Below are 144179 nucleotides of genomic sequence, written 5' to 3'. Positions count from 1 at the left end.
TTGTAATGTACTTAAGTTTCTAAGTCATCTATAAAAGACGCTGTTTGTTGTATAATCCAAACAACATGCATCCTACACTGTGGTTTTAGCCAATCAAAAGATCACAAAATACGTAGATGGATTTTTAAATAGAAAATGGAAATGTAGAAAGACATGTACGGTATGGGAATTTTGCATCAAGTGTTTGGCTTTCTCTGTGTTTTCTGTAACCAAACCATCACGGCTCTTTTTGTGGACTAGTATAGTAACTTATACTTTTGTTACTCAGCCTGTAAGATTGTGGTAGTCCTCTATGAGACAAAATTTAACAGTATTGTGAAATGTCATGTGGTTGTCTGGAAATGAAAGTTTATATAGAGAACTGGGACCAAGCTTGTGGTGTGGCAAGAGCACAATAATCAGGGACGGGGTTTGTAGCTCCGGCCCCTTTTGTGGGGGAAAGAGTAACTGCCTTTCATACATTACTAAGGAGAGCTGGAGTAGTGCCCCTAAATAATGATCTCTTGCAACCTCAAGACTTGTTTTAGGGGCTTGTTTGGTTCATGTATGCCTTGTAGCTGAGATTCTTCCAGGGCAATTCCTATGGAAAATTACAGGGTTTTTTCTTTTTTTAAGGGGAGAGGACTGTAGTAGGACAGAGAGGAAATATTTATTCCTCATTCCTGATATTTGGAAGGTTATATTTCCATTCTGTATGGATGGAGCAACTCTTGCTGGAATATTCCTGGCCTCTCTTTGCATTTCATTCATTCTTTGCCTTGGGTGGGGAGGGAAGGAATGAGTTAGACTCCTGAGATTGGAAGGAGAAAATGAGTAGTGTATCTCAGCCTCCTCCTCCTCTTGCATTCTACTCTAAGGTGTAGATTGCCAGTAAAGTATGGTGTTTTCTGCTCCTTGATGCACAAATCTTGCCTGACCTGCACCAACCCTCCTTGCCCACAGGAGAGGCCTGCTCCAGACCAACCTTGCCTATAGCAGCAGGAGGATCTAATTCTATGATTCATTATTAGTAGGGACAGCCTCCCAAAGACAGAAATCACATTCCACAGCCAAACCTTTATTAGGAATACATGTGCTAGCACCTGTCAACAGCGAGGATGGACTTCTCACATTTATCATTTCCGAAACTGCAAAATGCCTTACAATCCATTGTTTTAGATTTTTGGAAATATAATATTTTGTTCTTTCATCTACCACTTCTTTGTCTTATTTCATAATTTTTTCAGATCCTGGATAGGAAAAAAGGCTGCTGTTTACTGGGGCCCTGAAGAGTCCAACATGTATGCTAATAAGGGAAGCCAAAGTGGATTAACCTGCAGGATATTTTTATTTCTACCCAGAGAACATCCCCAAATAGGAACTGCATTTCTGCCACCAAATAGCTAGAAAGCTTGAATGATTCTGAAACAGCAATGAAAAATACATTGGGAAACACTGGAAGAAATGTGGCACAATTAGAACTGAGAAAGAGTAGGTCAGATCTATGGGGTTTAAAAAGTATTGCTTCCAAATGAAACATATGAGCCTTGTTAAGAGTATACTAGACTTCAGAATAATTAATTGGGGAATTGATATTTTATGTCGTTTAATAAGAGGATTATAATAATAGAGTATGTTTTTTTCTATTAGGATTGAGCTAATATTACAAAATCATATTTCAAAAAAAGAAATGAAGCAAAGACATGCAGAGAAAAATCACAATATTCTCTTTTTTATGAAGAGATGATAAAGAATAAAAGGAAGCTTTCAGAGGTTGAGGCATGTTGACTTGGGAGTATTGATCAGAAATGAAATTCAGAAGAGGAATATATTTTGCAGGGAGAATCAAAGGCATGGAGATTAGCTAGTGGAAATAAAAAAGTTGAAGGATCAATAACAAATTCAGGGGAACTATATAGTTCAACCCCACCTTGAGGAAAAATAGAGAGGGGAGAAAAAGACCAAGTAACAACAAGAACCAAAAAACACAACATCAACAACGACAACAAAAAAACAAGGAGAGAAGCCAGGTAGCAAGGATAGACTATTTCCATTTTTTCAATCACAACATTTTATGAATCTAAAAACAGAAAGTTTAGTAAGATGAAGCTTTCAGTAGTGACTGCACTGGGCAGGACCCACAGGACTGTCATCGAGGCAACAGGAGTCTTCCTTGTGGTACCATTATAATGAGGAAAGCCATATGCAAACACTAATTAGAGGTGGAGCCCCAAATTGTTTCCTGAAACCCACCTGAGCCAAAATCCAAGTTGGTGTTTGGGAAGGATTTGTGCCACAGGCAAAGGGTGCTGTCGTGAAGGTAATCCAAGTGTGTAACTTGACTCTACATAAATACCTGTTGTCCCTCACAGACTAGGTCAAAATCCCCATGTACCTGTGAAGTCACATTGTTTCACCTCTTCTACTCACCAGCATCTATCCCTGGAAAGAAAGGTGCACTGAGAAAACAAGATATCTGCTCACTCACTTGATTCAGGACAGGAGGGATGATAGCAGCCTGCTTTTGTCCAGTAGCACTGAATCTTCCAGAGACTTTCGTGAGGAGAGGATACAGATTATGCAGAAACTATCTCCTCCTTAACTTCAAAGCTTCCAGAAAGAATATGCCGTGTATATGATAGGGAGTTAATGCATGTATCATGATTTGAATTAGCTGACAGCAATTAGGGCAGCATGCTGAAGGCGTTGGGAAGAGGGTTCATATACGTAATGGAAAATGAATGGAAGGAGGCTGGGAGCACAATTTGTGTGGTTGCAGACACAATGCCCCCATAACCTTGGAGGTAGGAAAAACATCACTGAGTGTGTATTTAGATCTGCCTACCTCACACTATAGTGAGAATCTGCTTACTCTGGTGGGTCAATTTACCTATGATTTTTAAAATATTCTTTCATTATTGTTAGAGAACCTACTGTTCTCATATACAATGAGCTGCATTTGTAAGCTAGATTGCAAGCTTTCTGGGTTGCACAAAATAGGCCATAGGGTAGTGAATGGAATTTGTAGTTACACCATTCTAGCATTAAAGCCATTTATAGTATTTCTTTGGAGCATAAATTTTGGAGCAAGAGGTCAAGTTCGTATCTGGTCAGAATGAGTCATTAGGAAAAGAAGCTAAGAAGAATGATGACTGTTATAGTTCCTGTCCTTCAGGAAATATAAATATAATTCTGTGGGGAAGATGCAGTTTTTTTAGATGTGTTTCTATTCTGTAGTGGTCTCTGCTTGATAGGTCTTACCAGTTCCTTTGCCCACGGCTTGATGCCTTTCTGGCCACCATGAAGGCTGATCAGAGGGATTTAGAAAATACAATCGTTGCTTGACCAGGGGTTAATGCTGCCACAAAGTGACATGTAAAGTTACCCAACTCTGAATTTGTTGGCATGCTGGAGAAACCAGAGTACTAATGATAGAAAGAGTGGCAAGGGGAGAGTCAAATCAGATGAAAGAATGGAGTGATGGAACTGGCACTTGCTGGCACCAGGAAAGGCGATGGCAAGGTGGCTATCAGCTGGTGGTGGCAGGGTAAAACCTGCACCTTAAGTAAGTTTATTGAAAATCAATGATGACTAAGCTTTGCTATATAGGTCTCATGTTGGCATCTGTGCCACTCAGAGTTTGTGTTCAAACAGACAAACAAAAATCAAAACAGATACATACTTTGGCTGGTATAAGCATGAGAAGAATTTATTAAAGAATATTAGGTTCATAAAATCTCCAGTAATGCCAGAGAAGCTGGCTTGGAGTCTATGCCAACAGGAACAGTGCCTGAAGCAGGTACCAGAATTGCTTCTGTGGCAACACCATTGTAACCACTACTTTTGTAAGATAACTGTTGAAGGCTTTTGCCTATTTTTCTATTGTATTCTCTTTATTTCTTTCAAAAATTTATTTGTACAAAACCTTCAATAATATGGATATTAATTCTCTATTGATTTCATGTGTAGCAAAAACTTCTCCCGTATTATAGTTCTAGCTCTTTTTTTCTACTTAATACTGTCTACTTAAGTACCAATTACATTGAATCAAATTCAGTGATTGTGCTTCTAAATCTTCTATATCCTTACTGACTTCTTTCCTCCTTATTTGACCAATTACTGAGAGAAATATGTTAAATTTTCTTATTAATTATGACTGTGGATTTTCCTCTTCTCCTTGGACTCTGTCAATTTTTTTCTCTGTATACTTTTAGGTAACATTATTGAGTGCATACACATTTATAATTGTTCTATCTTTCTGGTGAATTGAACATTTTATTATTTAGTGAATATCTTTACCTGTAGTAATGCTTACTGCTTTTCAAAAATTTTTTTTTTTCATCTGGTAAAAGTACCCAAATTGCTGCACTAATATTCTTTTGGTTAAAATTTGTCTGGTGTATATTTTTCTGGTCTTCTATTTTCAACTCTCTGTTTTCTTAAGTTTTAAAATTATCCCTCATAACAGCCTATAGTTGGATTTTTAAAATTTAGTCAGATAATCTTTGTCTTTTAATTGGAGCATTTAGTCTACTTATATTGATATAATTACTAATTTATTTAGAGTCCTATATAAGATCTTACTCTGTATTCCATCATATATACCTTTCTCTTTATTCAGATATATTATGGTTCTTTTTTTCTCCGTTCTTTCCCTTTCTGTGAATTGATTATTCTCTCCTCTATTAGTTTGGAGATTTTATGCACTTTCTCTCCTTTAAGTGGTTATCCAAAAATTACACACACAAACTGAACATTTCAGTCTAAACTTAATAATAAGAAAGACCTTATTACACAGTGAATCTATTTACCTCTTCCCATATTATATGTTATTGCCTTCATGTATTTTATATCTATCTTGTTGCTTTTAAACTCAAACTAGGTTATAATTTTTATGCCATGTTACTTTAGATTTTATTTGCTTCTTATTCATCTTTGTATCCGGTATGACTTGCCATCTGCTTGATTTACCTTTGATAATTTCCTTTAGTGAGAGTCTGCTGGTGGTAAATTATTTGTTTTTCTTTTATGGAAATTATATTTGTTTCATTCTTGAAATCAATATTTCTGGGTATAAAATTTTTGGTTGGCAGCTACTTCATTGTATATTGAAGATCAATACACTCTCTCTAATATATTGTATTACTATTGTAAAGACAGTTGTATATCTGCCAGATTTTTAAGGTAATCTGTCCACTTGGGAATTTTTCAGATTTTCTCATTATCTGTGGTGTTCTTCAGTTTCATGATAATAACTCTTGATGTGGATTTCTTTTTAAATATTCTGCTTGAGATCATTATTTTCTCTGAATCTATGGATTAACATCTTTCCCAGATTAGTACCCAATATCTCTTCAGATTTTGCCTATGCTGTACTTACTGTTCATTTCCACCTAGACTTCCATTAAATATATGCTACATCTTTGTCCTTCAATTTTTGTGTCTTAACTCCTATCCTCTTTTTCATTTTCTTTGTTCTTCTAATGTTGCTTATTGGATAGCTTTCTACTAAGCCCACCTCTCAATTAATTGATTCTCTCTTCAGCTGTATCTAATCTGTTTTAAATTTATCCACTTAACTTTAAATTATAGTTATACTTTTCCTTTCTAGAGGATCTATTTTGTTATGTTTTATGTATTTTTTATTCTCTAAACATTATTTTAAACTTGCCTTTTACTCTTTTAACGATTATCAAGTAAAATAATTTTGTATTTTATGTTTATTTCAATATTCAAAATCTTTCCAGGGAATTCTTTTGCCTATTGTTTTTGTTGGCTTTCAGTCAAGGTGACGTTTTCTTCTTTGCTTTCTGACTTTTAATTAAGAAGTACTCATTTTTCTTGGACAAATACTTTTGAGTCTTTTTGGGACCTAAGGTAAAGTATTTTCTGCAGATGCTACTGCATTTGTTTCTGCTTGGCACTTTGGGGCAGTGAAATTTGTAGGATATCTTTGACTTACTTAGTGACTTGAGATTATTTTGGATGATATAGGTAATATGGTTTGAAAGTGCAAATGTTTTTCAGGGTCAGCTTACAGTTACAACTTTTCAGGTTAAAACTTATCTCCCACACCCCACTCCATGTTCTACTGCCAAGGCAATTTTCTTTGTTGTTTACTGGAAATGGAATGGTACCTGGGTTTACTTCTGCCTCACATTTACATTGAAGGTACAGTCACTTGGTATCTCAGCTTTATACTGGTGGATGTCCTATTAGGACCACCACCAGGGGTGCACTAAGCTTTGTCTTCTGTCTCAAGTACTTGGAAAAAGTATGAAATATAAACTAAATTTATTTAGATTTGAAAAATCCTTTTAGAATATATTTGACTTCAGAAGTCTGTTTATTTCCCTAAATTTTCAGCTTTGCTTACATATTATACTAGTAATTCCTTATTTTTGGCAGCACTTTATGCTTTGAAAAGAAATCATATATATATTATTTAATCTGGGATTTTTATTGTCTTTAGCAGGAGAGTGTCTCTAACCATTCACATTGTAACAGACAAGGCTGAGAAAGAGAGGGGTAGAGGATAAAAAAGTGCCATTTCCTAAAATGAAAATCTGCATTTCACTGGGGATTTCAGTCAGGTCTTTTCTCTTCTTAATCTGCATTATTATACATAATTGATTATTGAAGCATTTTCATTAGCACAAAAGTGGCCCTAGGCAAAACATATCATTCATCAATATTGGCCAGCAATATTGAAGACTTTTCTTAAATTTCTTGTTCAAAACCTGTTTCTTTCTATTAAGTGTACATGTAGCCCAAGTTGACTTTTATTTTTCCTCATGTTTGCTTTTGAACCATCTGTCAAAATATTGCAAACCTTCTGGAAAAGGGCAACAGTTTCAGCCAATATAGTATAGTACTGCCAATAAAGATGAATTTATTGTCAGAATGTCTGTTGTTTCTATAATTCTTAATATTTTTGTGTGTGTGCTTTGTGTTTGGTGAGCACTTCAGTGAAAAAAGAGCTCTGCTATTTGTTTGTTTAATTTATTTTCACAGAGGATTTACCCAGAATCTATGAGAACTCAGATCGTTTTTCCTGGTCTTTAATGATTTTCTGCAAATCACTTATTTCAATTGTGATATATATTTTCTATAATATGCATTGACTCATTTATTTTCATGGTTTGGACGTTGTAGATACTTTCAAATAAAACCTAACTGCCAATATTTTTGTGGCGAGGATTATTGATTTTCTGTTGCTAATGTCTTTGCCCAAAGGAATCAACTGGAAGTGGATTTATTCACTTTAGTGTTATATTCAATATCACTCTACCATTGTTCAGAAAATGAATTTTAGCGTCTTTTATTCAGTCTGAAAACTCTTGGCCTTTTTCAATTGCCTTCTCCCTAGCCCAGTCATATTTTTTTTTTTTTTTTTTTTTTAAAGATTTTATTTTTTCCTTTTTCTCCCCAAAGCCCCCCGGTACATTGTTGTGTATTCTTCCTTGTGGGTTCTTCTAGTTGTGGCATGTGGGACGCTGCCTCAGCGTGGTCTGATGAGCAGTGCCATGTCCGCGCCCAGGATTCGAACTGACGAAACACTGGGCCGCCTGCAGCGGAGTGCGCGAACTTAACCACTCGGCCACGGGGCCAGCCCCTAGCCCAGTCATATTTTGAGCTTCTTTAATTACCTGTTCTGTATTAATTTCCTACCACTGCTGTTACAAATTGCTACCAACTTGGTTGTTTAAGACAACACACGTTTGTTGTCTTACAGCTGTAGAGGACAGAAATTTGAAATCACTTTCCCTGAGCTAAGAGTAAGGCACTCCCTTGGAAGTTCTAGAGGAGATTCTGTTATCTTGCTTTTTCCATCTTCTAGAGCTGCATTCCTTGTATTTCTTGCCCCTGACACATTTCTCCATCTTCCAAGCCACAAATGTCACATTGCCTTCCTCTGTGTCAAATCTCTCACTATCTCTTTCTTACAAATACATTTATTATTGCATTTAAGGCTCACCTGGATAAACCAGGATAATCTCCCCACCTCAAAATTCTTAACTTATTCACATCTGCAATGCCCCTTTTGCCATATAAGGTAACATTTACAGTTTCTAGGGCGTAGGACCTGGATATTACCAGGGGCCATCGTTCACTTACCATATCAATAGTTCCAGTTCTTCCTCCTGTTGCTACAATTGTTAGTAGTCCTTTCAGTTTGCTCTGCCCTAACCAGAAATGAAAACTACCATAATAAGACAAACTTGCGGTAGTACAAATTGACAATGATGTCTTCATTTCCCCTTTTCATTGTATGTACAGCCACCTATTTTGATCTGTTCTCAGATGTAATGTCTTATAGTTACAAAATGGACGAGAATAGGGTTCAAAAAGTTAAAGTAACGAATGCTACCTCTCCAATGTTTTTATGTCTCACTCCATTATTATCTAATACTGAAAATTAGGTCCAGCAAATTCAATTATTGTGCTGGTTTCCTTCTCAGTTGTAATTCTTGTTTTTTTGTGTATTTATGCCCAGCTAGGAGTGCACATGCTGGGTTGTGATGTGTGTATTTGGGGGGATGAGTAGGATGGGGCAGGGTATTGTTAAAGGCAGAAAGTTAGGCATTGAGCCTTGATCGAGCCACATGACAATAACACATACAGGATTGCATGCTGATATGCAAATTAACAATAGAATTTAAATGATCTGGTCCTTACTCCTCTGAGTTACATAGTAAAATACAAAAAACAACAGGTAGTCAAATTTCTGAAATATAAGTCTTTCAGTCTAAAAAGCAGGAAGGTCACTGCCAAACTGGGACAAATTGTTCTCCCTTCTCATAACCAACTCTTCCATAACTTCCCAATAAACTCCAGTTTCTAAAGTTCCCTGATTCTGTGAAAAACAAAGACCATTCAGTTATACACGTTGGGTTAAGAACATCAACTTGAGGGAAACACTCAGATCTGAAGTTTCCCTACAAGGCCTGTGTAAGTCTAGAATCTTGTGATTTGCCATCTGTGCTGAGAATTGTGCTAAGGATTTTTTAGGGTTGTCTTCCTTTACTGTGAGGGCCTTTGGTCTTCCAAAAAATTACGTAACTGAAGGAGTTATTCTTTAGAGCTTTTCTTTCTTATCTGGAAGAAATTATCCAGTTTGTCCTTTACTTTTTTCAAGCAATGACTATATTTTACCAACACAGCACGTTGAGTAAATTATAATTGTCCAGAAAAGAGGAGTCATGTGTTAATGTTATAAAGCCAGTCAACGCCAGAGTCAAGGGTAAAACTGAGTTTCTGGCTCTCTAAGCCAGTGTTCAATATGCTCCTTCTAACTTCTTAATATCAAATTATGAAGAAAATGGATACAATTCACTTCCTGCATTTGATATCCTGCAATGAATACAGTATGTTAACACATGTGAAAGGAAGACATCTAGCATAGGAAATAGCATATGGAACCCTTGAAAACATTATTTTGGGGTGGTTTATGAATTAACCTTGGGTTTTCCCTTTCCTTAATTTACATACTTTAAAGTTGCCAGCATTTCATTTATATCTGGAACATTTCATGTGATCTTGAAATATTGTTAGCATAATACATATCTGAGAAAAAGAAAGCATTTTTTAAAATATGTTCTATCTTTTTTTTTCCTCTGAGAAAGTCAGATTTGAGATGAGCCTCTTCTTGTAAAGCATGATGTGGTGTCTGATGTTTTCTGTGTTTATAACTCCACTTAATCTGCCAAACCTGTTTTAAAGGTATTAGAGGTCATTTTGAGTGAATGAAACATGTACAATGATTGAAAAAGGACAGTTATGTAGTTAAGGGTGGCATATTAGAAAAGCCATAGTCTTTAAGTATTTATGAGGACTCTCTGGTTATTGAACACATTTCAGTCCCTGCAAAAAGCTTCATAACGATACACAGTTTCCAATAAGAGAAAGTGTTCTATAGTCATGGATAGATAGACTTTGCTTCTCTAGCTAAGAAACCCTAGAAAGGGTCATAAGAGTCAGATTATCAGACGGATGGTCTGTTTAAAGGATTACAATGTATTGGCCTTGGTTTAAAGGGAAGAAAGGATGTGGGAACATTTAGCATTACACTGGTTCATAGTAGAGTCTTCGATTATAAGCAAATAAAAAATCTTCATTTTAAGATATAACAAATGGAAATGCTTCCTTTTCTGAGTAAGTTAGGGGAGCTGACGTAGAGAATTGAATAAATAAATGCATTTTTACTCTGATAAGCTTATTTCATTTTTCTCTGCATAATTACCAACAGCAATAACGAAGGAAAGTGACTAAAGGATCTATTGTCAAGTCAAACAGACATATATTGACAAGATTGGAAAGTAAATGTCTAAGTAAACTGTCTATACATGAATATACATATACATGCATATGGATAAACTGTCATGAATTTATCACTGCTATGAGCAACACATCAATTAATGCTAAAGTGGATTCATTTTACTATCATTTTTATGAAACATAATTATTTGTTTCCATAAGATAATGAAAAGTAGTCTTATAAATTAAGATTTAAATAATTGATTAAAATATTTAATTATTTAAGTATATAAAAATGTTTGGCAGTTTATTAGAAAATTATAAAAATAACATCTTAGCCTTATGTAGCTCTTTTTGTTTTAACTACAAGTATTTAGCCAGAGTGCTTTTTAATTTGCCCCTTAATCCAATGTTCCTTCCACTGGGCAATGTGTTTGAAAAAACAGATTTTGGGTGGGCCGAATGGAAGTTTAAATCTTCTCAAGGGACTTTTAAGAGTGATTTTTCTTCACTAAAAGATCAAATCCTATTAGCTCTGGAGACTTACATCCTTTTTCTACCCTAGTTTCAGCTATCCAGAGGCATGCTCAAGAGAGAAACATTAGTAGACATTTTTCTTGAGATGTACATTACATTTCTGTCTTCAAAATTTGATGCACTAAGAAAATTATATAGAGCATAGTGTCTATTCTGAATGTGTCTCTATTTAAAGATCAGAATAATTGCGTATTATAATTTAAAATGATCACACAAATCATTTAATTTTACTAAAGCCTATTAATATTAAATTACATGCCTAAGCATATAAGCTAGTTAGAGCTGGGAGTAAATGTCAAACTTTCTTTAATGCAGTGTTTTCTCCACTATGTATGACTTGTACCTAAATTGATATGTGTATTTATGTATTTAACATTTTGAGATGATTGAGATTACTTAATTGAAACTGATCCTCATCCATATAAAAGACGCAGAAGAAAGTGGAGTCTTGCAGAAGTAAGAATTGAGTAGATTAAAATACTTGGGCCATAGATTTGACTTGGAGTCTACTGGCAGCTAAAGCTGAAAGGGAAAGTACATTGGATTTCAGAGTGTGTTTTCTGACAACAGAGAACTTACATATTCATCTTCAGAAACAATTTATTTTCCTGAAAGTGAATTCTAAGTGAAAGTTATGAAAAACGTGGGAAGAAAATTAATATTTTCCGAGCACATACTATCTCTAAGGGATTGTATGAGCTACTCTACCATCTCATTTACCTTTCATAAACAAGGTAAGTATAATCACAGTTTAATAGATGAGGAAACTGAGCCTCAGAGAGGTTAAATTAATTGCCAGTTACTCCTCCTAAATGCCTACTAATCCCCATCACTAATAAGTGGCAAGGCCAAGATTTGGACTCCACTGGTCTCAGGTGAGTGATGGAAAGAAGGGGAGGTAGTTAGGAGCTGAGGAGTTTTTCAAGGAGTCCTCTATATAATCAATTTGCTAGAAAGAATTTTCTATTTAAGTACAAAATAAATTTTATGTCTTGCAAATGTCTGTGCTGTTTTTCATGCTGTTTGGATTAACAAAATGCATATTCTTTAGATGCATTATTGATTTCTAGTATATTTTTTATTGTTGTACATTTTTACAATCAAGGGTATTCAACATACACTTTCAGCTGTGTAGAGGGTCGTAAGACTTTATGATGCACCAAAGGAGTGCTCATAGACTATAAACTATTCACAAACATTAATTAAGTATTGATCATTTATCGGACACTTATTGAATGATGTGGGCAAAGTAGAATAAAGACTATAGAAGATATATTTCCTCAACAAGGGAAGTTTAACATCTAGTTGTTAATATACATAAACAATTTAGAGATCAATATCAGAAAACATACAATCAATATAAACTATGTGGTACTTATCAAAAGTTCAATAAAAATGTGAACAAGGAGGAGAACAGGACTTCTGCTTTCAGGTCTGGCATGTAAGGAGCTTAGAAGTGGCCACTTTGTCCTAACAACTAGTAAAAAGCTGAGCAGACTGAAAAATCAACAACTCTTCTCAGACCTGCCATAGAAATGAGATCACAGGGCAAACTGCTGCCCCCAAAATTGGAGAGAAAGAGGCAGTTATAGAGAATGACAATTTACCTGAGCAGACACCTCAGGGGGAACCAGTGCTGGGCTACAAGAATCTGAACTGTTATTGACAAGTTGCTAGAGGCTCAGTATAGATAAGTCTGAGAGTTAGAAATTTCAAAGGTTGTCAGTGATAGGTGGCCCCTACAGGCTTGTGAAGGTTTTCTTCCAGGAGCTCTAAACGATTCTTGGAGTGAATACCAGTGAAAAATACCCTTGTGCTTCTGGCAGGAGGAGGAAAAAATTAACCATTTTGAAATACTCTAGAGCTTTCTGTTGTTAACAAGACTTGCCCTGAGGAGAAACAATTTTACTACAGACCAAACTGCTGAGGTTTTTTCAGAACCTAACCAATCTGGGGGAAGAAAAATATTCAACCTCAGCCGGCTCTAGCCTTACACATGTGAGAAGGGAAACACCCAACTCTAGCTCTCTGTGGTTGCTGTTTCAGCTAAAGGGGGGGAAAACTGGGAAGTTCTGGGGAAGTTCTGATGAAGTTCATAGTCTAGGGGTGCAGATTCACCAAAAGACCAAGAGCTAATCATAGGAATACGGAATGCTTTCCTTACCCTAACATATTAGCACTACATTACTAAAGGTCCATTTCCCACAGTTTCTTTTACCCAGTACATCACGCGAACGTTTCAACAAAAATTCCAAGGCATACTAAAAAGAAAAAGCACAGTTCACAGAGGTTGAACCAGCCTCAGAGCCGGAGTCAGACAGGATAGGAATGTTGCAAATTATCAGACCAAGAATCTTAAAAGCTCTAACTAATATGCTAAAGGTTTTAGTGGGGACAGAAGACAACATGCAAGAACAGATGGATAATGTAAGAAGAGAGATGGAAACTCTAAGAAAGAATTGAAAATCAATGCTAGAGATCAAAAACACTGTAACAGAAGTGAAGAATGTCTTAGATGGTCTCAGTAGTAGACTTGACATGTCTGGAGAAGACTCTCTGAGCTTGAGAATATCTCAATAGAAACCTCCAAAACTAAAAAGCAGAGAGAAAAAAAGACTGAAAAAAATTAAACAGAATAACCAAGTCCTGTGAGATAGTTACACAAAGTATAACATACACATAATGAAAATATCAGAATAAGAAGAAAGACAGAAAGGAGCAGAAGGCATATTTGAAGCAATAATGAATGGGAATTTATGTAAATTAACTCAGACACCAAACCACAGATTCAGGAAGTTCAGAGAACATCAAGTCAGATAAATGCAAAAAAACTACACCTAAGCATATCATGTACAAACTTCAGAAAATCAAAGATTGAAAGAAAAGAAATTTGAAAGAAGCCAGAGGAATAAAATAACTTGCCAGTAGATGAAGAAAGATAATAATTATGCCTGGCATTTCCTCAGAAATCATACAAGCAAGAGGAAAGTGGAGAGAAATATTCACAGTGTTAAAGAAAAAAACCACCAATCCAGAATTCTGTACCCTGTGAAATTATGCTTCTGAAGTGAAGGAGAAAGAAAGACTTTGCCAAACAAATAAAAGTTGAAGGAATTTATTTCCAGTAGATCTACCTTCTAAAAGATGTTAAACAAATTTCTTCAGAGAGAGGAATATGATATAGGTCAGAAATTTGGATCTATATAAAGAAAGAAAGTGCACTGGAGAAAGAGTGAGTGAAGATAAAATAGAAACTTTTAATTTTCGTATTCTTAATCTAGCAGATAATTTCTTCAAAATAATAATAGTAACAAAATAAACATAATATTCTATTACGTATATATGTGTGTGTGTGTGTGTATATATATATATATATATATATATATATATATATATAGCTCATGTATAAGTGAAATGAATAACCACAATATAGGAGCAATGGAGGAGGGAGGAATTAGGACCATTTTCTTTGTATGAGGTGCTTGAACTATCCATGAAGTGGGATAGAGTTATTTGAAAGTGAACTTGGATTAGTTATAAATGTATATTGCAAATTCTAGAACAACCCCTAAAAAAATCTTCAAAAGAAGTATAACTCATGTGCTAAGAAAGAAAGAAAAATGAAATCATGTAAAATGCTCAATTAAGACCATAAAAGGCAGAAAAAATAGTGGAAGACAAAAATAGAAGCAAAGAACAAGGGCAGCAATTAGAAAACAGTAACAAATATGAGAGATATTAATCCAACTATATCAATTATTGCTTTGAACATCAATGGCCTAAGTGCACCTATCAAAAGACAGAGATGGTCAAAGAGGATCAAAAAACAAGACCTTATTATATATTGTCTACAAGAAACCCACTTTAAACGCAAAGATTAAAAATAAGTCAATAGAGAAAAATATAAAATACTAAATCAAGTTACAAGAAAGCAGGAGGAGCTATATTAATTTCAGACAGCAGATTACACAGCAAGGAAAGTTACCAGGGATACAAAGGGCCATTACATAATAATAAAGAGGCTAATTCTCCAAGAAGACACAACAATCCGTAGTGCATACCTACCTAAACCAGAGCGTCCAAAAGAAGGTGAGGCAAAAACTGACAGAATTACAAGGAGAAATAGATGAATATATTAGTATAATTGGAGACTCTTTATCACTCTTTATCACTTTATTAGTATAATTGGACACCCTTTATCAGAAAATAACAGATCCAGCAGCAATGAGTCATCTTGCAATATTTATGTATATTAAATCATGTTGTACACCTTAAACTTACAAAATATTATGTCAACTATCTCTCAATAAAGCTTGAAAAAAAAGAATTGAGAGTGATAAAATAATCCAAAAAAAAACAGACAATGGAATACCATTCCATAGTAAAAAGAAATAAGCTATTAATCTGTGAACCAACGCAGAGAAAACAAATGGGTGTTACTAAGTGAAAGAAGTCTATGTGCAGGCTACACTCTGTGTGATTCCAGCTATATGACATTCTGGAGAAAGCAATGCTATGGAAATGGTTAAAACATCAATGTTTGCTCCAGTTTAAGAGACAGGGAGGGATGGATAGGCAGAGCAAAGAAAATTTTGGGGACGCTGAAACTGTTCTCTGTAAGACTATAATGGTGGACACATGTCATTGCACATTTGTCAGAACCCATAGAATGTACAACACCAAGCGTGAACCCTAACGTAAACTATAGACGTTGGGTGACAATGATGTGTCAACGTAGGTTCACCAATTATTACAAATGTACCACCGCGGTGCAGGAGAGACCGTGCCTGTGCCAGGCAGAGGGTATGTGGGAACTCTGTACTTTCCACTCAGTTTTGCTATGAATCCAAAACTACTCTAAAAAATCAAGTGTGTTCTTTTTTTTTTTTAAGGAAATAGAACAATGCAGACCAGAATTTTGGGCAAAAGTGTTCATAGAGAACAGGGGCCAGAGTGAGAAAGAAGGGAAGATATTTTCAGTTTAGGCAGCTACCTGAGCAGAGGAATGCAGGTAAGGCTGGGTGTGAAATGAAAAGGAATATACAGGGGCTGGCCCAGTGGCCTAGTGGTTGAGTCTGGTGCACTCTGCTTTTGCTGCCCAGGTTTGTGGGTTCGGATTCAGGGTGCGGACCTAAACCACTCCTCAAGCCATGCTGTGGTGGTGACCCACATGTAAAGCGGAGGAAGATGGGCACGGATGTTAGTTCAGGGCTAATTTTCCTCAGACAAAAAAAGAAGAGGATTGGCAACAGATGTTAGCTCAGAGCGAATCTTCCTCACCAATTAAAAAAAAATAAAGGAATATACAGCAAAGGACAGATTCACCACGGAATACCTGCCATATGGAAATGGTAGAGATTGGAAAACTGAGGTATGAATCCTGTACCCCTCCCCCAGTCTTAGGGCAAGGACAAAGAAGGCCATGCCAGTGTGGCCAGGCACAGGGCTGGGCCATGTCATCAAAACTAGAGTTATTCCAAGTGCTGACTCTGAATAATTTGGGTGCCTGAAACTTATTCACCCGTGGGCATGGTTCAATTGTAGGTTGTCTAATTGCCAGCTGCTGAGTGGATATTTATAAAATGCAGTAATTACCTAAGGCAGATTTTTTTTTTTTTTTTTTTAGCAAAACTGCAGTTGTTACTAATTATGAATGACGCAGTTGGTATTTTATTGGGGCATCATCCACATGACAATAGTCACTACAGGTCAACAACATTCAGCTTGTGTTTCGTCTTTTGGGTTTGTCTTTTTGACAGCATCAGAATAGCACAAAGAAGGGAAACCTCATGAAGGTTTTCCCCAAAGAATTATGGTTTTGCAGTAGCACTGATTTATCATCCAAGAGACCAGTTCATAAAATAAAAATGTAATAAAACATAATGGGAGTGGGCTGTCCTCAGCCCTCCACATAGCTCTTATTAACATTAATGGGAATTGTACGTGAGTTCGGAAAGGGGGAGGATGCCTGGTATTTCCAAAGGCTTTATATTTAGACCGATTCAATGAGAGGGTCTCATGCGCTTTTCTCGAGCACAATATAGAATAAAGGGAGAGACACTGGGCCTCTCTTTGGAGAATACTATGCTTTTTGTTGGGGTAATTTGATTTATTTGACTGTTCAGAAGTGTGGAGACAGGGCCGGGGGAACCACGAGACTGAGAGAGAAGGGTGCTGTTTCCTCACGAAAGCCTAATGCACTGTGAATAAGTTCACTTATAATAACAATTTCAAAATGCGCCTTTGTAAAATGGATCTATTTCTTCTTGGTTTAGTATTCCATGCGGTATATTTTACTCTATATACCCCAACTCTGGCAACATGTAAAAAACATCGAGGGAGGAAAAGAAAAGGTAATGATTTTTTTCCCCTAGTTGGATCAACCTTTTCAGTCTCTCTGGAGTTGCAGCCACGGCCCCGAGCAACTGTGTGCCTCACTTGGTCAGTGTTGTCCAGGAGGTCGTGAGTGTTGCTAGCAGGAAACCCTAATAAGTTTACTTTTTCCAATTGAAAAAACATATAACACATTTTCATGGTGTAAAACTCGAAAAACTATAAGGTATAAAGAAAACAAAAATTGTCCATAATCTCATCATCCAGAAATACTGCTCTATATTGTAATACATGTACATTTATACATATATAAATGTTTATCTATATGAATGTTTAATGAAACTAACTATACTGTATATAGATTTTTATATTTTGCCCTATAAAATTATTTTATAATGACTATTTCCCCATGTCTTTATACAGTCCATGAAAACATGGTTTTAATGGCTAAATAATTGTCTGTCTGTTTAATTAATCATCTTCCTGTTGTGGGATATTTAGATTGCTTATAGCAAAAATCCTTTTGCTTGAATTTTTGTGCGTGGAATTGACACAGGGTATTATAAATTATAAATTTAATAATATTTGCTATTTTGGTAGGTAAATTTCTTATGTTGCTGTTTTAACTTTTGTTAGTTTGATTGATAGAGCAATGGAGAAGTTATTGAAGTATTTGTCTGGCCATCCAGTTATTTGGTGACTAGACGGCATGATATTTAATAATACCACATAAATCCTTACATCTGAAGCTGGAGTTCATTTTGAGTTGTGTTTAAATATTACCTGTGGGCAAATGCTTTAGGGCTGGAAGTTACAGATTTTATTATAGGACTCTTAGGAACAGCTTGTTTAAAAGAGAGCTGTAATTATTCATGGATTAAGAAAGAAATTACAGCGTCTATGTCCCAAAATGCCTGTAAAATCTGTAGGCTAGGGGCAAAACCCATGTTGTCTTAGCAATCCGAGAGTAAATTTAGTGTCTTGATAGATGGGGTGTGTTGATATCAGATATTGCTCTAGCAAAGTTCAACTGTGAAACCTACTATGCGCCCTCCTCGAGTGACAACTGTTCTGAGTTTCACAGAGCAAAACTCAAATGCTGAAAAAAATGTCTTTTGGCAAATTCAGTTGACAGTGATTATTACTGACACACAAAAATGGCAAGCAATAGGATGTTGGAGTATAGGAGGAAGCCATTTGGTGTAAACCTAATTCGGCCTGACTTTGTTTTTCCAAGAGGGCCTGACATGGCTGTCGAGCATGCGTTGTATATCCACTTTAAGCATTTCCTATGGCAAGAACAAATGGCCTTAAGATAAAAAGGTAGAACTTACTCCTCACATTGGCATTTCCTTAAGGATAAGCATCTCTCCCTAGGCTAGGAACTGATTACTGTGCTCCCCGGTGACCACCCAGCTCGAGGCAACAGACCTGTCGCCCTGCTGTGTCTACTGAGACAACAGACCTATTACCTGCTGTGTCCATCAATCTCTGTGGTGACAGAGCAGTCTCGTGACTATTGTAAAAGGAACATTTCAATTATGTGTGAAACATGCTATTTGAGAGTATATACCCGCTCTGTACACCCTACTTCTTTGGTGCCCTTCCATCCTTGGGGAGGGAAGGCCTGGGGCTATGTGGTCCTCACATATTGGCCCAGAATAAACTCACTCCAGTTTTCATTTATAGATTGGTTATGGATTATTTGTGTCGACATTACCTCTAGACAGATGGAATAGGATGGAAGTTTCTCTTTTAGGACCTCTACATTTTCTTCTTCATTCCATTTCCTATTCTTAATCTTCTTTAGTAGTGAATTCTAAACTTTCAGTAATTTCTATATTGGTAGCACTAGAATATTCTGATGAGCTTTACACAAATATGGATTCGGTGGTCATAACTTAGGACTACTGACTCGGAATATTTTGGAAGCAGGAGTGAAATTATTACAGAGTATTTTCATTATTTTCTTTTTATTTTGAGTTCCGACAAAATCAATGTATCACCTTGTCTAACATTCACACCTATGTGTAGATGACAGCTATTGGCTTACAAATCTTAATCCTTTCGGCATCCTTGGCATGTTGGCAAGAAATGAAGTCTAACACCATACTACCTGCTGTTTCTCAAAGTGTTTTGAGCAGGGCAATTATTGTTGTATAGGAGTATTCCACATATTGCAGAATGTGTAGAATAGTGACACCTTCAATAACAGGTACATTCCCAACATGACAACTCTGCAAAATGTATGCTCATATTTCTATAGCCTTTGTGGGTAGGCATGGAAGAAATATAAAAATAAAAGGCATAGCATTTCCCTTCAAGGAGCTTATGATCATTTAGTGAGACAAGTAGACAGTTATAATACAAAATGTAATATGATAAGGATGATACAGGCAGAGGTCTGGTAGGACCTAATAGGGTAGAAGGCAGTGATGAGTTGATTTTCTACCTGTCTTTTAAAATGAATTTGTGTTTTTAGATATTATTCTTTTAGATATTACAGGCAGATAGTCGAATACAATCTAATATGAAGACATACAACAAAAACAACAGCATCAATATTTGGCTCCCCAAAAGCAATCACTTTTAATTTTATTAGCTATTATTTTCTGGCACTTATTTCGTATCTTGAAAATATGTGTATACAGCTGTTTCTTGACTTACTTTTTAAATTTAAGCCAACTATTCTTGGGATTTATTATTCTTACATTCTCACATGCTACCACCACTTAACGTATTCTCTTGTTACATTTAATTTCTCTCTCTTTTTTTTTTCCTGTAGAGAACAACCCTCCCTTTTTTTAATGCCCTCCTTAGCACTGTTTCTTCTCCTAAACTCTGCCAGCACTGTCCCTTCTTTTTATGGAAGACAAAATTTCTCCATTGATGCTATCTTCTGTCCTGTTCTCTTTCTTCTTTTGGGTTTTGACTTTTTATTCCTTTCTTCTCATTTTAATATGCTTTGGGGATAGTGCTTGAAAGGTGAATATTTATACTCAGTCCTCCACATTTAGTGTTTTGATTGAACATTTTTAAAGCTGATTTTGACAGGAAGAGTTGGAGAAGCTTGCACAGAGTAGTGACTTAAGAGTGGGCCTTTGTAGATGATTTATATTTGTATAGAGAGGTGCGATGAGAAGGAAATCCTCTCTTTGAGACACAAAGGCAGGATGGAGGAAAGGGCCTAGCCTGTCCTTGTCCTTTGTAGGAGAAGGGGAGACTCCTGGAGATCAAGATGCCCTTGTGGGCAGGGTTTCACCAGGAAGGGCCTTTAATGACCTAGCAAAATGTGAGGAGCCAACGATGGCTTTTATCAAAAATTTAAAGCACTTATTATAAGAGTCACCAGATAGAGAAGTGGAACAGCTTATCTGAGGGTGGGAAATAAGGTTTCATAATGTCCCTAAATAGAGTCCCTTTTACTTTTGACTGAGGCATAGCAATTGCTTCATCAATGTTAGTTTGAATAATTATCATGATGATTTCATTAGCTTTCAAATTAGCACATCTGATTCTCAGAGGCATATTGTTATCTCAGAAAGAGCTTAATCCACACGGAGTTCTGTTTTCCTAGGAAAGTATTGTTCAGTGTATCTTGGCGGCAGAAAAGGCCTCTTTCTCCTCCCCTCGCTGAAGTGCTGCAGCCTCATTGCCCCTCTTTTCTCTGAGGAGGGCAGTAGAGGCCCACAAATCATGCTTCCTTCCAAGCTCTTTGTTTCCCTTTCATTATTCATGCTGGGTTTTCCTTCTTTCCCTAAATTCTCACTTTCGCATAATTCTATCTTCCATTCTCAGGGGAATTATGTTATCTATTGGGAAGTCCTCAATGTCTGTAACTTAGCACACTTATATTTAAAAATCTTAGAGTCACAAATCTAGAATGCAAGGGTTGAAAGCTACCTTACAGATCAGCGCATAACCCTTGCCTCTTGGATCTGAAAACCATAAAGTGGCTTGACTTGTTCAAGGTCTCAAGTTGGATAGTAACAGCATTGGGACTAGAATCCACGTCTCTGAACTCCGTAGCTTGTGCTGTATGATTTACAGTCTTTTTGGCAGCTGGCACCCACAGTGGGTTTACCAACAAAGAAAAACTTAGGGATTGGGCAATGAGGAACACAAAGAAAGTGCAATTTATTATTATGAAACGAAAATGTTTGCTCAAGTTTTTTTAATATTGCCATTTCTATCTCATTTTACTTATTTATTTATTTAAAGATTGGCACCTGAGCTAACATCTGTTGCCAATCTTTTTTTTTTTTTTTCCCCTTCTTCTTCTCCCTAAAGCCCCCTAGTACATAGTTGTGTATTCTAGTTGTAGGTCATACTGATTATGCTATGTGGGACGCCACCTCAGCATGGCCTGATGAGCAGTGCCATGCCTGCGCCCAGGATCCGAACTGGCGAAACCCTGGCCGCCAAAGGGGAGCACACGAACTTAACCAGTTGGCCATAGGGCCGGCCACTTTATTCTATTTTAATTTGCACTAAAACTAAAGTAGGATTCTTTTTCCTCTCCTTCTCAGAGGATTTATCTACTTTTCTTAATATGTGCCATGCATTATATACCATGTTAGGCTCTGTGAGGGATATAAAAAAGATAAAATATAATGTCTATTTGTAGAAAAAACATATAAACAAAAAATAGTCAAACAAGTTAAAATAATCTAAGATCATGAGGAAAGGGTAGTTATAACCAGTTACCAGGTCAGTTACAACTACTTGCCAAGTGAATGATCTACACTGTACGATCTCTGAGTTCTGAGGGAAAAAGCTTGCCGAGGGGAGAAGTGGAAATTTGACACAGGCCTTGAGGGATGGGTTGATATGGATGTTTGGAGCCAAGGTAGGGAATATTCCGGGTAGAGGAATAGTTCATTCATGGCGCTGCTGCTCTCCTGTGCCAGATACTGGCCTAGCACCAGGCTGGCAGATATGCTTTGAGGAGTTCAGAATCAAGAGTGTCAATAACACACCGCACCATGACAGAGACTTCAGGGGGCCTGGATAAAACACATTGGAAGCAAGACAGATAATAGTAACATCACGGCTAATCGATTATGTATTTAATATTTTCCAGGCATCTTACCCATGTTGTAGAATTAAAAATTCACAATAACCCTTAGAAGTAGGTCATTATTATCAATCATTTGCAGGCGAGCAAAATTGAGGTTTCAAACTATGGTCAGAACCTTCTCTAGGAAGAGAATCATGTGAAGCGCTTATTTAAAAGTATCTGCACCAGAAGCCACCCCTGCAGGTTCTGATTTCTGGAGTGTGTGGTAGGGTCTGAGTATTGAAGAGTGGATGTGGTTATGATTACGCTTGCTTAAACCTCCTGGGTGATATAAACGTGCAGCGAGGGCTGAGAATTCCTGGCTTAGAGGGACCAAGGAGCAGTTCCAGGTTCATACAACTAATAAGGGGCAGGGTCAGGGGATCTATTTGAACCTTTATCATTACATCAGGCTGGCCGTAGAAGGATGGAGTAGCTTAATGGCAGACAGCACTATTAACAAGGGATGTGTATGTGTGTGGAGGGACACACAGAAAAGGTGCGTTCAGAGGATACTGAGTACCACAGTTTGGCTAAGTGGAGAACTAATGGTGTCAGGTGGGAGACAAGGCTGGGAAAGATGCTTAGGTCTACACTCCAGACGCCATATGCTAGACACCACTATAGCACCTCAGAAAAGGAAGAAACACTGCCAGTCTTTGTTCAGGCCACTGGGAACGCCTGGACCACTGTTCTGAGAACACCGATTAAGTACTCCGTGAATTATTAGTCCAGCATCTAGATGGCTGATACTAAAAGGCTGAGCTCAGGGTTTTGCTGTCCATAAATCTGTTTGAAATGGAATAGAAGAGACATAAGTGAAGCCAAGGGAATAAGCCACATAAGCTTTCAAGTCCTATTCGAGACCTCCAACTGTGAGAATTAGAACAATCACATCAAGGCCGCTCAGCATATCACAGAATGGACTGTGTGTATTTATTGGATGACAGGGCTTAATTGTCACTATCACAAACTCCCTAACAATGCACGGATATGCCTGTCAGGGCCTCAGAACCCCCCTTTTTAAGACAGAGGATGGAGCTTCATTAATATGAGAGCTCGTCTAGCTTGTCTGCTCTAGTGTATCCACTGAAGGAGTGATGCGACACCGGCCGAGACCCTTCACTGCTGAGTGAAGGGAGAATTCATGAGGTTCTTCTGCAGCACCTTGGTTCACAGAGCCATAGGAGGAGGTAATTCTATTTTAATTGGGATGCTATCTCAGTGTCCTCCTGAGTTGAATATTCTCGGTTCCTTCAGACTCATATCTCCCTCCTTTGATAAATGTTCTTCTGACCTTTAGTTACGTAACACCTTCTCTCTCCGCCCCTGTTCGCTCGCCTTCCCTCGCTTATCCCCATCAGGAGCTCACAGAGAGGCATCTGGGGAGTGGCAGGCATGCTGTTCTTGCTCTTAGCTTCTGTGAAATGATGGTGGAGTGGGTGGTGCGCCTATAATAGGTCTTTAGAAAAGAACGCATTGATTTCTCTGTGGATTTTTTAAAGGCTTTGGGACACGACTGAGGGAATGGCTAATTACTATTTATGACTGTTTCATTCGGAGCTAATTGCCGGAGCTGCTGCAGACACTGGGGCCTTCACTGCTTCTCTGCACCAAATGTGCAAACAGTAGTAAAATGGTCGATGGGGGCCGATTCTTTGCACACCACTCCTGAAACAAAGTCCGTGTGCGTGTGTGTATTGGTGTGAATGCATGTGTATGCACACACAAACATATACACACCCACACAATTTCACAGATTTCAAGAAGAGTCCAGAGATAATTCTTGAAGTCCCTCTATTTCTAATGGGTCATAGATGTATATTAGGGGCAATTTGTCAAGGTGTAATTAACAATGCTGGAATACTGGACTCATTTGAGAAATGAAACAACGAAGAGATTGTTTTTGTTTTTTTTTTTTTCTCCTGGTTTGACCAAATGAGCAGGGACAGTGAGTGGTCTGCAAAAGTTAGCTAGATTCATCAAAGTTTGATTAAAGTGAAAGGAAAAGTGTAGAAATATTAAATGGAGACTGGAGGGTTTTCCCCAAGTTGTGCTTTCGCTTTCCTCTAATTTGTTTTCCTACTTAATGGGAATGCGAGGCAGCTGCGATTTATATGGGGCGTGTTCATGGATGTGGTGTCGGCAGAGCTGCACCCATTTGGTGAGCAGCTTTTGGTGTGGGCCGTGAAAGATGTTCCCAATGTGTGTCCCCAACCTCCACGCATCGACCTTCCTCCACAAGTGTGTGACAACAACAAAGAAATACAGGCATGGTTCAGGGAAACTGGAAACCAAGATAGCTGAGGAGGGTACTCTGACGGATTTACCTTGCATCCCAAGGTAAATCCATCTGACCAGCCAGTACAATAGTTCTGATGGTGTCATTTCTTTTGTGGCCACCACCGCATGCTCAGGAAAAGTTGACACTTTTTTTTTTGTTTTGGAGGCGAGGAGAATGCATTAAACAAGGATATTTATATGAGAGTCTCACCAACTGATAAGCACTTTAATGTCTGTGAAAATGTTGGTTTGTGTAGTGGTGAGAGCTGAATATATATATACAAAGTATGTCACTGGATGAATTCAGATGAGACTAATTGGTGAGACCCAGTCTTTCCTTCTGATTTCCCTCTGAGAGAAAGTGAGGCTGACCTTGGTTCAGCTTTTATGAGTCTGGGAGAGAGATTCTGTGGGATTGTCTATTTAGGGAAAAGATGGGAAAGTGCTTGGCGGTGGGAGTAGAGGCAGCTGCCCAGCCCTGGAGGAAGGGAGAGTGCTGAAGACTGAGGAGGGTTTTTCTGACAGGGACATATAAGGAAGCCTGGCACCCTGCTCCTGCTCAGGCCCCTCAGACAGGGGATGTTTGGGATACACTCCTGGAGATTGGATCCCAAGCCTCTGGACTCCCAGCCTGACAGTTTTCTGGTTTTCGACACTGACACCGATGCAGAGCTGCCCTCTTCTAAGAAAACCTTAGGGAGAGGCAATGAGGAGCACAAAGTCAACCATAACAGACAGATGCCAGGGGGTTCTTGCTCTATGTAGGGCAACACTCAGCCCCATCTTTGGTGATCCTAGGACAGTGGAAGCATTCTTCCAATCTGAATGTGATTGAATTTCTCTCCACCACTGAAACAAGGTCTTAGAGTCAAAAATAAGTTTACTTAGAAAATAATGTGATAATCTTTCTGCACCTGAGCATGGTAGAGTAAAATCCATACCCATCACACATGTTTAGAATTTAAATAAGAACAAGGAAATACATACACAGGCATGGTTTAGGGTCACAGAAGGACTGAAATAATCATTCCTTCGTGTTGGTCAGGTTCCTGATAATGATGATGCTCTTTAGTTCAATTCTCAAGGAACCATTTTGGGTGCTGTGCAAGGTACAAAGATTGTAAAGATAAATAAGGCAGAGTTCCTATTAAGGCACATTCAGACTAGTGGGGAAGACAGTTATGTGAGTAGAATGTTAAAATGTGATGTCATAAGCACAAAAGTAAAGACTTCAGAGCTGAACACTTATCCTTTTTATTTTAGTTTCTATTGACGTCTGGGTTTAAAGTACTCATATATGTTAAATATGTCTGCCTTTTTCCTATGGATTAGATTCTATTATCGTGTTATTGTAAGGTATTATTTTTATACCTTTAGAAAGTATATGTTGGAGTACTTTCATTATTTTTCGTGAACTCATTCTAAGAAAGGGTGTATTAGTTTGTCAGGGCTGCTGTAACAAAGTACCACACACTGGATAGCTTAAACAACAGAAATGCGTGGTGTCACCGTTCTGGGGGCAAGGAGTCTAAGACCAAGGCATCGGAAAGGCTGTGCTGCCTCTGAAGGCTCCAGGAAAAGATCTGCTGCAGGACTCTCTCCGAGCTTCTGGTAATTCTGCTTCTGGCAGCGTAACTCCAGTCTTCTCATGGCATTCTCCCCAACCATGTGTCTCTGTGTCGAGATTTCTCCTTTTAATGAGGATAGCAGTCATGTTGGATTAGGCATCCTACTCTAATATGACCTCATTTTAACTTAACTGATTGCATCTTCAATGACCCTATTTGCAAATAAGGTCATATTCTGAGGTACTGGGCATTAGGATTTCAACATACGGAATTTTTAGTGGGACACAATACAACCTCTAACAAGGATATCATTTCTTCTCTGATATACTGGCAATTCTGGAGAACTCTTCTTTGAATTGGTTCCCCATTGTCCTAAGTGGGTCCAACATTTACACCATCTTTCTGTATGAGATGCCTAACTAGCATTCCTTACAAAGACGCATTGTGATACTGATTCTAGAAAAGGTCTGTTGACAAAGAGAGGGTCTGTATTTTCCATTTTCCTGCTCTTACTTGTCTACCTTTCGTGCCTCTCAGGATGTCCATCTTCATTTCCTGGAACAGCTCTGGGAATTGCATGAGACAACTCCTGGGAAGCAGGGGTTTAGTTTCAGGATTGCATGTTAAGTGTGCCTGAAATAAAAGGGTCAAATAAAAAGTGGATATAATGCTGCCCCAGGATCCTTATTCTCTGATGTGAAGAGGATGGAAAAGTCAAATATGGGCCTTCCAGGGTACACCAAGTTCATTTCACTGATTGATTTTACAACAGATATACTGAACTCTATTATTTTGAGAAAACTAATAAGTCACTGTGCAATTGTTCACAACTTACAATATTGTTATATGTTTTAACAATGTAACTGCATTGTGAACCAATCCAAGGACAAAGGATTTGTCTTCTCCTTTCTTTTCTTGCTTCCTGACAATATTTAATAGAGTTCTTTATATAATACACGTGCTCAATGACTGCTTATTAATAGTTTTGAGCTTGAGAGGTTGATATTTGACCCAGACTAAGTTTCTTGGGGTTCACAGTTTATTAAAAAATACTATTAGTACTTGATGTACTGGAAGATAACATTATAACGAACACATTGAATACAGATACTTAGAAGTATAATTGATACAAATTTATTTTGTCTTCCTTGTCCCTTTAAAATTTATTCAAGGTGAGATGGGCAGAGAAGTGATTATCCACTGCCCCTGGTTGGAAACTTGGACAAAGCCTATGACTTGTCTACTTGCTGTTAGGTAGATAGATCGATACTCATGTTAGGTCACTAAATACAGCGTTGCTTCAGTAAGCGGAATGTGTCAAGGCCAAAATCTTAATAAATGCTTCAATCTTTATTTTTTAAAAAAATATTTCTCCCCTCTGTCAACTTTTGTTGGTGGCTGGCTGGCCTTGGAAAAGGCGCTGGGGTAGATTTCTGCTTTCTGCTCCCTCTCCCACTCCCCTTCTTCTGCTCTGGCCGGCAGAAGTTAGAGATCCCTCCAGTGTCAAATTTGGTAAGAGAATTGGGATGGGAGTAGGGCAATCTTACTTGGGTAGTGGGCTTTCTTTTCTCTGGGTCTCATAGATGGTTAAAACTGGCCCTTTCCCTCTTGGGGCACTTTCCTTGGTTGTTGGTGATGGTCATTGCTGGGAGCCTTGCAATTCAAGGAGAGCCTCGATTAGGAGAGTGCATCCCTATTCTGGTGGTTCCTTTGGTTCTTCCAGCAGCTCCTAGAAATTTAGCATATACCTTCAGTTATTTAGCATATCCTCCTGCATGCCATCCCTCTAAGTGGTCCTATTATATTGGAAGCAAGAGTAGCCCACCTTGTCTTTCTCCCTTTCACAGCCAACCTACATCTGTTCATTGCAAACACCTGGCCATCTTTTGCTAAATCCAATGCACTCATCTCTAGCCTCTTCCATAACCTGCTTTAGTTTTCCTAGGCTTAAGCCAGGCACCAGATTCTGTGATTCTCCCAAAAGTAATGGACACATTTAAGTTGTTCTGGGTTGTCTCCCGGATGTTCTTCTCACCTGCCCACTGCTGCTCCTTGGGATGGGAGGTGGACTCACAGCAAAGCAAATGTTGTCTCCTAACATAATTACCTTCAAAAATCCTTCTCCCTGACATCTTTTTACGACATGTGCACTTTTTTGTGTGTTAGCTAAACTTCAATAACAAAGTTGAAGGCCTTACATAATAACTACTACTGCTTATTCTTTATTTACAAAGTATCTTAAAATTTATTATCTTTGAACCTCAGTAATGCTTTTAGATAGGAAGGCAGGTTATAGTTTCCACAGTTGACAGATGAGGAAATTGGGGTCCAGAGAAATAAGTAACTTGCACAAATACACATGACACTGAAGTTAAAGCAGGGCTGGGGCCGGAAACCGGGTTTTCTGATTATGTGCAAACAGGGAACAGTGTTCAGCAGAGATCACACAGCCCTGGGTGGAGGTGGTGGATGTGAGGAAAACAATATAGGAATAGAGGAAGGGGAATATGAAGTTTGGGGGAAAAAAAGCACATTTTCCCAATGTTTTGATATGCTTTCCTTGCATTTATGGTATTTCAAATAAAGGAGTCTGTGAGATTTTATATTTTCCAAAGAGGGCACGGGCAACAAAAGACTAAGGAAAAATACACTCAAAATACTCTCCTTCACTAGTCCTGGTGTACTTACTCGGCTCATATAGTATGCCAGGGTTAAGACACATTGATTGTATATAATGCAGTTTACCCAGATGACATTTATACTGCGATAACAAGTAAATTTCTTATTTCAATTTAGTTTTTTTAATTATCAGCATAAAAAGCGCTTTAAAATTAGAGCTAGTGAAGCCTGCAAGACTTAAAATCCCCAGGAAGTTGCCTATTCAAAAAGCTAAAGAGCTAGCCAAACAAAAATAAACCATAAACATGAACTCTTCCTCCTCCTGCATCCCCCACCCTAAGCCCCTCTGATTTTTCTGGTTTATTTTAAGCCCATGCAGAACAAAACCCTTGCTGTTCCTTAACAAGTGAGAATGACTTGCCCAGACGCACAATAAAACATTTGTGACAAGCGAGCATGCAGGCTCTTAATCCAGATCTTGCTCAGCACAAGGTCCTCTCTGGCTGCCTGATTCAACAAAGGGCCTTCTGTCCTTGCTCCTTGCCAAGGCTGAAAGCCAATTGTCTTAAATCTGATTGCTCCTTGAACCCCCGTCCCCTCTTGGATGGATGAGAGTGCCACACAGAATACCAGTACGCATGAGGCTGAGCTAAGTGAGGATATTCTTTGAAATCAGGTTTCCTCTATCCTTCATTTTTTGTAAATTTCAGATGTATCCTTATTCTTGTTTTGCTTCTTTCCAAGCCCTCAAGTGGTTGCTTTCCATTTCACCCCACATCCCCAGCCCCCTTACCTAAACCAGCTGCTTTTTCCACCTAGTCAGGCCATGTTACTTTTGACCAAGATGTCACTAGTCTGAACCAGCCTAGATTCTGTTAGATATCCATCCCAGAGGCACATCATTATATGGGACAATAAGAAGCATATAATCACTATGAAACATGATACCAGAGCATGAAGAAATTGAAGAATGCTATGGAGAGGAGAAAGGGGAAAATAAATTGAGGAGGCATTACTGGGAGGCATTCTCTTAAAGAAAGGACACTGAGATGGCCTTTAGTAACCGTTGATATGAAATTCCTCCCAAATCTAAAATTCTGCATCTTTTATTCTTGTCATTGGAGTTTTGAAAACAACTAGAATAACATTTCTAATTATGAAAGCAATACATTTGTTATAATAAAATTTTTTAAAGACTACAGAGGAGAAAATGAAAAATCCCACAATTTGGGGGTGTATAACACAAGATTTCTCTCCCTCTATCTCTCACACATACTCATACACACACACAAAATAAAGTTTACTTGGTAAATGATTGTATTTTTCTATAATAATATATTTAGGAAATATTTTATTAGTAACAGATATTAATTTAATATCTGGCTGGAATTTTATACGGATATGCCATAATTTATTTAAACAATCCTCCATAGTTGATCTTTCTGTATGTCAAATTTTTTAGATAGTCTAAATAACGTTGTAGCAGAAATCTTTGTAACTACATCTCTAATTTTTATGGCAAATAACTAGAAGTGGAATTTTTAAGTAAAAAACAATGTACATTTCTAAATATTTTGATGTTTATTGTGATTCAAGAAAATGATTCCTCTTTCATATAAATCTCTTTTGTAAAGCACTCCATCCACATATTCTTCAAGGAGTCGACTTTGAAGGATCAGAGCTATTCCTGCATTCTATTAGTTCTAATGCAACTTCATCAACCTCTCCTTAATTTAAGCTATTATGCATAGAGAGCACAAATAAGAAAATGCTTTGATGTGCTTATGTTGGAATATATTCACATATTCAACATATATTTCTACCTCTCTTTCCTTTGTTTCATGATTAGTTCAATGTTATCCCCATAGTTGGGAGTCAAAACCTTATCTGTTGGGGATCCCATTCATTCGGGGGATAATGTATAGACTGCTGATGAAAAAAGTCTTGGGCACATCATTTAATATTGAAATTCCCTGTTTTCTGCTTGGAAATGTTTATCTTAAAAGAAGCTAGATGTTGTTATCTCCACAGCAGAGTTATTATTCTGCTGGGAATGAGTGAAATTGTCTGGTTATTTGTAAGAGAAGCCTTAAAATTATATTTTGTTAAGTTATTTAGCTTTAGGGGAGTTATGGCCATTCCTAAATTAAGTTTTTCTTTTCTCAGAGTTCTTTTTCTGCCAGAGACTGTGTTTTGTCACACAATAATCATCATTGATTTCTTAATTGTGTTCTTGATTTTCTTAGCAAAATAGGGCAGCAAATTTGATTGGAATCATTATAGCTAGGTTGTCTGTATGCTTATTGTCAATACAAGTTGTTTCTTCCTCTCCAATTTGCAAGCCAAGGACAAATAATTCAACATCCTGAGATTGTCAGCCACTGCCCCTCTCCTACACACACACACACACGCACACACACAGAAACAGACACACACAGATAAGATCAGAAGACCTTATCAGGAATGGTTAGCCAATCTTCTGTCTTTTCCTAGTTCAACTAGCTATTTATTTTCCAAGATATAAAAAAACAACTGTGGGTAAATACTTTTCTAGATTTGAAACAGATATCTTAAAGTAGTGTCTCATCTTTTACTCTTTGTCTAAATGCAGCATGTGTCACTTAATGAGGGGGACATGTTCTGAGAAATGTGTCATTAGGCAATTTCATTGCTGTGTGAACATCATAGAGTGTACTTACACAAACCTAGATGGCACAGCCTACTACACACCCAGGCTATATAGTAGTAACCTTACCGGACCACCATTGTTTTTGCGGGCTGTCGTTGACTGAAATGTCCTTACGCGGTGCATAACTGTAAACCAAAGAAATAGAAAGAAAGAGTTTGAAGTGAACTATTAGCTGAGTTTATGTACCAGAAAGGCAGATGTTTTGAGTCAATATCAAAGGTATCCAATCCTCAATACCTGACTGCTGTATTAGATAAACTCATTTATCAAATTTATTAAACTGTGTGCATAGCAGTTTGCTTGTTACACTTGGAATGATGCAACGAGTATGGCAGGATATTGTGGGACCTCACAGAAGATGGGATCAAGAGAAGAACCTTTAACAGCATCACTAATAGCATTATTTATTATTTTATACCTGCAAAGAGATATACCCATGAAAAGAGAATTAATTCAATATTAACCCCAGAATGAAGACAGGATTTCCAGCCTAAATCTATGTGAACAACTCTGAATACAAGCTGTTGCCCTTTGCTTTCTTTTCAAGGAGCAATGAGTTTTTTTGTGGCAATGTTCTCCTAGTTGTAGTCAAACACTTTACTTCTCTAACTAGAATGAGCTCTGATCTCTCTTCACTACTTCCCCTGCCTCCCACAGACTGGTAAATATATACCAAAAAAAAATCACTCTGATTTATGTGACTTATTCCTAAAAAAAGGGATTGTTCTGTACCTTATTTGTAAATCTTAAATAACAGAAAGTGCTGTGTATCACTTGTAGTTCAACCAGGGAGGGAAAATTGCTATGAGCAATGTGGTATAAAGGATTTATTTTAGATCTGACATAATGCTGGGAGCTGGTGAAGAAGTTGATAGAAAGCTGTTGCCTCTGCATGCAGTGGTGGGGCTTAAGTTGCTATAGGTCAATGGAGCCAGCAGTGGAAGAAAAGCTGGGGTAGATAAAGCTGGGATTCACAAAGAGAAACCGGAACTTGCATGTGTTTCTCACTGCATCCAGTTCCAACAACAAAGGTGGTCTCCAGAAAGAGGCTGATCCCCTTTGCACAAGGGCCTGCTTCAGGGCTTGAGGATAAAAGAGGAGATCTTGTGGGAACTGCAGACATGGATCCTGCCCCATGGCAGTTAGATGAGCAAACGAATCAGCAACTTTGCATTTGGGCTGCTGAAGCAGTTCTCACCCCAGCCCAACTTCAGAAAGTGATGTTCTCCTCCTCACTTTTGCATTTCAAATCTCATGCACATTTCCCTTGTGGTCCATCTTAACCCACAGCCATCAGAGAGGGGAATTCTAGCAAATGCTGTTCCAGTCTAGTTCAGTTAAAACAGTACAAAGCTAATACTGGCCGTAATGATGATGTTTTGGGACTCATTTTCCATGTTGCCTTAAACTTCATATCTGAGAAGCAACCACACTGCTTGTGGTTCACCCCAACTCATACTCTTTCGTATCCCCACTTCTTTTTGTTTTCCATTACTGCTAATTCAAATGTCCATGCTTTTCCACCTCGTAAATTTCCAATAATCCTATTAGAACAGCTCAAACGTCCCCAACTCTGGGAAGTTTGCTTCACTCCTGGAAGCAAGGCTATTATTGTTGTTTTTATTAAAATGCCAGACACTTTTGTATTGTGACTAATGTTTATAGGACTGTTTGTCCCAGAAGAAAAGAAGCTCTTTTATGGCAGGAACTGCGGCTTTCTCATCAGTATGTTCTCATGGTGCAGCATATGTACATACATAAAAACTAAATGTGTTTGGCATAAATTAAAAGCTAATCTGAGTTTATTATGTAGGGTGGGATGGACATGAATGCTCTATTGTTACCATAAGTTTGCCAAGAATTACTGCAAGATTGGACTTAGAGGAAGACAAGTCATTATCCTATCTTCATGAAATATCTCCTAAGACACCAAATAATCAGAATAAATTAATCAGAAACCTCAACTACAGAGATATTGTGAGATGTGGAAGAAAATGTAAATGAAACCAGCAATGTGGACCATGCTGGAAGAAGTTGCTGTAGGTTCACTTACCTTCTAGAAACTCCCCAAAGCCCTATAAACTCGCTATAAGCTGCACTGATACACATGTTGGAGACCCCAATAATAGTGTTTTAGTTTTGAGGGTTAAAATTAAAGTGCAATTTTCATGCAACATTTGTTTACAAGTAGTAATTATGCTTTTTAATAATAAAGATGAAATAGTGTTTTGACAGAAGTCTTTCCATAAACTCATTACTCTACAAAGAGAATTGGTGTTTATACGGGACCATCAGTAATTTGTCAAAGATTTAAATTTTTTGAAGTATTTAATTTTAGGTCAAGGAGGTAAAATGGTTTAGAAATATGTTCAAGAATAATAACTAACACTTTTTTATCGCTTCCACTCCTCTGTTAAAAAATAGAGTTAAACAAGATAGATCATCTTACTGAACATTCTGATTAATGAAAAATTTCTGTGCTGATGAGTGTAGCAAAGGGCGTCCGAAAATGTGTAGTTCAGAGTTCTCACAATGAGGGTTTTTTTGGGGGGGATGGTTAATCTTTTTTTTTTTTTCTGTTTGCTTTAGCTTCATGGAAGTTCAGAGGCAAACTGGGAACTCCATTTCAATAATTAACTTAGCTCTGGTTCCTGGAACAATTAACTCGCTTCTTTTCCAGATAACTTCATAGTTCCCTTTTATGTATTTTATAAACTCATCTATCTATCTATCTGTCTATCTATCTATCTGTCTATCTATCTATTTATATCTACCTATTTATCTATCTATATTAATCTGAACCCTATGAAATTTCCATGTTTTTAGGTAAAAAAATTGTCATAGTAAATTCACATGGTAAAGTATTGGCAATTTCATATGGTAACCATTGTAGGCCACCTTGAGGCCTCCTGTATACAGGTAGGTACAAATCACAAAATTATAAAATATGTAGTGACCTTATTGAGTTTACTTGTCATACACTAATGTGTGGTCCGTTGGAATAGAGAAGGACATGATGATTTTATAGAAACAAGTAAACAGCAACAAACTTTGTGTTTGTGGCGACAGTTAGGAAAAACCATGCAGCTGATGTACCCAATTCAAAGAGTTCTTTGGCATTATTTACTATAAAATGGAAAAGGGGAGATGAAAGCTGATTCATTCTTAGATTTTAATAAACTTAATAAAGGAAAATGTATTTCTCTTTTTAGTTTTGATTTCCTTTTGGATCTTGCCATTCTTGTTATAGAAATGCTTTTCTTGTCAAAGAGAAAATAACTGTCGTTTATATAAGGGCTGAGCTGCCAAGAAATAAGGAATGAGAGCTCACTGGTGCCAGACATGCATAAACAATATCAATACCTTGCCTCATTAATATTTTCAAAATATGGAAAGACTAACTTTATTTCTAGCAATAGAAATAAAATGCAAGCTTAGAAAAATGAAGATGGGTTTAACAAGGTTAAATTACCAAGTTTAGCAAGACATTGATTACTTCTTGGGGGCAAGTAACACCTAAAAATAAGAATTTAATTAAGGAAAAGTTTCCAATATATGATTAAAATAGAACATTATGGATGCCACATGACTCTTGCCTTGGGAATGACAATATAAATGTGAAATATAAGAGTAACAGAATATATACGACAGGAATATATGGAATATGGGAACATACAACATAATAGAGATGCCTGTTTATCTGTATAAATTAATGAATTAATTGAATGTAATGTCCATAAAAATGCCACTCTTATTTTCTGGAGATGGAAAAGTTAATTGTAAAATTTATTCAGAAAAGCAAACAAGCAAGACTATCTGGGGAAACCTTTAAAAAGAAGAGCTAATGATAGGGGCGCAGCTAGAACTAACAGAAACTAAAACACACAATAAAGCCTCTGTAATTAAACAGTTTGGTATTGGTGTAGGAACAGACAGAGAAACCATTGGATCAGAATAGACCATCTAGAAATAGCCCCATTTGCATACGAAACACAGTGTCTTGATTTCTAAGTTATATTCTACAATAAAAGAAATAAAAAGAACCAGGCTCCTTGCAGAAAAGGCTTATTTCCGGGCTGGGGCAGGAGTGGTACAATATGAGCATGGGATATTTAGTATGCCAGAAAGTTCTTTATACTATTCTATTTACTTTGGCATATGTTTGAAATTTTAAGTAATAAAACATTCTGCAAAAGTATGGTCTCAATTAAATGGTTAAACATCCAAATGGTTTACTTAGTTTAGCTCTAAAATTATGACCAATTAATATTATTTTTCAATATAGCTTTTCAAATTAAAGATTTCTCTTTTGCTGGGAAAATTTTTTAAGACAATGATAGAGAACAATAGACTAGCTGTACTCCAAGCATCAGATTCTTTTGATATCTTATATACAATAGCTGGTTAAGTCGCAGATTCTAAGGAATTTTCTTCAGATATGGAAGAATACATGTATCTATAAGAACTTATAGAACTTGATAATATACTTGATTTATTGTATACTTCTTATAACCTAATTTAAAAATATACTGTAAATCAAAATGGTTATGATTTTGGCATAGGACTACATTGATGGAACAGAACAAAATCTAGGAGCAGATTCAACTGTTTAGAAGAATCATACTGCTCCTTGAAGAATAAGGTGCCAATAACACAATATTAGGAGAACATGTATTGTGAGTTGATTTTTCAATATCGGGGATGAGGTTCATTGCAGCATCTCTATTTCTTAGCTGGGAAATAGTGGGGCATGCTAAGACTTCTGCCAGGGCTTTCAGTGGAGATCTATAAGTAATGAAAAGACATCCATTGATCTCAGAGAATCAAACCCAATTCAAATGCTCTGATGCTTCACAAAAACTTCTGGTTTTATTACCATAAGTGCGGGAAAAAATCTATATGTCAAGAAAAACAGAAGCTGATTTTGAATGTTACATTTATAGGTAATGACCTATCGTAGTCGCGAGTATCAGAGTGATTAGGCAAATGGAGTAGGTTATTGAATATTTGCCTATTCATAGAACACCTTAAACCATAATAGATAAAGCAAATTGACCAAAAAGTACAAAAAAAAGGCATCCACAAAGACTTGGGGAAAAACCTATAATATTCTTTACTTTAAAAGGGAATTTTACTAATTGGAGCTTGCTTGTGTCTGTGGTGATGACTTTAACTAAAAAGGCATCTTTCAGGGGCTGGCCCCGTGGCCGAGTGGTTGAGTTCGCGCGCTCCGCTGCAGGCGTCCCAGTGTTTCGTTGGTTCGAATCCTGGGCGCGGACATGGCACTGCTCGTCGGACCACGCTGGGGTGGCGAACCACATGCCACAACTAGAAGAACCCACAACGAGAAATATACAACTATGTACTGGGGGGCTTTGGGGAGAAAAAGGAAAAAATAAAATCTTTTAAAAAAAAAGGCATCTTTCAGACATTGATGATTACATATCATAGAGTTGTTAAAATATCCTGCAAGAAAAATTTTCAGTAATAGAGAAGATGGAATGATGCATTTTTTGAGGCTTTGCACGCTCATACATCTACATTTAGCTCTGCCACTGCCGCATCACTACTAGTTCTCAATTAGAAAATTAAGCGATCAGCCCAGGCTCAGTAGCAGAATGACAGCAGAATGTGATTGATATGCAGAGATTCCCTGAACTAAATTTTACATTTGCACATTCCCTTAAGTGACTGGTTGCCTCCCCATCATGGTAGGATTCTGCTATATTTTGTGCTCAAGTCTGGTCTGAATCTCCAGCGGTTGGTAATGAAACAACAGGCAATCTTGAAGCAAACAGTCCATGTTACAGAGCTCAGCAATTCCTCCAAAGATGATATAGCAGTTAAAAGCTGTTCTTTTAAATTGTGGTTCCTTTTTCAATGACTTTTCCAAGACAAGATCCCAGAAGCGGGTGAAATTTTTAAAAAGTAAGCTGTACGAGGTGATTTCTAAGACCATCTTAGCTCTAAAAGTATTTTTCCTTAAGAAACCCAGCTTGCTCAAGATGTCTGGTAGTTTTAATATTTCTTTTTTGTATAATTGGAGAACTTATTCTACTTCTTCGTAATCTTTTACTTGGGAAATAAAAGATCCTGAATTTATGTTTGCTTTTTAAGACGCAAATTTATACTTCAAATGATAAGAAGTTCTAGCCCAAGACTCTCAGTCCTAGCTCTAAAGAATACCAGGAGGGATGGAGGAGTAAATTGGGTTTGTGGAAGTAGAGGAGTGAGAGAAGCAAAATGAAACAATAGTGAATAAAGGAGAATTAATAAGAAGTAAATTAAGGGAGATACATATGAAAGCGATGGAGAAAAGTAAGGGGGAAAAGAAGTGTCATTTTCTGACACAATACAGGCAAGTATGTCTTCAGGGATGTGAGTAAGTGTGTGGATCCCATGGTTATTTCCTGCCTCTGAGCCCTCAGGGTTTATCCTGTAAATATAACCTGATGAGCTCTGAGAATGCTAGGTGATCACAGGTCACTGTTGCCCCATGATTGTATGTCCTGGTTATCTGGGCAGCCTGTGTTTATGTATGCTGTCCCAACATAATTATTAATAACATATCCTGTCACTCTTAAAAGTGTCTTGATAATAAATTATATTAGTCTGTACATGCTTCGTTACTTTTTACGTTGTTTAGTGTATCTGTACATGTGTGTGAGGAAACAAGTAGAAGATATGTTAATCTCTGAAAATATTGTTTTATCTTACTACTTGATCTCATTGTGTTTCTCACATCTTTGTCACTCCTATGTACCCTCAAGAAGGAAGGACCCAGATAGAAAAGGGGCTGGAGCCCATAAAGCTGATATAGCCTTGTCTTTCTTTGGCTTTTAACCATCGACCTTGTCTCTGGAGCTGACTCTGTCTAAGTGTGTTTTAGTAAGTGAGCAACCATCAGTGAGTTTTGATCTACTCTCTAAATTTTCCCCAATACAGACACACCTTATCCTTCCCTTCCACAAATGTCTATCTAATTTAATTTAACAAATATTTATTGAACGTCTATTATGTTGCAGGTGCCACAATGAGATTTAATACTGCAGAAGGAACATTTTTCTTTTAAGAGAAACTAACACAATCCAAACAAATTCAAGCAAGTTACATACATAGTAGATGGTGGTAGACCTGGAAGGTAATAATTTAGATCCTCTGCTCCCTGAGAAGAGTCACAGAAGACTGAGTACAAGAGGTATGCAGAAGGTCATGTTCAGGCAGCTGGGTCAGTGGTTAGAGAAATCAGGGGCATATTTGCAATGGATGAGCTGTGTTAGAATGAGTATACACAAGAGAGGTAGCAGTAGAGGGTGTGAAGGCAGATACAAAACTTGAGTTTACAAATCAGGACTTGGAGATGTTTTTCCCAAAGGTGCTATCTTCAAAGATAAAGAATGCAGACGTCGTGACTCCTACCATGTCCCCATTGGACCTTAGCTATTTGTCTTGAGCAAAACCCAGACAGATCTCAGAGACTTACAGTGGATTGTTTTAAATGTAACTAAGCTGTGACTCCAATTCCAGCTGTTGTTCCAGATGTGATTTCTTTACTGGAGCAAAGGAACATATCCTCTGATATCTGGCTGCTAATTACCGATTTGTTGGATTCTTTTTATATGTTAGTAAAAGACCACAAAAAGCATATTGCTTTTAGTTTACAAAGCCTGAAATATACTTTTACTGTTCAGTCTTAGGGCTATATCAACACTCCAGCCCTCTGTTATAATCTCATCCACAGGAGCATTGATCACCTCTCCGTTCAATAAGACTTCATATCAGACCCTCCATTGATATCAGGCTCATAGGAATCAGGAACAGGAAGCAGCAACTGTCTTGAATATTTTGGAAAGAAAGAAACATGTATGCCAGAAGCTGAGAAATAAATTTCACTAAAATTCAACGGCCTAGAAGCTTGGTGAAATATCTAGGGCACATTATAATATCCTTTGCAAGATGAAGGAAAAGTTACTATATCTGACCCTTCAAATTACGAGAAAGAAATGTAATGCCTGGTGAGCCTCTTTGGATTTTGAAAGCCACATATACCCATTTTTGGAAGAATATGAAAGAATGCCAGTTTTGAATGTGACTTAAAGCAAGAGAGGGCTTTGACACAGGTCCAACTTGCCATGCAAGCTGCTCTATCACTTGGCCTGTGTCGCCCAGCTGACTCAATGGTTCTTGAGTGTCCGTGGCTGACAGGTATGCTTATGGAGCTCTTGTTAAACCCTTTAGCTGAATCACTGTACAGACTTAAGATTTTAGGACAAAACCATGTCATCTTCAGAAATAACTACTGCCTTTTTGAGAAACAGCTTCTGGCTTATCACCACGATCTAGTAGAGAAGGAACATTTGTCCATGGGTCCTTAAGTTTCCCTGTAACCTAGACATCCATAATGAACTGGGTATTAGGTAACCCACCAAGTATAGAGTTGAGTGTGCCCAGCAGTGTTCTATCATCAAGTTGAAGTGGTATATGTGAAACGGGGCTTGAGCAGTCACTGACGGCACAAATATGTTACATGAGAAAGTGATTCAAATTCCCCTGGCTCCTATTCTTGCTTCATTCCTTTATGTCTTTCAACAATGACCAATGGCCTCATGGATATCTCCCAGGGATGAATTAACTGGAAGGAAGATATTGGGTCTTGATTTACAGATGATTCTTCATGATTTGCTGAAAATATCCAAAAGTAGGTGTCTGAAGCAATATGGACACATGAATGTTTCCAATTGGAATATTTTTAGCATTGAACATGGTTTCTCACTTTACTTGTAAGGGCAGATGTCCAGAAATGCAGATCTACATTAATTCATGGGCAGTAGTTAACAATTTGGCTGAATGGTAAACAAGATTAGGAAAGAATATGATTGGAAAATAGGTAACAAGGAGGTCTAGGGAAAAAGTATATGAATAGATCATATGGACACACAGTGTGAAGATATTTATGCCCATTGTAAATGCTCATAAATAGAAACACCAACAGAACATATATGGACATCTTGCACAAGATGACTCATTTTGTGAATGTCAGTCAGCCTCTTTCCCCCGTCACCTCTATTCTTGCACGCTAAGCTTGTGAAAAAAGTGGCCATGGAAGCAGGAATGGAGATTATGCATGAACTCAGCAACATAAACATTTATTCAACAATGCTGTTCTGGTTACAGGTATTGATGAGTTCCCAGCTGCCAACAGCGAAGATCAACCCCGAGCCCACAGTCTGGCACATGGAGTAAGAGCCAGCCATCTGTTTTCAGGTCGGTTATTTTGGATGATTTCCATCATGGAAGGGGCAGCATTCATTCTCGCTAGAATAGAACCTTACTCTGGGTATGGATTTGCCTTTCTTGTTCAAAATACTGATTCTAAAGCAACTATTTGTGGACTTCCAGAATACCTTATTCACAGTCATGATATTTCACATAGATTGACTCTGACCAGCCACAATACTAAAGAGCTGCAATGGGTTTATGTTGATGGAATGCATCGATTTTACCATGTCTTCCATCACCAGATCAGTTGAAAAGTTAAAATTATGAAACGACCTTTTAAAGACTCAGTTGCAGTGCCAGCTGTTCTGGGTAATGTCCTCAAGGCTGCAGTGGATGTTCTGAATCAGCAACCTATTTATGGTGCTGTTTCTACCATAGCCAGTAGGCATAAGTCTGGGAATCAAGAAATGGAATGTGAGTGATTCCTCTCACTGTTACCCTTAATTATTCACTAGCAAAATGTTTGCCTCCTGTTCCCACAATTTTGGGCTCTGCTGGTTTAGAGGTCTTAGTTTTCAAGGAAGAAATGCTTTCACCAGAGGGCATATACTGTTTCCATTAAACGAAGCTGAATCTGCCACCTGGATATTTTGGGCTCCTCATACCACTAAATCCTGAAGCATGAGGCAAGACAATCGATCCAGTTAAGGGGGAATTCCATTGCTATTACACAATAGACATAGGGAGGAGTATGTTTGCAACAGGAAAATATTTCTAGTATACCTCTTATTACTACCATGTTGTGTGATAAAACTTCATCATAAACTGCAACCCAATGCAGGCAGAGCTGCAAACGGCCAGATATTTCAACAATGAAGATTTAGACAATCTCACTCAGCAAAGAAAACTTGACTAGCTAAGTTACTTTCCGAAGGCAAAGAGAGTAAGGAATGAGGACTGGAAGAAGAATATCATCAATACCAAATATGACCACGTGGTCAATGGCAGCAGTGACGACTATTTAAGGTAGGTTAGCAATTAATATTGATCTCAATATTTAATTTACAAAATGTCAAATCTGTTGTGTGACTCAGCTAGAAGAGAAACGAGCATCACCCAAAGATGGGTAAATTGACTTTGTCTGTCCTCTTTTGGGTAGAAGGTAAATGTGTTTTGGTTATACTAGGATGACAACATGTTATATGGATTTTGTCAATTCTCTTTATTTGTAAGTAAAATATGAATAAAAGAGATGTGTGTGGGTGTCAGGCTGACAGGAGATGAACTCTGCCAGATTGTGGTATGTTGACGTGGTTTGCCTGTGAGCTACATTTTCCAGAATCCTTTTCCCTGCATGGTTCTAGGTTAGAAGTGAAAAGAGAATGCTACACAAGATTTGGAAGCAGCCATTACTCAACTGAGGTTATTTCATTGAGACACAGTGTTGAGCAGGTGGGAGGTAGACAGCAGACCCCAGCTTGTCTTCAGTGTTCTCTGTTTCATGTCTAGATCATCTTCCTATCTGTGAGTTTCACTGTGTAATGGCAGCCCTAGGCCCACCACTAGATACCTGGCTGCAGAAACATGCAGGTGGAGCTATTCAGTGACAAAAGCTTTGCATAGACCACTCCATTAATCCCCTTTCATGATCCCTTTTGGTGACCAGATATGCTTCACTCCTCTGCTGTCTCTGCAAGCTCCATCTTACTTCACAGATGCACACATTTATGACCAGATCCCTGAACTCTGAGGTACTTCAAATGAACAGACTTGTTCTAGGGTGTGCCTAGAGATAAGGCCCACAGCCTTGGCCCCTGGTAATTCTTCTCTACTTCTTGTCATTGCTCTGCCTTCCATACTTAGGCATGGTAACCACATAGCCAAGAAGCCTGAAATTGTTGCTGACTTCAAGGTTCTGATTTAGGTGGGTGAATTGAGGGTAGCTAAATACCTCTAAAAATCCTCCTCTCCTCTTGTTTCAAAGTCCATACTTCTCTTTGGCTACCTGCCAAAGCTGTTTCCAGCCTGAGACTCACTCCCAGATCCCAGATCACCTCCGTGATCAGGTTGAAATAATTTAACCAATGTCACCTCCTTCCCCAAGATGCTCTCTGAAGATTCCTCACTCTATTCTCTAGGTTGAGATAAATGCTTTACAGAGATTCTAAAGAAAATGATCGTAGTTCCTGATACTTAAACATTAAGCATCAAATCGTTTCTACTAGAATAAGACAGGGCTCATTCTGTCAAAGTTTTCCTTTTCTTTTTTGAAAGCATCAAAAATATTTCATACTTTATATAAGCATAAACAAGCCATGTATATTGCAATTATAGGTAACCAGAGTTTCTCAGATCCGACCAGGATGTAGGTACAATTGAGGTAAAATGAATAACAGAAATGATAAAAATTGCCCTGTCTTCAAGCCCCTCTAGATTAATTGCTGGAACCTTAAGCCTACGCTTCCTGAAAGAATCCCAAGGTGGCTAGTCCCCTTGTACCAGGTTTCTGATATTTTCTTCTATGTTGCTGCTTGAGTTTTTCATGGCGCTTCTCCAGGCATTTTGTTGATTGGCCTTTCACAATCATGGCTGCTCCTCCTGTCACACTGCCTTCTGATTTCACCCTTCTCTTCACTGCTGCTGTTAGCCTCATCACAGATGGCCTGGTCCAGCCTCCAGTGATGGCATCACTGAAATAGCAGAAGGGCCCTCTCTCCATCATTATCACAATGTTTTCTCAGGGCCTAAACAGAGATGCTTTTCACTCTATTTCTTATAGATCTGCAAGTTGTTGCTTAGCTCTATCAGTTGACTAATTTTAATTCTATTGCATAGAGTCTTTCTTAGAACCTTGTTCCAAAACCCCCAGAGGCTAATTTGGAAAACAATTTCCTTGGTGATAATCTCCTCTCTGTCCCCATTTCTTCCCCCTGATATCCAATTAGTATCTCTGAATAGAATCAGTTCACTCTAACAGTGTCCTCAGAGTGAATTTTTTCTCCATTCAGTTTGTTGTTTCAGAAGTGCAAAGATACCCTTAATTGACTCCATATTCCCTTTGGTCTACCTTTATTTGTTATCCTCAAAAAAAAATGCTCTTCAATTCTTCAAAGATTTATTCTCATTTTCCCTCGCATGCCTGACATATCTTGAAATACCAAAGTGCTAATAACCCATCCAGATTAAGATTCTCTTCTGGTGTCCTAAATATGTATGTTCATCAGACTATTAGTTCTAACTTTACCGACATATTACCATTGGCTGCTTGGAGCACCCAGGTACTGTGTTTCCAGTTACGTTACAATGTACTTGACGACACAGAGAGCGGAAAAGGCTGTACGAAATGTACATGGCTTCATGAAATGTATAATTAGACCATAAAGTCATTTTATAATTTTATATATTGACAATGTCAATCCTTTCATTTCATTTTTCCTAGTTAATGGGACAGAAGATATCAAAGCAGATATTTTACTTGTATATGTAAAATATTCCTATAATATAGTAATATACACCACTATAAAATAAGTGGTACCCTATGACATGTTGGAAAAATAACTTTTATTCCCTCTGCCTTATTCTGACAATTTGGAACACTGACATCCAAGTTTTCCTCCAAGGACTGAAAAAAAAACTTGGAACCCAGCTTTAAAAACAGGGCTTTCTTCTTTCTGAGGCCTACGAAAAACTGCCTTCTTTCAAGTCTCATCAAAATAATTTATCTGTTACTATTAAAATTCTTCTCCATTCGTTGCTTTTAGAAAGCACAGGGTCATAAGACCTAAAATGCCCCAGTTCTCCTCTCATTCTTTAAATGCTAGAGAACTGTGGGTATGGCTAGATAAAAAGTGGCATTATCTTAAAACTTTCAGTAAATAATGGATCTTAAATGAAGAGTCCAGACAGAGTCCCAGTGGCTTAGAAGAGCCGGCCTGCGATGGGAAGCTGCTTTGGCACAGTGGGTGGGTGAGAGCTTGAAGGTTTGTGTCTCCTTTGTATAGTCCAGGTGTTCTCTGAGTGGAAGAAGGACCTTTTTGTCCATATTTCTTTCAGTGCTTTCTTCCCCCCTCCAGTTGAACCATGGGTCTGACCCTCCAAATTGAGAAAGAAAACCGCTTTTCTATGGGATCATAGAATTTTCTGCACAATAGGAATACACTAGCTGAAGAGGTCAATCCAAAACCGAAAAACTAAATGAAGGGGCTCAGAAATATAAACTAGAAGTTGTGATGCCTTTGTCACCTGCTGCCGCTCTCCCATCTAATAATGGAGTAATTGCTAATTCATGACGATAAGCCAAAAGGAGGATGATTATGCATGTGGCTGTACAATGCTAAGAAGTGGCACTTTGTTCCTGTGCTGCCACCCAACAAAGGCAGCAGTGAGAAGCAGGGTCTGGTTTCCCTGGTAGCCGTGGTGCTGAAGCTGGCCACGCTGGCATCACTCCGACTGGGTTGTCTTTGTCCGCACAGACTGCCAGTGCCCTCCCCGTTGAAAGGATGAATATGTGGGCCTTTACACAACATCGTGGCTTAAATTAGTCGGATACATGGGGCCTCTTGCAGCACCTGCTCCTGTTCTCAAATTCCAGCTCTGTTGGGAATTATTATCTAGCTCCCTTCTTCTCTCCCCCTCTCCCTTTGTAATTATGTTTAATCCCGCAGCACCTGCTTTGGCTTTGGGGGACTACTGATAAAAAGAGATGAAAAGACCTTTTTTCCATTTGTATCCAAATCTACCAAATAAACACAACAGGCCCTGGCTAATTAAATATGTCTAAAGGGAAGGTGTGGGAAACCCCCATGAATAAGACTCTGAGTGCACGCGCTCCTCGAATTCTGCGGGGTCATCTTCACCTGGCTCCAAATTCAGAAAAATATCTAAATCATATTTAAAATTTTCCATCCCTGAAGCTTCTGATAGCAGTTGCACTTAGATCTCCTGTGATATTTGGATTTTCACTTTTATTAGGAAAACATTGAATTCCTCACTTTCTTGACTGGGGGATAAGACAAGTCACTGACAGACCAGATCATTTGTTATTGAAATATACTTGAAAGTTTCATATCTCAAAATAGGAGCGTTTTCCCTTTAACATGTTTCCCATGTCTCCTTATTTTAAACCTCTCAGATTTAAAGTTAATTTTATAAGAATTATTTAAAAATAAACTTTAAAGTATAAATTAATTTTACATTGAAGAAGTAGCATAAACTTTAGTCTATTATCCTCTGAAACATTCGTATTTGAAATGAAACATTTTAGGAAACTGAATAGTTTGTTCTGAATTTTCATCAGCGTGCTAAACCGAAGCAGATAATGTTTTCATTTAATTAAAGGATTGAAATGAAAGGATCGTGGGACATAGGTGCTTCGGTGAAATTTAACTCAAAGATTTCAGAGAAGAGAAGTTTTGAGACTGGTTGTAGAATGTGAAAGATTGTAAATAATTTAAAATAATATCTTAATATACAAAATACTTAGCAAACAATAGAAATTTCTTGTCCCTCTCTACCCTGAGGTTTAATTTATCAATATAACTCTGACAGAAATCTGAAGCAAGAAACATTAAGTTCCATGGGACATGGTTCTCACTAAACATTAAAATATGGTTTTAATATTAAATAATTTTGCATTAAAACTCTTCCTGGTCCCTGGCAGAAGCAAGCTTTCTCTAGTCTCCGTTTGCGGGTAGACAAGGGTAGAGTAGACCATCAGTTTGGATCGTCCTCTTGTGTGGATGAAAGGACATCTTTTTTCTTGTTTAGGATCAAAAGTAAAGGAAGAACAATCTAAACATATAAACAAATTTACAGCCAAAATACCAAATCATAGGGGCTTAAAAAAATCCTGCTTAAAAATCAAACAAACATGCTATTGAAGTCCCCTGGTATATAACCAATAATTGTCATGCAATTTTTCAAGTTGAAAAGCCATGCAAACATATGCATTTAGGCATTTGAGCTTTCTCTTTCATTATATTTGACTAAAATCTTAAAAGTCTACATAGAGCTACATAAATTACATCAATGACCAAACTCTATATAAATCTGCCATAATATTGCTCATGTTATCCGTGGATGCATGTGGTTTCTAATCTGTATCGAGTAGTTCAGAAATATGCAATTCAACATCACATGAAATTTTAGGTTATTCTGGGAGAGTAACTGGACCATTTTGACAAGAATATTTTATTGGAAGAGGCAGGGCATTAGTTTTGAGGCATTGTATTAAGGACTGTGGTTGTTTTGATATTAACTCTACCTTGAGATAATTTATGATTTGAGATTATAATCTCTAAAGTTGGGTATGAGAAAAAAATAGAACGTGTATGTATATTCATTTTTATCTAAAAATAAGAAAAGAAGAAGATGTAATGAGGGAAATGTACACAATATATGAAGTGATTTACTCTGGAACCCTCATTCCATCCATCTGCTGAGTACCTTGTGTACTGCAGAGTAGGTGAGGTATCAGGAGGAAACATCCACCCCATAGTGGGGCCGCCTGTGGTGTCTTCACACAGGTGTCGGCTTTCAAAATTGTGCAATATATTGCAATTTGCATGCCCCCAGTTAACTTGGATTTTAAATGACATTGTCTTCTTTTAACTGCATTAAATCCTTATGAAACGGGCAAGTGGTTTAAAAAGAGTGCTGAGGAATAAGTCTGGGTCAAAGATTATGCAAATCATGTCACTGTAGCAAACAATTAGAGATGGCAGAGCTGGCACTTATCTACTTCATGTGAGCTCTTCATCAACTGCTTCAGGAGGTGAAAAAATAATATAATCAGATCTGATGAGAAATTGGTGCCCTAGAATTAATATTAGAAAAAAGATTATTTGAAATATAGATTTGTGTGGGTTAATGATGAGCCTTGCTTTAACTATATATCCTGACTTGAGATTTCAATGAAGAATAGTGACACTATCACACTTAGCAATATACTTTAAAATATTATTCATTTCAACTGGACAGCCACATGCAAAAGAATGAAAGTAGACCATTATCTTACTCCATTCACAAAAATTAACTCAGAATGGATTAAATATTTGAAGGTAAGACTTGAAACCATAAAACTCCTAGAAGAAAATACAGGCAGTATACTCTTTGACATCAGTCTTAGAAGGATCTTCTAGAATACCGTGTCTACTTGGACAAAGGAAACAAAAGAAAAAATACCCAAATGGCACTACATCAGACTAAAGAGCTTCTGCAAGGCAAAGGAAACCAGGAAAAAAATGAAAAGACAACCCAGCAACTGGGAGAAAATATTTGCAAATCATATATATGACAAGGGATTAATCTCCAAAACATATAAATAACTCATACAATTCAACAACAACAAAACAAACGACCTCATCAAATAGTGGGCAGAGGATCTGAACAGACATTTTTCCAAAGAATAAATGAAAAGGTACATGAAAATGTGTTCAACATCACTAATCATCAGGGAAATACAAATCCAAACTACACTAAGATACCACCTGACCCCCGTTAGAATGGCTATAAATCAACAAGAAAAAAAATAACAAATGTTGGAGAGGATGTGGAGAAAAGGGAACCCTCATACACTGCTGGTAGGAACGCAAACTGCTGCAGCCTCTATGGAAAACAGTATGGAGATCTCTCAAAAAATTAAAAATAGAAATACCATAAAACCCAGCTATCCTACTACTGTGTATTTATCCAAAGAACTTAAAATCAACAACTCAAAGGGACTTATGTACCCTCGTGTTTATTGCAGCATTAGTCACAGTAGCCAAGAAGTGGAAGCAACGCAGGTGTCCATCGAGTGATGAATTGATAAAGAAGATGTGGTGTATATATATAATGGAATACTATTCAGCCATAAAAAAAGACAAAATTGTCCCATTCACAACAACATGGATGGACCTTGAGGGTATTATGTCAAGCGAAATAAGCCAGACAAAGACAAATAGCATATGATTTCACTCATAGGTGTAAGATACACAAACACCTGGACAAAGAGAACAGACTAGTGGTTACCAGAGGGAAAGGGATTTGGGGGTGGTCATAAAGGGGAAAGGGGCACATACATATGTTGACTACAAATAATAATGCACAAGTGAAATTTCACAATGTTATAAACTATTATGACCTCAATAAAAAAAAGTTCATTTAATTTTTATCTCACCTTTTAAATTTTTCTATTTTTGTGTGCATATAATAATGCATAGATACATTATTACACCCATATACTACATATGTACATTATTACGTTATCTGGTCTAAGAGACTTACATTTGATTGTTGGTTCTTTTCTATGCTGTACGTGTTGTTGGCTGAGTCATATAACCTCCCTGGACACCAGTTACCTCAACTAGAAAATGGTGCTCAGTTACCATGTCCAAGTTAATTGTTTGGGATGGTGAGGACTTAATGATGCTTAGCCTCAGGAATCTTCTGCCAGGGTTTTAATGAAAAGTGAAAAAAGTCCCATAGGCTCTTTCCTGGAATCCTTAACCAATAGCCTATCTGTTAGACTTTGCTTCACAAAATGAAATCCATTGGTGGAGATCTCATAACTTAAAGGGAGCGCAAAGTTATTTCCGGGCTCTGGCTGAAAAAAATTACACATATATGGTTTCCAAGATCATGTTGCTACCAAAAATGTATATATATTTAGGAAATCTGCCTGAACTTCGGGTGACCTGAAATCTACCAGCACACATTACAGGCTGGGACATCTGGTGGTCAATAAACTTACTTATTTATTTATTTATTTTACATGAAGCAGCTGTCCTTGAGCAGATGACCAGGGGCCATGCATTCAGAGTGTGAATAGCTGAATTAGTAAATCATATTAGGCTTCTTAGGCACTTGTTTAAGGGCTGCATGTGCCTTTTTAATTTTCCTTTATTAAGGTCGGTCCCAACCATAGCAGTGTTAGCAGTAGGGTTATTAGTGACTTATTTGCTTCATTAAAATTTATGGCACATTTTACATCCACCATCTGGGGCAATGTCTCCCCACCTCACTCTTAAAATGTAACTTAAAACCATGCCTGGCACTGATAAATCCTGAAAAAAATACTCTATAGATGGAATTCTTTTATTCTAATGCCAGCATTACCCTGCCAGGAACTCCATACACAAACACCATAACAGCAAAGGCAATATTTCCAGTCCAACCACACTCAATCACTGCTAGTACACGATGTCTTATGTTCAAGTGTTTTGCTGTAAGTTTCTTGTTTATAGGTAAAGAAAAAAAAAGGAGGGGCAGTTGCTATTTTGAAAGTTGTAAACTCTGTGGAAAAATGGAAAAAACTTAAAATGCTTTTGGCAGAATACTGCATATCTTGATCTCCTGTGGTTTAATTCAGGGATATTTTGGTTTAGGAGGTTGCAAATATATAAATAACAGGATGAATTTAAAATAAAACGCTGAAATTTTTAAGAGTTTGTAGACTTTCAAGGCCTGCCTGATCCATGAAAATTATCTGATTAAATTTCGAGTAAAATATTAGCAACGGTGGTGTCCAACTTCCAAGCTTAACGTCTAGTGTTTCATTCAAATGCCTGGGATGGAAATCTGTGAGGCTGGAATGGAAGACTCTTGAACATAGAATCTGAGATACATTTCACAGTAGAATCTATGAGATGGAAAGAGGGATATCTGGATAACATTCTGTAGATTCACATTTCTTAAGGTATAAATTCTGTCTAATAAGTGATATTTCTTTTGTTCAAAATACACACATACTCTACTAGATTTCTTCATCTAGGTAGCATTCTTGTTTCCAAAATTTAACATCAAACAGTAAAAGGACTACAGTAAAGAATTCAGTCAGGGTTGTAGTGTTCAAAGACAGCATATTCTGGTCCCATTTATGCCAATTACTGGTTGTGTAATCTCTGTGTTTATGTTTCCTTATCTGTGAAAGGGGAGAAGGAATATCTTCTAGACCTCTTGGACTGAGTTTGTAATAACCGAATCAGAACACGAATGTCAAAAATTTTGAAAACAGTTTACAGTGTTATTAAGAAGCAAGCTATGCATTATTAATGTTCTCCAGTAATAAAATAAAATGTTTGAATAGAAGAGAATTTTATAAGGTTAGAATCCACCCCTCCAGACAATACTATAAAAAACTGAAATGGATGAGACATTATCTTAGTATTAAAAACTTCAGAAATGGGATTCAAATGCTTCTTTGGGGATTCACTGCAAGGTTTAGTAGCCTTTGCTGCCAGATTTTTCTTACTTCTACCCTAAATTTCTGAGTTTTCATTAGCAGCCTATTTTATCTTTCCATAGAGTAGTTTCCTTCCTAGAAATGGGAAAAAAGGTGAATAAAGACTCTTCTGATCCGGAAATGATTTTTACTAAGTCTGGCCTCAGTATTTTCTTTTCCAAGTAAAATCATAAATTTAAAATTTACATTTTTTTCCAAAAGTCCTATTTTACATCCTAAGAATCTTCTTGATTCTTATGATTCCCCCACTCTACTTTATCCTCAGAAAAGAACTGAACCCAATACATAGCCAAATAAGTATTTGGTTAAAAAATCATCTGATTGGATCTAGAGCTCATTACTTCTATTAGTAAACTCAAAAATATAGTTGGGTTTATAATACATAACCAAACAAGAATGAGTCTTGATTTTAGACCAAATTTGTAAAAAGAAATGATGCTAATCTGGTTTAATCCCTTCTAAATACCAAAACCTTGACTATGGATTTCAGCTATAGGCTCAAAAGAACTTAGAAATTTATGAGGATAATAACAGGAGTTAAAAAATGATTGAGTGCATTCTCTGGTGATGAAAATTGTGTTCACCTTACTATTCACATTCAATTCAAATTTGTGTATCGCAATAAATCAAAAAATTCCACATGAAATTGCTCTGCCAGCCTTGATCCCAGTGTGAAAATAAATCTGTTATACTCCTAAAATGGACCTGTAGTGGGAGTGTTGTTTAAAGACAGTGAAATTTGAGGTTTATAGCCCATCCTTACTGATACAGATATGGATTAATTTTGATGCAAACAAAAAAATAAATAAGTTTAAATGTTATGTCAAAAATTTACACAGATTCCCATTTACACCAAGGGTATAGAAAGCCACAAGAGAGCATCACTTCTATCCTAATGATAAGAAAAATCTCTCTAATCTTAAGCATTCATATTTTTCAGTCCATCCATATGAGCTTAAATCACAAGGAAACCAGTAAACTAAATTCTCAAAGGTGATAAGACCCTTCAAGGAGAGATGGGTCACATGAATAATTTACCTTGGGCAAGCGTGGGAAGATGAGGCAGCTGCCATAAATGTGGACAAGGAAACTATGAATAAAATATTAACTAGTTATTAAAGACTGATAATGAGTTAAAATTTTAGTTTAAGATCTCCAGAAGTACCACTCAAAAGGGACATCTGTACTGGCTTCCCCTGGGTGCTCATATAAAAGATGATAAAGTCAAGAGACCTGAAAGAAACATCCTTTGTAGCACAAGTGTACAGGTCCTATACTAAAGGAGGGGAGGGACTACCTGGAGAAGCTTGTCTATTCTCCAAGCCTTACATGATTACAAGATGATGATCAGCTGCTGCTACCCATCCCTAGACTCTCCCTGGACATGAGAAAAATGCCATCTGCTGTTGGAGAAGGGAAAGATTGTCCTCTTACCTTCCCAGTCCTACCTCAATTTTAGGTATATATTCTGTCATTGAGAAAAATGTAGGATACCAACCTCCACAGTGCACTGATATGATGCAAAAACATCTGCTTCTATGAAAGGACAGGAAAACAGCTGGTACCCAGGATCCTGCACTGATACAAGGTGGAAAGCTTTTGTTGCTAGAAGAGAGGCAGGAAAATCACTCTCAATAAGATTCCCACCAATACAGGGCAGAGTTTGACTGACTTAGGATGGGAGTGGAGTGGCCACTTTCTAGATCCTGCATTTGAGCAGAAGGCAGAGGTTATTTGCCAGTAGAGAAGGAAAGAAATGCTGAGAAAGCTCCTCCTTTAATGCTCAGGTGCATATGGCATGCTGAAGACCAAAAGTAGAACAGAAGAATGGAAAAATACCCTACCCCTACCAGAAGCCCTGCACCAAGTAAAAGTAAACAGAAATATACCCCAAGGAAAGGGCAAGAGTGTGGAGAGAGACCTTGCTGAAATGTGGGGGTGGAGCAGGAATACAAAGAAAATTTTTTAGCACTTCAGGCCTCACAGTAAGCAAAAGTAGCAGTAGTCTACCTGGAGGAATTTGACATCTATAGTAGACTGAAAGGAACTAGAGCAACAATAAAACCAAACACAGTCCAACTACAGACTAGAATGATTGAACCCAGCACACCGATGGCTTGATGGAAGAGGCATATCCATTTCCAAGAATAAATACTACTTACCTCAGTCACTGCTACTGTTCTACACACCATATCTAGCTTCCAACAAGACCTTATGAAAAACTACAAACAAAAATAAAAGGCAAGAAAAAAAGAACTCATTGTCAAGAGGTGAAAGCCATCAACAGAAACAGATTTAGAAATGACCCAAGTTGTTGGAACAGAAATGTGAAACTAACTATAATTAATATGTTAAATGATATAGTAGAAAAGATAAACAGCATACACCAACAGATTGGGAATTTTGGCAGAGAGATTACAACTGTACAAAGGAATCAAATAGAAATGCTAGAAATGAAAAACATAATATCAGAGATGAATAATTTCATCAAATAACTTCCAAGTAGACTGGAGACGGTACAGTATAACAAATCTGTGAACTTGAAGATGGTTAAATAGAAATTATAACAACTGTAACACAAAGGAAAAGCGAATGGTAAAAAAAAAAAATAGAGCAGAGCTTTCAAGAGCTGTAGAATAGTGAACAAACTTACAGACTTGAAATTGAAGTTGCAAAAGGAAGAAGATGAAGAGAATTGGAAAGAAGAAAGCCCAAAGATAAAGAGAAAATCATGAAAGTGGCCAAAGAAAAAAGAGAGATTACATATACAATATAAAAGATAGGAATCATAGCAGTCTTCTTAAGCTGTAATACAATAGAACAATATAATAACATTACTAAAATAAAAAATCAACTTATAAACTATATCTGGAGAAAATACGTTTTATAATTTAGGACAAAATAATCTCTTTGGAAAACATAAGCTGAGAGGATTCATTACCGGCAGTCTTGATCTACAAAAAATGTTAAAGAAATTTGTTCAGTAGAAGGAAAATGATATCCAGATGAAAATTTCAGTGTACACAATAAACTGAAGTGCACTAGAAATAGTAAAACTGTGGGTAAATATAAATAAATTAGTTTTAATTTTTAATCTTTTTTTTAAAGATTTTTTATTTTTCCTTTTTTCTCCCCAAAGCCCCCCAGTACATAGTTGTATATTTCGTTGTGGGTCCTTCTAGTTGTGGCATGTGGGACGCTGCCTCAGCGCGGTTTGATGAGCAGTGCCATGTTCGCGCCCAGGATTCGAACCAACGAAACACTGGGCCGCCTGCAGCGGAGTGTGCGAACTTAACCACTCGGCCATGGGGCCAGCCCCTAATTTTTAATCTTTTTAAAAAGACAGTTAATAACCCAAGGTAAAATTAATAACAACGAAACTTTATAAGCTTTTAAAATATGTGACAACGATCTCACAAAGAATGGAAGTCAGTAATGGTCAGACATCATATGTGAAGTCAGACATCATATGTGAAATAACATAAAATAACATTACTTGAAATTAGTTTGTAAAAAATTAAAATGATACATTGTACATTTCTAGAGCAACTACTGAAGACAATGAAGCAAAAGGATAGAGTTTATAAACAAGTAGTAGAAAAAAATAGAATCATAAAAATACTCTATCCAAAAGAAGACATGAGAGAGGAAAACAAGGATAAGGAATAAGTGGGACAAATAGAAAACAGCATATGGTAGATTTAAACCAACTATATTTGCAATTACATTAAACATAAATGTCCTAAACAACAGAATTAATAGGCAGGAATAGATGAATAATAAAGATTGTACTCTATGTTACCTAGTGGGAACCCAGGTAAAATAAAAAGATGGAAATAAATAACAAATAAAATGAAAAAAGATATAACGTGTATTAGCTTCCCGTGACTGCTGTAACAAATTACCACAAACTTGGTGGCTTAAAAGAATAGAAATTTATGATCTCAAAGTTCTGGAGGCCAGAAGTCTTAAGTCAGTATCACTGAACCAGAATTAACGTCAGCATCAGTGCAGCCCTTCAAGAAGCTTGAGAGGAGAATCTGCTTCTTGCCTCTTTCAGCTTCTAGTGACTTCCAGCATTCATTGAAATTTGTGGCTGCATTACTCTAATCTCTGCCTCCAGGTCATAGTGCCTTCACCTTTTCTGTCTGTGTCAAATCTCCCTCTGTCTCTCTCCCTCATAAGGACAAATGTGATTGCATTTAGGACTCACTCAGATAATCCAGGATATCTCCTTTTCTCAAGATTCTTAACTTAATTCCATCTCTAAAATTTTTGCCATATAAAGTGACATGTGCTGGTTTCAGAAATTAGCTCATGATATCTGTGGAGGCTTAGCATAGGACACCATATAATTACTAATAAAAAAACTGAAGTAACTATATTAACATAAAAAAATTTGATATAATAAGAAAAAACACCCAGTTAATAAGGGACAGTACATATTGATAAAGACGTCAATATTGAGAAGTTATAATAATTCAAAGTGTGTATGCTTCTAACAAAAGTGCCTTAAAACAGAAAAAAATCTAACAGAAATGAAATAAGAAATAGAAAAATCCTCAAGTGTGGTTAGAGATTTCAACAAACATATCTCAGTAATTGGTGGAATAAGAAAACAAAACTCAGCAAGAATGTAAACTTCAAAAACACCATCAACAAAGTTGACCTTTCTAACATTTATAAAACACTATACCCAACAGTAGTGAAGACAAATTCATTTTAAATAAAATGGAGTATTTACAAAGTGGTATCATTTTGTGGAAAATAAAACAAAACTCAATAAATTGAAAACGATTGAAATCATACAAAACATGTTTTTTGAACTCAGAGAAATAAAACTGAAAAGCAAAACCATAAATATGCTAAAACAATCCATGGCTATACACTGACACAATCACACCACAAGGGAAAATAGAAAATGCTTTGAACCAAAAGAAAATTCAACATGTTCAAATTTGTGAAATATAACTAAAGCAGTGATTAGAGGGAAATTTATAGGATTAAGTGCTTGCATGAGAAAAGAAGAAAGATTTAAAAACAATTACTTAAGATAATACCTTTAGAAATTAACAAAGGAAGAACAATTAATCCAAAATAAGCAGAAGGAAGGCAATAACACAGGTAACAGCAAAAAAATCAATGAAATGGAATTCAGAAAAACAATAGAGAAAAATCAAAGCAAGCAAAGCTGGTTCCGTGAAAATATCAATACAATTGCAAACTTTATCCAGACTAATCAAGAAAAAACAAGGAGAAGACAAAACTGTCCAATATCAGGAAAAAAAGGAATAGTTACAGAAAATACAAACATTAACAGGATGATACTGGAGTATTATAAGCAATCTTTTGCTAATAAATTTCACAATTTAGATGAAAAGGACAAATTAATTGAAAGACACATACTAAAAATATTTACTAAGAAGAAATAGCCCAAATAGCTCTACATCAATTAACTAAACTGAATTTGTAATTTAAACTTTTTAAGAAAGAAAAGTTGAAACCTGTGTAATATTACTGTGGACTTCTATTGAATATTTAAGGAATAAATAATTACAGTTCCCCACAAATTTTTCCAGAATATAAAAGATAGTGGTAAACTTTCCAACTCATTTTATGAGGCTAGAATTACCCAGATAACAAAATAAGAAAAAAGACATTTACAAGAAAACTACAGACCAATATCCCACAAGTAGAAAGATTAAAAGTTTTCTAACAAAGAGTTATCAAATCATATATAAAAATGATAACCCTTTATGTCCAAATTGGATTTATCCCACAAGTGCAAAGTTAGTTCTACATGCGAAAATCAATCAATTTAATTCATTATATTCACAGACTAAAAAAGAAAAATTACTGTAGACACAGAAAAAATTTGACAAAATTCAACATACATTTGTGATTAAAAAAATAACTCTCAGCAGACAAGAAATAGAAGAGAACTTCCTTAATTTGAATAATTGCATCTATGATAATATAGAGCTAACATCATACTTAAAGGTGAAAGACAGAAGCTTTCACCTTAATATCAGGAGCAAAGTAAGGAAATATCACTCACCATTTGTATTCAACATTGTATTCGAGATCTTAGCTAGTTCTACAAAGCAAGAAAAAGAGATAAAAGGCACTCAGTTCGGAAAAGAGAAATAAAACATTTTGTTTGTGGAAATATTATTCTCTAATTAGAAAAATCCTAAAGAATCTACAAAAAATTTCCTTGAGGTAATATATGATTTCAGCAAGGTGACAGGATATCAGTTCAGAACACAAAAATAAATCATATTTCTAAATGCTAGTGATGTCCAATTGGAAATGCAAAACAAAATGAAAACGTTTAAATATATCAAAAACTTGAAGTATTTAAGACTAAATTTAACAAAATACACGGAAGACCTGTACACTGAAAACTACAAAATATTGTTGAGAGAAATTAAAGAAAATCTAAATAATTGGAGTTGTGTACTTTGTGTATTGAGAGTCTCAAAACTGTTATAATTTAATTTCTTCTTAATTTTCTCTGAAGATTCAAAGTGACCCCAATCAAAATCCAGGCAGATATTTTTCATAGAAATTGATAGTTTTACTTTCAAATTTATATGAAAATAAATGCAGCAGTTTGACCATGATGTGTCTGAGACTTTCTTGGTGTTAATTCTGTTTGGTGTTTGCTGAGTTTTTTGAATGTGTAATTTCATGTCTTTCATTGAATTTGGTAAATTTCCAACCATTATTTTTTCTAATACATTCTTTGCTCCACTATTTCTCTCCTCTCCTTCTGGCATTCCAGATACATATTTATTAGATCTTTTGAATCATACACGGGTCCCTGAGGTGCTGCTCATTTTGGGTCTTTCTTTTCCCTTTATGTTTTTCATTTCTAATGAACTACATTTAAATTCATGGTATCTTTCCTATGCTATCTCCATTCTGCTATTAATCACATCCAGTGAATTGTTTTATTTTAAGCATATTTCTCAGTTCTGTAATGTCCATCAGATTCCTTTTTATAATTTCTATTACTCTGCTGAGATTCTCTGTCAACTGAGCAGATTTTCTTTTATAGTTTTAGGCATATTAATAATAGCTGCTTATGTCCTAATTCCAACATCCATGAGTAGAGTTCTGCTCTACTCATTGTCTTTTCTGCATAGAATGACTTATGTTTTCCCATTTCTTCTTATGTTGAGTCATTTTGGATTGTATTCTGGACATTGTGAATGATATCTCATTGAAACTCTGGGCCGACAATGTTTCTCTGAAGAGTTCTGTATTTGTTTTTGTAGGCTGTTAACTTGACTTAACTCAAACTGAAAATTCTGTATTGTTTCCCTTGGAGTTCAGTCTTTTTAGTCTTGCCAGATTTGCCTGTGCTTTACACGATGCACATATTGAATCATACATGCATCATACAAATGTCAGCCAGAGACAGGGAGAGTGTATATATAGAACCTGAGGCTCCCCTTCTCTGACTCTTTCCTTTCTGGAATTTATGCCTTCACTTTCCAAGGGATGTGGTTGCCCCAAACTCTGCTCTGATTCACCAATTCAGCAATGTTGAGGTTTTTCTACTGGAATTTTAGCTGTCCTACATTGAATACGGAGGACTACATTCAGTATAAAAACTGTAAAATAGTAAACCCAGACAGCATCATTGCTATATTAATGTCTTAGTATTGCCATACAAATTACCTTGAACATAGCAGCTTAAAAAAGACACTTATTCTCTCACAGTTCTGGAGGCTAGAAGTCTGAAATCTAGGTGTCAGTAGGGCCTTGCTCTCTCCGAAGGTTCTAAGGGAGGATTCTTCCTTGCCTTTTCCTAGCTTCTGGTGGTTGCCAGCAATCTTTGATGTAGCAATCTTTGGCTTGTACACATCACTCCAAACTCTGCTTCCAACATCACATCATTCTCCTTGTGTGTCTTCTTGTCTAAATTACCCAATTCTTTCAAGGAAATCAGTCACTGCAGTATGACCTTATCTGAACTTGATTACATTTGCATAGACCCTATTTCCAAATAAGGTCACATTCACAGTTACTGTAGATTAGAACTTGCATATACCTTTTGGGGGGAAAAATTCTACGGACTACAAATCTCTTCTTCCAAATGTTCCTCCTCCACTCTTTGTCTCTTTTCATTCACTTTCTGGTACCTTCAAGTAGTTGATTTCTATTTTTTCCAGAATTTATAGTTGTTATCTCTAGCTGGGTTGCTTTTATAGGAACTATTGGGCTATACTTGAAGTAGAACTTCCCTCCCTCACAGCTGCGTCTTTTCCTTTCTTTCTTTCCTTTCTTCCTTTCTTTCTTTTTCTTTTTCTTTCTTTCTTTCTTTCTTTCTTTCTTTCTTTCTTTCTTTCTTTCTTTCTTTCTTTCTTTCTTTCTCTCTTTCTCTCTCTCTTTCTCTCTCTCTTTCTCTTTCTTTCTCTTTCTTTCTTTTTCTTTCTTTCTTTCTTTCTTTCTTTCTTTCTTTCTTTCTTTCTTTCTTTCTTTCTTTCTTTCTTTCTTTCCTTCCTTCCTTCCTTCCCTCCCTCCCTCCCTCCCTCCCTCCCTCCTTCCTTCTTTCTTTCTTTCTTTCCTTCTTTCCTTCCTTCTTTCTTTCTTTCCTTCCTTCCTTTCTTTCTTTCTGTCTCAGTTGCTCTGTGTGTGTTCCCTCTTTCACCTCTTTCACTACCACCAAATAAAAAATCCAATCTCTTGTAATTTTAGATAGAAAATTTGTCATTCCATTGGCTGTAAGCCCAGACAATTCTTAGCTGCTTATTATATACCTCCTAATAGATCACAAGTTTGTTCCATTCTTTAAGAAAAAATAAATTTAAAAATTAGACAAAAAAATGAAATGGAAAAGTGGGATGCTTTTCTGTTTACCTTATATTTTTTGTGGCATTTTTACCTCAAATTTTAAAAAAGATGATGGAATATAACTAAAAAATACACATATTTCTTAATGACTACATGCTACCCATCCCCCCCAAAAACCCCAAACTTTGAAAATTTTATGTTTGATTTGGAAGAGAGAAAGAAAACTAGGCAAAAACCTTCTCTGTCTATAAATGCTCATGATTTTCGTAGAATTCTCTGACTGTTTGAACCTCAATTTCTACATCTATATGAGGGTTATTGTGAGGATGAAATACATCATTTGAGTTATAATGTGTGGCACATCCAAGCAAAAATAGATCTTCTTCACCAGAATTTGGCCTTATGTTGTCAGTCATATTTTTTCCATGCCTTCTTTTCTGCTTAATACATTTTTGTGGGACTTAAAAAATTACAGCTTTATGTATACAACAAAATAACTAGTTGGGATAAACGGAATCTATACTACACAGAACTTGGACCATCCATGGGTTTTGATTTGGGTTTTTTCCCTGAAAGCTGCCTTCAGAATCACCCTGGGATCCATGAGCTACCCATAGTGAGCCAGTACCATATGTAAGATTCTAGGCAACTCTCTCCAAAAATGTGAGTTTTTTCTCTTTTCCTCTCAAAGACCTAGTATTATGTGCAGCTACCTTCTGTGTAAATTCTGCCTTAGTAGAAGTACAACAGATCTTTTGTTAATTTGAATATTCAAGATTTATAAGTATAAATCCATTCATTTTATTTTTAATCCCTAGGCACTCTACTTTGCTGTGCCTACAATGTGGATAATAGCATGTGCCTTATGCGTGCTTCTGAGAAATGCAAGGAAAGCTAAGCAGAAAATGTCAAGAAAGCTCTTCAAGATCCTTAGAGGGAAGAACATCATGTGACTACAATGTATTATTAGTATAAAAATAAAATCATTCCCAACCCCACAGCTCTTAAAGGGTCTTTACACATTGCTAGGGCATTTAAGAAATAAAATTATAGTCTCACTTAACCGGAAAGAATCTCAAGAAGCCCACTCCTTTCTTTGGGAGAGACCACCATTTTACCATCCTGTGTGACTTCCTAACCTATTTTTAAGACTTTTAAAAAGAAATATTCCAAAACTTCATTTGATGATTTGTCTCTATTGCTTAATATCTCTCACCCACATAGAAATACTCTTTTTATCTACTTTTTAGGAAATGTAATGGAATCTAATTGAAGGGAATATGGTTCAAGATACAGACTGGAATTTCTTAGCTAAGAATCACTGACCTCAACTATTTTCACACAGCTGAAGTAAGTATTAGATAAAGGGAGAAGGCAGAGATGGGATTTGACCCCGAAATCAGGCTAATGTCTTGATTATAAATCTTTTACTTAAAAGAATTTTCTGATAAAATTTTAAGAATCTGTTTGCTATATGAAGTCGTAAAAGATATCCATCTCCTCCCTTCTGTTTTCAAGTGCATCTACATTTATTACATGGATTTTAGATTATAAATCAGACTTTAAAAAGAAGTCATATGGGCTGGCCGCTTGGCCTAGTGGTTAAGTTTGGCACACTCTGCCTTTGTAGCCCAGGTTTGGTTCCCAGGCGTGGACCTACCCTACTCTTTGGTGGCCATGATGTGGCAGCGACCCAAATACAAAATAGAGGAAGATTGGCACAAATGTTAGCTCAGGGCAAATCTTCTTCAAGTAAAAAGAGGAAAATTGGCAACAGATGATAGCTTAGGGCAAATCTTCCTCAGCAAACAAAAAAATAAAAGTCATGATTGGACTTAAGCTATAAAATTAGCAGAAAAAAAATACTTAAGAGAACCTAAGAAAGCTGACATTTCCTCAATATTTTCTTATAGTCAGGATTATAGTATAATCAGAAATATTTATAAAAGTCTCACTAGGCCACTTTCTACTGTAGCTTGGGATGCAGAATAATATATACACCGACCAAATAGATTTATTTAGGGAAAGGACATGTTTACACCAAATTTAATTTACAGGTATAGATTATTTCAGGTGATATATATCTGAAAACCATATATGACTTGAATATTTTTTCATAAATTTTAAAGAAACTAGCGTTGTTCAGTAGTCATGGAACTCATTTGAACATTTCTGCAAAGTAGATAATGGCCTCTGTCCTATTATGACTCTTGATGTGTGCCTGCATTACGTATGACCTGTCACTTGGATCTGGTCTCCTTTCTACCACTTTCTATTTCTCTTTTCTTTGGTCAGTTTCATAATGCCTCTGAACTCCATTTGCCCTCGGACCTCTTCAGTTTGAGAAATCCACAATTTAAACAAGGGGAGATGTCAAGCAGACAGTTGCAAAGAGCTTCAAAGTTTATTAATTCAACAAAAATTATAGAAAGTCCTGTATCAATAACTTACACTTTGGGCTATCAGAATCTTGTTACAACAAATATCATTATCACTCATTTATATTCAAGCTTTAGTAATAGCTACTGCTTTGAGCACTTTGATATAAAAAACTATAATGATACAATATACCACAAAATTTGGAAGCTTCTTGGAGTTTATACTAACAAGATGTGACCTGAAATGGAACATTTGATTTCAACTCTTTACCTTCTGTACTTAGTTTAGATTATAAGGACATTTATTCAGAGGATCCAGACATTCATTTGATGATTTCCATGCATTTTGATCCTCCAGACAAAGTGCACATTGGAGAACAAAGAAATGAAATAATTAGAAGCAGCAGCTCAACAGAAATGCATGTGATTTCTTTCGATGACCTGGAGCTGAATTTTTGCCCAAAAGGACATCGCAATTAAAGTCAAGCTTTTTCCAGTAGCACCGATTTAAACAAACATGTGCTGGAACTTATTTTTAGACATAAAGGTACACAGCCAGAGTTTTTATTTAGGCTTGCTATTAAATAAACTTCCCTTAGGGGCTTGTAAAAGATGGTATTTGAATTATAAGTAGACATATCCTATTTTCCACATTCTGCAAGCCACTGAAGATTTCTCATTGCTTAGATTGTGGCAAGGGAACTGCTTCCTTTTTATTTCTGTTGAGCCCTGTTTCTATAGTAATTATGAGTTTGGGGGATCATTAAAAGTCTGATTTCTTTTTTTTAGTATCTAACACTGCTTTTGAAGCTTGGTGGCCGATCAACAACATGTTCTAAAAGGCTTTTGATGTATACATGGTTCATTAAGTAAAGGTCAAAATTGGACAATGTCCTGTTAATTTCCTTTTGCTGGGGAAATCAATATCTGCATCAACATTCATTAAATTTGACAGAAGCTAAGAAAGTTAGATGTGAAATGTAAATCAATACTTGTTCCTGATAGGATTAGCCTGCTGTTCAGAGAGTATAAAACATTAATTCTTTATACATATTGTTCAACCCAATACTCCATTCTGGCTTTAGGGAGGCTGCATTTTACCTTTTTGGTCTTCCTCTAATTTGGCTTTGGGTTTTTGTTGGCTTGAGCTCAATATTCTAACCCTGAAAAAATTTGACATCTTGTTAATATATATTCACTGTCATTTTTCCTTTTATATTATTGTTAGTAATTTGTTAAGACTAAACCATGCCCCATCATCATTACCCAAAAAATCTAGGCATTTTAAAGTTTCAGAATCTATTTTATTTTCATATGAAACTGGCAGATTAAAACGCTTCATTTTCTGCTCCCTTTGTACTTATCAACAGAGCTTTTGACATCCTATGAATCCCAAAGGAATAAGTTTTGAAAAACTTGATTTATTCACACAAAGATCTAGGAGTTTTTGGGTTTTCGTCATTATTGTTATCGCTGAGATTATAAACTCTATGCATTTCCATGAATCCAGTCTTATTTTAGTTGACAGTGATGTTCATAATTATAACTATGTGCTATTGCAAGATTCTGAGACATCCCTTAAAATAAAGAATATTAAATGATGTTTATTACAGTTGCTGTGTTCTGTGGATTTTGTTACATTTTAATTTTTTAATAAAAAATTTATATATGGCAGCCAGTGACCCCCTACTTTAGTGTTAGATAAAGATCTCTGGGTATGTCAAATTTGTTTGGAAATCCAAACAAGAAATTACCGTATTTTCCCTCCAAAGAAATTTGGGTTTGCCAAAATTCTCAGTGGAAAACAGATGCCATCCAGCACTGTACTGGGCTGGGTCCTTCATCTACTGGTTCTCTGGCCACTCAGGAATTTCTTTACAGTATCAGAACTGGGCCTGGTTTGCAATAGGACAAAATCCAAACCAGAGAGAACTGGCTGAGTGGGTTCATCAGGTTGAGGGAGATTATCTAGAAGGATTTAAGGAAAAATCAAGGGGAACACCCAGACATGGGAAATAGAGAGAGGAATGTTGACATTTTTCTTGTGGAAGTTAGAGCAATCATTTTGAAGAATAAATAGGTTTCCATTACATTCCTGCTTTAAAACATTCAATGACTCCCGAGTCAGTTAAAATAAAGTGTCTATTTCTTAACTTGGTATCTAGGTAATTTGATGCCGTGCCTCCTTCTCTACACTTATCTCCCATCACTTTATGCATCGTTTGCTATATATTTAGTCTTTCTGTCTCTGAAACATGCCAAGGGCCAGAGATTTTGCATTTGTTGATTCTCTTGTCTGAAACACTCTCCCCTTAGACCATTGTGTAGCTGACTCTCATCACTCAGGTCTTGGCTTAAATTTTACTTCCTCGTGGACATCTTTCCTCGTCATCACCCTAGAGAAAGTAATTCCCCCACCATGGATGTACCTTATGCTATTACTGCTATTTTCCTCATAGCACTTACCAACATCTGAAATGATTTATTTATCTTATTCTTATTTTCATGCCTTTTCACTAGATTATAAACTCCAAGTGTTAGGGATTTTGTAACTAAAACTGAGCCTGGCATAACAAGCATTTAAATACATCCTTCTTGATTAATAAATGAATTAATAGGAAAAAGTCAGAACCCCTGTCCAGTGGCGTTGTAGAAATGGGATGCTATGTGGGCTCATAAGGCAGAGATTCAGGCATAGGAGACTCAAATAGGGAGACAGTGACTGAACCTGGAGTAAAATTGAGTCCCACGTTTGTGTTGTAATTCCAGTTCTGTTAATAGGGTCCTGTCTACTTTCCTGTGGCAGACTTCTTGTCTTGGGAGGAGAATCTTTGGGGACCAGAGGCCATACTTGTTTACTAGTTCCAACTTCATGTGCCCAATTCTTTGTTCTCCTACAAGACTCACCTGATTCCATGCTCTATTGTGCTGCCCAGACACTGACAACTCACTCCCAGGCCCTCTGAGACCTCCTGGATACCATTCCATCTTCGAGGACTTCTGCCTACTGCTGGCTTCTAAGTGTTTATGAAGCTCCCCTAGCAAGATCTTCCTCCTTCTATGTACCGTCTATAGTTTTTCCCACAAGACGCCCCAGAAGATCTAGCTAGTTTTCGAGGTTACAGGTCAGTCTGGCGTTATCTACATGGTAATGGTACATGGCTTCCCAAATTCCCCCTGACAGGATTAGAATTGGCCTGAGAAGTCTATTTTTTGGAGCCTTGGCATCAGTGCCTCCACAAATTTCAATTTTTGAGATGAGAAACGAGTACTTATCAACAAGAATGCTTGGCATACTTGAAAAGTCAACAGATCTGTCACATTTAAATTGAAATTTCTGGAATGACCACAGTATAGAGCTTCCAAATATACCAAAATATCAGAAGCAAATCTGCTATAAAATTAAGAAGCTTAGGCTTTAGTGCCTACTCTTACATCAGACCCTTCCAAGACCTTAGATATTTAACATGGTCATATAGTCATAAAATTTGAAAAGTGAAATATTCCATTCTGAGTCCCCTTCCACTACATTTCCCCTCACGTTGGCTGGTGCTGAGGTGGCTGTGAGCATTTTGGAAGGATCTAGATAAGCAGTTAATTTAGGAATACATTTGTGGTGGATTTCTTGAGCTATATTTATGTGGTTTGCAATCACTTTCATGTACACTGAAGTTACTACTAGACATCCTGACACAGCCTCAGGTTTTCTTCCAAATGAGATATGCTCATTAGTTATTTAACACTAATACCAATAGCCTAAGGAAACAATGGTGATACCAATCTTGGCCTCGTTTTGGAAAGTTGACTGCTACTGAGGCATATGGTTGTGCAGGTGGCGTGATCCACATTGTAGTAGAATGATGATCTTCTATTTGACTGTCATTGTGTGTCTTTTTATCGGCTTTCCCTGGAAGTTCAGAAATAGAGGTGTGAAATACAGCGAATTTTAGTAAATTTTCTGTAAAAGTGAATTATTTTCCAAATACTACTGTCTAATGTGTGAACTAAGAAAGCATCAGGCACTTGTTTCTTAATGACTTTTGTAAAATCATATGTGTTTATTAGAGAAAACTATCTCCTTCAAAAATCAAATTTGAACTATGAAGTATAAGAGGACAAGCTTTTTTCTTTTTGCTTCGTCAGAATAGCACACCGGGCTGACTTGATTTGTAGTTTCATTATTGATGTTGGGCAAAAGAGATGACAAAGAAGTAAGTAATGGGCTGCTGGGTGTATCTTTGATTGGGGCTTGATTAGGATGGTGGGAGCACGGAGATTTTATAGCCTAATGATGCTTTGTTGCATCACGCTGGATAGTCAGCTCAGCTTTGAGTTGAACCATCTCTCCATCAGAAAGCTCGCCCTCACAGCTGGTACTAATCGGGGCTCTGCTGCCTGGGCTCAGCAGACGGGGTGAAGAGCAAGACTGAACTTTCACTGGAGCCGATTTGCCTCAAGCCAGAAGTACAGGCTGGTGTCCTGCTGCTGACCCACGCTATGCTGGCCCTTTGGCTAATGAGAGTATCTCTGTCTCCCGAGCTGTCAGGCTCACATCTTCGAAGATCATTATTTCATTAAAAACCTTCTACAGGAAAATATTGTGAGTTTTTCTTTCTACTGCACTGCCTGGTTTGAACGGCTTTAAGCCTTCAGCAAGATGCTGAAATTCTCAGCTCAATAAGAGAGAGGATCGCTTAGGACTAAGTATTTTACAAAATGAAAGTCTTTGTTCTTGATGCTAAGAAATCTTAGACTTCCAGTTGTGCAATGCTTCAGGAAATAAGATCTTATACTTTAAAGCAGTGTAATGGCCTTGCATCTTGGTGGAGAAGTTGGAGATAGTCAGGAGAAAAAAGAGAGAGAGAGAGATTGGTGGAAGGAAAGGAAATCCGTAAAAAGGAAAAGAGGCGAGAAGGCATGCAAGGATGAGGAGCATTGGGAGAAGGACACGGAGTTGACAAGGAATACCTAATGTTTTTATCGCTCAAGTGTAGACAAAGCTAAAGCGGAAAAATTATAACTTTTTTTGCCAACTCCAATACGTATTTAACAGAAACATTTATATCTGGGTGGTTGTTAGAAGATACATCTTTATAAACAAAATGAAAGACCATACTCTAAAATACTAAGGAACTCTTCAGATGAAATATAAACTGAATGAAGCATAGGTCTACCTTCCAAATCCATTATCATATGGCTTTTATTTCATTTCCAGTGGAAAAGTAAAGAATATTTTTTCCTGTTCTACCTCCTCACATGATCCTGTGGGATAAAAAAATTCTGAAGATTAATGAGTTCTTAATGACCTAGTTACCTCTTAATTATTGAGACAACATGTGTTAATAATCATCAGGCTCTCTGAATGAAAGTTTCAAACACGTGCCAAGCAAGTATGCATTGTATTCACCCTAGCAAATACGGTGCCGGCATTAAATAAATGGCGACAATAAAGTGGGGCACAACAACCCCATTGTGCTTATATCAGGGGCTTTAAGAAAAATTCCTTACTACCTTTGTGTGACATTTAGAACATCCAGGGCGAAAACTGTGGATGCTTCCCATAAGCTGTGTGATCGAGTGCTGTGCTCCACAGGACAAAGACGCACTTTTCAAATGGCAGCACTTTTAATCCCACACTGGTTGTTCGGTAACTAACGGTGACCCCTAGAAGGACTGTTTTTGACATTGCAAAAGACAGCATATACCTTTTTGTGTTTCCAACTTCTTATTCTTTGCTTTAGGGTATTTGAAATTGGATATGGGGGGAAATTGTGATGTTCTTTCCATTCTTGTAAAATGAATTCTTGGAAAGCTTGAGGGGCTCTGCTAGCAATTGTTAATGAAGCTTTATTAACTAACCTAGGACACTACCCTATGGAATAATAGCGTAGTAAAATAGATGTCCTCCCAGGGCTCACTTCTTTTATTAACAGTGCACAGGGAAGTGAGCAAGGCTCTGGGGAATGAACACGGCCAGGTGAATGAGGCATGCGGCTTTTCCTTCTAGATCAGCAATTCACCTCTGGCTCAAATCAGATATGTCCCCAATTGGACATAACAATTATTAAATCAATCCTCATAGATTGTTTTCTGCTGGAACTGGCAGCTTTTCTTTATAATCTAATTGGTTAACTTTAATTCTATATTTATAAACTCATAGACTTTTCCTTTTCAAAAGTGCAATTTTTATCTTTAGAAACTCAAAGCTTGAGAAAAAGGTACAAAGAAAGTATTATTGTGATATGTTTTACCAGTTTTTGTGGTTTTCAGTTTCAGATACAATTTTGTTTGTTTTCTGTCTTCGGAAATGTAATAAGCTCAGAGAAAGTCCAGGAAAAGAGAAATGAGTACTAAAAGGTGTTTGAGTACTAGGGCTGAGAAGACTAGATTGACACTGGAAGCAAATAAAGAACTGTAAACACACAAGGTAGACACAGCTGAGCGAAGAGGCACAGCCACGGAGGGGAGCCAACAGAATAGACAGACGCATATTCCCTCTCAATATTCTGAGACCTCGCATAAAAAATATTAGACTTGGCTGGAGGTTTTCAAGGTATAGAGAACCCCTTGCCCTCAAACCAGCTAAATTGAAAACTACGAAAATGGCAAACAGACAGCTACCATTCTGGTTGTGATGTTGGTTCCTCCCAGATTGAATTTTCTATGTCACTCCGTATGGCTGGTGTTGTTCTGTCTTGCCCTCTGCTGACTTCGGTCTTACCTGTAGCCATGGTCTGCTCTGATGAGGCAGAGAGAACCTATTAATTCACAATCGCTCACTGGGAAACAAACAGACCTCAGAGAAGTGTGCACTAATTTGCCGTCACTACCATCTAGCAAGAATTTGAACTGGTGACCAATTTGGAGGCAGGGATATTTCCACGTGTTTAAATATCATTTATCCTGAGAAGTGCACATTACTGAAAAGAACAGGAGACCCCATTGGGACTTAATTAGAAAAGGCTGAACTGGGAAGTGACAGTTGCCATGCTGTTTTGGAGCTGTGCTCCAGCCCTTGTTTCTCTCTCCTGTAGTAACACAATTAATATCATGTATCTAGTTTTAATAGAGGCAGTAACTCTAGTAAGACACATTATTGCTTCTTGGCCCAAAGAGAAATGTTCATATATTTCTCTCCTTGCTGTTATCTGTCAAGCCGACTGGCTTCGTCTGTACCCTGAGACATTACACATTCAGGAAAGCAGTTGTTTCCCCCATATGTCTTGGGGGAAAGCGATCATTTTTCAGAAAGGCATGAGGTGCATGGAACATTTTCGTACTTGCTTCCTTTCTACATATATCAGGTGGTAGCCATTATAACATTCCCAGTACATACCACTGACGGGAGAACTGGAACTTCTATTACCTACAGTTTGTATTTATTTCATTGGGAGACAGAGTTATAAAGCTGCTTCCTGACATACAGCAACAGCTGCTAAGCATCTGTCCACCGTCTTACAAAAGAATTCAATGGGAGCAAGAAAAAATTAGTTAAGGACCGCCACTTGGAAACTGAACAGTCGTCTTGAAAGTAAATTGATGACAAAATTCTCAGTATCTTATCTTTAATTTATTTACCAACCGTAGAGAATGATGATTATATTACTTTTATTTTTAACCAACCGTTTTTATCACGCTTTGTTTTCTCCAGGCTACTTCCACATCCATTGTTCGTGATTCCAGCTCAATATGCTGCTAATTTATGAAGCCCATTTGGACCACAGCAACCTCTGTGCTAGGTGGTAAAGAATTTCTTTTCTTCCCCCCTGTGTTAATTACAGACTACTTACAATATGAGTGTTTCCTACATCTTTTTTTTGTTATTAATAGACAATTTTTCAGAGCATTTTTAAGTTTATAGAAAAACTGGGCTGAAAGACTTCCAATATTCTCTTTCATTGCCACCCTCCGCACGGTTTTTCCTGTTATCAACATCTAATGCGGCACATCATTACAATTGATGAGCCAATACTGATACATTATTGTTAACTAATGTTCATAATTTACAAAAGGGTTGACTCAGTATTGTACAATCTGTAGGTTTTGAAAAATGTATAACAGCATACATCCACCATTATAGTACCCTACAGAATAATTTCACCACCCTAAAAATCCCTTACGCTTCGCCTATTCATTCCTCTCCCCCTTTCTGAGAATCCCTGGCAACCACTCATCTTTTTACTGTCTCCATAGTTTTGCCTTTTCCAGAATGTCACATAGTTGGAATCATAAAGTATGTAAGCTTTCCGGTTGGCTTTTTTCACTTAGCAATATCCATTTAAGTTTGCTCCATTTTTTTCTGTGGCTTGATAGTTATATGTTTTTATCACTGAATAACCTTTCATTTTATGGATGTGCCACAGTTCATCCATTCACTAATTGAAACCTTCCAAATTCTGGCAATTATGAGTAAAGCTGCTATAAACATTTGTGCGCAGGTTTTTGTGTGGACATTGTTTTTTTTTAAAGATTTTATTTTTCCTTTTTCTCCCCAAAGGCCCCTGGTACATAGTTGTATATTTTTAGTTGTGGGTCCTTCTAGTTGTGGCATGTGGGATGCTGCCTTAACATGGCTTGATGAGTGGTGCTATGTCCGTGCCCAGGATCTGAACTGGTGAAACCCTGGGCCGCAGAATCAGAGCGTGCGGACTTAACTGCTTGGCCACGGGGCCGGCCCTTGTGTGGACATAAGTTTTAAATTCATTTGATTAAATATCACATAGCATGATTGCTGGATTGTATGGTACACATATGTTCAATTCCACAAAAAAATGCCAACTGTTTTCCAAAGTGGCTGTAGCATTTTGCACTCCCAGCAGCAATGAATGGGGGTTCCTGTTGCCCCACATTATTGCCTACATTCGCTACTGTCAACGTTTTGGATTTTGGCCATTCTAATAGGTATGTAGTGATATCTCACTGGCATTTTAATTTGCAAAACCCTGATGACGTATGATGTTGAGCATCTTGTAATACACTTATTTCCATCTGTATGTCTTTTTTGGTGAGGTATCTGTTCAGGTCCTTTGCCCACTTTTTAACAGGGTTGTTTGTTTTCTTATTATTGAGTTTTAAGAGTTCTTTGTATATTATGGATACGTTCCTTTATCTGTAGCATATTTTGGAATATTTTTCTCCTAGTCTGTGGCTTGTCTTTTGATTCTTTTAATGATATTACTTTTTCATTTAATTTATACAATACTGCTTACTCTAAGGATATTGTGAACTTAAAGACTTGTATTTATAATGTTGATTTTAACCTTTAAGTTCTAAGGAAGCATGGGTTTTGAATTTCTATAGATAGCATGTATAAATAAACCAGGAGTTCTGGACTCCAACTGTGCAAAAACTAGCTGATTTAATAATATCAGGAAATTGCTTTAATTTCCTTAGAATTACATGGAGGAAGGATCCAGAGAAAATTTAGACATAAGACTAAGGACTACAGGAGATTACTTCAAGGTCCCTTTAAGGATCATTTTAACACTAAGGCTCAGTGATAATCAAGGATTTATTCATTTGTTCAATAAATCAATAAATACTATTAATCAATTATTTATTAGGTACCAGGAACTGCTTTAGGCACCGGGTGCTAGAGATACAGAATGAACAAGAGAGACATGGTATTTGCTCAAATGAGCCTTGCATTCTATTTCTAGAAGAAGAGTGCAGATGGGTAGGGGTGGAATAAACAACACAATTGATAATTTAGTCACAATTTTCCTAAGAGTCTAGAAGAAGTGCAGAATGCAATGAGATTACACAGTAAGTAGAATAACTTATGAGATGACCTTTGAAGGATAAACAAACAGCTTGGTGAAACAGGAGAAAATAGTCATTCTAAAAAATGGAACAGGGGCCGGCCCTGTGGCTGAGTGGTTAAGTTCACATGCTCCACTTCAGTGGCATGGGGTTTGCTGGTTAGGATTCTTGGTGCAGACCTAAGACTGATCACCAGGCCACGCTGTGGTGGCGTCCCACATGGAAGAACTAGAATGACTTGCAACCATGATGTACAACTATGTACTGGGGCTTTGGGGAGAAAAAGAAAAGAAAAAAGAGGAAGATTTGCAACTTGTTAGCTGAAGGCCAATCTTAAAAAATAACAGTAATAATAATAAAAAAAAAATAGGCCTGACCCAGTGGCATAGCGGTTAAGTTCACACGTTCCACTTCTCAGCGGCCCGGGTTTCACCGGTTCGGATCCTGGGTGCGGACATGGCACCACTTGGCAAAAGCCATGCTGTGGTAGGTGTCACATGTATAAAGTAGAGGAAGATGGGCATGGATGTTAGCTCAGGGCCAGTGCTCCTCAGCAAAAAGAGGAGGATTGGCAGTAGTTAGCTCAAATCTTCCTCAAAAAAAAATAATAATAAAATAAAAGATGGAACAGCATAGGTGAAGGCCCTGAGCAAGAAAAAACATGAACTTTTCTAGAAACAGAAGAAGGATGAGTACAGTGGAACACAAAGTAAAACAAAGGAAGAGACGCAAAAGGAGGCTGTTGAAGTTATTGAAAGGATTTGTGTGTGTGTGTGTGTGTGTATCTGTGTATGTAGAGTCAGTGGGCAGAATCAATGAAAATAACTCCTGTTTGAAGATCTGTCAGGGCACATTGTTGAGAACGGATTTGGGTTTGTTGGAACAATGTTGATGTGGGGTTAGTAGTCAGGAGGCAATTGCTCTAATCCAGCCAAGAAATGATGGTTGCTTGAAGTTGTATGTGGGTCTGGAGATTAAAGAGAAGATATTTTTGGGTTTAAAGAGGATGTAAATTGTTGATTAATCATATTTTCTTGGGCCTAGTTAAGGAGAAGAAGATATTGAGGATATTCCTAGCTGGCTGCGTCATACAACTTGGTGAATGGTCGTGTTATTCATTGAGCTAGGGAATCATGAAGGAAGAGGAAATCTGACAAAGAAGATGATGAAGTTTGAATATGTTAATGTTGAAGTACCTGTGAAAAAAAAAATTGGAGACATCAAGTAGACGACTGCATATATAGGTCAAGAGTTAAGAGGAAATTCTAAGATGGAGATATAAATATTGAGAGTCATTAGTTGTAAACATATAGCTAATATAGAAGATTAGATCACTATTCATAAAACATCCACTTCCTCCCCTCCACCGTGAAAGGAATTACTTCCTGGTTCCTAGTCTTAGGGCTTGCCATGTGACTTGCTTTGGCCAATGGCATGTTAGCATATGCAACATAGTCAGAGGCTTGAAATGAGCTTATGCAATTGGGCTTGTCTTATTGCACTACAGCCTTTCACCAATCTTGGTGAGCTGTTGCTCCAAGGAGTATGAAAGATGTCAGCAGACCTGGAGCCAACTTGCAACTTGAAGACAAATCAAGTCCAGTCCAGTCCAGACTAGCTGGAGTCTGAGTGACCTACAGATGCGCTGGCAAGGTGTATGCCACTGATATTTCATTGCTATGTTTTATGCAGCAATAGCTATCGAAGACTTAACAATGAGCTGACTTAAGGAGACAGGAAAAAAGGAAGATGGGAAGAGAGACTAGGGTCAAATCTTGAGGAATGACAACATTTAAAAGTTGAGTAGAGGGCCATCATGGTGGCATAGTGGTTAAGTTTGCACATTCTGTTTTAGTGGCCAGGAGTTCACAGGTTTGGATCTTGGGCATGGACCTAGCACCACTCATCAAGCCGTGCTGTGGCAGCATCCCACATACAAAGTAGAGGAAGATTGGCATGGATGTTAGCTCAGGGACCATCATCCTCAAGCAAAAAGAGGAAGACTGGCAACAGATGTTAGCTCAGGGCTAATCGTCTTCACACAAACAAAAAAAAGTTGTGTAGAGGATAAGTGGCCAAAGAAGAAAGAGAAAGATCAAGAGCTCTTAATGACAAGAAAATCAAAGAGGTAGGGATTAGTCAACAGGGAAAAAAATCTACTACAAGCTCAGAAAAGATAATTTAGCAACATAAAAATTATTGATGATCTCAGCAAGAGCCCTTTCAGCCGTGAGAGAGGAAACTATATGGGTGTAAGCTGGAGAGTCAGTGTAAGATGAAAATATAGAAACAGCTAGTGCAGAGCAAGTAACACATTCACTTGCTGATTGAAAGCTTCTAGTGGAGAGAGAAGAAAAACAAGAGCACAGGAAAGAAAAAGCATAATTACTAGTACCAAATTTCTGAGAATTTTGTAGGGGATGGGAAATGGACCACAGTCTGAAAGATTGGTTATTGGATGGAGAAACTCTCCGTTGTTATAACAGGTGGGAAAAAGGTTTAGAGACAAGAAGTGGAGAAAATTCCAGCCAGTAGCTTCATTTTTTTCCTGAAAAATTCTGTATAAGCTTCATGTCATTTTCTGAGAGTGAAGAAGGAAGTAGGAAATTCCGAGTTTTCATGCTTGGGAAGACAGTGGTCTCCCATTTTCCATTTGCAAGAGGGTTAACCTTGTTTGCAATGAATGAGCAAAACCCCTTTGTTCTTGAGGGTTTTCACTTAAAGTTTTGAACCTTTTTGTTTTTCTAATTGTTTGTGTGTTTTTAAAATCAATGATAAGCACACTTTTATGAGTGAAAATATCTGCACTAAATCTAAGTGGGAAACTTTTGTTTTTCTCTTCCCTTCTCTGTCTTCTGTTATCAGTTATTTTGCATTGCAAATAAGCACATACTCAACCTTGAGTTGAAAACTTGGCTCTTCTTCCCCTTTCATTATGGAGTACACATTCCAAATTTCAAAATTTAAACTCACAGAATAGACATATGAAGCTTACATAGATTTGCAAAGGAAGAGTAAAAGGTGATAGAAGAGGAAGACGGAAATTTCAGGATAATACTCTGCTTCTATGCAGCACTGAGTTTTACCCTTGAAACTCTTCCAGAATTTTCTTTTTCATGGGCTTTATGGCCAATTGCCTCCAGATAGGCACACTTCTTTCCACAAATATCCTTTTAAATTTGACACCCGGACCATATGTTATGCTGTTTCACTCTGATTTGCAGGCAGAACTCTCCCCAATCTACATTTAATTATGTGGAGCATTTGGCTTGCTAAAGGCTTACAACTCTACCAGAACCCCCTGGAATCCATTATGTCTCCCAGATCAGAGGAATCATGGATGTTAACTAGGACTGCAATATACTGGGTAGTTACTCATAGTATATAAAGGTTTGTTCATAACCATTGTTTGGAGGTGATTTATGCCATTCTGACTCTAATTATTATGGGAGAACTTTGCTGCAGAAGAAAATATACCCTGCTCTGGCAAGCTTGGCACTCTTTCCTTTGAAAAGATGAAGGTCAAGGCAGCTTTCCCTGCTTGATTGACTATAAGGGATCTCATATGGGATTGGAGTGTGAAAGTCCCTTTGGGCTACAGCTATCGGCCTGAGGCACAGTTAGCATAGGTTACCTGGTTTCCTTGCCGCAAAATGTAGCCTGTTGCTTGATGCCGTAGTAGACACTGCTGCTCTGCCAAGATTCACTCTTGAGGGAGGAGGCATTCATTTCCCTAGTGGCTGGAGAATGGTGCCTGCTGACAGTTCACAGCTGTCTCCTATCCCAGGAATTGTCCTCAGCCAAAAGAAGCATTCTTGCCTCATATTGCACCCTCACTCAAGAGGCAGGCAGCATTCAACAACTGGTCCATGTAGGACTGAAATTCTGGGCCCCCTTGCCTCCATTAGGAACATCTCCATAGGACCGTCTCAGCTTCAGAGCTTTCTGTGAGATCATCTGAGGCCTCTGTGGCAACTGCTTCTAAGTGCAACATCTCTTTCTGGGCAATCCTACTTCCCTCTTTCTGTTACGGGTGTTTCTGAGAGCACACCCCAATAAACCATCTGAATGTAAATCTCTATCTCAGTGTTTGTTTCTCAATTTAAGACACTTAGTGCCAGGAGCGGTCCGAGGAAACAGACTCTAAAAGTGATTGTGGAGCTGTATCATCGGCCAGGCTGCTGACAACAGGGACTCTATTAGTTCAGGTAAATAGAATATTAATAATTCCTGAAAAGTAGTGGTGTATTATAAAAACTTTGACCAATGCTGACTGGTGAACTGGGATGGGATACCAGTGGAAGGGATGTATAAGCATGTGAAATATCCCAGGTATTTGAGAGGTTCCAGGGAGGTAGGAATTATAAGAGATGATGGAACTGGTGGCTATCAATGCACTGAAGAAGCAAGGATGAGGGAGATTAATCAATTTAAGGCAAAGAGTGATAGCTAGAGGACCTCCTTGGCAGTATATAAAAAGGTTCTCATCTTCTACAGAAAGAGGCAGAAAAAACTGAAGATCAGGTCCAGGATGCAATTAGAAGAATGTGTCATAGAGAAAATTGTATTTTAAATCCCAAGAGGTCTGCTTTGCCAAGGTTAGGGCCCTGACTGGGAGGGAGCAGCAACCTGAGACTTGGGATGGGAACAGATGAGTGAATGCACTCAGACTCCTGAATCTTTAGATACTTCTGAATCCCCTGGGCCTGCAGAAGTGGCCCATTTCCTCTTGTTCAAGACTAGTGCCTCTCCCTTTTTGCTTGAAGACAATGAAAAGACTTCTGCCTTTCAAGACAAGGCGTGCCTCCGTCAGCATCTGCCCACACAGTTCCTCTTGGCCACCAGACAATTAACTAGGGCTAAGTCAAATGTTCCCTGACTGGGAAAATGCTGATCTGCTAAGTGGTCCATACTCAGAAGGAAGTGCAAAATGGAGCTGGCATATACCAGGGCAAGCCAGAAGGATGCATATAGGATTGTATTCTGAGGGTATTTGATCAAAGTGAGCACTTTCCCTAGAGACAGGGGTCCCAGGGGACAGTGCTAACATGCTGCTAGAATGGATTTTAGAAGATTTGAGAAAGGATGATTTAAGGAAGTAAAATAAAAGCTCCAGGACCTCTGTGGCAGAGAGTAGAAGAAGGGATCAAAAGGCACACAATAGTGGGTGTTCTAGAAAGTACGTAATATGTAAGACCAGAAAACCAGCAGTTCACTGTGTTCCATGGAAGAGCTATGTTCCAAAACCACAAAAAATGAGCTTCTGAGAGAAACGTCAGCATCATCGAGAAGCCCAGTGGTGGCTGTTCATGGGGCTGGTATAATAGGAGATGCTGTTAAAGAAGTGGGCTTCCTGATAGCAATGGTGGATGACGGAATCCTGAAATAAGAGGCCAGGTGGCAGTGCTTAACTATTATCAGTACGGTGGACACAATTACCATAAAAGGCAGTGAGGCTGGAGTGGCAGCCGTGGATAACTGACCTGCGGAAAGCTATAGAGAAGGTTAATAGAAAAAGCCTTTCTGAGGGCAAAATAGATGGTCAGCCAGCAGGAGTATTGCTCAGCATATACAATCCAGAAACTAAAGAAAGGATGATCAGGAGACTGAAGGCAACCATTCCAATCAAAAGTCAAGATCCCTTGCCTTCTATAACTTAGCCAATTTTTAAATCCAGAGCCCATCAACTGAAAGAGAGGCCAAATTCCCAGGAGGAGGGGCTCTGCAAAATCTCAGCTTATAAACACAGTACCAATTTCTCCAGAGCTTCCTTAAGTTACCTATGGCCATATACTCAAGTAACAATACACAGCAGAAAGGGAAATACCTCAGTATTTTGAGAAATGGTGAATTATGGGTCAAGGGGGAGGGCTAGGTAATAAGTGGAATCCTGGCTCATGTTCAGGTCACAGGAGTTCACTGGGTTCACAAATACACCCAGTGTTTATTTTCCCAGCACACAAATTTATAATAGGCATGTTTATAGTTGGAGTTGGCAGAACCATTGTGTTGAATTTTTGGTCTGTGGAGTAAAAGCTGCCAAAGTGGGAAAGACTAAGCTAAAGCTCTAACACTATTCCCCTTTGCCCACCCAAGTCAAGTTAATAAATATAAAGCCACATCATGTATCAGAAGAGATTATTGTCACACTTAGTGACCTGAAGGATTTGAAGACTGTTGCCTCTACCATATCCACCTTTAACTCACTGCTCTGGCCCTTAGAAAAGTCTGAAAGATCTTAGAAGATCACAGTGGACTAACACCACTCCAACAATTGGCCCATTTACAGCCAGCCGGATATAGTGTATTTATCAGGTTTATATCACACTTGTCACAACCAAGAGGGAAAGATAATGCTTGATAGGCCTCTTCAAGTTATAGAGGCAGCATATTTTACACTTGTGGGTACTTCCCCAACCAATTTACCAAGTGGCACAGAAGGTTCCCAAGTCGAGTGGAGCCTAGAGTAGGAAAGGGCTCTGCAGCAGGAGCAAGCTATGATATATACAGCTTACCAGGTGGGCAATAAGATCTAGAAAACCCTATGGCATTGGAGACATCGGTGCTGGGAGGAGAAAACACATCATGTTGAGTTTCCGGGAAGGTCATTTAGGAAAACTACAATATGGACATTTAGATCCACGAAATCGCAGGATTAGATGGAACCATCAGCAATCCATCTAATATGGAAGATATTATGATCTCCTAGCACAGATAGCTCTAATTCAAGTTTGGGCGTGAGCAGGCAAAGTGGGTACAAGTAAGCTGCACGAGCAGGTAACACATACTCCCATGCCATCCCCTAATATTGCAGGGGCACCTCTCCATCAGCTAGTACCTATGAGCCATATGCCGGGTCCCTCATAACCGGATGATGGAGGAGAAGGCGGCCAAGGTGTGTCACAAATGGATTTACTTGGTATATAGGTCCAAGCCAAAAATAGACAGCTTCTGTGCTAAAGCTCCACTCAGAGGTGTCCCAGAAAGACAGTGGTGAAGAGAAAAGCTTTGAACAGTTTATATAGTCCTCCACTTTTTGTAAAAAGAGAAGTAGTATGTATGAGGGAAGCACATACATGGATTCATAGGCAATGGTAAATAGTTTCATCAGTTGGTCAGAAGCTTCAAAAGCGAAAGACTAGGGATAAGAATGTCTGAGGAAGAGACATGTGCATGAATCTATGGAAGAGGGGCAGGATGTGTGAAAATCTTTGTATCGTATGATAACACCCAACAGAGCTCCTCCACTGTGAAAGAGGCACTATGCGAGCAAGTAGACAAAGTGACTCAGCCAATTGATATTAGCCAAGCTTTCTCACTGGCTACGCAAATGCTGGCGCATGAGTGCATGAACAGAGTACTTCGGGCAACAGAGATCAAGGCTGTGCCTGAGCCCAATAGCATGGATTGCCACTCATTAAGGCTGATCTAGTTAATCCTATTGCTGAATGTTCCATATTTCAGTAACTTTGAGTCCCTAATATGGCATCATCTGTTGAGGAGGCCAATCAGCCACTTGGTGGCAAGTTGATTACACTAGACCCTTTCCATCTTGGAAGGGGAAGTGTTTCATCTTGACTGAAATTGACATATATTCTAAATACACATTTTTATTTACTACTCATAGGGTCTCAGCAGTACTATTCGAGGCCTTTACCCAGTGTTTATTTCATTAATATGGGATACAACATAACATTAAACTGGACTAAGGAACCCACTTTACAGAAAAGGAAGTGGAGCAGTGGGCACATGATCATGGGGTCCGCTGGTTCTATCATATGCCACACTAATTAGAAGCCACTAGCTTGATAGGGTGAAGTAACAGCTATTTGGACATGAAGTTGAGATAAGATGATGCCCTAAGGAAATGGAGTGCCATCTGCACCCAGTATACAAACTAAATCAACAAGCATTATATGGTGCTGTGTCCCCAGTAAGTAGATTATATGGGTCTAGGACCCAAGACTTGGAAGTAGGAGTGGCTTTGCCTTTCATCAGTCTCACTGAGCCACTTAGGTGATTTGTGCTTCCCTTCCTTGCAGCTGTGCTCCACGGGAAAGGTCCTGATTCCCAGAGAGGGAACTTCTACCAGAAACTGCATCAACAGTTCCATTAAACTCTGAGTTAGGCTGCCTCCTGTCACTCAGGGCCCTTATGCTGAGAGGCCAGCAGGTGAGAGAATGAACTACTACCCTGGCAGGAGTACTTGACCCCAATCATCAGGAAGAGATAGGGCAGCTGCTACACGCTGAGGGGCAGGAAAGACTAAGTTTGGCATCACTGTAATCTATGGGAGCATCTCAGCATATCCCCCATGACCAGTTTTGAAAGTAAATGGATACTGCAGCAGCCACACTGAGAAGGACGTAGTGATGAAAGTCATAGACCTGCCAGGGATGACATTCTGGGTCACCCTACAAGGCAAACAATCTTAGACCAGCAGAGGAGGAGAACGTAGAACGGGCGATAGAGGAGGGGGATAATGCATGCTAACTATAGCTGTGTGCTCACTGTAGCAGCAGGTACTTTGTTTAATTCTACTAAACTCCCTCTCATAAGAATCTCCAGGAAAGGGGACTAATGTAAATCCGGGAGGAGTGATTTCAAGCGGCACTGAACTTATGCAAGCAAGTTGGTCCAAGAGGCACAGGGATGGACTAAGTGAGCATTGCTGTCTGCCAATGAATGCACAACTGAGGAACAATTCCTTAGCTGCTGGGAGTGTTGTCTTCAGACTGTTCACATTTGAGTCCCTCTCAGGAATTGCCTTAGGTCCAAAGAGAGCAGCCTTGTCCCTCCCAGGAATACTTTACATCCAATGACTGATCAATCAAAGTGTCGGAAGTCCCTACTCCCTCAATTCAGACCATCTTTAAAGGGCTATCCAGAGTTTAATGTTCCCTGTGGGATCAGACGAGGATTCTGATTCAACTGCATCATAGTTATCTTTTCCTTCTTCCTAATCCTTCTTTCCTCACTCCCTTATAGCTGTTATTCCTGACTGCATCCCCCAGTAAGCCTGTTATCCGATCCCCAAGTCTATTTCCTGAGGAAACCAACTACAAACAAATTCCAGTTCTTCATTAGTCACTGATAATTTATTTTCTCTGGTTGTCCTTTTTTTTTTTTTTTTTTTTTGAGGAAGATTAGCCCTGAGCTAACTACTGTCAATCCTCCTCGTTTTGCTGAGGAAGACTGGCCCTGAGTTAACATCCATGCCCATCTTCCCCTACCTTATATGTGGGACGCCTACCACAGCATGGCTTGCCCAGCGGTGCCATGTCCGCACTCAGGATCTGAACTGGTGAACCCCCGGCCGCCAGAGCAGAACATGTGCACTTTACCACTGCCCCATCGGGCAGGCCCTTCTGGTTGTCCCTTTTTATCTTGCAGTTTATACTGTGGTTTTCTTGCAACAATAGTCTATTCTAGATGGGTAAAGGCACAGTTGTTTTTTTTCAGCAAATAGTTTTAATATTAATTTCTATTGTTTTGAAATAGGGATTCCTAGACATAGTCCTCATTAGTTGGTTAAGTCATCCTGAAAATCTACACCTAAAATTTGGTACGATTGGTGGTAGGGGTGATATGGAAGGAGAGGAGTTGAGCAAAGTAGGAACTTAATCCTACTGGAGATGGAGACAAAAAATCAATAAAACCCCAACCGTAAATCTATGAAAAAAACCCTAATCTCTTTCTCAGCAATGTCCTTTTTTACCCAGTCTCACATTGCCAAAATGCTAGTAGAAATATTAAAATTCTTCTTGAGGTTGTTTACTACAGTGAAGAAAATACTGATTAGCTCACTGCTAATCAAGGGTGAGCTATAAAATTATATATTAATAAGGCACAAAATAAATACCGCTTCCCTTGTCATCAATTACCATTCGAGTTAATCTAATTCTGATTTTCATTTTCATACCTAAATAGCTTGCCTCAAAACTAACAAACCCTGAAAAGTTGCTAAATACACTAAGAGTGTATCTTTTCTACCTTACTTTGTCTTTCCTAGGGAGTTCAATATTCAGCATCTCTTTCTCCTCTTTTGATGACCAGAAAAGGAAAACCCCGGATAATCTGGAGGCAATGTCGTGCTTTTTCTCCCCCTTTCTTTGTTCTGTCAAGTGGTGGTCCCTCAGATGACCTCATTATCCTATCTCTATACTGCTATCTGAGGGCCTAAATTGCTACTTTTATGTAGTTCTTTGTGTTCAAACTCAGTTTTCTTTTCCATTTCTTATACCTCTCACTACTCTTCTTTCATTAAGAGCTAATTAATGTTCTTCCCATTATGAATGTGAGGGTTTTTTTTAAACATCTTACATCTATGTTAATTCTCTTCTTAAATAGGCTAAAGCTTTTTCTTCTTTAAACTTATATCTTTACTGTGTTTTTGTTCCATGGATTTCTAAAATGAGATTTTCAGATTTGTCCTTTCCAGTTGTAGTAGAAAACCTATGTGCGGAATGAAGTAATGACAGATGGGACAGGGCCAGGCTGCAGTAAATGTCTGTGATATGAAGAGCCTTTCAGTGAGTTGACCTTTGGCTCATGGGCATAAGGGCCACCTCTCCATTGTTCCATGTTTTAGTAATGGCAGCTTACTTTATTTATGAAGGCAGGCTGTTGGTTTGACGTAAATAGCTCCTGTTCTGTGCTCTATGTTGCCCTACTCATAAACTCAATAGTTAGAAATTCAGAGGAAAAAAATAGCACAGTGTCCCTGACCAGCTACAAGGAATATAATTTATTCTAACCAGAATTGACTTTATTTTGTATAATTCTTCCATTTCTCTGCCCCCATTATCCTTATTCTTTGGGGTGGTATTAATTAAGAGCCATTGATTTTCACTTAATGTCAATCCACTCATTATTTCAATTACCCTACAAATCCCACTCTTTCTTATTTAGCAATAGCATTCATTACAGATGCTACTTCTTTCTCTTACCAAATCTTTCTTCTTCTTTCAGAAGAGTCTGTCCTTGACCCACTAGCTTCCTTCCCTTTCTCCACATCTTTTAGTGGCCTCTTTTGGCTGAATGCTTTAGTGACAATGACTACATTGACAACTCTGAAACCTCTCTGTCCACCTTTAACCTCTGTCCCAATATATATCTTCTCTGTCAATCAGAGTTCCCCCATAGGCATTCAAATGCATAGTCAATCTATTTAAGAATGAAAGAATCTTTCATTTTGTCCCTCTTCCATCCCATCATTTAGAATCACCTTAGGCATCACTCTTCTAAAGCCTGAATATGCATTTTGATGCATGTCAAGATCAAGATGTATCTTTAAAGACAGACAGGGCCATGGTCAGAGGCCTTTCGCTGAGAGGCATTGCAGCTCACAGATGTCAAATTGTGGGAGAAAGGCTGGATACAGGACAAGGCCTGGGAAGTGACACAGGAATGAAGTTTTCTTGTGTCTGCAAGTCCAGAATCTCTATTTATCAGCTTACCCAGGAATGATTAAACTTTGGAGGACAAATTCAGGCCAAGCAAAATCACAAAAAAAACTGATTTGGAAACCAGAACGTGAGAGTTTCAAAACCAAAATGTGAGAGTATGCATTGAAAGAGGAGGACAGGTCTCAGAAGATGAGCCAAATCAGTCATTTCTTCTGGTCAAGAAGAAACTTACATGGATTCAATAGAAAACATTAGAGCTCTGAAGGTTGCTTGACTGAATGAGGACCAGAGAAGTATCACTTGGTGCCCGGTTCCCTCCAGGGAAGACTTCAGGCTCTGCCTAGTAAACTAGAGTCAAGTATGAACCTGGGCCTCAAGATCCAAGTTCCTTTCTTGTAATAAGTCAGTCATTTCTTCAGATGGTCATTTGTGTTGATATTTACTAATTTCAATTTCAGAGTAATATTTCCTTCACCTTGGTCCTTCCCCACAAAATGAAGGATAACACATTGTAGTCTCCCCACACTAATCATGGGAGTTTTCTTTCATTCTGGCGAAAAAGACCTTTTAGATGATCCATGTTTCACTGAGCTAGAGACTCATATCTCACAAGTACCGGCAACTAGTCATTAATCTCTCCTATCAAGAGCTCTTGAAATGAGATCCTTGATACTTAGGTTTTTGATGACTATGGGGACCAAGATCATTTTAGGTGTAACTGATACCATCCATGAGGATATAATCCTTTCAGAACAGCAGTCATAAGCAGAAAAGTAATATTAGCCCATATTAAACAGAGTTGAATCTAAAACTTAAAAAAAATTCGATCCGTTCCATATAAAGGAAAAGATTAATCTGGTTTAGTAAAACGCATAATTTAAAAGGAATACTAATCTTTTAATTATCACATTGTGTGTGCATCTTTGAGAATTAGTTTTTATTTATTTTCTTTAAACAGTGCACATACCTTAAGAGGCAGCATAGCATATGGTTAAGAATATGGTCTCTGCAGCCAGAATGTCTGTAACTTAATTTCCCTATGCCTCAGTTCCATCATCTGTAAAAATGGGGTTTATAATAGTATCTTCCTTATGGAGTCAGTGGAAGCTTAAATAATTTAATATATTCAGCACTAAAACAATGCCTGATACAGAGATAGAACTATCTGTTGGTTATTTTTTATAAAAATGGATGAACATAAACATTTATGTGCTTTTTAAAGAGTAGTTTTTTAGGAGGCGGCAGGCCTGGTTCTCTCCTTCCTCTATCTTTCCTCTTGTCCTCAAATCAATGCCACTGTCCTCAATTTCATTCATACCTCAGGAAACCGATGCTTCAGTGTTCATATCTAACGTGTTTATCTGTATTTTTCTCTGGACATATAATTCTATAAAGAACATGCATATGCATTTGGAATAGTTGGTAATTGTTTCATTTTACAGAAGTGATGTCATCACATGCAAGCTTTTCTACATCTTTCTTCTCTCATTCAGCAATCCCTTCATGTGCCCCAGGATACCATGAATTCATGGTTGTACCATGATGTGGGCATATGATCAGTTATGAAATCATTTGTCCTTTGATGGACATTTATTTCCAGTTTCTAAACCATTATAAATCAAGCTGCAATAAATACCCTTTTGTGTAAATATCTTATATATTGACACTTTTATTTCCATAGCAGAGATTCCCACATTGAAACCACCGGTTTGAGGGTATATGTATTTTAATTTTAATGGATGCTGTCAGATTGCTTTCCATTAGTGTAACACTACGCATTTTCCCCCATAATTCAAGAAAACCTTCCTTTCCTGACATCCCCAGTAGCAAGAGGTACTACTCTTCCTAATTGTTTCCAGTCTTATCCACAGAGAAGCGGCATTCAAAGAGGGTGAGAGGACTTCACAGAGTGAATCTGTCCATGTTGCACATAAGGAACAAAAATAGAAATGAAACAAGGAGAGGAAAATAAGCCAGAGACTAGCAGAAGTGCAATGAAATTGAGAATGAGGTGCTACTTTCCAGGAGCAGGCTGAAAAATAGAAACAAAATTCAAACAGAAATATGGCAGATTCACTTTAGTGTGTTCATTCCTTTAATTATTCATCTAGAGCTATCTATTTAACATCTACTAAAGCTCAGATATTAGTGATACAAAAGTTTACAACCATGAGTGAGATAGACAAGCTCCACGCACCCAAGAAACTTGCAGAGTGGTTGGAGATTCAAATGTGTACAGGCAGCCAAGGTCAAAGGGATCCAATCTGGGGAAATAGTTAGTGGACATGGACTCAGTGTAACAATCAGTTTCATGCTGTGTACAATTGTCAAATCCACTAAAATGAAAGAGCCGGAAGAGAAATAGAACCCAGTTTCACAGCAAACAGGGGCCAATAGGAACAAAGCAGGAAGAAGGGTCCAAGTGACTAGGATACAAGATAGGGCTTACTATTGGACATCGTGTTTATGGGATGGGGCAGAGAAAACACCGAGAACCCTAAAGATGTGAACTGGAGGAGTCAATTAGATGGGTCTTCACTACAGGGTTACTTAATTAGAAATGGGAAAATTGCTGCTTGTATGGTTTTGTTCAAGTACCTGATACTTGTTCTTTTGGGTATAACACAAACTAGAACTATTTCCAAATTCCAGGGAATTATGGGAAAAATAGTTTTGATATACTGATTAGCTGGATTCTACTACTTTCCCAGGAAAACAGTTAAATGGCCTGGAGATAATTGAATACTCATTTCGAAGAGATGGAGTGTGAGAAGGCTAATTCAATTATGGCAGTTCTACAGTGCAATGCCATGAGGCCAGAGGAGGATGTCATCGTAACTATTTTCAGGTGCTCATCAGAGATCCAGGAAATTATAGTGGGAAAAGCTTGTGGGTTTGGCAATTATACACAGTATGCAACTGCACAAGAATGGTGAGCTTGGAAAACAGTTTTATCAGAATCCTATGGGCAGAAGGCAGATTTTAGGGGGACTTAGGAGTAATTGATCTATAGGAAAGAGGAGACCAAAAATGTAGACTACACTGCTTCAAGTTCTTGTAGTTATAGGAAGAAAAGTGATAAAATAGCAGAAAGGAGAAATAATTTGAGGGAAAAGATATGTATTTTTCTTGAAAGAAAAGGAAAGCCTAAGCATATCAACAGATAGATAGAAAAGAGATAATGAATATTGACAAAGTTGAATATCAAAAGGAGATAGAGCAGATCTGAAGGAAGCTGACAGTAGAAAGTTTGGATCGTGGGCAAAGATAGAGGCTTAGTTGGAAAAGGCCAGAAGAGGACTTGGTGACTTCTGTTCCTAGAATTCTAGGTAAAGAGAATGTTTGAAAATATACATGCGTACACACGGAAATTCCAAAAGCAATATCGTTGAAAAAATTTGTTTTTGAAAAATAGTTTGCATGTATGTAGGAAATATCTAGAGGGATGCACACTAAAGTGTTAATAGTGGTTACATTTGCAGACTGTTTCATTCAGTAAATGTTTAATAGCTTCTCTTGTCAGGTGCTGTCTAGTCCAGAACTGGGAATATACTTGTAAACAAGTCCTGGCCTTTGTAGAATTCATATTCTAGGAAGGAGGCAAGTAACAAACAAGTATAAAATACAGTATCTGTAATGAGTGCTATTAGCAAAACAGTAAGCAAGGTAAGAGAATAGGGAGTGAAAGGGTTGCTATTTAGATAAGCAGGACTCTGAGCAGGAAATGCAGTGAGAGGAGAAGCAGATGTCTGCTGGAAGAACCTCCAGGCAAGGGGCTTGCAAGGGCAAAGACTGTGGGCCAGGAAAGGAGGGTGAGCTCAAGGAAATGCAAGGAGGTGAGCGGGCCTGGAGTAAGGTGAGAAAGGAGAGAGTGGGAAGGGGCTGTTTATATAAAAATTGGTTGGTAATAAGAAGAGCTTGAGAGTCCATTTCAAGGCAATGGGAGTGTTTTGAACTTGAAAGTGGCATGATCTGACTTAGATTTGAACAGGATCACTGGCTGCCATGTGAAGAATAGAAAGTCCAGGCGATGATAGGAGGTAGGAAGACAGGTAGGAAGCTGTGGCGGCAGTCATGGCAGAGACGGTGGTGCTAGTGATAGATGGGTTAAAATGAGATTGAATTCAGCATGACTAAGGTTTGCTGATTGGGGATTTGACTTTTCTGTATGGTTAGATTATTTCCTTTGCAATAGGAATGGATTATTTCCATAATGTAGGTCAAAAAACCTAAGCCATTGCATTGCTAAATACCAAGTTGACCAGCAAAGTCAGGTTAATAACATATTAAAATAACAGCCCCAACTACAACAGCAAAAACACGTAAGTCAAAACAGAATTCTAATAATGAAAGGATAGGCCTTTGCCTATACAGCTCTCTTCAGTGAGGTTAAAATTGAAAGTTAGGTCAATTCAAATTCTAGGACTGGGGAATGGGTCTCAGAGTACTAAGCTCTTTTCCCCCTAATTCTTTCAAAGTGTTACATTGAAATTACGGCTGAGTTTTCCAAAGAACCTGCAACAAGGCCCATGGATTCTTAATTAAATCAAGTGGTTAGCTATAAAGTTATCTTTATGCAAACAATTGTAGACTTTGTTTTTGTATGCAAATCATTTGGGTTGTTTTTGAACTTTGGAGTCATTAAAATCAACACCTGGATACATGCACCCCTGTGTTCATTGCAGCGTTGTTCACAATAGCCAAGACTTGGAGGCAACCTAGGTGCCAATAAGAGACAAATGGATAAAGAAGATGTGGTATATATACACAATGGACTACTACTCAGCCATAGGAAATGAGGAAATCTGGCCATTTTTGACAACACAGATGGACCTTGAGGCTATTACGCTAAGTGAAATAAGTCAGAGGGAGAAAGTCAAATACCATATGGTCTCACTCATAAGTAGAAGATAAAAACAACAACAAACAATCACGCAGAGACAGAGATTGGATTGGTGGTTACCAGAGGGGAAGGGGGGAGGGAGGAGGGCAAAGGGGTGATTAGGCTCATGTGTGTGGTGATGGATTGCAACTAGCCTTTGGGTGGTGAACATGATGTAATCTACACAGGAATCAAAATATAATGATGTACACTTGAAAAAAAATTCATTAATTAAAAAAAAATCAACATCTAGGTTGCCCTTGCTAGTGAGTTTTCTGGGGTCTAAGTATACATTCAGTTTTCCAAATATTTTGAGATCAAGGAGAGAAAAAGAATATTAAAAATATTAAATGTCTAATGTTATGACATTAATAAAAAACTAACATTAAAAAAAAAGGCTTATGCCATCAACAAAACAATTACAAAACTGTCTGCTGACCAGAAAAAAAAAAAAAAAAAGTAAAACTAGCTTACTTTTTTGTCCTGACTTAAACTTTCCATTTGAAGACTGCTAACGGGTTGATTTTCTCCCTGCTTGTGAGATGAGACGAGGGAGCGTTCTAGCCTTGACAGGCCAACTGCTGCTTAAATTACAGTGTGACCTTTGGCTTGCTGGTGGAACAACATTTCCCTGACATGGCTTTGTCAAACTGTCCTTTCCCTTTCTGCAAACCTCAAGATAGGACACAACGTGCCAGCAAACTCTTCCAAAAATCTTGCAGAGAAAAAGCTGGCAACTTTTCTAGTAATTTGTGGTTGTGAAAGATGAAGAGTAGACATTTCAAGGGAGGAAAGCGTCCTAGGGCATCATGTTGTGTAGATATTCACTTCTGAAATGGAAATCTCTTTCCTGAGGCGGGTGTGGATTTAGTTCAATGACTTGATCTCTGAAATTAGTAATTTAAAGTGGAATAATTTAGATGCCTTTCACAATTCTGTTTATAGATTGAAAAATGGGACTATCCCTATCAGCCATCCTGTCTGCAGAGATCCATGCTATTATTTTCTTCTTTGAATCTGCTCCCAAATAGGAATGCTAATCCTACAGCTAAGCCTTAAAGCTGACTTTCAAAATATGTCTTTCCCAGTGCCAGCCCACTTATTCCCCTAACTTGAAGAGAAAAATTTTATTTTTGTGGTTAGAGCTTCTTTTTGGGCTTTCCAATGCATTTCTTAGAGTCTGAACCCACATTTATTTTTAAACAGAAGGGACTAAGCCACCTTACATGTCCGAGACGGGCATGGCTAACACTCCACCCTCTTAAAACGAGGATATTTTAATTCTGGGTTTGTTTCTTTTTTGCCAATATCTTCCTTTCCTCTCCTTTCTTTCTTTTCCTAGACTCTGTCCTGACAATTAACATTTACTTAATGCTCTTATGAGACACATACTATGTCTTTATTTGCACTATCTCATTTAAACTATGCAATGACTTAAGGGCAACTGACAGAGGTATAATTTTCCTCAATTTATCTATGAAGAAACCGAAGAGAGAGCTGATGAGTTAGCAAAGCAGGAATTTAAACCCAACCTGTTCCTAATGTTGCTCTTTCATTACTTGACACAACCACTTAGACTCAGCAAATTTTTTTTCCAGAGTTAATTTTGTTAGGTTATTTTCAGAGGTATTCTCCCAATCTCTAGATGAGGTCTCTTCTTGTCACATATAAGATAAGTAGTTTGAGCAGTGACAATATCAGTATGTTCCTCTATTTGTTTCGTTTAACATATGAAACTTCTGTTGTGTCCTTTATGCCGCTGTACTTTAAAGCTAAACTTGAAATTGCAGTTAAATCTCTGACCGAATAAGCATCAAAAAATAATAATTCTGACTCTCCAAACCACCAAACCTCACCTCTAATCTTATTTCCCTTCCGTGTAAACTTTCTTACATTTGGTTTGAGAAAAGAAAAAATGAAGCAGTCTGGTAATGAGATCTATACAACAAAGTCGAATCTTTGACGTGGCACCTATTATAACAGTAGAGTCAGAAGTGCACATGCATACACAGGCACATATGCACACATGTACACACACATACACACGCACAGATGTGTGTCTTTTTCTTGTTATTTAATTTGAGAGACAGTGAAGAGCAAAGGCCGTGTTTAATGAGCTGCTGTGGATATTGTTCCAGTCTCCTTTACCAGGTGATCATTCTTAAGGAGAAGGGATGTGACAGCTTTGCATTCTGCATACCTCACTTGTGGGAAGGTGGCACACGCTCTGAAAGAAGAGTCCAAGAACATATTTTGGTTTTGTTTATTGTTATTCCAAGGGGGGATATACCTCATGCTTTTCTTGGTACATGTGTGGTACTTGAAATTATTGAGCATATGAATAAGTAAATAGACAATTTCAGGGACTGTTTAATTCATTTTAGTGGCTTTTTGTAGTGCAATCTGGAACTTTCAGTTAGCACACAGATGAATAATGGTTGAATTTTATTTAATTAATAAATTTGTTTATTTTGGTAAGGAAGATTGGCCCTGAGCTAACATCTGTTACTCATCTTCCTCTTTTTTTTCCTCCCCTAAAGCCTCAGCACATAGCTGCATATCCTAGTTGTAAGTCCTTCTAGTCTGTTTACACGGGATGCCCCCACAGCATGGCTTGATGGGCAGTGTGTAGGTCTGTGACTAGGATCCGACCCAGTGAACCCTGGGCCACCAAAGTGGAGTGCACGAACTTACCCACTACACCACTGGGCCAGCCCCTGAGTTTTATTTTTAATCAAAAAAGTACTCTGAATTATTCTATAAGCTCAGTATTTATATTCAGATAAACAAAAATGTCATCAGAGACACACAATAATAATGTGCACAATCTAAATATGAATTAACGAAGTATGTCAAGACTTTAGTTTCAGACAATTTGAAATATATGTCCCATATGACTGTGATATTTAGTAAACTTTAGTGTAATTCTAAATGACCCAATATGAAACTTCTTTCTGGACTATAGGTTAACAGAAATAATCACAAATGTTGGTCAGCTGTACATATGTAGCTTCTTATGCGATCAGAAAGTTTGCAGCCTCAATGATTTGGTTAAGCGATAGTTAACTCACATTTAAAATGATATGCTGCTCTACAACACTTAGTAAGAACAGACTCTCAACTTTATGGTGACCTGGTTTAACACGGCTTTCCCATTCTAGCTAGAGATATAAGAAATCTCTTTCTTTTCTGGTATAATACATTTGTTTCCTTTCGGACAAAACCATTACTCTATGAATTTCAAATCATATTAGTTCCTAGATTCAACTTTCCATATTTAGACTTCAATCTAATCTTCCAAGATTGTGGGAAGTCTGCCTATTCTCCTTTTCATTAGGTAAGAGGCATTATTTTTACATTTTGAATAAATGAATGTATATGTAAGCTGGTTTGGGGACTTTTCAAAGAAATCCTAATTTCACAAAGAAGATTTAATTTGGGCTGGCATTTGCCTGATGTTCTAGTCTATCAATCATACGCCATTAATGAAATGTTATTTTTTTTTTATTCAACATATATTACAGGGAATACTACTATGTTCCAGGATCTGTCCTAGATAACAGGAGAACAAAATGGGGACAACACATGGTGCCAGCCTTCCAGGAGCACATTATATAAATGGAAGGGAAACATGTAGGGTTCTGATTCCAGGTAAGATGGAATAAGCACCCCTTTTCCTATCTTATCCACTGTTTGCAACTAGAAGACATGGACTAAATGCATGGAACAGCTTTTTGAGGGCTGTGTAAAGTAAACAGCAGCAGGCAGATTGAGAAGAACACCAGAATTTGAAGGGCAACCAAATCGGTGGGTGTACCAATTTTTCTCCCTCTGGTGTCCCTGGCCTAAAGGTAAAGCGACTGGAAAGCTAGAAGTTAACACTGGTACAAACAGACAGAGCTCCAGGAGAAGCCCTCTTGCTGTGACTTAAGAAATGTGAGAGGAGATTTCTCTCACAAAGAGTGAAGAAATCCACTTCTTTATTTCTTTTCTCCGTTACCTGTGTCAGCAATGGCATTGATAGTTAGAGGAAACTCAAGAACCAAAACTCTGAGGAAGGAGAACCTTCCTCTTTGTTGGGTAGAGCTGTGGCTTTAAGAGGATGACCTGAGGTTGTCACTGGTTGCATTTGTTCCTCACTAGGCTCTCCATGCTAGAGATAAAAGGAGATATTACATAACAATTAAAGAGTCAATTCTCTAAGAAGAGGTAGCAATCCTACTTGTGTCTGCACCTAAGAAACCTTCCAAATGCCTGAGGCAAAAACCGACAAAACTGAAAACAGAAATAGACAAATCCACAATTACAGTTGCAGACTTCAACACTCCTTTCTCAATAATAGAACCAATAAACAGAAAATCAGCAAGAATACAGAACCGAACAATACCATCAACCTATTGGATCTAACTGACATTTATAGACACTACTCACAAATATCAGAATACACAGTTTTAAGTGCATGTGTGGAGCACACACCAACATAGACCCATCTCAGGTCACTAAATAACACTTAAGAAATGTAAAGGAAATTTAAATCATACCAACTATGTTCTAATGCTCTATCAGAATTAAACTAGAAAGCAGTAAGAAAAAAGTAACAGGGGAATCTGCAAACACATGAAAATTAAGTAATAAACTTCTGAATAATCCAAGGGTGAAAGAAGAAGTCTCAAGGGAAATTATAAAATATTGTAAACTGAATTAAAATGAAAATACTAAAATTTGTGGGATGCATCTAAAGCAGTGCTGAAAGGGAAATTTGGAACATTAAATGCTTATATCACAAACAAAGAGAGGTCTTAAATCAGCATGCTAAGTTTCTAATTTAAGAAAATAGAACCAGAAGAGCAAATTAAACACAGAAAGATGTTTCATAGATACAGACAAGCTGATTTTAAAATTTATAAGGAAAGGCAAACAATTTTGAAAAAGAGGAATATAGTTGGCGGAATTATACCACTGAATTTTAGCACTTACTACAAAGCTGTGACAGTCAAGACAGGGAGGTATTGCTGAAGGGATAGACACAGATTAATGGTACAGAATAGTCCAGAAATAAACCTGCACAAATATGGCTATTGATTTTTGACAAAAGTGCAAAAGAATTTCAATGAATAAAGCACAGTCATTTTAACAAATGATGTTTGAACAATTAGACATCTATATCCAAAAATTACCTTGACTTAACCTCATACTTTATTAAAAAAATTAAAATGACTCATATCTAAATGTAAAAGGTAATACTATAATGCTTCTAGATAAAAACATAAAAGAAAACCTTTGTGACCTGGGGTAAGGCACCAAAAGAATGATCCATAAAAAAACATGATAACTCAAACTTCATTAGAATTAAAATATTTCTTTTCTGAAAGATGCTCTTAAGAGAATAAAAAACGAGAAACTACAGATGGGAAGACAATATTTGCAAGCCACATTTCTGACAAAGGCCTAATATTCAGGATATATTAGTAACTTTCCATAGTTAAGAATAAGAAAACAAGCAATCCAATTTAAAAATGGGCAAAAGACTTGAAAAAACACTACATCAAAGAAAATATAACTGAGATACAAGCACATGAAAAGATTTTCAATATCATTAGCCATTAGAGAAATTTAAAATAAAATCATAATGAGATATTGCTACACATCTGTTAGAATGACCAAGTTAAAAAATAAGTACAGACAATATGAATTTCTATAGAGAATGCAGAACAACTGGAACTCTCCTACATTGTCTATGGGAATGCAAAACGGTACAGACACACTGGAAAATGGTTTGGCAGTTTCTTATAAACTTAAACATGACCCATCATGGATCTATGACCCATCAATCCCACTTCTGTGTATCTGCTTTAGAGAAATGAAACTTACGTTGACATAAAAACCTGTATACAGTATTTCTAGTAGTTCTACAACATAGTTGCCCCAAACTGGAAACATCCCAAATGTCCTTCAGGGGGTGAATGATAAATGGAGAAACAGACAGACAGAGAGTCAGAAAGAGACAGAACAGAGACGTAGAGACCCACGAAAGAAAGACAGAAATACAGAGAGTATTCCCTAATCCATCTGTTAACATCCTTGGGTCAGAAGTCGTACATAATTTTGACTCATTCACCATTGAAATGAATGACCCACTAGACCCTACATAAATATACAGGGGCTGCGAAATGTAGATGACCATGTGGATATTTCATAAGCACATCATGTGATGTCACCGTCAAGATGTTATTGAAATTATAGTCTTGAATGACGAATGTTCTCTCCATATATTCTATTTAGGACTGGAAAGTTAGATCTTTCCTCTCTGAAAATCTAAAGGCATAGTTCTTTCCCTCTTTTTAGAAATCTGAACTTATAATTTTACATATTTAATTTGTTTTTAATTTTGTTTTTAACTAACATACAGTAAAATTGACTTTTTTGCTTTGGAGTACAATTCTATGAATTTTAATACATGCAAAGGTTCATGAAGCTGTCAACAGAAACAGGATACAAACAATTCCATCAGCCCCTCAAATTGCCTTATGCCACCCCTTTATCATTAGCCTCTTCGCTGATTCCCAACTCCTGGTAACTACTGATCCATCTTCCATACCTATAGCGTGAGTTTCGGAGAATATCATATAAGTATGATCAAACAATATGTATGCTTTGAGACTGACTTCTTTCACTCAGCATAATGTCTTTGAGATTCATCCAAGTTATTGTGTAATTAATAGTTAGTTCCTTTGCTTTGCTGACCAATATTCCATTGTATGGAAGTGCTACAGTTGTAATTCTCAGGTTGAATTAATTTATATGTGTTTATCTGGAAACATGGATAAAAAGCAATGTAAAATAGACATGTGTGTAACAGCTTTAGCAGTCCTTAAGAATTTTTTAAGCACTGATTTCCTTACATTATGAACTGTGATAGACTCCCATTTTGACTTCAATATATATACAGACATAAGAGTGATTGAAATACTCTCTGCATGCTCACAAGCATATAAACCACACATACATAAAATGGCACGAAAGTAAGATGGGGCAACATGAAGGTTTATTCATTGAACATTCCCTATCATCTACCTCTGAGAGTCTGTAAATTTTTTGACTATATGAGTGAGAGGAGCCAGGGTCTAATTTTGCATCTGGTGCAAATTCTGTGTCTTTGAAAACAAAGAAATCTGGTTACAGCAGTGATTGTGCAGATGGGGGAGGGAGATCTGAGAGGCAGGACGACCAAGTATCCCACTTTGCCTGGGAGTGAAAGGGTTCTCAGGACTTGGGACTTTCAATGCTCGAACTAGGAAAATTCCGGAGAAACAAGGATAAGTCGATCACTCCATATTAGAATTATAGGAAGACATTCCGAATGGAGTGGGGCATGTATGGTTTTAAAAAGCTTATTCAGGAACATATTGTTTTCATTTATGAATCATAGAAAATTATGCTCCAAGAAGCTTTTTGAATAGAGGAAAACTGCAGAAGATCATAATAACAGCAAAGGTTTTTCCAGTGCAGACTATGGTTAGTTGTTGTTTTAAGCAGTTTATGTGTATAAACTCTTTTAATTTTTATACAGTCCCCTTCCAGTTTGCCAGACTTACTTTTTATATATTCCGATTAGGCCTGCTCTTGAAAAATCTGCACATGCAAAGTCACATAATCATGACTTAGACAATCTTGTGATATTGAAGATTATCACAAGGTTAAAAATTATGTGGATTAAAAATAATTGAAGAATAATTGAGAAATACTGAATCAAGCATTCACTAACGTTCTTTCTAGGTCAATGTTTCTAGGAATATTTTCAAAATTTCATGGACTTAAATTAGGTAATAATCTAAAAATACAGTAACTCTTCCTAAGAAGCATTGATTGAAATAAACTAAGTAAATAATATAGAGCATAAAAGTAAGTCAAAAACTATAAAATGTCAAACTCAAGCATGCCAACTTCTTGAAGAAATAGGAATGTACTTGATCACAGACCTCAAAAAACACTATTAGGTCTTTCTGGGGAAAGAAAAGCAAAATTAAGATAAATACATGTGCTCTTCATTAAATTAAAAATTTTCAAAAAATATAAAGTATGACATAAATTAATGAAACATTGGGTAATTTTGTTTCTATAAAATTTTGAATCTTCTCTTCAACTATGGGAAATATCTGAATTATATGTTTAACTGCAGACCAATCTTCTGAGGTTTCACTATTTTATTTTTGATTCCTCTCTTTCTTTTTTTTTTTTTTTTTAATGATTGGCACCTGAGCTAACAACTGTTGTAATCTTTTTTTTTTTTTTTTCCTGCTTTATCTCCCCAAATCCCCGCGGTACACAGTTGTATATCTTAGTTGCAGGTCCTTCTAGTTGTGGCACGTGGGATGCCATCTCAATGTGGCCTAATGAGTGGTGCCATGTCCGTGCACAGGATCTGAACTGGCAAAACCCTGGGCCACCACAGCGGAGCACGTGAACTTAACCACTAGGCCATGGGGCCGGCCTCCTCTCTTTCTATTTACATAAGATTCATCGTTAAGGAAATCAACCTATCAAAAGCCAGAAACTTGTAAACCTCAAGTAGGAGGAGTTGACATATATTGAGAGCCCTGTTTCATGGTTCAATAAAATAATATATAGGGGCCAGCCTGGTGGCTCAGCAATTAAGTGCTCATGTTCCACTTCAATGGCCCAGGATTAGCCAGTTGGGATCCTGGGTGCAGACATGGCACCACTGGGCAAGCCATGCTGTGGTAGGCATCCCACATATAAAGTAGAGGAAGATAGGCATGGCTGTTAGCTCAGGGCCAGTCTTCCTCAGCAAAAAGAGGAAGATTTGCAGTAGATGTTAGCTCAAGGCCAATCTTAATCTTCCTCAGACAAAAAAAAAAAAAAAAAGAGCACAGTTGAACACTCATTCAACAGTCATCTTTGATTTCCCTCTCTTTCTCACTCCACATCCAATTCATCAGCAAATTCCACCAGCTCTACCACCAAAGTGTGTCTATGTCATCATCATTATTACTCCTCTATACTTATCTGTATGTTTCCATTGTTACCTTCAAGATCCATTCTAAACATGTGTCTGTCACCAACTAACTGCCCTGAGTAACTCAAAAGAGTTTCTGGAAGCACCTACCTCTTTCTCAAAGTTGTTTTTCACTTATGTTAAGAGATGCAGTTAACAACTGCCCTGAACCGGTCCAAATCCCACCACAAGAGTGACATCTGTGCAGAGGGGATGAGAAGTGTCTTAAGAGTTACTTTTGGCTTATTTTAATGTTAAGATCTCCACCCAAGGAGGACCTTAAGCCTTATTAGCATAACATGTGATGTATGTGAACATATGTTTTCAAACTATGCCTCTGCAAGATTATGCCCACCTTTACATGTAATAATGAAACTTTCCCTTTGAATATTCATTTGCCTTCAAAATAAAAGGCAACTGATTTCCCTTGCTTGGGGAGTCACAGCTTTGGAAATGATTCCTCATGGTCTCCTTATTTGTTGCAAATGAAATTTACTTTGTGTGACAACTACTTCTGGTGAAGGCTTTGGTTTCAACTCACCAAGAAGTGAACCCAGTTTGGTTTGGTAACACATCCAGATTGATGCTGTTTCAATGGAAATAAGATTCTGTTACTGCTTTGCTTCAAACCTCCAGTGGCTTCTCATTGCCCTTGGAATAGCAGGCAAAGTCCTAACAATGATCTAATCTGTATCTCGCCCACTCCTTTTACCACCATGACCTCGTCTCCTATCTCTCTTTCTTGCTGCTCACTGCTTTCTTGGAAAATTACCTCACTCGTTGTTACTCAAAAATGCAAAATGCAATCCTCAACAAGCAGTCTCCATCAGGACTTCAGCTCTGGTTGTTCTCTGCCTGAGAAACTCTAACACGATGTTGGTCACCCCTCTGCTCCTTCAGATCATCGTTCCAATATTGATCAATTAGTTCAGCACTTCCTGACCACTTTATTTAAACTCCTGTCTCCATGTTGGACTCTCTTTCCCTCTTCCCTGCTTTATCTTCATGGCACATGCCAACATCTGACATCTGGTATAATTTATTTATGAATTTATTTATCATTTTCCCCATTGGAATAAAAGCTGCATGAGGGTTAGGAATTTTTATTGGTTTTACTCACAGCTATATCCCTACTGTCTAAAATTAGAACTTCCAAATAGTAGGTCCTCAAAAAATAAGTGTTGAATGAACTGCAGTTTTATTGAATATCAATTTTATCAATATTTCAGGAAGTAGGAATTCGAAAGTGAAGAAGACGGACAAAGAGTCTATTCTCACAGAATTTAAGAATTTGGATTCAGAAACTTAGGATTCAAATCCAGTCCCCATTACCTCCTACAAAAGCCTTAATAGGCCAAAAACCTCTCAGGTCCTCAACTTCCTCATTTGTAAAATGAGACTCCCAGTCATAGCTCCCTTACAGGTGGTTAGGAAGATTAAAGCAGATAATGAATGCCAAAGCAGTTAGTAAATGGTAAGGTGCTAATTAAATACTTCATTATATATTATACTATGGTTTTATATTCTCATTGGAGAGACAACAATGACTTTTTAAATTGAAGAGGCAGAAAAGGGGGGCAAAAGATGACATCAAAGTAGAAATAACAATTAAATCATATCACTAGGTGATGAGTAAGATAGATCTAAGCATGCAGAAACTAAAGTTTTTAAGTAAATAGGGTTATGGCCATTGTTAGAAGAGTCTATTCTCTTCTAGAATAGAATTTTCTTTAGAAGAGAATTTGGAAAAACAGATTATAATCAAGGAAAAGTGTTAAATATACAAGTTTGTGGGCACAAATTGTCTTTTTTCCAGAGCTCCCACGTACAGTTTTCAGGATGCTTACTGAACAAGAATGTCTGAACAAGTGTATGAGAAAGGGGTTAAAATCCAGCCTATGCTTTATGTGGAAGGCCATACAGGTTAGGATGGCATCTGCCTAGAGGAAGGGGTGCCTTTTCCAAATGAGCACAAAATGGGCTGTCTACACCACTGCACATTTAAGCCCCAGTAACCTCAGGTAAGGTCAGCCTATGGACATTTCCCCCTTGTATGAAAACCTACAGTTCTTAAGACCTTCACTGCTTATGAGACATTATCATATAATGCACTTTATTGTTAGTATTAATTTGTTGCTGCCATTATCTGTCAATAATATTTTTATTATGCAATAGACATTTATTGAGCATCTGCAACGTGTGGGCTGGGATACTAGACATTGATGTGTTTGTAACTTATCTCTCAAGAACCTAAAATAGATCTTAAGTGTGGGAGTAGTCAGAGTTTCTTAGATTTATTTATTTCTTAGATCTCTTATGCAATGCCCTGATTAGCTGTTGAGATTTTTTTTAAAGACATTTACTGATTGATGGATTGATTGATTGGGGTCAAAATAGTCTGAGGAAAGTCAAATGGCAATGATAGCAGATAGTGAAAAATAAGAATGTAAAATAATTACTAAAATTGGAAGTGTAAATATGGTTTATAGCAGGTGAAAAACTAAAGTCAAATCATGAAAGCTTAGGATGTGTTACTTCCACCTCCTCATCTGTTGATCATCGTATTTTTAGTTTTAGTATTTTTATCTTCTGACTTCTTCCGAGATGTTAACATTTAATTTTAAAATTAGCTTTGCATTATAAATATACTTAGAATGACTTTGACATATTATTGAACGTGACCTTATTTTTTGAATAAATGAATAGGAAAACGGGGCTATATAATCCTCAAGTTTAGTTAGTTTTTGAAGAAGATATTTACATTATATACAGAGATATTATGCCAGTTAAGACTCTTCAACAATATGAACATGGAGGACTAAATTCTCATATTTGTAGGTCAACTTTATTAAGACTTCTGCCTGGCAGCAGCAATTTTCAGATATCATACATTGTAAGGCAGATTCCGACTTTAGAGATTCTAAATAAGAAAATTGGGCATCTTAGGCTTGATGAAATATAACAGTAGATGAGGAGCAGGATAGACTGTGTGCTGGGAGTGGTGGATGGAAGGATGTACTCAGTTCTGCAGGCGTTGAGTTTAGGGTACCAGGGGAGACCAGAGCGTAAGACCTCACCCTGAACCTGAACTAGTCAAAGGACTGACTTACAGCTCAAAAGGGTACTTAGCTGATGAGAAGGAAGCCCAAGAGGCAAGCAAAGGGAAGTGAGGGGTGTACCCAAGATGTGGAAGGAGTGTAAGTGAGTTAGGTATAGTGAGATCCAGCATCACATGTGTGTGGATTTGTGAAGACCGGTAGGTTACCAAAATAAACTTTGATGTTCACAAAACCTCCACAGGAAGTTGACTATTTCTCCTTACAGGACAAAACAGAATTCAAGGTGACATTCAACATTCCCCATACCAGTATGTGTAAAGATAAAAACGGAAAATATATTATACTTTAATAAAGATAGTAAAGGAGAATAAGCCAGTCTAATACTTCAGCCCTCTTCTCTAAATAGATAAGTAAAAGTTTAAAACACAACAAAACAAAGACACCTTGATGGTTATACAGCTGAGTATTTATTTTAATCCCACTGCTTTTCACTTTGCTCTCTGGTTTTGTACAGCATAATTTGTTATCACTAACAAAAGCAGTGGTTGTATTGTTTGCCTATAGCCCTAGGGAAATGTATTAAAATGGGTTTTAGGAGAGTGCAGCTAGAAGCAAGGGTATTTACAAAGGATACTTATTGCTCAGATTATGAATATCAACTTTATATCAATGTAAAAAAGGAATACACTTTACTGAGATATTATGTAGTCATTATCATTCAAAGTGGAGCTCCAGCAGAACTGGATTTAATTGTAACTCCACTTGGAATCATATTATAGGAGCTCTCCTTCAACAGGGAGCTGTAAGGCTGTAAATATGCAGATTTCCTTTTACTTAGGCCCAATGAAAATAAGATGATTTACTTGCATGGAATGCTACCTGAGGCTAATGAGAGGTAGGAGACCTGAAGGATGATGCCATAGTCTGGAGGTAAAAGAAAGAAATTGTGTTCCCTTCTTGGATGGAGGCTGTCCGCCCTATAGTCCTCGGGTTTAAACCTGACTGCATGGTTATAAGGTTATAGGTACTATAAGGTCCCTTAAAATCTAGCTTCTCAATCTCATTTCATACCACGTCCCCCATGCTCTCTAAAATCTAGGAATTCATTCTTTAAATACAATTTTATGTATCAGTCATATGGTACTCTTTGTGGTTTTCCCATGGTTCCACATCCTGTTTTGTCTTCAGGCCTTTGTAAAAGCTGAGTTCTTTTCCTAAAGGCCTTGACTGCCCTCAGCTAAAATAACTACTACGTATCCTTTAGGACTCTTCTTATATATGCCTCCTCTTAGAAGCCTTCCAGACCCCTAAAGAACAGATTGGATTCACTACTTTGTTCTTAACAACTTGCTGTGTTTACAGCTGTCATAGCCTTTAACACACTATTATAATTACCTATTTCCTTGTGTTTCTCCAACTGTAAACTATAAACAGAAAGAAATATACTTTGGCAGAGGCTGATAATTGCCCACTAGAATCTAGAATCTATTCTGCTCTTGTTTCATAGTGATAGATTGCTAACTACCCCCAGAAATCCATTCTTCTCTTCTACCATAGTGATAGAATTCTAGCAGGAACATAGTTGCCCAGCCTAGGACACTCCTTGCAGCTCTAAGTCATCATATGACTAAGTTTTTGGTGATTGATTTGGATTGAATGTGTTATTTCATTTTATAGATCTGCTCTTTAATACTTTGTATGCCCTTTTCCCTCCCTATGAATTGGAATGTTGACATACCTGAGGCTCAGTTTTGTCAAACTGAGTTACACTTATAGTTTATACTTTCACATCCAGAGAAACAACATGGAAAGGACCTGGGTCCCTGACTGACAATGTGGAACAGACCTACTCTCCACCTAGAACTTTTTCCTTTGGCTATTGTGAGAGAAATAAACTTCTATCTTCTTTAGGCTATGGATTTAATTTGGAGTCTCTTTGTTAGAGTGGTTAATTCTTATCCTAACAAAGAAATGAATAGCTTGAATTGAATAATGCTACAAGACGCAAACACGTGTCCTTAGTTTAGTGGTCAGTCTGCAGCGGGCAGAGGCACATTGCAGCCTACAAAGGTGATCATCTTTCTGATGCTATGGCAAAATAGTCAGTAGAATTCTCTCCTGCAATAACCTGGAAGGTGAACAATATGCCTAAGCACCCATGACTCTAAAGGAAGCACTTTATGTCATATTGTAAGTGTGTGTTATCTATTCTTTGCCGATTATGTCAAGAATTATAAGAATGATGAACTCAGGCAATGACCAGCTGGTTTGCAAAAAGAGATCTAACAAAATAGAATGTAAAATCAGGGGTCCCACAAGGTTGGAAAAACGAATGATTTGTTTTACCAAACAATAGGACATAGCTATTGTTTTTCAGAATTTTCTCCAAGGCTAACTAATAGGCCAAGAGGAAAGTAAGTCATCACTTCCAGCCCAGAGATTCCTTGCAATTCCTGCTCCTCAGGATTAGAAATGTAGCGCTCGTCATCTACTTTGTTTGTTCCATAATTCAACTTTCTGAATGTTAGTTTTACTGAATTAACTTTTGTGTACTGGGAGCCTTGTTCAGACCTGAGAGGGGACAGAAAACCACCTAGAGAATATAGAATTTGAATAGGATAAAGTAAGTGAGTGGAATTTTTAGTTATTTCCCTCGAGTGGGATTGATGGTGTTTTATGTATGGGAAGAAGTTTGCGTACAAATTTGGTAACAAGATGGGCAACCTGTGGTGGAGAATGCTATCTTCTAGAAAAAAATATCTTTTCACCCCTTCTTACCTAGTGGTAGAACTAAACTACATATCCCAGCCCTCATTGTAGCTCTCTACGGTCCTGTGATTGAGCTCCCCAGTGGAACATGGTGGGCAGTGAAGGGTGCCCCTTCCAGGCTTCTAGTCCATGCACACCCTTCATCTGCCAATACAGATATCCACTGAGCCAATCATCGCTGTGTCTGGCCTTCTGTCAACTGTCTATGCAGTTGTGATTCTTGATGTCCCTTCTATGACATCCTTACACACATGAGGCACTGGAAATACCAACAAAGCTGTGTGAAGATTATTCCACACAGACAAAGAGGGGAGCACTTCTTGTCTCTGTGCTCTAACCACCTCTTAGGACTCTATCCAGAAAGCAAGACTTAGCTCTTTTCTTTTCTCATATCCCAAAACCTATCTGAGAATGTGTTGACTTCCCAGGGTTCAGACTAGGAAGCGGTAAAACACCAGTCCCCTTCCTTGGGTACCCACCAACCTCCTCACTCTCTTTACTTCCATTTTGAGTGTCTTACTCTTCTCAGCCTGAGCAATTCATTCTTAATCTTGGAAGGGTATAGTTGAAGAAAAAAAACCTGGCTCTTTTTGCCTCCCAAAACATATGTTTAGGCCATGAGACATTTTAATTACCCTATGGGCAGAAGCTTTTGAAATTCACCCAGGGAAAAATTTCCTTTTTTTTTTTCATTTTCCTCTGTTCCATCATCATGCACACCTTTCCTGACACAATAAGCACAGAAAAACCTTGCTATCAAAATAGAGGTAAAGGGAAAGAGAGGAAAGGAAATGCCAAGAAAAATATAATTTGTTAATTTTTCTTGTTTTAATAGAGAAAATTACATGGTGCCTACTTATTTGGGAATATAAAGTTGGTTCTAACCAAACCCATCATGATATAACTAGAAATGATCCCAATTTTAATTATACATCACTTAATTTCAAACAGAGCAAAACAGATCATGAAAATTTCATGGAGATCATAATTTTCTTATCAACTATAGCCTCTCTGGCATGCAGACCATCAGGAATCCTATTTGTTTTAAGGGTTGATTGATCTCCTATGAGAAGATGACTTCAGAAATAATTGTCAAAACCTAGGACCCAATAAGGTGACTGCTACTTAAAAATCAGGGAGAAAGGAGGAGAAAAGGGGAAGCTGGTAGGCAGAAGAGATTTCAAGATGCTCAAGCCAGGTCCTAGATGCTGTTTGTCACACTGAGATGTGTCCTCCAACCCAGTCTCAGGTCCTTAAGAAAACATATGAGATCACAGTTATTCTCCTTGGCAGGGGATGGAGGAGAAAACTCTCTTTGATATCATTGTAACCGATATTTTTAGTTGTCTTCTCACAAATTGATGAAACTGAGAGGAAATAGATTACAAGTTACCAACCACAAGCCTATGAAGAAATAAATAGGTAGATTGGTGCAATCTGTTTCCTTTTTGTACAAGATGAAGGGAATCTCAGGGAGGCCTTGTCAGGGAATTTGAGTGTCCCTCAGCATCTTATAACAAAAGAAAACAACTGATTCAAGAGATTAAAAAGAAAGATAGATATTGTTCCACCACCTAGAGCAAGCTGTCAAGACCCCATGACACAGATAGACAGACAGGATCAACTGGTGATGGGAAATTAAGCACTACAATTTTTGAAAATGTTTTGATGGCATAAATGTGGTCTCCTTGCCTGAGAGCTGCCCAGAATAGCCTTCACTGAAATAGCTGATCTGTGGAAGCTGCCCCCAGACATCACCAATGCCCAGCTGAATGCTAATCCCTAAGGCCTCTTCTATGACATCATTCTATTGGACTTTACTACACTATTTGAAATTGACCAACTTCCTGAAACTTTCTCCACCCCAATCACTGAGAGACTCTGTCTCCTGATTCTTCTTGTACCTCTCTGATTGCATTTTTGTTTTACTAAATCTCCTCTTCTACCAGCTCCTTACAACATAGGTTTTCCCAAACATTCTGGACTGTATTTTTTTTATCTTCCAATTCTGCACTGTTTCCCAGGGAAATGTCACCTAGCTGTCATGGATATATGGAGGATGCTCACCTAGATCTGTGAAGTCCTTTCAGGTTTCTCTAGGTAGCGTCCTTGCACCCTGGTTTGTGCTGTTGTTGAAATCTGCTCATAGTCCCCTGAAGCCAGGGGAAGCCTTCGTTCACTCACTCTTTGATAACTAGCTCCTAGCACAGAGCCTGGCATGTAATGGGTATTCCATGTATATGAATAAAGCATTCATGAATGAATGTTTATCTACACATATATATGTGTGTTATAAATTAGCTTTTAGTCCCGGCATTTTGGTGTTAATTCGAAACAATTCACAAGTTTCACAAGTGAATCCATGCAACTTTCTGAACCCTGTTGTTCGGTTCCCTTGTCCTCAGCATTTCTCCATCAAATAACTTTCTACTCAATTTGTTAAAAAAAAAAAAAAAGTTTAAAACCACGGTTAATACATCAAGTCCTAACACCAAACACCTGTTTTAGGACAATAAAGGAAATAACTAAATACAAAAGCAGTTTTCTAGAAAGAGTAATCAAGCTAAAAGCAATATCCTTTAACATACTAATTTTAAATGTCCATTGCATTTATGGAGTGGAGGAAAAGTCATCAGTCTAGAGTAATTTTTTGGTCCTGGTAATGACCACATTTTTTATCTTATACACTGACAAATCACAAAAAGGTTACGACTAAAACTGATCTCAAAATTGAAGAAGAATGATTGATTGAGACACAGGATATGAAATCTCAAAATGAAAGCTGCCCTTTCACTAAGTTACATTGCGGGGGTATGTAATTTATTTACTTTCAATGAATAGACCAATAGCCCATTTATGTTAATACTAACATTTCAAAATATCATAGGATTATTACCATGTCATTCGCAAGTGTCATTTGTTGACTTTTCTCAAAGAATCGTAGATATTTTCCTTCTAAGGGAAAATCAAGAGATCATCTTGTCCAGTTCTCTACTTTTAGACAGGTAAGGTATTAATATTCTCATCTTAGAAAGCTTTGCTGAAGCCCTGAGCAATGGATGACTTGACCAGTTAGTGGTAGAATTCTAGGTTTTACATCTTCCAAATGCAATGCACTTGTTAGTATTCTGTGCTGCTGATTTCTGTCTGCAGCATTTACTACACTAAATAAACCTCATAAAATGCTATTACGTTATGGTATATTCAGAGACCCATTGGGGAAAGACTTAAGAAGGGAGAGTACATGGTCACCCTAAAGGACCACAGGAAAGCAAAGGAGCAGTGATTTTTAGGCTCAACCTTTGCACTTTAAAGATTTTGTACACAAAACAAGCAAATGAACCTCTAATTTTAATGAAAATCATAACTATAATCTTAAACAGTCATATCTGAAGAGAAAAATAGGAATCAGAGGAATGTCAGTAAGTTGGAAGGAAGTCTAATTCTTTCTCTTTATCCTTTTTCCTACCCACAATGCTGTGAATAACCAGTAGAATCCCATTTTTACTCAAATTGAGGCATTCTCATATGGGAAGAAAGAAGTAAGGAGAAATGTGAATGTTTTGGTACTTGCCATTCACTACTGATATCTTTGAACAAGAGATTTGTAGAAAGCATCTGTAAATTATTGCATTTGTGCAATAAAAGACAATGTATGCCCTTGTCCACTCTCCTGAAACTCTCTCAGTTAAAAGCAGCCATTTACCCTTCTTCTGCCACTGAGAGCTATATTAATCTGGCACCACAGAACTCCCATCTTAGGATTCACTTCTATCCATCCTCTCCAGGCACTGTCTCATGTTCTGTACTTATTATCTTTTCTCCTATTCTCCCATAACCATGACAATTACTATTTCTGTACAACATCTAGTATAGTGCTCTCTGTGTTGTCCCAGCAACCATCTATCTCTGTCCCATGCAGTTACAACACCTCAATTCTAGATGTTGGCCACATTGGTCCTAATCAATCAAAACGGTCCATCTTCCTGGCCGCAGTGATTGGTTTAGGGAAAGGTATGTATTGGAATTTGGTCCAATAAGAGGGAATCTCATGCCTTTGTTCAGGATAGAACATGGGATAAGATGACATCTCTTACTATGATGTGATATTTAGATATGAGACCTGGAATGGCCGTGGCCGTTCTGTTGTGATAAGTAGGCCATCTTAAGGAAGCAGTAACATGGAGAACAGGGAGACGATGTGAGAATACATAGAAATAATGCAATGGGGGCTAGCGCTGTGGCTGAGTGGTTAAGTTCTCGCACTCGACTTCAGTGGCCCAGCGTTAGCTGTTTTGGATGCTGGGCACAGACCTATACACCACTCCTCAAGCTATTCTGTGGTGGCATCACACATAGAAGAGCTAGAAGGACCTACAACTAGAATATACAACTATGTATTGGGGCTTTGGGGAGGAAAAAAAAAAAAGAGCAAGATTGGCAACAGATGTTAGCTCGGGGCCAATCTCCACACAAATAACAAAGAAAGCAAGCAAGCAATGATCAACTCACTCTTGAAGCTTGCTTGCCCTCTTCACCTTTCAGTTAAAAAGGCCAAATTCTGAGATGGATACAGAGGCAAGAAGCCAGTTTGACTTAGATGTCCTTTTACTTACAACTGAAAGTATCTTAAGAGTTATCTGGGAACAGGAATGGTATGCTACAATGTATTATGCAATACGGAACGCGCTGAGCTGAGGATGTTGGACCCAGAGCAACAAGAAGTCCACGCCACCAATGAGAGAATTGGCAATTTTGTTTTGTGTGATCTCATGAAAGGTGTGTGCAGTAAGTTCTGAACTCCTGATGGTATAATTATGTGATTTTATGATGTAACTCTTCCAAATGATTTGCACTTTTAAGGCCAGCTTTTTAAGCCCAAGGGAGTGATTTTCTTATGCTGTAATTTGTATAAGTTAGTTTGGAGGCCAGCAAAGTTTTCTATTTGCCTCTCAAACCATACAAACTATTCCATCTGTGTGTGATACACACTGAGTGAACGAAAACCAATACAATCTTACCATTAATTTAGATAATAAAGGGAATACCATTCCTTTAACATATGCAATAATTCTTCTCAATGCTCTTCTGTACCATTACTCTTTTTTCCAAGTGCCCCACTATGTTAAAGCTTGTACTTAGTTTATAATTAAGGAGCATCTAACATGATTTCAGTAACATCTTTATGCTCTCAAACCTCCAGTTTTTGTCAGAGTTGTTATTTTTGTCTGTCTTTTTAAATTTTCTTTTGGTGGGAACTAAACACAATTGAATTGCTGCATAAAACATGGCCACACAGAATTTCAGTCTCAGCTGCATAACCAAGGCAGATGGAAAGATGCAGCATCTGTTACACATTTTGGGTAAACATTCTGTAGCCTCCTAAACAAATATAAATTCAAGGTGCCCTGTCCTTCTGCCCAGACCTTTGGCTGGCATCCAGGAGGCCTGGTGAACCATCTGTCCACTCATATTTATAGTGAATTGTCCAAGACTTCCATGATGTTGCCTCATTTTGTCTTGTTTACAAATGTGGTCCGTTTGTGCACTGGGAAGAGCCCTGGACTGGAAGAAAAGAATCCTGGGTTCTAGTTATTGTTTTTCGTCTAACCAGCAACGTGACCTCAGGTAGAACATTTCGCCTTTCATGGCTCCTTTTCTCATATGTAAATGATGGGACTGAACTGGGTCTTCTCTGAGATGCCTTCCCAGATTCTGTGAAGAGTTTCTCTTCTTGCCGAATATGATCTCCCTTCCCTGTGTACTCTGTTTTGACAGAATCTTTCAAAACCTGAAGAAACAAGTTTGGGCTTACGTGGAAGCCACATGGACTCAATAAGCCATGGTAGTGACTTCAATGAAGTACCAGTCTAACAGACATGCTCCTTGGGCACAGCTGGACATCCATCCATCTATTTGTCCAACACGTCTTGAGCTCTCATGGTGACAGGGACTACTGTATTTGCTGTGTGAGAGGGGAGAAATGTCAGGGATGGGTGGGAACTATGCACGAAAGGTCATTTTTCTGTGCTCGAGGACTGAGCCCACCATTCAGTGAGGGGATAGACATAAATAAGGAATTATTTTACTAACTTCCTTTGTGGGTTGGGGACCAAGGATCAGAAGCTGAAGGAGCGTAATGAGGACAAAGTAAAGAAGATTCAGAAGAAAAGTACATTCTGGATGTGCTAGGCAAAGATTCTTTTCAGTTGCTTTCTTTTCCCCATCACAGTTATCAGAAAACTACCCGGAACAAGTTCATCCCATATTTGCAAGGGCCTAATTAAGAAACGTAGATGATTAAATGTGTACTTTGTAAATCAATTTACCGGATAAATTTGAGCTCATCGAGTACTGGAACTTGACTGTTTTGCTCACTGCTCCATCCCCTACAATTAGCATAGAGTCTACATGCAGTGGGCACTCAATAAATACTTGCTGAATGGCTATGGGATGGATTAACTCGAAGTAATTCTAATTAGTCCTAATTGAAGTGGTGTGATGTTTTCTTTATCAACTAAATGAAATGCATCAATATATCAATGTGTATAAAAGAAATTAGGCTGATTCATGAACAACAGAACATTACAACTTCACTTTTATGAAATTAGAAACAGAATGAGGGGTCCATACTTTTAAATCATTTTAATACTGAAAATTAGTGGTTGGAGAAGGTAGAAGTAAGAACTTTCTGAGGTTGTGGAGATCTAAGCATCCCATCGAATACAGAATCTGCTAATTCCTGATTATGATTACATTTACTAAAAAGCCCATCCTGGGGCTGGCCCCGTGGCCGAGTGGTTAAGTTCGTGCAATTGGCTGCAGGCGGCGCGGTGTTTCATTGGTTCAAATCCTGGGCGCGGACATGGCGCTGCTCGTCAGGCCATGCTGAGGCGGCGTCCCACATACCACAACTAGAAGGACCCACAACGAAGAATGTGCAGCTATGTACTGGGGGGCTTTGAGGAGAAAAAGGCCATAAATAAAAGCTTTTAAAAAAAAAAAAAAAAGCCCATCCTACCCTATAAAAGCCCAGAGCAGTTGGAGGAGCCCCCTCTCAGTGGACGGCGATCAGAGCAAGGGTGGCCAATTTTGAGAAAATATTTAAGCAGCCTGAGAAGCAAAGATGCAGAGTTTACCCTATGCTAGGCCTTGGAAATTGCAGCAGTAGCCACAGCCCAAAGGGTGTTGAATGTGTGATCTGTGATTGTCCATCATCCCAGCAATGAGCATCTACTGTCACCCAGAAAGTAACAGCAATAACGTCACCAAGATTGTACCAACTACTCTAGCTCTTCTTTTTCTTTTCAAACCAAGGAGACCAGTATACATTGAAGTCCTTACATTTTATTTATATACAAAAGACACATTTTGGATGCAAACCATTGCTTTTATGTAATTTTTACTGATGAACTCTATTCTTTTGGCCAAGAAAATCACAGGCCTGAACCTTCTCAAGTGAAAATAATTTTAGCTTTTATAGCAGCAATAGAGTCATTTGAAGCAGTAGGGACGTCTTAATGATTAAAGACAGGTATTTTTCAGTGCATTTGGGGCCTGATGGAATAGAGGCTTGGTTGGTTCTGGGTGGGATAGAATAGACTCAAGTGATCAGTAGCTTTCAGAACATTTTGTGGCTTGAAGGGAAAAGCTTTCAAATCTTTTAAAATTGCTCTGCACTAAGACATTTCAGGGCCCACTTCCCTTTCAGATTCAACCATTATGAAAATGGGAAGCATCGCAATCATTCCAAATGGGCACAGTGTGCAGGAGGTAAGAGGAGAATTAGGGGTCTTGGGCCCTTTTTACTGGTATATGCTCCCTCAGTCACTCAGCTAACCTACTGGCAATGGTTCTAAAACTCTAAAGCTATAGGGTGTGAGCCAGAAATTGTGTGAGATACTCCATAGGAAAAAAAAAAAATCTTAAGCAAATGGTATTTGATAAAGAATGATTGAAGCCAGGTCAAATTGAAGCGCTAAGGTATCCTCTCTCCTCCTAATGTATAGACAATTCACTAGTGACCCTCTGAATGAAGTTTGCTGAAGCAAGAGGAGGTCCGGCCATGCAGAGTTAACTCTTCACCGCACCAGCTCCCACATAAATTGACATTTGCTAAAGTTGCTGAATATGAACCTTTTTCTTTTCTGTAGAGAATGGAAATACATTAGGAAATTCTAATTCATACAAATTAGGTAATAGTAACTCACCTTGGTACGTTTCTGCAGCAGACACTTCTAGTTGTCAATCCAGAGTTCTTTATCATCTCCATGGACAGAACTCAGACCCCTTGTGGATGGACAGAGCCTCGGTGGCTGAAATGCCTGTGCCAGTAGATGCTGGCTGCCATCCAGGCTCCAAAAACCTTTAGTTGACTCCAGGGTGGCACAAAAATAATATCCTCTTTATGTTTATATGACATTAAAAATTTTGTGAAGTACTGACCTCCTAGATATCTCTTCTCCCTTTCCTTCTTATCTTAAGAGAATGCTGATTTTGTTTGGGGCAGTGATGTCCCCAATGAAAAGTTAACATTCCAGTTCCCTCGTGGATAGTGATGTCCAGGTGACATAGTCATTGCCAATGAAATGTAAGCAGAAGTGTGCGTAAGTGGACCTTCTGGGAAATCTAGAATTTCCCAGAGTATTGGGTCTCAAAGTCCCTGGACTAGTAGCATGGACATATCCCTCTACCTGTTAGAAATACAAATTCTTTACCTAGACTGCTTAATCAGAGACTGGGCATAAGGCCCAGCAATCCTGGTCTTAACAAGCGTCCAGGTGATTTTGATGCATGATAAACCTTGATCACTAATGTCTTAGACCTGGAGTAATTGTTCTTAAGCGTGGCTTAAAATTGAAGTCACCTGAGGTGACTGATGCTTGGGTACTTCCAGAGATGCTCATTTAATTGGGCTGGGATGTGGGTTGAATCAGTTCCAATTTCCTGGTTGTTATAAGGCCTCTAGTTATGCAAGATGTCCCCCTCCTGCTCCCCAGGCGATTCCATAGCATGTAAAGGTTGAAAAAGCCTGGTCCCCTGATGGCACATTCCACACTGTTCATTCAGAGTTTGAGTGATGGAGAAGACTGAAACTGTGTCTGCCTTTTTGCTTCTGATCACTTATTTGTTGAAAGCCTCACTCTAAAAGTAAGTATCAAGGAGAGCAATGCCAAGAATCTCGAGTGTTTCCTCCTATCCATCTCCCCACCCCCAATTTGTCCTAGAAAAGGAAAAGTGGGTTAGATCCCAAAGGTACTGAGGAATGTTTAAGTATGGTAGTGACGATAATACAGCTATGGAGCAATAAAAGAAACTTTGTCTTCTGTTCACGGCAGGATGCTTGAATAGGGGACTCTGTTTTTTACATATGTTAATGTGGTACATTTTTAGCATTCTCAGGAGGTTCATTGCTGGCCTCCAGCTAAGGCGAGCAATGGCTTTGCTCCTGCTTGAGGTATGCTAAGTAAGCAAACTCAGTAGTTTAGACTTGGGGCACTGTGGTTTGTGGCTGTCCAAGTTTACTTGTTTATTGGCCTCTAGGCTTTCCTAAATTGTTGGAGAAGGCAGCCAAAATGGGCACAAATGGTTGAAGCAGGAATCTGAGCAGTGTTTAAAAACTGGGTTGTGGTGAATGAGCAAGGCTGGGTGGAGTTGATGCATTTAGTGAAAACGCACATTAGCAGTTGATTTTGGGCGGGCGTGCACAACTGAGAATAACGCTTGGAGAGAGAATTCAACGTGATACGTGGCTTAATCTCTGGAGGTAGTGTAGCTGAACTGAAATACAATTTGCTTGGAGTCAGTATGATAACACTAATCTCATGGAAATGACTCTCCCTAACCCCTCTCTGTTACAGAGAACCATAGCAAGTTCATGTTTAGTTAGGGCAGCTTTACAAACTTGAATGACATACACACCAGTTTTAAAGAAAACACAAAAGCCTTCTTTATTCTTAGCAGTGACGTAGACAGTTCTTAAAAAAATGTTACTTATAAACAAAGAAAATCAACAACCTGATATCAACATTATCATCAATTTAATATGATAAATGATGTTTGCTGAAGGAAAAAAAAACTCTCATTTTCAACCACCAAACTAGAAGGTTTTATTGACCCATCTGTTAGTCTGGGTCCTCTGAGAAGCAGACGCCGAGATGAACATTCAAGAATTTTATTAAGAGAAACTTCTGTGAGAAAGAATGGGGAGAGAGCCAGGAAGTCTGACCCCTTGTGAAGGAAGGACGGAAGGAAGGTTGGGTGGAAGTGTTCTAGACTGCTGGGCAGCCTAAGGAAGTTTTGTTAAGGCCACTGGGGAGTCATCAAGCTAAAGTCAGTCATCAGAATATTCTTGATGTTTCAGGAAAGAACCTGCTGTACTAGTATCTTCATTGTATATCATTGACTCACATGAATGTGATATATTCAAGTTAGATAATACTAACAGCTAACAAACAAGATCTTTTCCGTTGGAGATGCCTATATACCTTTGTGATGCCCCATGATTCAGTTCGCCCACCACTTTCATATATTGTGAAATATTATTGATACAACACATTCAAAGGTCGTCTGGCCTTCACTTGCCAAAATTTCTTCATTTTCATATTAAATCTTTCTCTATTCTTTTCTTAGTTGCCAGAAACAATTAAAGAGACATGTGTTTACTTTATGCTTTATGCTGTTTACTTTATGCTGTTTACTTTATGCTGTCCTTGTGATTACAAGTCTAATTTTTTAAAAAGTCATTTCTTAAACTCAGTGCTGTTTCTTTGAAAATATGTTTTAGTTGTGAATGACTAGTGCAAAAGAGCCTTTCTTTTTACCACTAGAAAAGTAATTCAACATGAGTAAATGGCTGCCTTTGTGCAATTGTCATTTTAATCATTGAACAGAGTGGCCTAATGACAGCCAGTTACACTTACCAATGCATGAAAAGTTAAATACCATCATGTTACTACATCATTTGTCACAAATAAAAGTACAAATACAAATGCAATGGCGGCAATGAATTCATGTAGTGGCGTGGGATTATTAGGTGGCTGCCCAGATAATCAACATCAAAGTTTGTCAAACGCGGCTGCCTAGTAGAATCAAGGAACTACCAAAATATATGTTAGAACCTGGATGTCACCCTTCAGAGATTCTGATACAAATGATTTTGAGTGGAGCTGAGTGTTTATATGTTTTAAACTCACAAGTTTTAAAGGAAAACCACTGGTAAACTTATAGTGAAGTTTTAGATTGTTTTAAGAACGAGAAAATAATTATCATAGAGAACTCTTGGGTCTTTTAAAATATGGTCATGGGTGGCATAGTCACTTTGGAAGACAATTTGGCAATTTCTTACAAAACTAAACATACTCTCACCATATGACCTAGCAATAGTGCGTCTTAGTATTTACCCAAATGAATTAAAACCTTATGTCCATACAAAAACCAACACATAGATGTTTATAACGTCTGTACTCATAATTATTAAAACTTAGAAGTGACCAAGATGTCCTTCGATAGGAGAGTGACTAAATAAACCATGCTACCTCCAGACAATGGAACATCATTCAATACTAAAAAGAAATGAGCTATCAATCCATGAAAAGACATGAAGCAACCTTAAATACATATTTCAAAGTGAAAGAAGCCAATCTGAAAAGGCTACATACTGTACGATTCGAACTATACGACATTCTGGAAAAGGCAAAACTACGGAGACAGTAAAAAGATGACTGGTTATTAGTGGTTGACAGGAAGAATGAACAGGTGTAACACAGAGGATTTGTAGGGAAGTGAAACTACTCTGTATGATACTACAGTGGTGGATACATTTCGTTATACATTTGTCCAAACTCATAGAATGTACAAGACCAAAAGCGAATCCTAATGGAAAGTATGGACTTTAGGTAATAATGATGTATCAGTGTGAGTTCATCAGTTGTAACAAACGTACCCCTGTGATGCGAGATGTCAATAGTTGGGGAGGTTTGCATGTGTTGGGGCATGCACAGGAAATCTCTCTACTTTGCACTTAATTTTTATGTGAACCTAAAACTACTCTAAAAAGTAAAGTTACTAATTAAAAAATATGATCATGGGTCTAATATTGGATTAGGGTAAAGGAATGAGAGTTTGAGTTAGGAATAAGAATTGCTTACAAACTCTTATTTCCAGTTTTTCTCTGTCCTTGCATCTAGCATTGAATCGATCTTTTTTCAAAATTTAGATCATTTTTTGGAATGTAAATTTTTAAGGCAATTCACTGTAAATAAACTTCGAAATGATGCAGTAGGATGATTTACTGGAATTCAGGAACACAGCACTTCCTAGGTCAAAGAATGCCCAGGCTTCAGTGGCATTAGCAACTGGGCAGCCTATTCCCAAACAGATGAGTAAAACTGGCCAATTTCCTCTAAAGCTGGCTGTTGAAATACCTTTGTTTTATTCACAGTTACCAGACAACTTCCCAAAATTTACTAGAACCACTGAAAAATAAAAGGTTTATAGTATTAAATGAGGTGTGCTGTTTTCTTTTTATTTAAGTAGATTTGCAATAAAATATTAAGTCTCAAAGAGTAGCTAGATGTAATTCAAAAGTCAGTGGCCTAGGAATCTTATAGACCTGGATGCAAATCCTGGCTTTACCTCTTATTAGCTTTGTAGTCCAGAAAGGAAATTAATCTCTTTTTATCTCAGTTTTTCATAGTGAAAAGCTATGAAAGTTATAACTAGAAATAGTTAGAACTCGTAGACTTTTTTTTTGGTTAGGAAGATTGGCCCTGAGGTAACATCTGTTGCCAATCTTCCTCTTTTTGCTTGAGGAAGATTTTTGCTGTGCTATCTATGCCAATCTTTCTCTACTTTTTATGTGGGACGCTGCCACAGTATGGCTTTATAAGCAGTGTGTAGGTCCATACCAGGACCCAAACCCATGAAACCTGAGACACCAAAGCACATGTGAACTTAACCACTACTCCACCAGGCTGGCCCCCATTCATAGACTTTTATAGGAGTTAGGTCAGATAATGTTGCAAAACTCCTGGCACTTGGTGCATGGTTGTGGCCAAATTAATTGTGAGTTATTATCATTACTGACAAAACATCTGAGGAAATCCCAACACTTCTTGTTCCTTTCCCAATCAAGGTTTGGGAAATTCACATGGTTTTTCATTTGTTTTTTGGTTCACTGAAAATCTGGGGACACTATACATCAAAATCCAGAAGCATGGACATTCTCCCAGACACAAAACTGAGCATAAAATACCTGAGATTTCAAGACCCACCCAAAAAATCTACACATAAACCATTTAGTTTTAGGGCATTCTACCTCACAGTGTGTTCTAAAGGTGGTGTTATAGAAAATGTAGATTTAGGAAGAATCCTGCATGATTTTTTTATTAGAGAACACAAAGGACAGACGAGAACAGAAATCTTCAACAGATTTGTATGCATGCTGGTGAAGTTTTCTCTGGTATCCTGGACTCCATCTATCCCAGACATCTGATTTCTCTGGATTCTGCCTTTTCTTCTCCAATTTCTCTAGTTTTTGCTTTTATCTGGCCAGACCCAGTGTACCTGATTCACATCCTTTTGAACAAACTAGATCTCAGATCCTGAAGCTCACTGCCAAGTCTCCTTCCCCTTTTAAGATTCCCAGCACAAAAATTGGTGGTGCACATGATGATTATATTTTCCTTCACACACAACTGTAACTCATGGAATCTGTATCCTTCAATGCCACACATGCACTCAACTGACATGATAGCCTTAGCAGCTGTGGACAGGGAAATGGATGTTAGGAGGCCTATGCCTTCTGCCACCTTCAACACTCTCTGGGTTCTATAAAAGGTATAAATCCTCCTGATCACGAATTCCTAAGCCTTAAGGCCAATGTGTGAGGAGCTCCCATCCCATGCTCCTCCACCAATGGTTTTGCTGTGTTAAGACTCCCTTGTGTTTCTTAATCTAGTTTATGACAACTGCTCAGTATTTCATTACCTTGCTGCTTGTGAAGAGCACGAATTATTTTTTCAAATGTCCCTCAATTGGGGTTAGATTCATGTTTTCTTATGATTGGATGGAGCTTATGCATTTTTGTCAAAAATACCACAAAAAATCAGATTGTGTCCTTCTCAGTACATCGTATCAGGGGATACATGATGTCTACATATATTACTGATGATGTTTACAACCAAATACGAATTAGGGTACTAGAGCAGTAAAAGGACATTAGTGGAAAAATTGGTGAAATTTGAATAATATTTGTGACTTAGTTAATAATGTTGTATTGGCATTAATTTCCTTTTCTTGACAATTTTACCATGGCTATATAAGATTTCAACATAAGGTGAAGCAGGTTAAGGGATACACAGGATCTTCCTGTATTATCTTTGCAACTTTTCAGTAATTCTAAAATTATTTCAAAATAAAAATTTTTAAAAAATGCAAAATATTAACAAAATGTACAAGGAAGATGACTGACGGGCCTGGCAATCCATCAGTGAGTAATAAATTTCTATCTAACCAAATATTAGTTGAAATCACTCTATATACATGCTCAGAATATTCTACACTACAATAGATAAAACCTAGGAATACAATAGATAAATTCCTAGGAATCTAGGAATATAACATTTGATATCACCAGGTAGGGTGCTTAAAAAACAGTTTGATCGATAACTAAACATAATCGTTTTCCATCTCTTCCAAAACTCAAAATGGATTACAGTAGGAATTTTTTTTCAAGTTTGCAAATATACTGAGAGATTACTTGTTCAGAGTTCAATGCTATGACAGTTTCAAAATCTATATGGCTGTTCTCCAAGAGAACTAAAAGTAATTTTAAACATTTAATCTCCCTTTCCAAAAATCTTCCTAGAGCTTTTCTTCTGTAATATAACTCTAGACTAATTCAATTACTTCTAAAATCAGAAGAAGTTCAGACAAATAGTGTAAGATTAAATCACGTTTTTTAAAGGCAGCTGAAGTTTATTATGTTGAAAGATTTCAAAGGCTTGCCTCAGAGTGTTTTTAGAGCTTTGCATTTGAAAATAACAGGAAAAAATGAATATTATTTGTTTCAAAAATGTGTTGCTATTGATATTAAAACAAATGGTAAAAATAGACAAAGAGCCTTGTTTACCATTTGTGGGTTGTTTGTGGCTTTTGAAAAAACTTTGGTGCTGTTACTAAGTTTGTGTTGCTTTTTCTTTTTATATGAGCTGTTTGAATCACAGCCGCTGTTTTGACTGGGACAATATGCCAATTTTGCTAGAAATTTTGAGGACATGATTTAAACAGCAAATCCATCCAAAGAGTTGTAGGAGGGCTAACTAGGCTAAGTTAAATAGGTCCCACAGTACCTACTATCTTCCTGTAGCTTAAATATGTGCCAATTATGGATAGATAGTACCTGAATTTGTGTATCCAGAACAAGTCCTGTCCATGTGGGTGAATAGGATTGGAAAGCCCTAAATAAGAAGCCCATGGTTTCTTTCTTTTTTTTTTTCACGTGTATTCTTGATTTCTCTCCTTTTTTCAATCCATACTCAATCATTTTTCAAGTTTTAATGAGTATATCATTTTGCTATCTCTAGAAATGTCTTTTTTATCTATTTATCCTTGGATTAGTTAAGGCCCTCATCATTCATTAATTCACTCAAAAATTATTTATTGAGTACAAATTATCATTTGGGCTTTTCTAGAGAGATTATTTCTAAAATGGAAGGTTGTTCATACCTCTCGCTTGTTAATATCTTTCAATAAGTCTCTAACTTTCAAGAGAAAGCCCCAGCTCTAACATAGCAGCTAAGGACCTTCAGGGCTTGGTGTTGCTATAGCCAGTTTCCCCTCCCCCAACACACACACAACATTGCTATGGTTCAAACATATCAAATTACCTGCGGTCTCTTAAACTTATCATGCCTTTGCACATAATAATCCCCTATATGAAATCTTTCACCACAGAATCTAGCTGCCTTTTTCACATGCTTCAAAAGTCAGCCAAAGAGCTGACTTCTCTGGGAAGTGCTGCCTAGTAAATGCTTATATAATAAGAGAAGAGATAAAGGAAGAGATAAAGTAATGAATGAATTCCTAGCTCTGTTTCTGATCTGGTCTGGAGGGCTTTGCAGAGACATTGATCCTGAGAGGAAAGTCTAGAGAAAGAATGCTAGACAGAATAGCCTGTTAAAACTTCTGGTTTATATCCATAATTTGGTCAGTTTCTAGAATGCCAAGAGACGTGTGTTTTTTTTTTTCTCCTTGGGATAGTGAAGATGATGGTCCTTCTCAAGCTCAAGTAAGCTGCTAACTGAGAGCAACTCATAGTAGACTTACTCTGGGGTATCCTGGAATCCTTATTTAATCAAGAGTCTCTTCCTGCCTTACTAACATAAAGATCTTCAACAAGTAGGAAAAAATTACTGAAGAGATAGAATACTCAGTACAATCAAGGAGTTTTTGGTACTAAAGAAGGAATCCTTCTAGGAAAATCTTTAACCAAGAGCTCAGAATAATTCTTCAGCATTGAGGCAGTCTAGAGTGAGACCTCACTGGAGAGAGTCCTCTTTCATTATCCCATTCTGGGTTTCAATGGAGATCACTGGTGGCATCCTTCAGACCTATGTCAGAGTTGGCCGATGGTTATTTTCAAAAGCTACTAGTCCTTGGCAAGGGAAGGTCAGACATCCTCTTGGCTACCTGAATATACTGCTATCAAGTAAGTTTTACTATCTCTCTCTCAAATTTATTCCTCTACAAAGGTTTCTTTTTTAAAAAATGGTAACAGTTCCCTCTCCCCGACTGAAAGTCATCTTAACTTAAAACTATCAGCAGCTCCCAGGAAGCCCATTAAATATTCAGGAACGACAGCTCCTGGCGGCATTCTAACAGAATTGCTACCATTGATTTGTTGTTGTTTACATGTTATGGGGCCTCAAGCATACTTGTATTTTAATTTACATATGTTTTCTATCTTTGATATTAATCTCTAAATACCTTGAAGAAAATATTTATATTTGAGCTATCAATTTATCCTCCATAGCACCTTGTTCTATATTTTATAGATAGAGATAAATAAATACAGGTTAAGTTACCAATGGCATGAAATAAAACTCATGACTTGAGAAAGTAGAGAGTACAATGTGACTTTCTGTACCTTCTTTCTGTAGTAAAACATCACTCAATGTTGGTCTCTCATATTCTTTCAACTTTGAGCAAAATGTTAGTTTTCTTACTTGGTCATAGCCATAAACCACAATAGAATAATGAAAGAATCTTAGGTTCTATTGAACAAAAATTAATAAAATATAAATCACTCTCTTTACATTTAAAAAAAAGTTTCAGCATTTATAATTATTTTGATTTCAATAACTTTGTGCAAATATTTGGAGAATGGAGTATTTGGGAACATTTTCAAGTTAAAATTGGTCTTTTGAACTTGTATTACCTTTCAAATGGTGTTGGAAAACACTGTGCAGTGTTAACCTCTATTGACTTTTGTGATTTGATCACTTAATTCAAATTAACACCTTTCATTTGGTCTGTGGAAAAACGTTATTTCTTATTGTGCCATAGAGTATATACAGTATTTGCTGATTATCCAACAATTTTAAAACAACAATTAGCATCCTAAACAGTTTTACGAAACGTGATAATACAAGTCCCCAGAATTATGGAAGTAATAAGAAAGGATTACATGGGAGGAATAACTGCTTTTTATGAACCAAGGATATTTGAAACCCTAGAAGCATTCACTAAAAGCCAAATGATTTTCTTTCTCTGTATTTCTTTCAAAAGGTGATACTGATGTTTAATTGAGATGATATAAGCAAATCAAATTCTACAAGATTGCGTTCTATGAAAAACTTTGCATTGTTAAATTCCCTTTTCCTCATAATTAAATGCAATTAAATTGTATTATTCTTCAGATTATGATACCCATTCATTTAGCTCAGCCACTTTCATTCTGGAGAAAGCATTGGACTAAACACCCACAGACCTGAATTCTCAGCCTATCTCTGTGTTATTTTGTTAATTCATTTTTTACTTTTTCCATATATTCACAGTCTAACATAAATGATTATATGTATCTGGTGCATAATTGAAGCTTAGTCAACTTTTGTTGAATGGTTTGATTAATGCTTAGTGTGACTTTGGTCAAGATTTCCTCATCTCTAAAATCAAATATAGTGATGTTCAAGTTCCCCTCTAGCTCTATGATTTGAAAACATGCCCCTTCCCAAATTACTATGAATCTAAATCTCAAAGTATTTCAGAGCAGAGCAAAATAGGCTACCTTTTGTCATTATTTAAGGTATACATTCACTTTTCATCAGTGGCTATTCATCTTTGGAGAAATGAGGGTATGACCACGACTAGTATTTTCTACATTCTTAAGATAAAGACCCCTTTTCTCTGCAAATTATTTTACCATGAGTCTCAGATTGAAAAAGTGTTGAATATCAAGCAAAATTAGAGCCCTAATATTTATGTTACCCTCTACACTGAATTTCTTATTTCAGAAAACATAGTTCAAAAGATGGTGTTTTAATTTTGTTAGAGTTCTACTAACTTGTTCCCTTACCACCACTGCATGGGTTTCAAAATAAGTCACCAAAATCACATAACCATTTACAATCACATTCACTGGCTTCGCACACTAGGGACACTCTGTTCTGTAACGGCTCTCTTACAACATCTGTTGAGGTCCACGCAGTTCTTCTCTTGGCTCGAGAGAATAAATCAGTGGACAAATGTTCATGTAAAATAAAATCACGGTCATGGAGGTGATCCTTAAAATAAAAACTTTCTGATTTTCTTAGTAACTCTTGACAAGCCATTTATCCCATCGTTAGAAAAATATACACTTGCACGGAGCCTGTATTTCTCTTTGTCTCAGATTAGAGTGTTCTCAGTGAAGTTGAGGGAGACAATCTTTAAAACTGTCAGATTGTGCTGGAAACCATGTAAACGAAACTTCCTTTTATTGAGGTTTTAATTACGTGCTGGAAAAACATCAGGGCCACGTGAGCTGTTGGTTAAATACAGAGCCTGTAAACATAGCTAGACTACCTGAGTACAAATCTCTGCTCTGCTGCTTCCTGGGGATCTTGGTCCTGGGATCTCCTTAGTTTTCTCATCTCTAAAATCGAGTGAATAAAGGTGTATCACTGTTTGTGATGGTTTTTATGGATTCAATAAATTAATACATCCAAAGCATTTAGAATACAGTATGACAAATCAAAGCACACAATGAGAGTTAATTATTGTTATAGCAATTATCATTATTTTGAAAGGAGAGCTTTGAAATAATCTTTATTAGGCACAGTACCAATACACATCCCTGTTGAGCATGGCCCAGTATTGAGTTCTAAATATTTGTTATTTGGGATATAGCTTGAGAATATTATAATACTGACAGTATGTAAAAAGTCAAGAAAATGTCCTTCTTTAGGAAATGTCCAGGTAGGTTCTGTTGGTCCAATGCTCTCACAGATGTTTTCAAGGATACTTTAAAGAATAAATTTTTAAAACTCATACTGGGCAATGCTCCTCAGGGAAGTATATTGGTATTGTTGATATTGATATGTTGAAAGCCATAAATTTAAGCATTCAAGAAGATCAGCAGAGTCCAAGCAGAATCAATCCAAAGAAAATGATACCTAGGCAATCCCAGTCAACCACTAAAAACCAAAGATAAAGAGAAAATCTTGAAAGAATCCAGAGAATAATAAAACATTACATAGAAGGAAGCAATGATTCAAATGATCTCTGATTTATTTTCAAAGGAATGGAGTCTTGACACTAGTGAAATACTATCTTTAGAGTGACAGCATCTCTCAAGAATAAAGACAAAAGTAAAAACACTTCCATATTAAAAAAAAAAAACTATGAGAATTTGTTAGCAGAAGTTCTGCACTACATGATGTTCCAAAGGAAGTTGTTCAGATTGAAGGGAAAGGATACCAGATGGAAACTCTGATTCTCAGGAAGCAATGAAGACCACCAAAAATGTGTTTAAAAAGCCCACAATAATGTAATATTTGAAAAACCTGTGCAACTAGACACAAAAATGAAATGTTTTAATTTTTTCCCCTTTGCTGCTTTCGACCATGCTTGGAAAAATCTACCCTATTGACCTTAAGATGTCTCAGCCAACCACCATGACTCTTCACTCTGTCAACATTTCAAAAAGTTTTTTCCATCTACTCGGGTTCTTAATTTTATAGGCAATAATGCTTAGTCTTCCCCTTCCACTCCTGTCAGTCAAATTTTAGCTCACAACTAGGAATGGATGTATACATGGCCTATTCTATCGCTCCTTTTCTTCCTCTTTTCTGCGTCCCTTTCTCTGCTGTTGAAGGAAAAGGGGAAAATTCAGTAAAAGCATCAAATCAAATGTCTTTGTGTTAACAAGTGCTGCCATGGTCCTTTTTGGGTTGCCCATGACACAGGTGTGCAGCCTCTGAGCATATTATAGGGCCTATGTTGAAGGTGTTTAGACTCTGGTCCTGTCCTGGGTGGCCTGTGCCACAGGTATTCAGAGCCTGACCATTTCTTGGGGCCTGTGAGCCATCTCATGGTACATCTCATCAACTGGTTCTATAGTGAGCTCTTGGGAAAACTCTATACTTTTGACATTCAGCAATATCTCCTCAGCTACCTTGTCTAGCCTGGAGTCTACAGTCACATACTTTTGGAAAACCCTCTTTGCTCAGGTTTTGTATAATATAGGACTGCTCATGTGTGGACTTGGCCAGGCTGCTCAAGACTGCCTTATGTCTACTTGAGCCACAGAAAATCTTTCAACTTGACTACTCAAAACTTTCAGGATTGCAGATCATTTTACTGTCGCCTCATTTCTCTTCTCAGCCATTTACCCTCATCCTCTACCCCATCCTCCATTCACCAGGACAGAAGACAGATCAGAAGTCCCTTCCTGAGTAGGTGAACAATCAGGAATGAGATACTAGTCTTTTTTTTAAGCATTCTTACTTGGATGTAAAGAGAGGCCAGGGGCCAGCCCCGTGGCAGAGCTGTTAAGTTTGTGTGCTCTGTGTCTGCGGCCCAGGGTTTCATTGATATGGATCCTGGGCGCAGACATGGCACTGCTCATCAGGCCATGCTGAGGCAGCGTCCCACATAGCACAACCAGAAGGACCTAGAACTAGAACATACAACTATGCACTGGGGGTGTTTTGGAGCAAAGAAGAAAAAAAAAGAAGATTGACAACAGATGTTAGCTCAGGGCCAATCTTTAAAAAGAAAAAGAGAGAAGACAAAAACATGTCCCATCTTACTACCACACAGGCAAAGAGAGACAAGCCATAGGACTCTGCCTCTAAGCCAATAACCCACCACTCCACATATATCCTTGAATCTACTCCTATTTTATAACTTTTATTGGAAGAGATTAACGGGAAAATGGCTGAGAAAGCAGAATAATTTTGACTGCCTGTGTTTAAGTCCTAGGGAGCTACCTGAGCCTTTCAATGTTGGCTCCTTTTAGAATGTAAGAGTAATTATCACCAATGTATGTTCATCTTTCACCATTCACTAATTCTGGGGCAACAGGAAAAGATCCACTCAGCATTTTGCTATAATTGCATGATCGAAATCTCTGAAATATAAGATCCAATTCTTCTTTTTAAAAATCTCTTTTTTTCTTATTTGGAAGGTGGAACCAGATAAGACAGCATTTATTTAGCATTCTTGGGAATTCTTAATTTATATGTCTTCTGTCATTGATACTAGACATTAAGAAGATATGCATTTTGTGAGGTTCCATCTCAATGATCTCAGGAGCTCTTGACTCTGGGTCCTGTAGCACCTATTCTCTCAATGACCAAGTTAATTGGGCATGTCCATAAGAGGAGTCCTACTGCTTAGGATCTATGATTCTTTAACTTTGAGCCAATAGTTTTTTTAATGACAAACTATGTACTCCATATCCACATTTATGGTGTCACTGTAAACTATGTTAATGTTTTCTAAATCTGTATCCAGCTGGTTCCCTCTGAGCTCCACAAAAAATATATATGAAATGCTCATGTCTAATTTCATCACGATCAAAACTAAACCTATCATCTTCTTTCCAAATGTTCTATTCCTACATTCATTCCTTCAAGACATATATTTTGAAGACTACTCTCGTGGATTAGTCAATCTCAAGGAGGTAGATGGATAACAAACAAATATTATGTGAGACAATAAGTACTATGAGAAGAATAAAGCAGGAACAGAGGATGAAGGGAGTTGGATGAAGCATAAGTTGGTAAGTAACATCCTCTATGATGAAGTGATATCCAGGTTGAGACATGAAGGCATTACATCAGTAAGCCATGTGGATATCTGGAGGAAGAGAACCCAAGAGACAAAAGCTGGGCTGGAAAATCAAGAAGGCAAGTGTGCCTGGAGCACAGCGATCAAGAAAGCAAGTGACAGGAAGTGAGGTCAGAGAAGTCGTGTGGGTCAGATCATATATGGTCCTATAAACTGTTACAAGGGCCATGATTTTTACTCAGGATAATGTGTAAAGCCGTTCAGGATTTTGAGCAGAGAGGTATATGATTTTTTTAAATATATGTATATAATGTAAAAAGAGCCATGTGAAAGAACAGGTCATAGTGGGAGTCAGTATGGTAGAACAAGTATGTAGCAGTGCAAGGGTGGTGAGAATTGACTATGGCAGAAGTGGCGAAATAAAGATGGTGGCATAGCTTGTTCCTGACTTCAGTCTCCCTCACAAGACCACCTGGCAACTATCTGTAGACAAAACACCATGATGAAAATCCTGGAACCCTACAAATGAGGCTGAAACAACTTTCTGGACCACAGAGATTGAGAAGTACCACAAGGGCAAGAGAAGCTGTTTCACTTTGACTGCATTGCTCCTTCTCCAGGTTGCCACAGCCCCGCATTGAGAAGACTCCCCTGGGCCTATGGTTTATACAGCGGGAAAAAGACAGCCTAGGTGGACATGAACTTTCCTGGCACTGCAGGATGCTTCCTGGAAGGCCCACTCTAGTCAAGACTCATGGTGTTCACTGAGGGAATCTGCCAGGCTCAACCACTGGGGATCAGATAAAGACAGAGAAGTGGGCCAGGGCTTATAGCTACCAATGCTTAGATCTTGGCAGACTGCATTCCTGCTTGCAGCAGTGCCCAAGCAGAGGTCCCAACCAGAAGCTCTGCCCCTCTGCAGAGCCAAAGTGGTAGCCCTGCCTGGCCAGAGATCTTGGTTGGCAGTTCTGTCTTAATTGGGCCCCCAGACAATGGGACCATTTATGGCCACTTCCAGGCAAGAAGACAAATTCCAAGCCCCGCCCAACTACGAGTATAACCTCTGGTTCCACCCCACTGGGAAGCATAGCCACAAACACTCAGCAGCTGGAAAGCACATCCTATGGCCCTCCTGGGCAGAGGAGCAAAATTGCAGCTCCACCCATCTGCTAAGTATAGTCTTCAGTTTTGCCTGACAAGGAAGCCTGGGATGAGACATTGGGCAGCCCTGGAATGCATCCAATGGCCCAACAAGGCAGGGAAGCAAGGTAGCACAGTTACTCAACTCCTTAGCATAGTCTCTAGTCTTGCCCAACTAGGAAGCCAGGCTAGAATACCCAGACAGCTACAGAGCCCATCCTACAGGTCTTCATGGACAGGGAGATAAGCCAGCAGCCTTGCCCAACTGTTAAGCATAGCCTCTGATCCCAAATAACCAGGGAGACTGAACAGTGGCACTGGGAAGCCTTGAAGTCCATCATATAGCTCTATCCAGCAATTGAGAAAAGCCTATAGCCCTGCCTGACTGCAGAAGACAGTCTGCCCCTTTACCCAGGCAGAGAAACCAGCCAGTGACAATGCCCAATTGCGTGTCATATCCTGTGGCCCCACGCTACCAAGGAGCATGGACAACAGCCCTGTGCAGCCACACAGCACAGTCTCCAGCTCCACTCAGCTGTAGGATACAGTTGGAGGCTCTGCTCAATCAGAGAGTATCAACCAATGACCTCACCTGATAGCAAAGCTCAGCCTGTAGTTCTATCCAACTTCAGAGCACAGCCTGGGGACCTACCTGATCACAGAGCACAACCTGAGGCCCTATCTGATTGCACAGCCCTGTTTGCAGCCCTGGCTGAACATATAGTCCAGTCAGGGGCTCTATGTGGTTAGGGAGCACAGCCTGAGGACCCACCTGACAAGGAGTGATTACAAATCCCAGCTAGCAGTCTCAACTCATCATGGAACGTGGCCAGCAACCCTACTTGACTAGGAGCCCACTCACAGCCCCACTTGAATGTGCAGCCCAGCCAACAAGCCCAACAAATGACAGATACCAGCCTGTGCCACCCCCGCCACCTAACACATGGTCAGAGGCCTTGCCCAACTACAGACCATGATAGCAAGCCTTGCCTGCCCACAATAGCTACCAGTCCATCCATCCAGGGACCCAAGCTGAACTGATTTGCTGCCAAAACAAACATGAAAGTCTAGAAGAAGACACCTCTTACTCAAATGTGCAGATACTAACCCAAGGAGTCAAGGATCACAAAGAATCTGGTAAGCATGACACAATAAAAAAAATTAATAAAGTTCTGATTCCAAATGGACATCTATGAACTGTCTGACAAAAATTTAGGATAACTCTTTCAATGAAATTCAGTAAACTACAAGAACACACAGACAGGCAACCAAATGAAATTAGGAGAAGAATGCAGGAACAAAATGAGACGTTAAGCAAAGAAATAGAAACCACAAAAAACCCCTGGAAATCTTAGAGCTGAATAATACAATGATGGACCTGAAGAATTCAATAGAAAGCATCAAGTATATTTGACAAAGTAGAAGAAAGAATCAGTGAATTCAAAAACAGGTCATATGATGTTAACCATTCAGAGAAGCAAATTTAAAAAAAAGGAATGAAAAAGAGTGAAGAAAGCCTATGGGACTCACAGGATTCTATAAGCAGAAAAATTAAACACATTATGGGAATCCTGGAAGGAGAAAGACAAGAGAAAGTGAAAAGTCTATTTAAAGAAATAACAACTGAAAACTTCCAAAACCTGGAGACAGAAATGAATATCCAGATTCAAGAGGCTCAAGGACCCCCAACTAGGCTCAAACAGAAAAGGGCTCCACCAAGACATAATTAAATTGTCAAAAGTCAAACACAGAGATAATTTTGAAAGCAGCAAGAGAAGAGCACTCATCATATTCAATGGAACCCCATAAAACTGTCAGTAGATTTCGCCAGAGAAACTTTGCAGGCCAGGAAAGAGTTGGATGATATATTCAAAATATATCATTCAATTTGAATATCATCAATATTCAAAATATTGATAGAAAATAAAAAACCGTCACCCAAGAATACTATACCTGGCAAAGATGTTCTTCAGAAATAAGGACAGAGAAAGATTTTCCCAAACACACAAAAGCTGAGGGAGTTCATCACCACTTTACCTGCCTTACAAGATATGCTAAAGGATGTTCTTCAAGCTAAAATAAAATGATGCTAATTAACATCATAAAAACACATAAATGTGGAAAATCCACTGGTAATGTAAATACGTAGTCAAAGATAGATTGTCTAATGGTGTAATGGTGGTGCATACATAACTTACAACTCTGATTTAAAAGTTAAAAAGCAAACATATACAAAATAACTATAGTTATAACAATTTGTTAATGGATATACAATACAAAAATTTGAAAGAGGAGAAGTTGAAGTACAAAGTTTCTGTGTGCTATGGAAGTAAGTTGTTCTCGACTTAAAATAGGATGCTGTAATTATAAGATATTTTGTGAAAACTTCATTGTACTTAGATGGGAAAACCTATAGTAGACACACAGAGATTATGATAAAATTTCAAAACAAACCACCATGAAAAGTCATCAGATCACAAAGGGAGACATCAAGGGAGAAAGCAAGGAACAAAGAATCTACAAAGACATCAGAAAACAATTAATAAAATGGAAATAATAAATCCTTACCTACCAGTAGTTACCTTTTTTTTGTGTGTGGATGATTAGCCTGAACTAACATCTGCTACCAATCCTCCTCTTTTTGCTGAGGAAGACTGGCCCTGAGCTCACATCCATGCCCATCTTCCTCTACTTTATATGTGGGACGCCTACCACAGCATGGCTTGCCAAGCGGTGCCATGTCCGCACCCAAAATCTGAACTGGCAAACCTCAGGCTGGTGAAGCGGAACATGCAAACTTAACTGCTGTGCCACCAGGCTGGCCCCATAATTACTTTAAACATAACTATAATAAATTCTCTAATCAAAAGACATAGAATGCCTGAATGGATTTAAAACATAAAAACCAAGTGGCTGGCCCCATGCCGTAGTGGTTAAGTTCAGCATGCTCCACTTCTGTGACCTGGGTTTCGGGGTGTGGGTCCCGGATGTGGACCTATACCACTCATCAGCCTTGCTGTGGCAGTGACCCATATGTAAAATAGAGGAAGATTGTCACAGGTGTTACCTCAAAGCTAATCTTCCTCAAAGAAAAAAAAGAGGAAGATAGGCAACATATGTTAGCTCAGGGCTAATCTCCCTTAGCAAAATAAGTAAATAAATAAATAAAAACCAAGATTTGATAGAATGCTACCTACAAAAGACTCAGTTTGGCTTTAAGACACATGTAGGCCAAGAATGAAGGGATGGAAAAAGATAGTTCAAGTAAATGATAACCAAAAGAAAGCTGGGGTAGATATACTTATATCAGACAAAATAGAAATTTAGCTATTAAGGCTTAAAATTTTTTAAAGCTTTCAAATTGTCACAAGAGACCAAGAAGCTCATTATATAATGATAAATGGGTCAAGTCGTCAAGATAGTATAACGATTGTAAGTATTTGTGCACCCAACATCAGAGCACCTAAATATATAATGGAAATACTAACAAAAGAAAAAGGAGAAATAAACAGCAATACAGTAATTGTTAGGGACTTTAATACCCCACTCTCAAAATGGATAGATCACATAATAGAATAAAAAAGGAAACATGGATTTGAAAAAGACTCTAGACCAAATGGACTTAACAGACATATAATGAACATTTCATCCAAAGGCAACAGAATACACATTCTTCTCAAGTGCTCACAGAATATTTTCTAAGATAGATCATATAAAGGGTCACAAAACAAGTATAAAGAAATTCAAGGACAAAGAAATTATATCAAGTATCTTTTCTGACTACAATGGTATGAAACTAGAAGGGTAACAATGAAGGAAAGCTAGAAAAATCATGAATACATGGAAATTAAACAAAATACTCCTTAACGACCAATGGATCAAAGAAGAAATCAAAAGGGAAATAAAAAATATGTTGAGACAGATGAAAATAAAAACATAAAATTTATGGGATATAGCAAAATCAATTCTAGGAGAATTTTATAGCTATAAACATACACTAAGAAAAAAAAATCTCAAACAAACAGCTTAACATTACACATCAAGGAACTAGAAAAACAAGAACAAACTAAGCACAAAATTAGAAGAAAAAAGGAAATATTAAAGATTAGAGCAGAAATAAATGAAATAGAGTCTAGGAAAACAACAGAAAAAATTAACAAAACAGTTGAAAAGATAAACAAAATTGAAAAACCTTCAGCTAGACTAGCCAAAAAGAAAAAGGACTCAAAGAAATAAAAATATAAATGAAAGAAGAGACATTACAACTGATATTACAGAAATACAAAGGATCATAAGAGACTACTATGAGCAATTATACACCAATGACTGGAAAATGCAGAAGAAATAGATAAATACCTAGATACATACAACCTCCAGAAACTGAATGGTGAATAAATAGAACTCTAACAAGATCAATAACAAGTAAGGAGATTGAATCAATAGTCAAACACCTTCCAACAAAGACATGTTAAGGACCAGAGAATTTCAGTGATGAATTCCACCAACTATTTACAGAAGAATTAATGTCACTCCTTTCTCAAACTCCACCAAAAATTTGAAGAGGAGGAAACAATTCTAAACTCATTTTACAAGGCTAGCATTACCTTGATACCAAAACCAGGCAACAATACTAGAAGAAAATAAACTTAGAGGACAATGTCCCTGATGAATATAGATGGAAAAATTCTCAACAAAATACCAGCGAACTGAATTCAATAGCACATTAAAAGGATCACACATACATCAAGTAGGATTTATCCCTGAGATGCAAGGATGGTTGAACACACACAAATTGATAAAGGTGATACATCAGTTAAATAGAATGAAAGATAAAATCCTCATATGATCATCTCAATATATGCAGGAAAGCATCTGATAAGATTCAACATCTTTTCATGACAAGAGCACTCAACAAACCGGGTATGGAAGGAACATACTTCTGTATAATAAAGAACATACATGACAAGCTTGCAGTTTACATCATCCTCAACAGTGAAAAGTTGAAAGCTTTTCCTCTAAGATCAAGGACAAGACAAGGATTCACACTCTTAGCATTCTTGTTCAAAATAATATGTTTTGGAAGTCCTAGCCAGAGCAATCAGGCAAGAAAAAGAAATCAAAGTCATCCAAATTAGAAAGGAAGAAAAAGTTGTATCGATTGGTAGATGAAATGATCTCTCACATAGAAAACTCGAACACTCCACCAAAAAAACTGTTAGTTAAATTTTAGCATTACAAAAATCATCATTAAGAAATCAGGTTCATTTCTATATACCAATGACAAATTATCTGAAAAAAAAATAAAGGAAATAATTCCATCTACAAGACATTAAAAGCAAAAATGTAATTAGAAATATATTTAACCAAGGAGGTGAAATATCTGTACATTGAAGGCAATAAGACTTTGATGAAAGAAGTTGAAGAAGACAGATATAAAGTTAAAGATAGCCTGTGCTCATAGGTCATAAGAATGAAACTGTTAAAACGTCCACACTAACCAAAGGCATCTATAGGTTTAATGCAATCCTTATCAAATTCCAATGGCATTTTTCATAGAAATAGGAAAAACAATCCTAAAATTTATATGGAACCACAAAAGATCCCAAATAGCCAAAGCAATCCTGAAAAAGAACAAAGCTGGAGGTATCACACTTCCTGATTTCAAACTACCTTACGAAGCTATAGTAATCAAAACAGTATAGTGTTTAAAAGTTGATACAGACAAATGGAACAGAATCAGCAGCCCAGAAATAAACCCTCTCATATATAGTCAGTTAATTTTTGACAAGGGAACTAAGAATACTTGATGGGGAAAGGAGAGTCTTTTCAATAAGTGGTGTTGGGAAAACTGGATAATCACATACGGAAGAATGAAATTGGATCCCTATCTTATACTACTCACAAAAATTAATTCAAATTGTATTAAAGATTTAAACATAAACCTGAAACCATAAAACTTTTACAAGAAAACGTAAGGAAAATCTCCTTAATGTTGGTCTCGGCAATGATTTTTGAGATATGACACCAAAAGCGCAAGCAACAAAAACAAAAACAAACAAGTAGGCCTACATCAAACTAAAAATATTTTGCACAGCAAAGAAATGATTGACAAAATGAAAAAGCAACTTATAGAATGGGAGAAAATATTTGCAAACCATCTATCTCATAAGGGGTTAATATCCAAAATACGAGAAACATACCCCTCAAGGATAAAACAAGCAAATAAATAATCCAATTAAAAAGTGGGCAGTGGGTCTGAAGAGACATTTTTCAAAGGAAGATATATAAATGGCCAATAGGCACGTGTTCAACATCACTAATCATCTGGAAATGCAAATCAAAACCAAATGAGATATCACCACACATCTGTTAGAACTGCTATTATTAAAAAGATAAGAGATAACGTGAGGATGTCGAGAAAAGAGAACCCCTGTCCACTGTTGATGGGAATGTAAACTGGTGCAGTCACTATTGAAAACAGTATGGAGGTTCCACAAAAATTACAAATGGAACTACTGCATAATCCATAAATTCTATTCCTGAGTATGTATCCAAAGGAAATGAAAACACTAACTCAAAAAGACATCTACCTTCCCACGTTTACAGCAGTATTATTCACAATAACAAAGTAGGGAAACAACCTAAGTGTCCATTGATGGATGAGTGCATAAAGAAAATGTGGCATACACACACACGCACATATATGTACATACAATGAAATATTATTTATCCATGAGAAAGAAGGAAAGCCTGCCCTTTGCCACAATACAATGGACCTTGAAAGAATTATGCTATGTGAAATAAGTCAGACAGAAAAAGACAAATACTGCATGATCTTTCACATATGTGGAATCTAAAAAAGCCAAACTCATAGAAACAAAGAGTTGAATGCTGATTGCCAGGGACTAGGGGGTGGGAGAAATGGGGAGAAGTTGGTCAAAGGGTACAAACTTCCAGTTATAAGACGAATAAGTTCTGGGGATCTAATATGCAGCATGATGACTATAATTAATAATACTGTATTATACACTTGAAAGTTGCTAGGAGAGTAGATTTAAATATTCTCACCACAGGAAAAACATGGTATATATGTGAGGTAATGGAGGTGTTAATCAACTCTATTGACGTAATCATTTCACAATATATATGTGTATCAAATCATCACATTGTACACCTTAAACTACACAATGTTATTTGTCAACTGTATCTCAACAAAGCTGAAAAAACAAGAGAATTGACTGTCATGGGACAAGACAAGTGAGAAGTAATCAGATTCCGGATACAGATACAAACTCACATATGTGTATATGTATACGTGGACATGTTAGTGTACAGTTTGGTTTTACTTTATTGATAAAGTATAAAGTTCATATAGTGAGTTATGCAAACTCCACAGATCTGAAGTATACAGTTCAATTAATTTTAGCAGAAGCATCATTGAGGTAATTCTTACCCAAATCAAGAATTAAGAAAAGAATATTTATATCACCCCAGATAGTTTCCTTATGCTTCCTTCCCGTCAATACCCACTTCTGGTGCTAATCACTGTTCTGACTTCTCTTTTAATTTTGCCTATTTTTTAATTCACATAAATGGAGATTTTTGTATATATTTTAACTTGGCTATATTTAACTTGGATATATTTTAACTATAGGATTGATTGATGAATCTGATCTGATTATGAAAGAGTAAGAGGCATTCACGCTGACTCTGAAGTTTCTGGCCTTTGTCACTAGAGTAATGAACTTGCCAATTAATGAGGTGGGGTAAACCGAGCAAGAAGCCAGCCTTGGGTCTGTGTGGGAGATGGTGGTGGGAGGAGATAATTAATAAGCCTTCAGCTTTTGATTTATTAAGCTTATGGTTTTTTATTATATATCCAAGAAGACAGACCTACTGGATAGTTGGATATAAAACTGTAGTTTAGAGTAGGGTCAAAGCTGAAAAAAATAATTTTGGATTTAACAACATATAACTGTTATTTAAACATATAAGATTGAAAGAGAGCACCTGGGAAGTGACAGCAGACTCTCCCCAAAAAGAAGAGATCAGAGAACTCCCATTTTTTAAGATCAGAAATATGAGGAAGAAGCAGCAAAAGAAAAAGAAGCTAGTAAGGCTAAGTGAAAAACACATGTGCGAGTGTTCTGTATACAAATTGAAGAGTGCTTCCAGAAAGAAGTTATCAGCTATGTTAGAGTCCTTGGATAGTATGAGTAATGTGAGGACCGAGAGGTTACCGTTGCGTTTAACACTATGGGATATGCTTGTAATCTTGAAAATAGCAATTTCAGTGGAATGGTGAGAAATAAAAGGCGAATGGAGTTCAATAGGAGAAAGGGTGAAAAGCAAGGTTATCTTCTGACTCGGGAGGAAAAGTTGGAGGTTTGAGGAGCAAGAATAAATATTAAGTTATCTGGAATGGAGCTGCATTAATTCATTGCATAGTTATACCCTGAAAGCATGCCTGTGCTGTTTGGACTGGGAATTTCAGTAGTGTTGATCTAGAAGGAAGAGTGCGTGCGGGCTCCCAGCATATGGCTTCTTGTCCCTGGGGACTCCACCTTGTGGGAAGGAATGCATCAGAAAAGAGAAAGGAGAGCTGGAGCTGTTGGCTGGATCGAAGGACAGTCCTGACCGCCACCAGCTTGTCTTGATTGTCATCATCTCTGATCATTTTTAATCCGTAACTGCTTTCTTTGTCTGTAGTCTCAGTGCCCCTCAATTCGTTCTCTGGAATCACACTGTAATCTTTCTATAATACAAATCTTATTTGGTTGAACTTGTTGCTTAAAAGTCCTCTCAAGGCTCCAGTAGAGGTCAGGTCTAATCTTCATAGATTAGCATACAAAGTCTCTCATAATCCAGTTCCTTCTTGCCTTACCAAAGGTTTCTCTCGGTTTCCCTGTAGACAACTTACAGATCCTCAAATGCACCATAGCCTCACATATCTCTTTGCACATAGTGTTTCTACTTCCTGTGTGTTGTTATCGACTTGATTCTCTGCGCCTCATCTACAAGCACATGTCCCTTCCACAGTAATGCCTGCCTCGACTTTCCAAATTTAGGTTAAGGGGCACTATTATATGCTTGCTTTTATCAAAATGTATTTTAATGATCTTTTGACATTTTTGTCATTTCTATTAGATTGTGAGCTCCTGAAGGTCAATGGCTATCTGTCTATCTGATTGCTTCTCTTTACATTTCTATTGTAATTTACTCCCCAGCACCTAGCACAATGCCCGAAATTTAGTAAGTGTTAAAAAAAAAAGCTTGTTAAATAAATGATGCAGATTCATCAAATACTTTGCAAGTTATAACTTATTCTGGTCATTAAGAAGAAATCTTGGGCAAGACAGTGAAAAGACAATCTAAAAATGGGAGAAAATATTTACAAATCATATATCTGATAAAGGCTTAGAATCTAGCATATGTAAAGAACAGTTACAACTCAACAGCAAAAAGACAACCCAAATAAAAAATGGCAAAAAGTTTGAATAGATATTTCTCTGAAGAAGATATACAAATGGCCAAGAAACATGTGTAATGATATTCAACATCATTTTAGTCATCAGGAAAATGCAAATCAAAACCACAATTAGATAGCACTCACCTCCACTAGGATGGCCATAATAAAAAAGCCAGAAAATAACCAGTGTTGGTGAAGATGTGGAGAATTCTAGCCCACACATTTTGCTGGTGGGAATATAAAATGCAGTAGACACTGAAAACAGTTTTATAGATACTCAATAAATTAAACATAGAATTAAAATATGACCTACCAGTTTCACACCTAAGTACATACTCCAACAATTTGAAACCAGGAGTTCAAACAAAAAATTGTCCATGAATGTTCATGGTAGCACTGTTCATAATAGCCAAAGATAGAAATAACTCAAATGTTTGTCAACTGAGGAATGGACAAACCAGATGTGTTATCTCCATGTGATGGAATATTACTCAGCCATAAAAAGAAATGAAGTACTGATGCATGCTATAACATGAATGAACCTTAAAAAAAATATGTTAAATGGAAGAAGGCAGATGCAAAAACAACATCTATTGCATGATTCTATTTATAGGAAATATTCAGAATAGGCAAACCCATAGAGATAGAAAGCAGATTCGTGGTTGCCAGGCTCTGGGGGAGGAGAAAATCGAAAATAAGCACTTCATACATATAGAGCATCTGTTTGGGTGATGAAAAAGTTCTAGAACTAGATAGTGGTTATTGTCGCACAACATCGTGAATGTGCTTAATGTCACTCAATTGTATACTTTAAAATTGATAAAATCACAAATTTTTTATCTATATGTTACCACAAGAAAAGGGTTTCTTGCAAAATGAAAATAAAAAGAAAATTGAGGCGATCTCTTTATTCAAGAAGGGATCTTGAGCTAAAGTGTTTTATTTTTTCTAAAACAAAATAAACAAGAGAACCATTTAACCAGAATTATACGGGAAGCTACTTTCTAATTGTCATAGATAGATAGGTTTCTATTTTAGATACTAGAGAATAATTTAAGCACAAAGAAAAATGGCTATTGTTTCAATTAAAAGTACAGAATTGCATGGGCTGGCCCCGTGGTCGAGTGATTAAGTTCGCTCTCTCCCCTGCAGGCGGCCCAGTGTTTCGTTGGTTTGGATCCTGGGTGCGGACATGGCACAGCTCATCAAACCACGCTGAGGTGGCGTCCTGCATGCCACAACTACAAGGACCCACAACGAAGAATATACAACTATGTACCGGAGGGGCTTTGGGGAGAAAAAGGAAAAAATAAAATCTTTAAAAAAAAAAAAGTACAGAATTGCAGAATGTTTTCTCTGGTGACTAATTTACAGAGCTTGTGGAAGAAGAAACTGAGACTTTAGATAAATTGCACATATCCAATATAGCACACAGCTAGTAGATGACAGAGTCTGCAGGAGAAAACTCATTTCAAGACTTAGTTTCTATCTATTCATAACGATATAAGTATAAACTATTCTACAATATCAGTGTAACTCCATATGGATGTATATGCGCCTATCTAATAATTCAACCTGCATTGGAGTAAAACGCACCCATCTGATTGCAAGCCCCAGTTCATGTAATTATCATTAGGTAAACTCTAGCCTCTTAAAAAAGAACAGATCCTAGAACAGAGATGATTTAATACCTTCTCATCAACGTAAGCAAGTATTATAGTTACAATATGTCTTTTCCAGCCGTGTGCCTGAGTAGTCATGCTAAAAATATCTCCTGACTCAAAACATGTACCAAAATATATCAAATATCTTATATGATGTATAGCTGAGGTCACATGAAATAATGGAACTTAAGACTCCTAGCTAAAAATGAATTTTCAAAGAAGGCATAAACCCACTAGGATAACGAAAATGGGAGAGGAAACAACAGCATCAGCATTTCGGAGGCAAGAAGAATTACCCTTGTGATAATGGAATTAGCAGCTCCTAAAAAAAACTCAATTCTAAGCTGGCCTAGGGGAAAGCCAAGAAATGACTTTATTTATACCACAGAATCCTGTTCCAGGTATCTCATAACTGGGGTAAATTTGGGAATAAACAGAGATTTGTTGAAATCTGTATGAGAAGTGGTTAGAAGTCCCAAACTTTTTCCCACACTTGGGAAGCAGGCAAGAAGTTTACATTATAGAGAGGTTATAACAGCATCTCTGGTTTGGAAAACACCAGGCTCAGGTGTAATTAGGGTATGTGTTGAGAAACACGAGATACTGAGAACCCAACATTGTTCCCTTAGTCGGCTCTCTGAATGCTGGCAGCCAGGCCCATGACTTTCCAAAAGGGTGTTGAAAGGACTTTATAGAAGATAACCAGACAAAGAGGAACAATGTAAAGATACCAACAGGCAGGACTTCCAGTGGTATTGGTTTCTGGTGCTCCTGTAACAAATTACCACAAACTGGTGGCTTAAAAACACATGTTTTGTCTCACATTTCTGGAGTCTAGAAATCCAAAATCAAGGTGTTGGCAGAGTTGGTTCCTTCTGAGGGCCGTGAGAGAAGGATCTATTCCAGGCCTCTCTCCTTGGGCTTAGAGATGGTCATCTTTTCCCCATGGCTTTGCATATCTCTTTCTTCTATGCAAGTCCCTGTGTCCATATTCCCTGCCCACCCCCCTTTTTTTTTGAGGAAGATTAGCCCTGAGCTAACATCCACCACCAATCCTCCTCTTTTTGCTGAGGAAGATTGGCCCTGAGCTAACATCTGTGCCCATCTTCCTCTACTTTATATATGGGATGCCTGCCACAGCATGGCTTGATAAGCAGCATGTAGGTCCACACCCAGGATCCAAACTGGCGAACCCCAGGCTGCCAAGGTAGAGCAGGTGAATTTAACCACTGTACCACAGGGCCAACTCCCATATTTCCCCTTTTTATAAGGAAGTCAGTCATATTGGATTAGGGCCTGCCATAAGGACCTCATTTTTTTTTTTTTAAAGATTTTATTTTTTCCCCTTTTTCTCCCCAAAGCCCCCCAGTACATAGTTGTATATTCTTTGTTGTGGGTCCTTTTAGTTGTGGCATGTGGGACGCTGCCTCAGCGTGGTCTGATGAGCAGTGCCATGTCCGCGCCCAGGATTCGAACCAACGAAACACTGGGCCGCCTGCAGTGGAGTGCGCGAACTTAACCACTCGGCCACGGGGCCAGCCCCATAAGGACCTCATTTTAACTTGGTTACTTCTATAAAGACTCTATCTCCAAATAAGATCATACTGTGAGGTACTGGGCATTAGAACTCTAATTTTTCTCTGTTATTATACCAGTAAAACTATCAAGCTCCATGAACATACACAAAACTTCTGATCTTCTTATTAATGCCTCACTTTTAGATGTAAGTAGACCAAAAGACTGAGAAAATAACTTTGAGAAAACAGATATACAGGATGAAGGAAATTAAAAAAACAAATTTTCAGACAGATATAAGAAGACGTCAACAAACAAGAATAAGTATTCTAACTGAGCCAGAGTCTAGCATCAATTCTGTTCCTATGTGGGTTTTTTTTTTCTTTTTCGTTTTTATAGATCTAAGAGCTGAGAAACTTTGTTAATAAGTAGATGAGAATGGACAAAGTTTCCTTGTAGCTCTTGTTACTTGAACTCCCTCTGCTACATATCAAAAACCACATAGAGGTTGAGCCGACCCTGATGGGCTAGCAGTTAAAGTTTGGTGCACTCTGCTTTGGTGGCATGGGTTCGGTTCCTGGGCACAGAACCACAACACTCATCTGTCAGTAGCCATGGTGTAGTGGCAGCTCACATAGAAGAACCAGAAGAACTTACAACTATACACAACGATGTCCTGGTGCTTTGGGGAGAGAAAAAGGAATAAAAAAAACAAAGGAGGGAAATTAGCAACAGATGTTTGTTTAAGATGAATCTTCCCCTGGGGGAACAAAAAAACAAAACATAGAGGTCTATCACTAAATTTACTTCTTTCTTTATTTTTTTGGTGAGGAAGATTGGCCCTGACCTAACGTCTGTTGCCAATCTTCCTCTTTGTGCTCGAGGAAAATTGTTGCTGAGCTAACATCTGTGCCAATCTCCCTCTATTTTGTATGTGGGACACTCCCATGGTATGGCCTGACAAGTGGTGTGTAGGTCCACACCAGGAATTGAAACCTACGAACCCTGGGTCACTGAAGCAGAGTGCATGAACTTAACCACTACACCACCAGCCTGGCCCCTCACTAATATTTTTTAATCATAAATTTAACTAATGAAAGGATGAGATCCTACTAAAATTTTGTTGAAAGTTAAACATTATGGGCCACCTGACTTGCATAAAGTTATATTATGTAGTTATTAGAGTTATTGACAGTGTAAATAAACTGCAATGTTTCAAACTGTCATTTTGGTGCTCAAAGTACTTCTATATTTTGGGGAAATGTTCCATAGTAAAATTCTGAATGGATCTCCAGGTTTTCATTTTATTTTATTTTTCATTTTGCTTTAAATTAATATATAGAAACATTTATTATTCTGTGTGTACAGCTCTGTGAATTCTAACACAAGTATGAATTCATGTAAATACCCTGACAGTGAGACAACAGAATAGTTGGCATCAACCCCTTCTGCCCAAAAAGCTTCTTTGTGCTACCTTGACACCTTTGTAGTCACAACTCCCTCCCACACCTCACCTCATCCTGGGCAAAAACTGACCTGCTCTCCATCACCACATATCTGTCTTTTGCAGAATGTTATACAAGTGGATTCATATAGTATGCAACATTTGAGATATTTATGTTACTTAGCAAATGCCTTTGAGATTTATATAAGTTCATTCTTTTCATTGCTGAGTAGTATTCAATTGTATTCAATTCCGTTGTATGGATATACCACAGTCATTTATCCATTCATCCATTGAAGGACATTTGTGTTGTTTCCAGTTTGGAGCAATCATGAATAGAACTGCTATAAACTCTTCTGTGTAGGTTTTTGTGTGAACACAAGTTTTCCTTTCTCTAAGATAAACACATAGGAGTGAGATTGCTAGGTCATATTTTAAGTACATGCTTAATGTTTTAAGAATCTGTCAAACCATTTCCCAGAGCGGCTATACAATTTTGCATTTATCATCAATTTATGAGCATTCCCAGTGTTCCACATCTCACTAGCACTTGATATTTTCAGTATTGTTATCTTAGTCATTCTAATAGTTTTATGTAAAATGAGAAAAGGAGAGATTTTTGAAATTTTGAAAGGAAACATGGGACAGGAGAAACAGCACAACACCTCAACCATAAGCACCTTCTCAGATAGATCACTTTAGGAAAAAAATAATGTGGAGGTTGAAATGACTTGGTTTCATTTAAAGTACTTATGCTCTCATGTCTCATGGAGACATTATGTATATTCCTAAGAGTGACTTTACCAAAGTCTAAAGACCAGCTCACAGAAAAACTTTCATACTTAGACAATACTTAGATGAGAAAGATCGTTGCAGTATCATAACAGAAAAAAAACCTGAAAATAACCTGAATGTCTATCAACTAGAAAATAAATAAATTATAGTCTATTCATATAATGGAAAAAACTGCTACTGTGAAAATGAATGATCTAAAGCTACATTTCTTAGTCTGGATGAATTTCACAACATTAAACAAAAATGGAAAAATGTGTAGAGTATCATACTAACTATAAAATATTTAAAATGTGAAAGATAATATTATGAATTATTTAGGAATTCAAATATATATATAGTAAAATATAAGTACATGTGTGTGAATTAAAAAAATAAATGAGTGACTTCCAGTTTCTGGTCCAGCAGGTAAGGAGATTAGAAGTATCTACTCTGTCCTAACAACAAATGAAAAGCTGAGCAAACTGGAAATCAACAACTCTTTGTAGATTCAGCTGAGAAGTGGGATCACAGGGAAAATCATTGACCCCAAAATGAAAAAACAGACAGGCAGATACAGAGAATCACAACTTACCAGAGGTGAAAACCATGAGCAGAAACCTCCTTCAGAATAAGTGCTGGGGTAGGAAAATGTAGACTGAAATTGATGAGTTAAAAACTCCAGAGGGGACAATGTAAAAGAAACAAATAAATTCCTAGAAACATACAACCTACCAAGACTGAATCATGAAGAAATAGAAAGTCTAAACCGACCATTTGCTGGTAAGGAGATTGAATTAGTAGTCAAAATTCTCCCAAGAAACAAAAGTCCAGGACTAGATGGCTTCTCTGGAGAATTCTACCAAACATTCAAAAAGAGTTAATGCAAGTCCTTTTCAAACTCTTCCAAGAAAACAGAAGAGGAGGGAACACTTCCAAACTCATTTTACGAGGCCAGCAGTACCCTGATACCAAAACCAGACAAGGATGTCACAAGAAAAGAAAATTACAGGCCAATATCCCTGATGAACATAGATGAAAAAATCCTCAACAATATATTAGCAAACCAAATTCAACAATGTATTAAAAGGATCATACACCATGATCAAATAGGATTTATTCCAGGGATGGAAGGATAGTTCAATATCAATCAATTAATGTAATACACTACATTAAAAAAATGAAGGATAAAATCATGTGACCACCTCCATAGATGCAGAAAAAGAATTTGACAAAATTCAACATCCACTTATGATAAAAACTCTCCACAAAGTGGGTTTAGAGGGACTGTGCCTCAGTGTAACAGAGGCCATATATGACAAACCCACAGCTAACATCATGCTTAGTGGTGAAAAGCTGAAAGCTTTTCCTCTAAGATGAGAAATAAGGCAAGGATGTTCATTCTTGCCACTTTTATTCAACATAGTATTGGAGGTACTAGTCAGAGCAATTAGGCAAGAAAAGGAAATAAAACGCAGCCAAATAGGGAAGGAAGAAGTAGAACTGTCATTATTTGCAGATGACATGATATTATACATAGAAAACTCTAACGATTCCACCAAAAACTGTTAGAACTAATAAATGAATTCAGCAAAGCTGAGGATACTAAATCAATATGCAAAAATCTGTTGTGCTTCTATACACTAATAACTATCAGAAAGAGAAATTAAGGAAACAATCCCATTTACAAGTGCATCAAAAAGAATAAAATACTCAGGAATAAATTTAACCAAAGAGATGAAAGACTTATACACTGAAAACTATAAGACCCCAAGTAGACAAAGCAATCTGGAGAAAGGACAAAGCTGGAGGAATAATGCTCCCTGATTTTAATCTGTATTATAAAGCTATAGTAATCAGAACACTATGGTATTGGCATAAAAACAGACATATAGATCAATGGGAAAGAATACAAAACCCCAGAAATAAACCCACATGTAAATGGTCAATTGATTCATGACAGAAGAGCCAGCAATATACAAGTGAAGATAAAATAGAAACTTTTATTTTTCTTATTCTTAGTTGCTCTAATAGTTACATTTTGTTCAAGATAATAACAATGTATTAGACTATGTATGCCTGTGTGTGTGTGCATGTGTGTTTATATCGGATGCTTTGTTTACCCCATTAAGTAATACAATGTTATTTGAAAATGGAATTGAATTGGTCATAAACATATATTGTAAACTCTAGAGGAATCACTAAAAAAAGGAAAAAAAATTATAAATGATATGCGAAGAAAGGAGGAAAATAAAATCATATAAAATGCTTAATTAAAACCACAAAGACAGAAAAAGTATATAAGACAAAAATAGGAACAAAGAACAAGGGGAACAAATAGAACACAGTAATAAATATGCTAAATATTACTCCAATTATATTAATTACTTTAAATATCAGTGGTCTAAATATACCAATTAAAATAGATTGTCAGAGCAGGTCAAAAAGCAAGAACCAACTACATGTTGCCTATAAAGAAACCCACTTTAAATATAAAGACGTATATAGGTTAAGGAGATGGAAAAATTATACAATGCTAACACTAATCAAAAGTAAGCTGGAGTAGCTATATCGATTTCAGATAGAGCAAACTTCAGATCAAGGAATGTTATCAGGGATAAAGAAGGTTATTACATATTGATAAAGGAGTCAATACTCCAAGAAGGCATAACAACCCTTAACACGTGTGCACCTAACAAGAGAGCATCAAAATAGGCAAGGCAAAATCTGAGAATAGGCAAGGCAAAATCTGAGAGAACTGCAAGGAGAAATAGATGAATCTGCTATTACAGTCGGAGACTTTAACAACTCTCTCTCAGAAATGGACAGATCTAGAAGGCAGAAAATCTATAAGGACAAAGTTGAACTCAACAGCACCCCATCAATCCACTGGGTATAACTGAGATCTATAGACTATTTCATCCAACAGCAGCAGAATATACATTCTTCTCAAGCTTGTGTCAAACGTTCACCAAGGTAGATTACGTTCTTGTCCATAAAACACACCTTAATGCATTTAAAGAAATAGAAATCATGCAAAATCTGCTCTCAGAACAC

The 144179-nt window shown here is 37.6% G+C and overlaps 2 long non-coding RNA genes across 3 annotated transcripts; one reads left to right on the top strand and one right to left on the bottom strand.

Moving 5' to 3' along the window:
• The first annotated feature begins 23218 nt into the window (after positions 1–23218).
• Positions 23219–137029, top strand: LOC103546697 (uncharacterized). 2 transcript variants are annotated; one of them, XR_011529649.1, is made up of 6 exons: positions 23219–23358; positions 40499–40588; positions 41385–41569; positions 69600–69687; positions 91525–91651; positions 136881–137029. It is a non-coding gene; the product is annotated as an uncharacterized lncRNA (long non-coding RNA). The 2 variants fall into 2 exon arrangements; XR_543736.2 differs by lacking the exons at positions 23219–23358; positions 40499–40588 and having other exon boundaries at positions 41304–41569.
• Positions 63160–68665, bottom strand: LOC139077279 (uncharacterized). The gene is made up of 2 exons (XR_011529650.1): positions 68570–68665; positions 63160–65855 (listed from the first exon to the last, which is right to left on the bottom strand). It is a non-coding gene; the product is annotated as an uncharacterized lncRNA (long non-coding RNA).
• Positions 137030–144179: the final 7150 nt, after the last annotated feature.

Source organism: Equus przewalskii, chromosome 19, assembly GCF_037783145.1.
Source record: "Equus przewalskii isolate Varuska chromosome 19, EquPr2, whole genome shotgun sequence".
In the NCBI taxonomy this organism is placed as follows: Eukaryota; Metazoa; Chordata; class Mammalia; order Perissodactyla; family Equidae; genus Equus; species Equus przewalskii.
This window is presented reverse-complemented; position numbering and strand designations above follow the sequence as displayed.